Below are 144,179 nucleotides of genomic sequence, written 5' to 3' on the forward strand. Positions count from 1 at the left end.
AGTAGGGAGAGTCACCGGTGTCACAGACTTTATTCAAGATCCTGCCAACAAGAAAGTAATCCAGCAACTGCTGACTGTCATCGCAAAAGCCTTCGCTGTGGTACCCTAATACAGTGATAAGGACACAAATGCTTCCACCGCAGGTGATCATAGATGAACTCACCAATACGCTTTTCTTTCGTATCATAATAATAATAATAATTTCGCATTTATATAGTGCTACGAACCCTTAGGTATCTGAGCGCTGCTTATTATTACCCACGGTGTGTGATACTCATTTATTGACCTCGGAAGGATGAAAGGTTGAGTTTGGCCCTGCCGGGATTCGAACCTTCGTTAGCAGGCTCTGCACAGATGTCAAAGTGAGCGCTCTACTCGCTGTGCCACTTGCATAGAGGAGAGCCCAGCACTAGTCGGGGAGACCGCTGCCACTCTTACGTACATTAGAAATCCAAGAAACACTGAACATTTGCACCAGCTGTGGGCTAAGCTCTGCTACCTGGTCACAATCCACGCGGCAGGAAAGTGTAGAGACTGTTCACGTCAAAAGAAAGGCCTGTGATCCAGAACCCAGCAAAGCAGGACAAATGTCCCTGGCTCCCAAGGACAGCCCATTGGTGCACAACGTCCTGTTTCGTCTAGTCACTGACTTTCCAGAAATGGTGGGGAGACCTGCCGAGGTTGACTTCATCACCTTCATCAGAGATCCAGCTAATGTTGCGCATATGGGAACGCTCCTACGTGGCATTATGCTCCAAGTGGAACAGTCCAACTTCCAAAGAGAGTATCTTACGAGATTCCAGTGAAACCTTCCGCCGAGGGACAGATCGAGGAAGCCAAGGCAGCTCTTCATCTTTCCGCCGAGGGACAGATCCAGAGTCAGAGCACTTCATCTTTCCGCCGTGGGACAGATTGTGGGAGCAGAGATGAGAACTTCACCCTTTTATTTTGTTTTATTTTTTTACTTTGATTTTGATTGATTGCTATTTTTTCCATTTCTTCACATTGAACCGTTTCCAGCACGTCCTCAGGACTGAAGCAAATTCGGAGGGTGGACTGGGAACTGACCTATTTTGAATATGCACAATGAACGTACCTCACCAAAGGTGTTAGTCTAACCTTTTTCCATAGTCTAGCAAGGGAACTGTATCCCATAACCAGAGACAATCGTCACCCGCAAGAGGGGGGACACTTGCGAAGCACAAGACACTTTATGATACAAACTTTCTGAGAAACAATAATGGAGTAAGTGAAAAGAATAGAACTTTAACAATTACTATGGTTGAAATGGGGGCCCAAAACAGTAACCTGGTCCTCCCACAAACAGAGGGGCGCCCCCGCTTCCCTGGAAGGAAATGCTACCAATTGTCATACCGCACGATTATGCATAGTGATTATCATTGTCTTTCTGTCATAAACAATCCGGACTGCATTCTTTATTGGTGCATGAAGCCTTCCAATTTCAGTGCACCCACCGGATAATGTACGCATGAGTCCCACGAAAGCACCCAGACCCTATATAATTATTCCAGTTCCAAGAAAATCTGATGGTAAAGTAAACAAACTAAAATTGAATGTAATTAGTAGTGATTCATACACACTTGAGGTAACGAATGAAGAGAAAAGCTGGTGACAGGGTCAGTGCGGAATGAATGAAAACGTAGCACTGACCACTGCACGCACACACACACTGAATGCACACGAACCAGGTCAAGTGTCGATGGCTAGAGAACCTCGAACGAAGGCAACAAAAAGTATGTGACTGCCTACTGAAAAACCAGTCCCAGAAAATAGTAAAAGTGATCGAAAAGAATCCAGTGAAAGACCAACTAAAGCAGACATAGCAAAATCCGTCAAGAAGACAGAAGCGGCTGTGGGAGAATTCACTGCAAGGACACAAATGTTGATAGAACATTTATTCCCGTTTATAGCCAGAGCGAAGAAACTACATGAGGAACTGAAAATCAGAACCACAGAGACTGTAGTGACAAGCACACCAGTTCCAACACAAGGAACAAGCACCAGGCCCACGATGCAGCCTTACGTTGGGCCGATGACAGACAAATGGTGGTTAAAGACACTCATCGAAAGAATACAAGAGGAGAGGAAGAGAATCGCAACACCTCCTCCTATCACATCGATGCAGATAATGAAAACCACTTCACCGACCAGAATGCCCAAGAGACCCCCAGCAAGGAAAAGTCACACAGACGTGTTTAGAGATGTAGTTATAGCTAACTACAGAAAGACACTAAGAAACAAGAGAAGCCCACATGAAGATAACAATGAACTAAACGATTACCTGGACAGCACAGCACATCTAGGAAACAGCATATGGTACCAACACATGAAAGAGAGGAGAAATCAGAAGGAGACTGCTTCGTCTGTTCACTTTTACTGTACAGCATGGGAAAATCCAAAATCTTCGTGGCTGTAGAAATTGATGCCCTACAGCACAGTGTCTTTCACTGTCTTTCACACGTCGCAATGTGCAACACCAGAAGACAATTTATGGGGAGAGATGCCTCATTGATATGGGCGACTGAAACAGAGTATCCCGAGGAAGACGGCTACGTTCAGGACATCAAAACAAGAAACATAGCGCATAATAAGAATCACTTGATCAGGTATGAGATGCCTGAAGTTAAAGGAGCAGGAACAAGATGGGAAATAAACCCGAGGCTGAATAAACCAGAAGAGGCTCAAATTTGGAAGAACAGAGGCCAAATGCAGATTTGGGGAACAGTGGTTCCCCAAATGGATGGGAAGAAGGAGTGGTGATCTGGCGAGCTTGGATGGTCCTTGGAGCCTGCAAAGAAGCAATAGAAAACTCACAACGACTGTGGAAACCTCCTTGGCCGAAGTTGGTAAAGTTACAAACCTGGGTCGAAGACAGAGGAGGACCCTAGCAGATAGTGCCACTGGAAAGCACAAAATTGTACTTCAGGAACAACGGCACAGGGAAGTTGGGAGAGAATCAGAACTGCGGACGAATCTTCGAGGCCCCAGAAATGACGCACGGAACCGCAGTGATTATGGATCATTATTGGGCGTGTAGATCCAGAGCATACATCAGACTGCCAAGAGACTGGGGAGGGATATGCACAATAGTGAATGTCCACGTTCCTGCACTAGTGATCCCGAAAAGTGACCTGAATATTGACAGTTTCCCGAAAGCAGATGCTCATCTGAGGAAAAGGTGATCTGTGGAACTGGTATCTCGAATGAAGAGAGACAATTACTTTTCACCCAATCAGAAGAAGCATTTCATGCAATCCCTTATGAACACAGGCTTTTTAGCCTCACTTCATCAGTATTCACAACAATCTTCATGCCAAGTTGGAGTAACTACCAAATGGTTACAGATAACCAGATGGGAGTTATTGCATCAACACTACCATAAAGGGATTCAACGCTATTAAAGAAGAACTAAGAGCAATCGATTGATGACCCTCCAGAACAGATATGTACTTGACATGATCACAGCAATGAATGGAGGTGTTTGCGCAAAAATAAGAGAATCATGTTGCACCTTTATACCATCGCATGATGAAGAAAATGGAACCCTAACAGAAGCCATAAGTATGCTGACAAACCTACAGAACCAGATGATTGATGAAACTGACGAAGTAGATGATGACAGCTGGTTTGGAACTATATTCTCATGGGTCCCACAATGGATGGCAGATATATTTAAGTTTCTGGGAGCCCTGCTATTGATGATACTACTAGGATTTTGTGTTTTCAAGATAATCATCACACAATGCCAGAAAACTGCCAAGAAAGCCATTGGGATGAACATCATGATCTACGTCAAACCAGGATGGAAGCCGAGAGACCTGACAGATGAAGAAGTAAGAGACTTTGTGAAGGCCAGCAAATTTGCGCCAGAAGGAACAAAGTTTGTGTATCCTAGGAAACAAAGAAAGTATGAAGGAAAATGGATCTATTGTAGTCCAAATGGACAATGCCAGCTTATGACCTGGAACAAAGACGAACACGTGAAAACAGCAGGAAGCCTGAAAGGAGTGATAAAGATATGAACTCCAAAGAAACACACGTTCACACCATCATGCACAAGCCCAGAAGATGATGAACAAGATACAGAAGAACCAAGCAAGACGAATCCAAAGGACGAAGCAGAAGTGGTTGATGAACCGACCAGAGGGGGGAGTGTAGAGGAGGTCCCAGATATGGTCTGCACTCCAGCCAAATGACTTTTTTTGAAGTCATTTTACATAGGAACTTTGAAAAAAAAAATGCCAATCGTTTTTTTTTTTATATTGCCTATCTATTTTTGAAATAAAAATGTTTGGGCGAACCATTCCTTTAAGAGGATAGCAGCCAGCCAGTGAAGGCCAAGATAAGGAGGCCCGAGGCAGGTGGCAAGGCTAAGGAAGAATCAAATACACAAAGAGAAGGAAAATGAAGCAGATTCTCAGTGAACAGACACGTGACCAGCCAAGCACAAAGAGGTACCAACGTCTGATGTCACCCAGAACCCGAGGATGCCATAACTTTTCGTGATAAGAAGCTACAGTTTTGAGGCCATCCTCAGCCAACTAATTGACACATAGCCCTAAAGTACTGATTGATGGAAGGGAGGCAGGGTGAATCGTGGGGCATACCGCAACTGGGTGACCATTCTGCATGCTGCTAATTAAAGTGGAGATTTATGCCTAGGGGTGTAACCCACCCAATCACAATGGACCAAATAATCTAGGGTCCTATAGCTAGAAGAACCAATAAGATGTTGTACTTGTAGTGACGTCTATCACGAGTGATGTAGGGGGATGGACGTAGACGCCCACCCGATAAGAGTTATCCAATCCTCACACTCTGTTACCATATACAGATATTGCACCTATACTTGAGTTACCTTTCCAACCAATAGAATTGCATGACAAACTTTGAGTGTTACACGTCAACGATGACGAGTTTTGTCTATAAGAAATGCTGTCTGAATGAAGAATTTGGAAGTTGAAGCGAGACGGTCGATCGCATCACTGTTGATTTACATTTGTTTCCCCATTTTTTGTACTTGTCATTAAACAGACTTCCCTTTGCCAAACCATTGACTTGTCCTTATTAATTGGTGTTGGAGTAAGAGAATTCTGCACCCCATCCTCCTCAAGGTGCATTTATCTCATCTTAAAAGTACTTGAGGGTGAGCTCTGATCCCATGGGCCTGTCAGAAGTCGCTCCGCCCTCTTGTACACTGGCACAGAGCCGGTTCAAAGATCACAAGATGCCCACTTGACAGCTGCAGCGACAACCAGGTCCCTGCGGCGCAGCATTTAAGATATGACCCTCCCTGTACCCAAAACTACGATTATGACAAGTAACCCAGGCTGGTGGCAGGGTAAACGCTGAATAAAAGCTATGTCTGAGTTTAGGCAGAGTGCAGGGCAGTAGATCATGACCGCCACATCCCAATTGATATTGCACCTGTCAGCTCCTGTGAGCTCTGCTGTGGAAGGTGATGTGCGTTCTGGTCAGCCGGGTGTGGCCCATGAAATGTCAGGACAAGAACCTGGAGAGTCTTTGATCTCTTTGTAAGAGCAGGCAACACCCTCTGCCCCAGACAGCCACAACAGCAGGCAGCTGTCCTGGGCCCGGAAACCAAAGAATCACATCCATTCAAAAGGAGGAGCCTCACATCATGGTGCCGCATCGCTAAAGACCTTTGTTCTAAGTGAGAAGGGAGGAAGAATGATTAAAGTAAACAGGAGTGCTCTCGTCAATGGAAGGGGACCTCCACCATCTTGTTTCCTCCTATCTCCCTCTCTCTCTTTCCTGACCCCTCTACTTCTTCTAGAGCAAAGCATTTTGGGTGTGATATTAGAAGGGCAAAGTCCACTCTCTCCAAGTCTTCCTCCCCTTATCGAGATTCTCGCAGATCCTCTCAGATTCTTTAAGGCCGCAGATTCACTTTGAACAACTCTCTGGACCTCTTTTGGGAAAGTTGTACCTTCCAAAGCCCTCAGTCTGAAGTGAAGAAGGAGCCGTCCAAAGCAGAAGGAAGATCTGTCCCCGACCCACTCCCAGGGCACATCAGGAGTGACCTTTGCTGTGTACCAGGACCTACTACTCTGTACTGGAATCTCGTACAGCTTCTAGAGAAGACCCTGAATGGAACCATCCTGTTCTCGATTCCCTCTGAGTGGGCCTCACAACAACCAAACGGCCAGACCAGCTGAAGTTCCATGTCCTACTGCACCAAACCGATCGCTCTGTGTTCTCCTCTCCTGGGACAAGAGGGAAAATGATGGAGCTGGCTTTTGCACTCCTCACCCCTTTGAACTTGCTTGCACTTCGGACCAGCTTGATGCAGCATCGTGCCCTAGCTAAGCCTGTCAACTGCTAGGCCCGAATCGACTGCTAAACGCTGGCACCTGATCTGAATCACTGGTGAGTCACATGCTGTCCCTGACCAGGGGTTACAACCACAGCTTGACCCAGCTAGCCCTTCAAAGGCTGCGTCATCGATCTGTACATGAACACACCAAAGATACCACTTCAAAGACCATCGCCCACCTACTCGAGCCACCGGAGCATCACTCATCAACCCCTCCCAGAGACTAAAGCCCAACTCAGTCGGGCCCAACTGCGTAGCAATCCTGGGACTGCCCTGACCTGCATCTTTGAGAGTCCCCCTTCTAACTCATATAGCAAATGTCTTCGCCCCAACTCGATGCCTGCTTGCTACTTGAGTCCACACAATTCCAAACTACCAAAACTGAGCTTGATCCATTCGCAGCTATGTTCGACCCCGGGTCTGACTCCATCAGCCCACCAAGAACTGAATACAGGTACTGTTGACCCTGAACTGCCCCCTCAGTCCAGTTGGACCCTAGAGACTGGTTAGGTCTCGATACACTTATTTTCTATGACATATCCTTTATTGTGGCTTGTAAATTACCTACAACCGTAGGAACCAGGCTCAGGGGGTAAGTTTCACCTGTCTGTCACATCTTCTCTGTTCTTCCTTTGGGAATGGGTTTTTGTACAGTATTTTCTATTCGTTCTATTGCAAATGGTGTGTTTGATTAAAGTGTTTATATAACCTTGAGTGGACATTTCCTTTATTTTGGACTGTGATACTGTTTGTTTGGGTCACGACTAGTTCACTTTCACACCCCTTTTGAGAGCATAGCTTTCCCTCTGCCCTCGTTACCACAAAAAGCAAAGGAGGTATATCTGTTAATCGTCCCTGTTTTATGTTTATGATTGCGTTGTATTTTGGTTTGTAGAAGGGTGAGGGCTGAGTGGGCCATTTTGCCCCTACTCATCCTTGTACTCCTGTGGAGCCGGACCCAATTCGTCACAGAACGTGCTGATGGGGAAGGCAGAGAATGGCAGTCTAAAACCAACTCCTTCTGCTGAAATCTTGGCACTGGAAAGCCGGTCATTGGGGAGCCAAGCCAGACTGGAGAAGTAAATGTTCTGCTGTGACTTGAGACCTTTAGTGAAGGCTGTGGGATTGTGGTTTGTATCTCTGTGGCTGAGTGCCTGCTATTGTTTTAAGACGAGAAGGATGCCATTTTGAGCACTGAATGTATCTTTGGATGTGATGTGCTATGTAAAATGAATGCCAGTGTGAGAGTGAGTGACTGCCTCCTGCATCCTAAAGAACTCCACTGTGGGATGTCACGGGCCTGGGTGGGGGGGTGAGATAACACTATTCCTCTCATGATGATTGACAGGAGAGAGAGTGAGCGCGAAAAAGAGAAAGACAACATTGGTGAGAAAGAGAGAGTCTAGTGTTTGTGCGGAAGGGATGTAAACACCTAGAGCTGGTGCTGTCTGGCGGGAGGGGGATCCCTTGGCTCCCTGTCCCCTCCACTCCCCATATGTCCCCAGCCCTAGAATAGGGTGGATGTTGGGATGGGCAGAAAGGAAATGACCCTGCAGGACTGGCTCAAGAGTTCTGCAGAGTGACCAGCAGTGCATAGAAGAAGAGGTGCTGACCCTTGTGGACCTTGTAGGACACCTGGGACCAGCGAGCAGAGAGAATGGACAGCCATTTGTGTGGGTAGATCACTAAGGAGATAGGTAGGAGACGTGACCCCCTTTCCCTGCAATGAGAACCCGTCTAGCGCCACGGTGTAGGGAACCCTGCCCTAGCTTACACTAAAGGGAGAGCGCGTGCCACTGGCTCACCAGGACACAGGATGGCACTCAAGGCGCTAGAGACAGGGATCTCACCCTGAACCTGGCCTTAGACCTCTCTGCCTGACAGTCACATCCCTCAGCATGAGGGTGAACCCCGGTAAGGAGGTCTGGGCTCACCCTGAAAATGAATGTTACCCGTGCCTGGGAAGGAGTATGCTTCACTGTTACTCCTAGGCTGTGCTGCTTCTCATGTCTGGGCTCACGCTGAAACTGAATGTTACCCGTGCCTGGGAAGGAGTATGCTTCACTGTTACTCCTAGGCTGTGCTGCTTCTCATGTCTGGGCTCACGCTGAAACTGAATGTTACCCGTGCCTGGGAAGGAGTATGCTTCACTGTTACACTGCCGGAAGGAGTATGCTTCACTGTTACTCCTAGGCTGTGCTGCTTCTCATGTCTGGGCTCACGCTGAAACTGAATGTTACCCGTGCCTGGGAAGGAGTATGCTTCACTGTTACTCCTAGGCAGTGCTGCTTCTCATGTCTGGGCTCACGCTGAAACTGAATGTTACCCGTGCCTGGGAAGGAGTATGCTTCACTGTTACTCCTAGGCTGTGCTGCTTCTCATGTCTGGGATCACGCTGAAACTGAATGTTACCCGTGCCTGGGAAGGAGTATGCTTCACTGTTACTCCTAGGCTGTGCTGCTTCTCATGTCTGGGCTCACGCTGAAACTGAATGTTACCCGTGCCTGGGAAGGAGTATGGTTCACTGTTACTCCTAGGCTGTGCTGCTTCTCATGTCTGGGCTCACGCTGAAACTGAATGTTACCCGTGCCTGGGAAGGAGTATGGTTCACTGTTACTCCTAGGCTGTGCTGCTTCTCATGTCTGGGCTCACGCTGAAACTGAATGTTACCCGTGCCTGGGAAGGAGTATGCTTCACTGTTACTCCTAGGCTGTGCTGCTTCTCATGTCTGGGCCCACGCTGAAACTGAATGTTACGCGTGCCTGGGAAGGAGTATGGTTCACTGTTACTCCTAGGCTGTGCTGCTTCTCATGTCTGGGCTCACGCTGAAACTGAATGTTACCCGTGCCTGGGAATCAGTATGCTTCACTGTTACTCCTAGGCTGTGCTGCTTCTCATGTCTGGGCTCACGCTGAAACTGAATGTTACCCGTGCCTGGGAAGGAGTAGGCTTCACTGTTACTCCTAGGCAGTGCTGCTTCTCATGTCTGGGCTCACGCTGAAACTGAATGTTACCCGTGCCTGGGAAGGAGTAGGGTTCACTGTTACTCCTAGGCAGTGCTGCTTCTCATGTCTGGGCTCACGCTGAAACTGAATGTTACCCGTGCCTGGGAAGGAGTATGGTTCACTGTTACTCCTAGGCTGTGCTGCTTCTCATGTCTGGGCACACGCTGAAACTGAATCTTACCCGTGCCTGGGAAGGAGTATGCTTCACTGTTACTCCTAGGCTGTGCTGCTTCTCATGTCTGGGCTCACGCTGAAACTGAATGTTACCCGTGCCTGGGAAGGAGTATGCTTCACTGTTACTCCTAGGCTGTGCTGCTTCTCATGTCTGGGCTCACGCTGAAACTGAATGTTACCCGTGCCTGGGAATCAGTATGCTTCACTGTTACTCCTAGGCTGTGCTGCTTCTCATGTCTGGGCTCACGCTGAAACTGAATGTTACCCGTGCCTGGGAAGGAGTATGCTTCACTGTTACTCCTAGGCTGTGCTGCTTCTCATGTCTGGGCTCACGCTGAAACTGAATGTTACCCGTGCCTGGGAAGGAGTATGTTTCACTGTTACTCTTAGGCTGTGCTGCTTCTGGCTTGCCAGTCCCGGGCAGTGTGCATCTGTGCGTTCCAGCAACCCATGGTTTTCTGTGAAGTGCAGTCCTAATAATTGCTCGGCCCCTTCAGTTTGGAGAGGGCCTCATTACATAAACTTTGTACCAGTGCAAGTGCAATTTTGCATAACATTAGCACTGGGGCAAAACAAATGCCCTTGGGCAAACACAGCATATTTGAATGCATTTGTGCACCCGGGCAACGTTTGCCGCAGTGTTGATAGTATTCCAGATTAGCATAAGAGAACACATTGCACCGGTGCAAACATGCATTGAAAGAATACATTTTGTTAACTAGAAAATGTTTTGCCCTACTGCCAATACCGTGAACAATGGCGCTTGAACTGGTGCACATTTTCTGTAATGAGGCCCCTGGTGTCTCTGTTTTCTCCACTGAAACCAAAGCCTAGGAAAGCAGATGTCATGGTTTACAGGGGAAAACACACAGGACACCTGCCTCACTGTCTGCAATGTCAAAACCAATCAAAATGACTGCCCCTTGTTAGCAAGGGGCCAGTTCTCCCACTGCTGTTATAAATGCGTTCATTATAACAGCAATAAATAAAAAAAAATGAATACATAAGCTGCAGCAGAACCACCTAACAGGTATTTGTGTTTTGTATTTACTTGAAGAACTGGGATGTCAATTTCCAATAGAATGAACTAGTAACACATTTGCAGAGAGCGGAAGCATTGCCACGAAGGGTGCCTTTACAATCGCATAAAGATGAGAAGTGGGAGCCAGTTTGTGAGTGTACAAATATTTGGACATATACCGGTGTCAAAACATACAGAAATAAAATGTATATAAGAAAACAGGTGACTTACAAAGGTAACATTAGTCTGAGTGGGCAAGTGCTTCAAGCTTAAGTGTAGTGCTGCAGTCAGGTTCTGAAGACAGGCTGCAAAGACTGCACTTTCTGTGTTATGCGCTTAGTGTAGACATAGAACCTACAAACGCCTTGTTGTTCAGTATAATCTGATCAGTGTAGACAGAGACATACTATCTGGGTACTCTCTGTTGCTCATCGAATCAGAAAGACAGACTGTAGATACAGTGAGCTAAAACATGGTTGTAGACCCTCCTGAGTGGGCACCTTCCCATGGAACAGGTTATTTGGCCGTGTCCGTTCTCGGTAGAGGGGCTCCCAGACCTTTTTATACTATTTGGGTGGTCTGTGTTGCTCATCCAATCCGATAGACAGACTGTAGATATGGCATTAATATGATATGATATGATAGTTTATTTATATAGCGCCTATCCACAATGTGTTTCAAAGCGCTTCAAGGCAAGGGAGGGAACAAGGGAAAATGCAATGACATTCTTACAGGCCATGAACAGGAAGCATGTGAAATTAACTATCGTACTCGGCCTGACGACATTTCAGATAGTGCAAGAGCTAAGACATAGATAAGGAAGGGAGGGGGGAGTGGGAAGGAAATGGAATCAGACAGATGACTACCGTACTAGGCCTGACGACATTTCTGGTAGAGCCGGAGAGAAAGAAAAGGTGAGGGAGAGGGGTGCAGAACAAGCGACTATGATACTAGGCCTGACAACATTTCAGATAGTGCTGGAGGGAGGGGGGTACAGTAAGGGGATGGGGGAGCGACAGCCGAGGTTGCTATCATACTAGGTCCAGGGACAATTCTGATAGAGTACGTGCATGGAAGAAAGTAAGGGAAGGAGGGGAGGAGATGGGAAAAGGGAGAGGGGAGGAGAGAACAGAGAGTAAGCAGTCAAAAAGAGTGGAGAAGCAAGAGGGGAGAGCGAATACAATTGCATAAGTCAGTAGTAACACATAATGTTGCAAGCCAGGATACAAGATGAAGATGGGAACAGCATCATTCAGTCCACTTACAATATGTGTTTGGTGCCGGCAGGCATACACACACCCTGAAAACACTGTGCTATTCGGGTCATGTGATTAGAGCAGACAGATGCACCAGCAGCACGTAACCACTTGACTGATTATGTCTCATTGTGTAGTGTAGCTGGTCACCCAAACAATATATGAAGACACTTAAGGATGTAAGAGATACATTGTTGTCTTTCATGACTTCCTGTCATGTGATATACTGCCCTTCATGTGAGGTGGGTTCTCTTTTTATCACCTTACCAGGGCCGGCCTTAAGAGCAGCAGCGCCTTGGGCAAACTGGTGCCTCCCCCTCGCCCCTGCGTGCCCCTGGTTGACAGGGGGTGGGGTTGAAGGGGGCGGGGCCAGGATGGACCACTCAAAGCAAGGAGGTTAAAAAGGGCGCGTCAGCACCCCATTGTCATTGAATGAGCCCACCGCTGCGGGTGCCTTCAATGACAATGATGCGCCTGCCACGCCTTCTGCCACCACGCCAGCTCGGGGGAGACCTTGAAAGGCTCCCCCGAGTTGGCGTGGTGGGGGGCTAATGGCACCTTTTGTCATTAGGGGCACCCGCAGCGGAGGGGCGCATTTAAATGCACCCGCTGCTGTGGATGCATTTTACAGCAAAAGGCCGCCTGCCGCGCCTTCTCCCACAACGCCAGCTCGGGGGAGCCCTTGAAAGACTCCTCTAAGCTGGCGTGGCGGGGGCTAAAGGAGCCCTGGGGCGTGGCACCCCGGGCAGTCGCCCGGCTTGCCCCCCCCAAGGCCGGCTCTGCACCTTACCATTTGTTAGTGTAAGGGAGGCAAGCTTTGTTTAAGCCAGCCCAAAAAGGTGCAGCCAGTATTGTTGAAGCTCCTCTGGACCTCCTGGCCTGTGTTCTGTGGAGCTAGAAATGCCGACAGCAGATGCGGAAGATCTAGGTCACTGCGCATGTGCACTGGCACGCAGACAGCGCGTCGACAATGGGGATTTCTCCACAACAAATGACTTCTTATCCTTTGAACGTAATTAGAGCAAAATGATTTATCTGTGGAATCTGCTGGGGTCCCTGAACACTGCAGGGGTGGGTTGGGGAGCTTCGCAGTTAAGAGACTCCTACCAACTTGAAATGCATTGAGAGCGGGTCAAAAAGAAAAGGTAGACCCCCCCCCCCAGCATCTAGAAAATGAGGCTATTGCAGGGGGCGTCAGGAGAGATTCCCAGCCCATGTCTAGCACTGCTGCGCCTGTCAGAGGCTTTGCCATTAGCTCCCCAGACCCGACTGCTGTGCGGGCTTGCAAAGGATTCTGGGTAATGGCAGGGGAAGGGGCAGATGGAAAGCCGCCCTCTTTCCCTCAGAGAATCCTGCACTGCAGCTGCCCCGGCGTATGCCATTTTGTATTTGTTTATTATTTATATTGCGCACCTAACCCTACAGTAGCTGGGCGCTGGAAAACTTAGCATGTTACAGGCAGAAAACATAGGTACATACATATTTACATACAGGATAAGCACAGTGGTGGCGGAATAGTCGACCTGGGTTACAATTTATATATTGGTCGGAACTTCAAGATAGGTACAACTATACACAATAATGGTGCGAAGGTCAACTTAGGTTACCGGATAGTCTGACCATTTAGACAGGTAAAAGGTGAGATGAGGAGCAACGGGATATCAGGCAAACAATGGGCTGTTATGCAAGATCATTGTGATGCAGGATCATTAGGGCTCAATGATTGGTAGGCTTATCAGTAAGCCATCACTGGGCAGATGCCTAAGGGGGGCAGTGCCATGCTCAAATCTTGCACAGACCGCTGTGGCTTGGAAAGAGCTAGTCAAGTGCCTGGTTAGTTTCCCTGAAAGATCGGTAGGGCTTGCAGTGTCAGCTAAATGTGACGGCATGTAATTGGCCGTTTTCTTTGCCATGGTTAATAGTGAGGCATTACAGCCCTGGGGAGTGGGCTGTAACAGGTTCTATCGGCCCACATTTAAGTTATGGCCCTGTGGCGAAGCGAAGGGTGCATTACAAGTAGCGCCAGCTCAAGATGCACTCAGAGGGTGCGGCCGCACAAGGGCGCCCCAGCGCGCAGCAAGTAAGAGCGGCTTGCCCCAAGCACAATGTCATGTAAGCAGCGCCTATTAAAGAATCAAGGGGCCTCATTACAACCCAGGCGGTAAGGGGTTAACGGCGCCGTAAAAGGTGGCGGCGCCGTTAACCCCTTACCGCCTAATTACAAGGTCCCTTTGTGGGTCCCTACCTTAACGGCTGGTTTTACCAGCCGTTAAGGATTGGACCCGCAAAGGGACCTTGGAGGTAATTACGGTACTGCAAATTGCAGTACCGTAACTACCGCCTTCCCCATTTCCATTGAGCCCTATGGGGGCAAAAATGGGAATGGGGAAGGGCCAATGCTGAATGGGGAATTACCGCCCCGCCAACCTTGGAATGGGGCGGTTCACCATGGCGGAATCCGTAAAATACCGGCGGCAACCATGGCGCTAATAGCGCCATGGTTACCGCACGGGTCGTAATGAGGCCCAAGGCGTGGTTCCTTGATAGGCGCTGGAGGCAAGGCGCCCTTAAACCATGCCTGTCTACATTTGAAAATCAAAAACCCTGAGATTTAAGCCCCGCCCATAGCCACACAAGACACCGCCCAATTGCACAACGCTTTGCTCGCATGTCAAAAAGGTAAACTCAATAGTTGTAGCTGCCATAGAAACATGTTTGCAGTATTAAAAACCCTAATTCTATTATAACCTATGCACCACACAACTACCTCACCTAAAGAAAGTTATTTGCCTATGTTGCACTAAATTCACTCTTTCATTTCCTTAAGCTATATTGATTGCGTCATCGGCTGTGTGCACAAAACTGCACTGAATGAAACTGTGCCCTGAAAAAACGCATTTGCCATTTTTGGAGTGCCCTTTTGCATTTGGAAATCTTACACTGCTCCACACACGCAAAAGCAGAACACACGACAAACGCACACGCTGCAAGCAGGTCAGCACATCAACAGCACTGACTTCTTTGAAACAGGCAGCCATGTGTGGGACCCTCCCAAGGTGGGGGCCAGGCATTTGCTCTCCAAGGCATATCTACCTATTGTTCAGGTCCAGATGTAGTTTGTTACATTTTTGGAACCACTATGACTGCTGAGGCAAACGGACTGGTGTAATGTGAATAGAGGCTGCAAAAGACCCCCCCCCCCCCCCCCCGCCGCGCGTGTCCTCTTTTTGGTGCGTTGAGTCCTTTTACTCCACGTGGTTCAAGCTGGATTAGTTAACTGCATGGGGTCACGTCTCTGTCCGTAGATGGCACCCGTTTCCCAGCGGGGCATTGTGTCTGGCAGCTGCTTTTAATCACTGGATGTTGCAGTAAATCGAGCCCCAACTAACAACCCGAAATGCCTGCAAATGTGTATTGTTATTTAAAGACCGGGTCTGCGGCGGAAAACCCGGAGACTCCACACTCTTCCCCGGAGATCCCGAGAAGAGCGTGAAAACCCTGAGTCTCCGGGATAAATCCGGAGGTTAGGCAGGTATGCCTTAAACGGTTTATAGTGATAGCCTCGAATGCAAAAGCATCGAATGCAAAAGCCTCGGGAAAAAAAATGCATCCAAAAAATGCATTTCTTTTTCAATAGTTTTTAATGGGGGCCCCCCTAACTCCTGTTTTTTTACCCCTTAAAACTCATTATAATAAAAAAACTTTACCTATGAAAAAAATGTATTTTTTTCCAGACTTTTGCATTTGATGCTTTGTATTCGATGCTTTGTATTCGATGCTTTTGCATTCGATGCTTTGTATTCGAGGGAATCTCTGGATACCCCTTAAACACACTGTACTAGAACAGCAGGGGGCTCAGTTCTGTTGCTCGGCTGAGCCCCTGTTGTTCGGCATTTCCGGTGGGTGGGGGGTCAGTGGTGCTGGAACAATTTTGTGAGTGGGGGTGCTCTCTGGTATCACCTTACCAAAATCATCGGTGTTGGAAACACTCCTGGTGCTATTCAACTAGCGAGGATGTCAAGTGACGTCAACTCCTTCAGTGCAAACAAGGTTGGGCACCGTGGGATGAACTTAAGTCATTTCTAAAACATGGCATCAAGTGAACCATTACCAAGCATTTACTCCCACATGTATAAATGAAGGTTGGCGGGATAGGGTACTTCCTATATCATAACTGCCTTATAGTGCTGAGAGATCAAGAAAAACATAGACTAAGGGCCTGATACATGTAATTTCTAGTGCGGTGCAAAGTGACTTGGCATTACCAACAAACACCCTGATTCACAGAGCAGTGCAAAGTGTATTTTTGCAGTGCTAAGTGACTTTTCAGCAGTGCAAAGTCACTTTGCACTGCAAAAATACGTTGCTCTGTGACGCAGGGTATTTTTTGGCAGATCACCTCCTTGCTCTCTGAATAGGCGGACCTCTCCTCCTCCCTCATGGCCTCAACCACTCAAATCCTACTTCTTGGAGACTTTAACATCCACCTGGATGCTTGCTGTCCCTCCAGAACAGCCACCTACCTTATCGGTCATCTGACTCATGAAGCGTGTGTCAGTTGAGGCTTTCGCTGCCACTTTCTCTCCCCCTCCGCCGCCTCTGGCTGACTCACATCCTGACACAGCCCTTTCCATGCTCCACTCTTCTCTCTCTGATACTCTCCATGTTCTTGCCCTTGTAATGAGGATCCGCTTGAAGCCCAAAGCCAAGTGCAACTCCTGGTATGACTCTAACCTTGTCACCCTTAAACTCAAGTGCAGGGTATGATATGACATGATATGATAGTTTATTTATATAGTGCCTATACACAATGTGTTTCAAAGCGCTTCAAGGCAAGGGAGGGAACAAAGGAAAATACAATGACATTATTACAGGCCATGAATAGTAAGGATGTGAAATTAACTATCCTACTCGGCCTGACAACATTTCAGATAATGCAAGAGCTAAGACATAGATAAGGAAGGGAGGGGGAGAGTGGGAAGGAAATAATAACAGACAGGCGACTACTGTACTAGGCCTGAGGACATTTCTGGTAGTGCCGAAGAAAAACAAAAGGCTGAGAGGAAATGGCTAGCTTCTTGTGCATCCTCTGACAAACTGGCCTGCCGCCTGCTCCAAAGGCAATACCGGCCCTCTGTCCGCACCAAGAAGAGAGCCCACATCCAAGCCTGCATCTCTGTGGCATCTAACAACTCGGCTGAACTCTTCAAAATCTACAAGGAGCTGGCCAATCCTGCTGCAGTCTCTACCTCTCCTGTCCCCTCCCAGGCCCTCTGCACAGCCCTGGCTTCTGATTTCATCTCTAAAATCCAGGACATCCTGTCCACCCTCTCTTCCTCTCTTCCTCCTCCCTCTATTCTCTGCTCTACCTCTCGCCCCCCCTTGGCCACCTCTCCTCCCTTTCACTTCCTTTCCTCTGTTCTCCCCTGACGAGGTTTCTAGACAAGTCTGATCTTTGAAAGTCTCGGTTCTTCCCTGTTCTTCCAAAACCATCAAGGACCCCATTGAACCCCTCGCTCCTACCCTGGCTGACTCCTGCAATCACTCCTTTGCCACTGGAGCATTCCCTTCCCCCCTGAAGCACCCTCTTGTGTACCCTCTTCTCAAGAAATCCTCAGCCGACCCGGCTAACTATCACCCCATCTCCATTACTCCTTTCCTGGGCAAACCCCTGGAAAAGCTGGCCATCTCTCAGCTTAATCTTCACACTGAATCGGTTGGTTGTCTCCATGACCATCATTCTGGCTTCAGAGCAGCCAGAAGCATGGAAACTGCTCGCCTGAACATCCGTGAAGTCCTGCTCTCTAACCTTGATTCTAATCTCCCCTCTGTCCTCGTCTTACTCAATCTCTCTTCTGCCTTTGACATGGTCAATAATGTCATCTTTCTAAATCGTCTCTGTGATAACCTGGGTATCATCGATCAGGCCCTGGCCTGGCGACCTACTTCCTCTCTGATTGACCCTCCCAGGTCCAACTTGGGTCCTTCCTTTCCTCTATCTCAAGCTCTACCTGTGGTGTTCCCCAGGGGTCTAACCTCTCTCCCTGGCTGTTCAACCAATACTTGGGACCGCCCACCGCATTGCCGCTCTCTGCTCCAACTTTCAGTGCTATTCAGATGACACTGAGCTCGTTTTCAGGCTCCCCTCAGCCACCTCTTCTTCTTCTCCCATCTCTGTCTGTCTGCCATCCAGGAGTGGTGTGCCTCTAACGATCTCTGGCTTAATGCCAGTAAGACTGAGATTCTCCTCATCAGCACACCTGCTCTCTCCTTTCCTGTCACTCTCTGGCCGGCCTCTCTTGGACCTCTCCCTACTCCCACCTATGAGGCTAAGAACCTCAGGGTCATCTTTTACTCCACACTCTCACACTCTCCAGTCAAACTACCAACTGCACCTCCCGAGGGTTATTCTTCCTTTCCTCTCCTTTCCTCAGAAGCTCACTCTCTCCAGAGCTCTGGTTCTCTCTAGTCTGGACTGCTGCAACAGCCTCTTTCTAAATCTGCCTTCTTCGACTCTCCACTCACTGCAGCTCACCCAGAACAGGACTGCGAGACTTGTCCTTGGCCTCAAGCCCAGGGATCATATCTCTCCAGCACTGAAATCTCTGCATTGGCTCCCAGTGGCTGCAAGGATTAAGTTCAAGACCCTGTGCATTGTCCACAAGGCCTTCTGGGGCCTGGGTCCTCAATAACTCTAACTCTCTCTTCGTAAATACCTTCCTACTCAAGCTCTTCACTCCTCCCCCTCCAACTCCCTCAGGGTCAGTCGCTTCTCCAAGCAACGAGTTGGTGATCGATCTCTTCCTTCAACTGGGGCCTCCCTCTGGAACAGCCTTCCTGCCTCTCTGAAACTTGAGGGGAACCATCTCCGGTTCCAGAAGCACCTCAAGACCTTCCTCTTTGCTTCTGCCGTCTCTCTTCCTCTCCCCTGCTGATTTCCTGTCTGATACTGCACTGGTCACCGGGCTACCCTCTGATTTCGTGCCCAGGTCCCTCTCCGCCCAGTTGCACACCCGCACTTCCTCCTGGCAACTCTTGCACTGGGGTCTGTATCTGTAACCCTACAGTCCCCCTACCTGCACTTTTGGACACCTGCTGTCTGCACTTACCCTTGCACCTACCACCTGCTGGCCGCACTTCTTGTTATTGTTTTGATCCCATGTACAGCACTGCCCCCTGCCCTTTCCCCTGTCACTTTCACCTACCCCTTCCCCTGCACTTGCGCAATCTCAATGTCACTTGGCCTAATAAGATCGCTGTCTCTCTCCTCCCTCTGTTCCCCCTCCCTTGCCTTGTCGCGTCTTGAAACACTTGTGTATAGGCGCGTTACAAATGCTATATGATATGATAGTTTATTTATATCGCGCCTATACACAATGCGTTTCAAAGTGCTTCAAGGCAAGGGAGGGAACAAGGGAAAACACAATACCATTCTTACAGGCCATGAACAGTAAGGATGTGAAATTAACTATCGTACTCGGCCTGACAACATTTCAGATAGTGCAAGAGCTAAGACATAGGGCCTCATTACACGGTAGGTGGTAACCATGGCGCTATTAGCGCCATGATTGCTACCGGTATTTTACCATGTCCGCCTTGGTGGATGGCGGAATTACCACCCTACTCCACGGTGAGCGGGGGCGGTAATTCCCCATTCACCAAGGCCCTTCCCCATTACCATTTTTGCCCCCATAGGGCATAATGGGAATGGGGAAGGCGCTAATTACGGTACTGCCAATTGCGGTACCGTAATTAGCACCAAGGTCCCTTTGCGGGTTCGTTTTTTAACGCCTCGTAATAAGGCAGTAAGGGTTAACGGTCAACGGTAGCATTACTGGTGACCGTTAACCCTTACGGCCTTCCGTGTAATGAGGCCCATAGATAAGGAATGGGGGGGAGGAGTGAGAAGGAAATGGAAACAGGCAGGCGACTACCGTACTAGGCCTGACGACATTTCAGATAGTGCAAGAGCTAAGACATAGATAAGGAAGGGAGGGGGAGAGTGGGAAGGAAATGGAAACAGGCAGGCGACTATCACACTAGGCCTGACGACATTTCAGATAGTGCAAGAGCTAAGACATAGATAAGGAAGGGAGGGGGAGAGTGGGAAGGAAATGGAAACAGGCAGGCGACTACCGTACTAGGCCTGACGACATTTCAGATAGTGCAAGAGCTAAGACATAGATAAGGAAGGGAGGGGGAGAGTGGGAAGGAAATGGAAACAGGCAGGCGACTATCACACTAGGCCTGACGACATTTCAGATAGTGCAAGAGCTAAGACATAGATAAGGAAGGGAGGGGGAGAGTGGGAAGGAAATGGAAACAGGCAGGCGACTATCACACTAGGCCTGACGACATTTCAGATAGTGCAAGAGCTAAGAGATAGATAAGGAAGGGAGGGGGAGAGTGGGAAGGAAATGGAAACAGGCAGGCGACTATCACACTAGGCCTGACGACATTTCAGATAGTGCAAGAGCTAAGACATAGATAAGGAAGGGAGGGGGAGAGTGGGAAGGAAATGGAAACAGGCAGGCGACTACCGTACTAGGCCTGACGACATTTCAGATAGTGCAAGAGCTAAGAGATAGATAAGGAAGGGAGGGGGAGAGTGGGAAGGAAATGGAAACAGGCAGGCGACTACCGTACTAGGCCTGACGACATTTCAGATAGTGCAAGAGCTAAGACATAGATAAGGAAGGGAGGGGGAGAGTGGGAAGGAAATGGAAACAGGCAGGCGACTATCACACTAGGCCTGACGACATTTCAGATAGTGCAAGAGCTAAGAGATAGATAAGGAAGGGAGGGGGAGAGTGGGAAGGAAATGGAAACAGGCAGGCGACTATCACACTAGGCCTGACGACATTTCAGATAGTGCAAGAGCTAAGAGATAGATAAGGAAGGGAGGGGGAGAGTGGGAAGGAAATGGAAACAGGCAGACGACTACCGTACTAGGCCTGACGACATTTCAGATAGTGCATATCATATCATATCACATCTGTTTCACCTCTCATTTTTTCAACTTTTGAACCTTCTTAGGTGCTCTATGACCCATCTGGGTAGAGCCAGTGCTGAACACAACTTCAAATAAAATAAATATAATATCTGAAGAAGTAAAGTTTTTATCATAGAAATGACCACATAAATAACAGAAGGTTTCCCTAATTAGCTGAAAGGAGTTATACTAGTGTATAACCAGACTACCCTAGAGTCGACCGACCAGCACACAAAACTCACAGGGAGCTCTGCACATGATGACAGCCAGCTCTGTTAACTCTGCCCAGATGTACTCAGTGTTCTAATCATATTAATAGACCTATTCAAAGCTCTGCTCCTAATAATACCCAAGTCCACTCTGACCTGTGCTGTTGATAAGTAAAAAGGTATCATAGTTTGCAAGTATGGCTGAAACCTGCTTTGTCTGTGGACGAGCTGATGGACTAAGCACAGATGGATATGGGCTCATTTTCGTCCATGAAAGGAAGAACGCACCACTGACAATGTTAGCAGCAGACATCCTTGGAATGGAATCTGTGCCCTGACTTAATTAGTGCCGGCCAGTTGTACGGAATGTCTGTGGGAGGCAGATTGCTGGCAGATGGAACCATACATCACTCTGTTCTCTGTAGTCTAAGAGTATGGATATGGCATACAAAAGGAGCATCAGATTGTAGAGTTTATCCAAATAGCTGGGGAACCGCACAGCTCTCCTTCTGTGCATGGACACATGATATCCTAAAGAAAACCTCTGCCTTGTGATGTGACATACAAACATTTTTTGAAATAGTGGCGTTGAAGTGGCAATGCCAGTTAAATATTAAACCGGAGGACACAACATTGTTCGATGTGGTTTATGTGCCCCATACCTGTGTGCAGGATCCCATTTTATGAACTCAAGGGAGTTTACATTCTATGCAGATTCCATATTTGGCCTCTATTCCGAGAAAAATAAAAAATAATCATTAGTAGTGTGCTATTGAATATACCACAATCCTATTGATATGTCCTGGGGCATTCAAATGTAAAGTATAGCTGCAATACTGCAACTGCCAGTCCATCATGTGGCTAGCAACAATGCCGATAAGATTCAGGGTATAATGTGAAGCATAGTAAGGCATTGTGCAAAGTCCTTGTTGAGAAGTGCAATACTTTGCTATTAAATGTATATTAGTCCCACTGAGAAGTGAATGCACTGTAAAATTCAGTTAATTGATTAATTAAGTCATCTTTTATAAAATGCTAACACCGGAGACCAGTCTCAAAGCTGAGAGCGGGAATCAAACCTTTTTTGCTCTGCGTTGTCTTGCTTACAAGACAAATGCGTTGCTCCTGAGCTATCCTTCCGGCCCTAGAGTGCAGGTGTAAAAAATATATTGCCATTTGAGCACTCTACTCTGACAATGTTGATGGATACATAATCAATAAACTAAAGATTCATTCACATATAAAAGATTGCAGCCCTTCTGAAAAGTGTGACCCCATTAAAGAATGTACCATGTTGAGATCAGAAGTGGAAGCCTAAGTCATCGAGGCTGGAATTTTAAACTGATCTACAAAAGAAGGAGCGGAAGTGATGACGCACACAGGTACATACATGGCCACACATTCATCCTCCTCCTCCAGCAGGTACTGTGGTAAGGCTGAGCATTGACACACATAACACATTTGAGTTGAGTTTCGCAAAAGATGGTTTTATTCAGTTTTCTGGAAGGGTAGGAGTTTGGGCCAAACACCTACAAGAACTACTGGACTTTCTCTTATAAATAAGGATGTTCCCAGAAAACCAATGTCTGGGATGAGACAACACTAGCTGGGGCTTTTCTCCCGGTGTTCTATACCTCCAGTGATAAATGACCAAGAAATAAAGTTCTAAACATAACCTCAAGAGCCCTTATTCCATAGTGGTGACCCTAGACAACAAAGTAATGTCCAAAAAGTTAGTCAACAGCAAATTCCAAATCTCAATTTTAATACGTCCTTAACCTCCCGGCTGTTCCAGGAAATGAACAACAAAAGAGTTGACCAATCCTGTTCTCAAATGTGCACCCTAATCTCACACAACAAAACAGAAAGGTTCTCCTGGGCAAGCTCTTCCAGGAGTGACTCCGAATCTAGACACTTATTCAGTCTCCCTGCTCTCACAATGACTCACAAGATCTCTCCTAGGTTTCTACTTTGCTCTTTTCAGGCTTTGCCTCAGCCTTGCGGCATTCCCTTCAGGCCTCTTCCAGACCTGGAGATGCTCAGCATTCAATTCCAGTCTCCCGCAATTCTTGGGTTTCCCAGCGTACAACTCAGGCCTCTCCCAGGGATGGGATTTCTCAACATTCAAATTCTGGGCTCTCCCAGACCTAGGATTTCTCTGCGTTCAAATCAGGTCTGTTTTATTATTCTTATTATTATTATTCTTACGGTATTTCTTGAGTGTGGACCTCGCTTCGATAAGCAACGGAGCGCTTTACAGAGGTATACAACAAAACAGACACATGGGGCATGTTTCCTGAGTTGGATGATGCCTGCCACCCTTTGCTGTCTCATTCCTCCTTGGTTATGATTTATAAATCTAATAACTCACTGTTTTGAAAAGTGCATTACAGTGCTAGTTAGTCAACAGTGAGTGCATGTAAAGCCAAACTAACTAATACTACACTTCAAATGACAGTAGCACTGCTGAGCAATTGTGTAGGACTCCTGAGCGTAGACCCACATGTATGAGAAGAAGCCTATGTTAGCTCAGCTGGGATTAACCAGTGACCTCGAGGTTAAATCTGATTTTTCAGCTTGCACAGCGGTCCACCAAGCTATAGCTCCAGGATCGGAACATAGAGGACTACAACAGATGCATTAACCAACTGGGCTATATTTCCTAAGGGTCTTGATGTTGCTGGAAGGATTATTTGGGTGGTGCAGTATCAGTGATGTATAGGGTATAGGGTGCACCTGAAGTAGGGCTGGCTTTGTCGCCCAGTTCCATACGTGCCAATCCATATGCATGTGAAAGGCCGATAAGGCTGAAACAGCAACAGGAGAGTGAAAAGGGCCAGGATAAGTGCCTGCTTGAAAGCACTATGACCAGTAGTCTCCCAGAGCAGTAACAACTTGCTGATATCTATCACGATGTGTGTCATACTTCTCCAGGCGTGTACAAAGAGAAATCAAACACTATGCTCATTCATTGCTTGGACTCACTGCTGAGACTGCCTACAAGTGGTGGGAGTCTGCCATTAGGTCAGCTCTGTTAAGTGCCTGTACTGTTCCATTAAGAGGTACAGCAATCCAGCTACGTGTTAGTGTGTTAGTGTTTAACTGCTTGCAGGGACAATGGCCTTATTAAAAACTATAGCCAGCTTATTGATAATGGGGTTATTGTGCCACACACGTTAGGAGCCTTGGTTATCACATGAAACGCATAGTTTCCTTTCTGAGTAGAGGTGATGGACTCACACTGCCATGATAAAATGTGAGTATGGATTGAATGCCCAGTCAGTCCTTGCCCTCTCAGCTGAGAGTCGAAGAGTGTATTCACCCGTTCAGACAAGTAACATTTTAAAACTCAAGAGAGAGTACTTTTTCATACTAAGAAAAGATGCTCAATATAAAAGCAGCAGCTGTCTTTGTCAGTGGTTGCTGTACCAGACAGCATGCATTAAGAGCCCGTGGAAACAGCCTCCTCTTTACACCCTCCGCAGGGCCTGCAAGAGTGCCCTAGAACCAAGTTCCCAAATGCCCTCATTTTGCTTACAAACCAAAGAGAGAGCTGAAAGATAAAAACGAAGTGACAGGAATTCGCCAGAGGATACCATTCCATTCTTGCTACATCCATTTTGCAGGTCACTGTCCTTTAACAAACGATCGAAATGTGTTTCAAAGGGAGCATCTTAATCTGCTGCTTTATGACGTTTCTTAATCAATTCGGGAGGTGCTCCAGCACCCCCAGCACCCCTAGTGTCAGCGCCACTGGTGGGGGCACACAACCTGGGGCCAGCACTGACTGCAAGGACAAGGGACGATAATACTGGTTAAAGCCCTCTGCTGACCCATTGTTCCCAGTATCCACACCGACATGTCAATGTTCTAATCAGGCTTTACAAACCCTGCCTGAGGGTCCTATGGCGAGTTATGGACCTGGAAGATCAAGGCCTGAGCATAGCAATGGTGTTTTTGCACCTTGAAACACCATTTGCTGTATAGGCGCATTATAAATATGATGATATGATAGGTTATTAATATGCCCTATAAAATTAAAATAAAAAACAATGAGGTGTACCCTTCCCTAACTCTTGGCATCCCCCAAAAGTGTGCCAATACAGCTATTACTGGCAACTGGCAATTGGACTGGGGCAAGAACCTATTCCAGAGCTAGCAACACCCCTAGAGGAAGGAGGTGGATTTGGTGGAGAAGGGGCGGGGGGGGGGGGGGTGGGGATGAGGAAGAGCCGCACCTGAGCAGGCACGGAGGTGTGGAGTAATGGACCATGGACCCGGCATGGGATGGGAGATGGAGCGGAACTGGCCCGTGGGAGACCAGAGATCCCCGCAGCTAAGTGATGCCGCACTCCCTCATTGGTCAATCTGCAGACTATACGAGAGCATCTCATATAACCTCATCTCATATAACCCGCATATGGACCGATTGGGGAATGTTGCTAACGTTCTGAGGGATATCATGTTTGTAGATGCCCAGCCAGTGCCGGCATTAGCAGTGGCAGCGCCCTAGGCAGTTAAAGAAAGATTTGGCACAAATCTTGTTTTTAACTCCCCATGCCAGAGAAGGGCATTAATCACTGGAATACAGTGCCTGTGCGAAAGCATCAGTACCCTATGCTAATGAAATCCACCCGCTCCTGCACGATCACAATCAGCGCCCTATTGTTATTTAATGCGCCCCACTCCCGTGCTGGAAAGCCTGGTGCCAGTACAAGAGCGGGTGCATTTAATTTCAATAGGGCACCTGCAGCGCCTTCTCCCACCACGCCAGCTCGGGGAGCCCTTAAAAGCCTCCGCCAAGCTGCTGTGGTGGGGGGCTAATGGCACCTGAGGTGGATGCCTGGTGTTGGGGGCGGGTCGGAGCCCCCACGCGATGCCGTAAGCCCCCGACACATGAAGGAATCCACAGACACCAGTCCTTCGTGTTCGGGCTTCCCGGTCGCTCTACTGCGGCCGGGAACGCCCCCTTTATTTATACTTAGCGCGGCAGCGCCACACTCCTCCTTTTCCGGGAGGAACAAGAACATAGATTAACAGTAACTTTATTAACCAGGAAAACCACACATCTAATATAAACACTACTGCACACCCAAAACAAAAACCCCTTTAATGTCATCTACCCAGATCTTATCACCCCGGTTCACTAATCAATCGTCCCACAACATATTCGCTGAGGTAGGCAGGTTTCCCTCGCCCAGCCCTCTGGGGGTACCTCCGGCCTACCTCCGGCACGTGATGTCCTTCCGCCGCGTCTCCCTGGACTGGGGATTCGGGTCCTTCGCCCCAGAGACCTCCGTCAGCAGGCATGTCTGGTGGATCAGGTTCGGGTAGGGTCTCCGTTCGTGAATCACCCAGTTTCTTGAAGAAACTCACGTTCCGGGTGACAGCCGACCGTCCATCCGAGGCCGTCACCATGGATCCTTTCACTGCCACTACATCCAAAGGCTCCGGTTCATAGGGGAGCGATAGCTTCCCGTGAGGGTGTCGATTACGGATCAGGACCTCATCTCCCGGTTCAAGTCTCTGAGGTCGGAGACCCCTGCGCAGGTTCTCCTGCTCCGTTCGGAGTCGTCTTTCAGCCTCCACCCGCGGAATATCGATGACCCCTGGTTCTTTCTCCCCCACTTCCGGCAGCAGTCCCCTGGGGCACCTCTTGAATAATGCCTCGGCAGGTGCCACTCCCGTGGCGGCATGTGGGGTGGTGCGGTACACCCGCAGAAACTGATAGAGAGCGCGTTGTAAGGATTGCCCCTGCCCCTGAGCAATTCTGAACGTTTTATTCAGGGTCCTCATCATCTCTCGGCGTCCCCGTTCGCACGGGGCCACAGGGGGGAGACCTTCCGGTGTTGTATTCCGCAGCTCTCCATTAACTCGGAGAACCGCTCACTTTGGAAGGGCGATCCGTTATCAGAGCATAGAGTGTGGGGGAAACCATGGGCCGCAAATATCTTCTCCATGGCCACCACCACATGCTCAAAAGCCACCGACTCGACGAACTCAACCTCCGGGTATCTCGAGTGTTCATCTACTATCACCAGGAAGTGAGTGCCCACTGATGTTGAGCCAAAGTCAGCGTGGACGATCTCCCAGGGCCTCGTGCCACGGGGCATTGCCTCAATTGCAGGTTCTCGTTGCAACGGAGAGGCCGCCTGACACCATACACAGGCCGCCACGAAGTCGTCCACCCTTTTCTCCAGCTCCGGAAACCAGACTTTAGAGCGGAGCCGCGCCTTGGTCTTCGCGGCGCCCTGATGTCCATGATGGGCGAGGATGATCACGTCGCTCACCTTCGACTGTGGAATGACGATCCGGTCACCCCGGAGTAACAGCCCTGAGTCGGAGAACGACAACTCCTCCTTCACCTTCCACAACTGCTCCAGCGCCGTTTTGGCTTCCTGGGTGCGCCCGGACACGGCTCTGAGGACAGACTTCCAGGACCCATTGCGCATAGTGTCCTTCAAGATCCGAAAACACTCGTCCTCAGCCGCAGCAGCCTCCAACTCCTCCAGGGACATCGCATTTGGCGTTGCCGCCTCCACCACCATTCGTACATAACTGTCCGCCTCTTCTCCGCAGGTGTCATGTCCATCTCCCCCACCTACTCCCGGATGACGAGACAGGTAGTCCGCGGCATTGTTGGCCCCCGGCCTATATACCAGGGTGACTGAATATTCGAGGAGGGCGAGCATCCACCTCTCAATTCTAGCAGGTGGCTTTGACGATGAGCCCACTAGAATCGGAAGCAGCGGTTTGTGATCAGTCACCACCGTCACTGGACGTCCCAAGACATAGAGCCGGAAATGCTTGCAGCCCCACAGCACTGCCAAGGCCTCCCGCTCGATCTGGGAGTACCTCTGTTCCGTTTCGGTAAGCGCTTTGCTTGCATATACCACAGGTCGAATAGTCCCGCTGCGGTCCACTTGAGTCAACACTGCCCCCAGCCCGAAAGGACTCGCATCCACCACAATCTCCGATTCCAAGGCGGGGTAGAAAAATGCCATAGTATCTTCCGTTGTGAGGGCACCCTTAATGTCCTCAAAGGCGGCCTGTTCGAGAGGGCCCCAACGCCATGGTGACTCCTTCTTGGTCAGCGCCCGGAGTGGTTCGGATCTTGAGGCTAAGTTCGGGATGAACCGCCCGCAATACGTTACCATCCCCAGGAAACTCCTCACGTCCATCACAGACTCGGGGGCCTTCGCCGCTTTGATGTCCTGCACCTTCTTCGGGTCTGGCGACACCCCCCCCTCCTTGAATATGAAGCCAAACAATTCAATAGAGGGGCGCATGAATTCACACTTCTCCCTGTGCAGGGTGAGTCCCAACGATTGAAGTCGTTTCAGAGTGCCCTCAAGCCTCTTCATGTGATCCACTTCGGTTTTGGCAAACACCAGAATATCATCGCTGATGTTGAGGACGCCCTCTAGATCTGCTAGGGCGCCCCTGATGATGTTTTGGAACACTTCAGCGGCAGACGACACTCCAAAACTCAACCGCTTGTATCGATATAGTCCCCGGTGGGTGGTAAACGTTGTTATGTACCGGGACTCTGGATGAAGGACGACCTGGTGATATCCGGCTCGGAGGTCCAGCTTCGAGAACACTCGAGCCCCTTGAACATCAGCAATGATATCATCGATCGTTGGAGTAAGATGGCGTTCCCTTTTGATCGCTTTGTTGGGGAGCCTCATGTCCACGCAAATGCGTACCAAGTCGGGTTGCTTGGGCTTTCTGGCCACCACGATCGGGGACACCCAGGGGGTTGGGCCCTCAACCTTTTCGATGATGTCCAAATTCACCAAATTGTCCAGCTCCTTATCGACCTGCTCCCTTAAATGAAAAGGTACTCGTCGGTGTTTCAATGCGATGGGCTGTACTGACCCATCGATGTGTAATCGAACTGGTTCCCTGATCATCTTTCCGATCCCACCGAAGAGTGCAGCATATTTGTCGAGGAGATCATTAATGTCCTCCAGGTGGACGGAGTATGCAAAGCTGACGATACCTAAGGCCTCCGCAGCTGCGCAACTGAGCAGGGTATTGTTGCTCACCGGGGTCACATAAAATCAGGCCCTGATTTGTGATCCCTCATGTTCCACGTCTGCCACGAAGGCACCGTCGATCGGTAGCGGTTCCTGACCCCCAAACGCAAATATGCGGGCCTTCGGTGCGACCAGACCCGGAAGGGGTTTGAGGGAGTCATAATGCCCTCTGGCCATCACATTGACAGAGGCGCTGGTGTCAACGAGCACTGGGACTGGGGAGTGATTGATCTCGACCATACATCTCGGCTGTCTCCGGCTTCTTCCTTTTAGTATTCCCACGCTTGAGACGAAAAAGATGTTTTCCTCGTCTTCCTCCTCGGCTCCTTCCAGATGGGACTCAACTTCCCCTTGTTCTACCTGGGCAATACTGGGTTGTTGGCTCTGGCGCGGAGCCCATGTCCGTGCCTGACCTCTCGGCACCATCACCGGCATGGCTGCCCGACACACTCTCGAGAAGTGATCGGCCAGTCCACACCTCCCACAGGTTTTTCCAGCCGCCGGGCATTCTGCCATATGAGGGAGGTCGTATCCACACTTCTGGCACGAGTCCACGGCTCTCCCAGCCCTGTCTCGGGGTCCTCCACCCGGGCGTCTCACTCCTTGGCCACCCCGCCACACAACACACACCTCCTCCGACCTCACCGACCGAGATCCAGCTTCCATCTTGTTGGCTCGTGCCTCTGCTACCTCGTGGCACCTGCCGAGCTCCAAAATACGGGGCAGAGTGAGGCCCGGCTCGCTCAGGACTTGCCTCCTGAGCTTGCCGGAGGAGCATGCCTGGATTAGCATGGTGCGTATCATGTCGTCTGCATCGCCCCATGCACAACCGAGGGAGAGGCGGCGTAAGCGACCATAAAAAGTGTCCAGCGTCTCCTCCTCCTTCTGCTTCGCCGAGAGCATGACGAACCTCTCATAGTCCACGTTTGCAAGGGGGAGGAAGTGTGCGAGGAGGGCTGCCTTGGCCGCATCATAAGAGTTGTTGACAGGAGCAAGCGATTCAAATATCTCCTGGACTGTCGGCCCTGCCGAGTACAGCATGGTGGCGATTCTGCTGTCATCATCCGTCACCTGAGCAGCCCTGAAATACATGTCGAGGCGACTCACCCATCTTCTCCATCGGGGCCCCATGCTCGAGGGTGGGCCTGACGCATCGAATTCCGGGATCGGCTGCAAGGCGGCATGGGCCGCGGGTGCTCTTGCTTGAGCCATAATGGGAAAACCCGGTTGTCCAGGTGGCGGTCCTGCAAGGACTTGGATCACGGGAGGTAGGGCGGCCTGTTGTTGAGCCGCTGCCTGGCCACGATCGCGGGGAAAGGGCGCTGCTGCACCACCACTGTCCGAATCCTCAGAGTCGCCCATGGGCTTGAGCGCACAGGCACCCCCACCTACTGTCCTGAGGGCCGCAACTCAGACACCCACCGACACAGTGCAACTCACCCCTCCTTCCCGGGTATACAACAGTTCCAACACGGGGAGATATCCAGACAAAGCAGCAGTGGAAGTCCAAGAAACACAGATATCCAGAGCAGCCAGGCTTGATGATGAAGAGGACAAAGAAGAAAAACCCACGGCACTCTGATGATGAAGGGGGCAAAGAACACCGTGGATCCACGTTGCCGCTCTCCAAATGGACTTGGAAGTTCCAAAAATTGAGCCAAATATCGCAGATTGACCCTGTCATACCAGTCCTCTCCTGGCTTTCACACGACGTAAAAGACCCAAAAACAGGTTAAAATCCACAAAACAGACATGGGCGTGCAGGGTAGGCCTCCTGCTACTAGTGTGTCCAAAAATTAGGCCTGTCGTAACTCCACGCTCCAAACCGGAGCCTCGTGAAGTTTCACGGCCTCTGAACAAAATGGCCGCCGGCCGCGTGTGCGTCCCGCGACCCGGCATGAGATGAAATGAAAATCCGTTCCGTTTCGTTTAGAAAAATTAATCTCCCAGAGATTTCACCACTGGGCCCGGGTCTCCCTCACCGCTTCGTCGCCACTGTTGGGGGCGGGTCGGAGCCCCCACGCGATGCCGTAAGCCCCCAACACATGAAGGAATCCACAGACACCAGTCCTTCGTGTTCGGGCTTCCCGGTCGCTCAACTGCGGCCGGGAACGCCCCCTTTATTTATACTTAGCGCGGCGGCGTGAAACGTCACGCCGCCGCGTAGGCCCGTCATCGGGCAGTGCCACACCTGGGTGGCCCTGCCCTAAGGCCGGCCCTACACCCAGCATCACTTAAGCAGGATCAAGCAAAAAGCGGGAAAGATTCTGACAGAGTGGGTCACATTCTCCAAAGGATCAGGGTCTTCTTACAAAGCCATTCTCCATAATGCCCTTCTTTGTTGTCACGTTCTTCCTGTTTTCCTTTTGGGTTGGCATACCGCGCTCCCTCTTCCGAACACACTTGCCATCTTCTCTCTCTTCTCTACCCTCTTCTGTTTCTTATGATAGTTTCCTGGTGCCACCTTTACACAGGGTAGACCCTATCTCCCTTTGAGATGTGTTGGGAAGGAGAGAGGGCGTTCGCACCCCCCTAGGCGATACCAAATGAGAAATAAATGCTACAGAGCACAGTGAGGGAGCAGTGGGGGGGGTCTGGAGGAGAGGAGGGGGCGCAGTCCCCTTAGTGCATGCATTAGAAGTTATATAGTAAGATGTGGGGATGAACGCCATTTTAGCTACCGGCAGCCATCTTTGAAGTTAGGCCGAGGCACGGCAAACAGCATTATATGTGTTAGTGTTAGACCCCTTGCATAAGTGCGGACATCAACCCCACCCTGGGTAGGTTTCAAGATTCATAAACCCTCCATTGTCTTGGAAGATACAGGCCTTCACGCCCTGGGAAGAATGCACCCTGCAAGGTCATGAGAAGGGAGCAGAGCGCCTCTTGGAAGTACCTTTCGACATTTGTAACTAAAGCTCTCTGGACCTGTCTATACCTGTAACTAAGCTTTAAGTAGTCTTGTGATGCTGTGCGCTCAGTTACCTAAGAGTTTGGTGCGCCCTACAAATCAATAAACAAACAAACAAAACAAACAAACCATCCCACGGGACAGATAGCAAGGCCTTCCTGCCCCCAACTATCCCCATATAAGAAATAAAGCCTTGCAATGCTTTCATCCCAAGACCCCCACATGCCACAATACCATCCAAACCCAGACCATTGACCATAAAACTTGTACAGCCCTCAAACGATCACTAAGATCAGAAGGCAAGGCTATCGCACCCTCACAAATAGGTCACGTGATTGGTGCAGCGAGGTGCAGGGTGGCGTCAAATTATAGCCCAAAATGAAGGAGGACCTTGGGAGTTGCCAATATGTCAGGGAGCTAGTGGAGTATATGAGCTAGTGTGACCTCGGCTCTCCCCCCTGTGAAGGAGTAGTTACATGCCTCTGCCATACCTCTGCAGGAAATCCCACCCCCTACCTCCTATATGTTGGAAGTCTGATATTGTGCCGTGTTTGACACCAGCAGTTGTGCCAATACCGCAGCATGTGTTCAAAAGAAGATATCCAATGAGAAAAGCCTATCAAATGTATCCCTGAAGAGACGACAATCTGAGGGAGGAACTCCCTGAAGGAATCTGAAAAAGAGCAAAGAGAGAAGCTAGAGACGTCACAAGAGACATGTGTGATGTCCTGAAATATTGGCTGAAAAGGATGCATGGATCCTATGGAAATGAATGACAAAATAAAGAGACAAGTGAACTTTTAAATACAAAGAAGAACATTACACGTGCACGAAGTGCTGCAGAGAATCAATCGTTCAATAACTGTACAGACGCTGATACGCAAGGTAGACTAAGTCATCATAGAAGCTCGCTATATTTAGTGAATAGAAGGCAGGCGAAGCCGTCACTGCATAGAAGCTGGACATCTGTATCATGAATTTTAGGAAGCCAGGACCCATGAAGAAGAAAGGGGGATTTGGGTCGCAGCGAGAATAAGCTGAAATCGTGGAGCTGCATGGCAAGCTGTCTGGCCTGGTATCAAAACTGAAGCAGCCAAGGTTGGTTATCTATTCTTGAAAGGAGTGAATGTGCGAAGGATGAATCATCTTTTGTTAAGGTGCAAAGGAAGAACATCATGAGTGTCAAGTTTAATTAATTTAAAACCTGCAAAATTGACCAAATCGTGGTCTCCTGTCCCATGAGCCAAGGATGAACATAGGATCGAACTTGGAGTCCTAGAACAACGATAGTGAGTGCTCGCACTCCCCTGTATTCCCAGAGACAAGGATACTTTGCAAGGCCAAGTTCAAAGACAGTCTTCATGGCAGAAGGCTTGGGTGATGAGAGAGTCAGGCCCACCTACTTGTACCTGGTTCTGGGATTACGTGCTGCTAAGTGAACTGAGTGTTCAAGACATGGCACAAGCGTGCCAACCAATTGTAGAGGTCCGTATAATGAAGGACCTTATAGTTTAAATACCAATTGAAAACTGTGTACTTAATGATTTTAAGGATTACCTGTTTTAGAGGTGGGCATATATTGTCCACCTGACAGTGGGCAATCAAACACAACCTATTACACATATGTAATGTATACTTCGATGTTCCCCTTAAGCCTATCACAATCCCTAGTAAGTTTTACATGATTTGCCATGTCGTATGATGTCACCTCTGACATATTTTTAGTGTAAAGTCTATGTTTTGTGAAAAGATCGCCGAGAGAAATTGAGCAAACGTCTGTTGATGTCCGTTGTAACTCCCTGTTTTAGATAATTGATAATGAAACAGTACTTCGCCATCTTCTTGAGTTGGCTCGGTTATTTGGACTCAGAGTTATTCTGTGAACCCATCAATTGCATGCACGTTACTAAAGGGCCATAAGCTCACACCCGGCTCATCCCTGTATCTGCCAGGTGCATTGTTACGAGCCTAGCAGCGGCCACATGGATGAAGATGGACAGATGAAGATGGTCCAATGGCCTGACATCCCATAAGGAGGCAGCTCTACACGTATAGGACCCCTCCAATTAGCATGGTTGAATTGAACTGTATGTAGTTGCATCATCAATGACGTTGTTTGTGCTTATAATGTGCAGCACGTGCCTACGCAGCCCAGAACGCTCAGCAGCAGCAGAGTTCTTTGCTGCTACACCTCTATTTGGTAGAAATAAATACTTATTATCTTTGCAAGCAGTGTCTTGGGCCTTTTTCCCTAGTGGGTCGTATTTGTTCTGGTGTGAGCATAAGCTGATCCGTACAGTGCCTCAGAAATGATGATAATGGTGAGGTTGGGATGAATACCCAAAAAGAAGAGATTTGTGCAAGAATAATCCAAATCCAGCTAATCCAGTTGGACCAGCACAGTGACATAACATCTGCTGAGTGGGCAGTTACAGGTTTTGGGTAGGCCTTGCCCCTCAGGCCCTTCTCTCTCTACACCTGAGAATAACTCCTGTATTCAAAAACCCTAAATTAGGCCCTGGCTGAATGCTCATATGGAGAACTTGCCGGAATAGGTTTGCGCAATACTTTTCATCAGCATTCAGGAGGATTCCATAGTCGGGAAGCCCTGGATCTACAGCCTAATCTTGATTCAGACGGACTGCATTTGAGGATTAGGACTGTGAGCCTAGGTTCCTGTCTAGGGCTGGGCCATCTGTCTAGGGAACTCTCCTGTGGTCTAAACAACACATGCACACACAAAACAGTCCAACACACACACAAGAAAATCAATCAGCATAACCCACTAAATCTGGGACAACGGCAGCGACTAGGGGCGTGATCTGAAATCCCGGATTGGAGGAAATTGCTGGTCTAAGGTTCTGGCACTACTAAGATCTACGGGAACTTGCAAAGATGGCCGAACTTGGCTGACTGGAGGTGATGAACTGCTTGAGTTTGAGGTTGGAATCAAAGAAGGGGACTCTCAGGTTACGAGCATGAAGGGAAGGTGTGAGGGAAGGAAAGAGAGGAGAAGGGAGGGTCAGAGAGTTACCAGTCATCCTGTGCTGTGTGGCGGACGATCAGTCATAGATGTGCGTAGAAAGTTAGGGATATAGAGTGTGGAATGAGAGAAGAATCTGGGGTTTGTTGGTGAAGAGATGGTAGGAGAATTCAAGAGGTTATGAGTTTTCCTATTGAGGAGCTGGACAACTGAACATGAGGAGACCACTGACTGACCCCTGGGGCACTCCGACTAGAAGAAGAGTTCCTGAGGATTTAATCGTACTGCACAATATGAAGAAGGCGCGACCGGGCAGGTAGGATGCAATTCAAGCCATGGCAGCACCCTGAAAGCCGAGGCGAGCAAGACTTTAGGGAAGAGGGGAGTGATCAAGGTTGCAGAAAGTTCAACGAGGATAAGGACTGATAGGGTGGTGGGTAATTGCAGAGAGGATGGAAACGTCTAGAAGTCTCCCGATACCAGGGGATGTGGTTGAGGAGCACACTCTCAAGTATCTTGGAGTAGTGAGGGTGAAGAGAGACAGGGCAGTAGTTGGCTTGGTTCTTAGGATTAATGGGGGCCACATTGTGGACACAGGCGAGCATCCCGGATGAGAGTGAGAGATTAAAAAGAGATCAGAAATGGGAGGTGGTGAGAGGAGCGAGTTGCTTCTCAATTTGCGTTGTAAAGGGATTGATGGGGACAGAGGCGGGATTGGCTGACCACAGGATGGGAGTCTATTTACTCCTACTCTCAGATGGTGTTATGGGAAGAGGTGCACGTCTACAGCTTGTAACATGCAAGAGGGGGCTGTGACTAAGATCCCTGCCTTTCACTGATGCCCCCGTGCAAATACAGGGAAGAGAGAGAGAGAGAGAGAGAGAGAGAGACATTCACTGCTGTTGCCCATACTGTGATGTGTGAGGAAGTGTGCAGTGCTGATGTCCTTGCTTGCTGCACAGGATGACCTGTGAGGGGAGTGTGTAGTGCTGTGTAGTGCTGCAGTCCTTGCTGCACATGTCCCGTGGGAGAGCGTAGACTGTACGCCTGCTGTCGATGCCGTGCAGTTTGTCTATATAAGGGAAGCTTGGACTGCTGCACCTCCTGCTGTACTTCTCTGTGTGAGTGATGCCTGCCCTGCTGTGTTCTTTTTCTGTGTAGGGGAAGCTTGAAATGCTGCTGCTCGTGCTGTACCCATCCTGTCTGTGAGTGCAGCTTCCTCTGCTGGCTTCCATTCGGACCCTTTCTTGTGTAGGGAGAAGTTTGCACTGCTGCAGTAGGCGCTATGGGAGTGAAGCTTGCTCTGTTCCACATAGTTCCTTCTCTGTGTAGGAAGAAGCTTGCACTGCTGCAGCAGGCGGTATGGGAGTGGCGATTGCTGTTTCACACACCTCCTTCTATGTGCAGGGAGAAGCTTGCACTGCTGCTGCAGGTCGTATGGGAGTGAAGCTTGCTCTCTTGCACACACCTCCTTCTATGTGCAGAGAGACGCTTGCACTGCTTCTGCAGGCGCTATGGGAGTGAAGCTCGCCATGATGTCTTTTTTCTATGCACGAGGGAAGCTCGCCCACCTGCTGCCTTCTGGTCCCGGTGTATGCATGCATCACGAACCCTGAATACAAAGGTTGATGCAGCCATCTTATCAGAGCGTGATAACCCAGAGCAGGAGCAGATGCCAGGACACACATAGCCGGCGGCACTTCCTCCCTGGAGAAATGCACTCCAGCACTATCATGGCAGTGCTGCCAGCAAGGACCGCGTGCTGTGAGCTGAGCCATGCAGGCTGCAACTCTTTATGGACAGGGATGGACGGGCAACCAGAAGTGGCCCTGGAAATGGGTTTCAAAGTGACCCCATGTTCACAGGCGCTAACATGCCCAACCCTTCTAAGTAGGGTTCGAGGGGTGGGGAGTTCCCCCACAAGAACATTTGCTAGAATGGGCCAAGTATTCAATTTATGATCACATCTGTTCCTAAAGAGGGATTACAATGTAGTTAAACCTAAAAACTCACATACAACATTTGTCAAGAGCGAGGAAGCTTTCAGACCTTCCAGGATTTTGCGGCATGAAATGGCAAATTTTGCGGCACAAACCTTTATTTATTGCGGGACATTTTGTATTATCTGGAGGGTGTAAGAGAGCCACATTGTAGGAAAGAGGCAGAATGCAAGGCTAAAAGAGAGTCAGGGTGTCATTATTATCTATCTTTTGTATTAATTGAATAGGAAGAATCCTGGATGTCTCTGGCTTGGCAGAACAGTTTTTTTTTGTTTTGGCTCCATTTTTGTTTTAATGTGCATGCCTATTTAATAGTATTAACTAAATTGATCATTATCAGTTGTAATGCTGAAACTTTTCCCCTTCTATGTTCTCCAATCCCCCAAACACCCACACACCTCTCTCACTAACGCACATCACACAGCTCACCAACTCCCCATTACAACTTGCATTCCTGAACCTCTCACTCTGTCATACAAATACTAACGTGCTATGTCACACTGTCAAGTCATAATTTGCACTTCCCTGCCCCTGCCAAACTCCAAATCATACTCCCAACTCACACCTTACACTCTCCAATTCCTCCGGCAGTATACAGCCCTTCATTCTTTTCAGCATCTTGCATCCTTTCTCCCATTCTATCGCACTCTTCACTCATCTTTTTTCCCAATCTACAGCTCACTGCCTCTTTCCGGCCAACCGCTTCCTCTGCTTTCTGACCCACTGCTCCCCCTGACCACACGCTCCTTCCACTTTCTGTACCTCCGCTCGCTCTCAGATTTCTGTCCCACCGCATCACTGGTTCCTCTGCCCTCTTGTGCACTGCTTCCTCCTCTGACCCACTGTTCTCCCTCTGCTTTCTTGCCTATCACGTCACATCTCACCCATCACTCTTCCTCTCTCTCCTTTCCCTTTCATAGTGTGACTATTTTTTAAAAATGTAGATTTTGACCATGATCCTCAAAAAATGGGATATTTAAGCCGAGGATATGCTATTTTTAGATAACCCATTTTTGGAAATGAGCAGGTCACTTTATTCTCAAAGGCGGCCTGTACATTTTCATGAGGATGATCTGTAGTGCAAATTGTGCGCTGGACAGCTGCCTTGAATAGGGTTCTGGGTTGTTTGACAGAAGTGTAATTATTTGCGGCGGAATTACCGTAGTCAATTTTCCCGCGAATAGATTTGCACTTCAGCCAAACAACCCAAAATGTACCTTTCACCACCAACCCACCCCCTACCCTAGTTAACTGCTTGGTCGCTGCCGCTTCCCCTCCAACCCTGCGGTGTCAGATCAGTCCCTCTAACGCAGGACGGATCTGACCCTGGAGGGTCACTTTTTAGTTTTTCTTTGTTTTTGTTTTTTTTTCAAATGTGCAGAAATTGTAAGCAACCCAACGCGCACGGGATCTGGGGGTGCCACTGCATGACAGGGGGCCTCATTACAAGTCCGGCGGTAGCCGTGCCGGTATAAACGGAACGGCTGGCGCCAGAGTCATTTTTTTTCTGGCGGTCCGTCTAGCCAGATGCTGGAAAAAAGTAAATCCAATTCCCATAGAGTCCGATGGGACTCTATGGGAATGGTGAGGACGGATGCACCGGCACTGTGTGCAACATTCAAGTGTCCCTTGTGGATTGGGCTGCTCTTTTTTTGGGCGCAACTGATGAGATGTGTTTGCGCATTTCATTTCTCGCATTGATAGGTTTTGAGAATCTGGGACACTGGGGATTTTTTTTATTGTAGTTTTTGCAGTTTTTTTTTGCATTTTACGGCCGTTTTCGCAGCATTTTGCAGGATCGCAAAATCGCAATAAGCTGGAGGGTCTTTAGTTGATAGGTATGTGGGAACACAGGCAGATGGAAGGCAAGGGGCGGGGTGGCTCGTACACAGCGTAAGAGGAGCAGAAATTCCAGGTACCCTCATGAAAGTGACCCATGGTGCAGAGGCTTACTGGGAAATCTCCAGAAGTCCCTATAGTAATTGGTAATCGTAATTGTAATTGGTTATTTATGACGTGCTTAATACCCAGAGGTTTCTAAGCGTGGACCCGGTCATCGAACCTGCATTGCTCCTGTTGCTTTGCTTCCAAGGAGAGTACATTGCCTCTGAGCTATCCTCCCGAGACAATTGGCCCGAAACAAGCGTGGACTATAGAACAGCCCACCCTTGGCTATGGTACTACCGTCGGCTGGAAATAACCACAGTTCTACTTTCCACGTTGGGTGGTAAGCCCACCATCACTCTTTTCTCAACCCCCATCTCGTGCACTCTTATGAGCATTGTAGCAGCACATTTTGCTGCACCTCAGCATGACTCCAAGCACTACATAGTACAGTAACACAATACAGTGGGCCCAATGCGAAATGTGGTGAGGGGCCCCAGAGATGCCTACGGCACCTCCCATCTCAGGAGACGCATAAAGGCCATGTTTGAGTGGAGGCCCCCTCAGTATAATAAGAGCCCCAATGCACCGCAGCTGAATACAGGAAGCTGCCCACCACCAGGTGGCTTTGGTGCTTATATTATGGGCTTGCGACAGTGCATACACCCTTTTTTCAAAAAGGTTACCTGTCAAGAGGGGACTGGCACCTTTTGGCCTCAGGGACAAGTATAGTTTTCTGGCCCATGGTGCAATCTCCCAAGCCCAAAGTGCACCCTCTCTCTCCCACCTACACATTCTCAAGTGTGTGGGGTACACATTATTGACACTACTTTCCTTTTATGCAACATATCTTTCAGTTATGTTTGTGGTTTCTTAGAAACCCGGACCCCAGGAAACCGCTCCAACATTCCAAACATAGTAAAGTCATTTCAGTAGAAAACATGATCATATCACTTGGTGGAATGGGAAAGCTAGTATTTCGGCCCGGCCCAAGTTTCCTCATGTCCCAGTTTGCAATTTGGCAGCAGGCTACACATTCTCCCATCCCGTCTCTTCCCACCCCATTCCATCCCATGTTTAATTTTAGACCAATGTAAAGAGGTGAGGACGCTAGAAAATTAATTGGCAGAGCCGAGCCATAGCTGAACCAGGGGGTCTGGATTTGCTCTCAGAGCCAAACATGATCAGGCAGAGCAAAAGACCCAGACCTGACTTCCTGCCTCCCCTGCCCACACCACAAAAGCTATACCTGACACGCTGTCTACCCCATCCCCCTACCACAGAAGGCCCTCACTTGGCATCCTGCCTCCCCAGCCCACAACACAAAAACTATAACTGACACGCTGTCTACCCCATCCCCCTACCACAGAAGGCCCTCACTTGGCATCCTGCCTCCCCTGCCCACACCACAAAAGCTATACCTGACACGCTGTCTACCCCATCCCCCTACCACAGAAGGCCCTCACTTGGCATCCTGCCTCCCCTGCCCACACCACAAAAGCTATACCTGACACGCTGTCTACCCCATCCCCCTACCACGGAAGGCCCTCACTTGGCATCCTGCCTCCCCTGCCCACACCACAAAAGCTATACCTGACATGCTGTCTACCCCATCCCCCTACCACAGAAGGCCCTCACTTGGCATCCTGCCTCCCCAGCCCACAACACAAAGACTTACCTGACACGCTGTCTACCCCATCCCCCTACCACAGAAGGCCCTCACTTGGCATCCTGCCTCCCCAGCCCACAACACAAAGACTTACCTGACACGCTGTCTACCCCATCCCCCTACCACAGAAGGCCCTCACTTGGCATCCTGCCTCCCCAGCCCACACCACAAAAGCTATACCTGACACGCTGTCTACCCCATCCCCCTACCACAGAAGGCCCTCACTTGGCATCCTGCCTCCCCAGCCCACAACACAAAAACTCTAACTGACACGCTGTCTACCCCATCCCCCTACCACAGAAGGCCCTAACTTGGCATCCTGCCTCCCCAGCCCACAACACAAAAGCTATACCTGACACGCTGTCTACCCCATCCCCCTACCACAGAAGGCCCTCACTTGGCATCCTGCCTCCCCAGCCCACAACACAAAGGCCCTCATTACGACCCTGGCGGAATTCGGAAAACGATGGCGGAAATGCAATACCGCCATCGAATAGCGCTCGGTGCGACTATGACCCGTCACCGCAAAGTACGAAGCCATTAGCGACACCGTAGTGAACGCCAACGCTAACTGCACCAAGCACGCGCGCGCGCGCCATGCCAAACCGCAAACACCACCATGGCGCAAGGGTACGCCAATTCCGACCCTAGCGGACATGTACCTAACGCCATCAAGCATGGCGGAATGTACCATTCCGCCATGGTGAGAAGTACGGCATCGCGAATCAATCGTAAACGGCCCCACTGAGTGCCTGTACACCGCTCCCTGCCCACAAAGTACAACTCCCCGTAGGTGCAATGAAGTCACAATGCAACCAGTGAAATGTACAAGTCACCCATGCATGCCAACGAACAAAAGAAACACAACAGGGGTCAATGGGAGCTGCAGGGCACAGATGGCACGAATACAGAAGCCATCCCAATGGACATGACCACAGTCCCCCACCAAGAAACGCACGCAAACACAGGCACCTGTGACCAGCAATATTCCGAGAATCACATCATTCCACCAGTCCACCTGGCTGACCGGCATCTGTTACACAAAACCCAATCCCCCGCCCCTGAGCATGACAACATTCAAACTGTCATATTGGCAGCCCCCATCCCTGACCACACGGGCTTCGTAGGCAAACGCGCCCAGTACAGTACCACGCAACTAAACTCCGAAGCTGGAACCCAATGCAGATCTCCTCACAATACATCGCCCCCCAAATAGGCATATGCCACATCACTTGCAAAGAAAAACGCTACACGGGCCAAATCAGAATAGAAATTTAATGCACATCAAAATCACCAAGCCCATACAGCCATCAGGCCATGAACTCCAAAACACTTTTCACCATTGTGGGCTGCATCCGCAAGAAATGACCAGCCACTACTTGTGTGACGCCCTGTTCCATCATGGTACACAGAGCCACATTCACGTACGAAAAGGCAACATGGAAGCGCACAGAACCGCAGGGCCGTCCCGATGGGGAGGCACTAGTCCAGCTGAAAGGCCGAAATGTTGCTCCGAGCCACCAGTACTGCGTAAGGGCATGTGGGCCATTGGCGATCGTCCCATAAGATCGTAATGCTGCTCCACTGATTAACACGAAGCAGCAGGTGTCGGGAGTAAAACCCATCTGCAGGAGTGGCATACAGATGGCAGTGGCAAAAGGGGAGGAGATACCTGTCAACCAAAAGAAAAGAAAAAGAACAGAATGGCCATCAGAACTACATTCCAACAACACACTCCAATGACCACACTAAATCCACAGCCATATGCATGCTAGCCCACTCCAAAGGATCATCACCACCCCAAAACCACTTGCGACTCATAACCATCTATATCGAGGTGCAAACACCATCACAAACGAGTGTACCTGTGCATGCGTCTGTCAAAACAGAATCCATCAGACGGGAATGTTAACGTGCATGGACACAAGTGTCTGAGGGCGCGTCGAGACAGGGAGGGCTCAACAAGGCCAGATAGACGATGGTCCCACAATGGCAGCCCTGCATCACATAGCGTAGGGGAGGCGGATAGATCCCAAGAAGCCCTGTACATGGCAAACTCTGTATCAAATCACCTGCCCATGCATCCATTCATCATTCCCTCATCCCGGGATTAAAACGCCTGAATATTTACTCACATAACATTAGAAATATCCATTGAGTCTGTGCGTTATGCAGCCTGCAAAATCCACAGTGCCCCAGCCCGTAATTCCAGTGTAGTGGAGTAACATGTATTTGGGAACGTCCGACCTCATCGCCCACGTCGCAATTGCGCATCCCAAACTATTCATATCAATCATTGCATCCTCGCCATGGCCCCTGTCTCAAGGACATTGAACAATAGTACGTTATATTTGCAGTCAGACCTGTGGGCATTTCCTCGCCGCTAGCTGAAAACCGAAAGCGCCGCCCTTCGAATTCCTCATTTGCAACATCACGTCGAAGAGGCATCTGTGGCCGTTTGAAATCACTAATTATTCCATCGAGTGCGGCTGTGTGTGAAAATGGCAACTGCCTTCACCCACAAATGGGACGCCCCGCCCGTCGTTGCAACTCGGTACAGTGATGCATGAGGGCCCACCGTTACTCGAGTACTACGTTCCACTGACCCTTCACAAGTCTGTTCGCGACTGCACAGATAGTATGTGAAACAATGGGACCACAGCAGAATGAACATATCAACCAATCTTACACGGCCATCGGGTACAAATACATGATTGCAATAGCAAGATGCCATTCCCCGAATTGCAGCGTTGTGCGTGGGACGTGCCCGGCCAAAGGGGAGAGCAGTTTGCACAGGTGGAATGAATCACCACAGGTGGAGGCCATACAGCCTGAAAACACATAAATTGCACACCCAGTCTCCTCCCACAACCACACCGAAATGCTACCGGCAGGACTCGCGATGTTGGCCCTGGGGGACCTGATAGCACTGCAAGTACTCCAACTCCAAGAAGAAGACGAACACCAACTACAACCGGCCGCACGGAGGAGACGCAGGAGGAGGAGGAGGGCAAGGCAGGGCCAGCAAGGGCCGCCAGCACAGCCACTACCACCACGCAGGCAGCCCGCAATCCCACGCCTCCGAGCACATCCGTTCAACCTCACTGATGAGCAGATCCACACCCTCTACCGCCTGGACCGGGACACCATAGCCGCCATTGTGGACATGACACAGGCTGACCTTGTCAGCATGATAGATAGCCCAACCGCCATCCCACCCCTACTGAAGGTGGTGTCTGTACTCCACTTCCTGGCCACAGGCACCTACCAGCACACAGTCGGACAGTTGCATGGCATTTCTCAGCCACTGTTCTCACGGACACTATTTCAAGTGCTCGATGCCCTCCTGCAGCACGCAGACGACTACATCTCTCTACCACGCTCGGAGCAGGAAATTACCAACACAAAGGTGGGATTCCATGCACTTGCCGGCATACCGGGTTGCATTGGTGCCATCGACTGCACCCATGTGGAATTGGTCGTCCCACATGCCATGGAGGCCCAGTACCGCAACCGAAAACAATTTCATTCCCTGAATGTACAAATGGTGTGTGACTCCAACAGGATCATTACACATTGTTGTGCCCGATTCCCTGGATCAACCCATGATTCTATGGTCTTGAGGAACTCTACTATACCACGCTACATGGAGCGACACGCAGGGAACTGATCCTGGCTACTCGGTGAGTCTCATTACATGCATGATTATGTGGGGTATGTGATTTGGCAATGACCTGGCAGGAAGGGGGGGGGGTGTGCGTACGTAGCAATGGCATTCCACATCATACGTTTCTCGTCCACATACAGGTGATGCTGGATATCCACTGAAGAGATGGCTCCTCACACCAGTCCGGAACCCACGGGACCAGCATGAGGAGGACTACAACCATGCCCACTCACGTACCCGTGTAGTCATTGAACAGGCATTCGGCCTACTGAAGGGTCGTTTCCGCTGCCTCAGCAGGTCTGGCGGGGCACTCCTGTACCGCCATGTGAAGGTTGCAAAGATGGTCATGGCATGTGTCATGCTCCACAACATGTGCGTACGTAGAAATGTGCCCATGCCCCCTGACGCAGAACTGCAAGCACCTGATGATGGTCATGATGAGGGTGGGGATGTGGCAGCACCTCAAGGAGTCTGCGAGGCACCGGAGGCCCGTGACATTCGTCAGCATCTCATTGATGCATGCTTCTAGCACTCACGCCTGGTGGCTGATACATGGACACGGGACTCGTGGCACTGTGTGTGTCTGGGACATGCACAATATGGACTGTACGCCTATGATGGCCTAGTACACAAAGATCAATGTCCACACATCTCATTGGTTGATCGTGCACTGTTTATGGCATATGTGATATCATGTTAAACACCCTATCGACCCGCCACCCAAGTGAGCCCAACACACCCCCTCCACCCTCCTACCTCCCCCCCGAACACCAGTGTCCAAAGATGCTCATTGTCAGTGGGCTGTCGCTATTGCAAGCCCCCTCTGCGGGTATCAGGGGCACCCCTGCCTGTGGAGCGCAGGTTCCTCCCAGATCTACGTTGGGGGCTGCCCTGGACGGAACTTGCAACGGATGATGTGTCTGCCTGCTCACGTCCATGCATGTCCCTAAGGGTTTGCGAGAGCTCAGTGAGCACACGGCGCACTGCGGCAAGTTCGGCACATACGTCTTTGGACGTCGCATGCAGTTCCCCCCTCAGGCTCTCGGTGCTTCTCTCCATTTGGACTCTCAGGCTCTCGGTGCTACTCTCCATTTGGACTCTCAGGCTCTCGGTGCTACTCTCCATTTGTGCCCTTAGCGTCTCTGTACCTCTCTCCATTTCTGCCCTAAGTGTCTCAGTTGATGTTTCTATGTCTGCCTTAGTGCCCCCACATTCATCGGCATGGTCCTTGAGGAGCGTGGCCAGTTGCTGCTGTTGCACGATTAACTGGTCGAGGGACTGTTGCCTCTGCTGGGCCATGGCCATTTGCGGGGGTGTCACAGAGGGGCTGTTGTCCTCATGTTGCCTTGCCACAGGGCTTGTGGGGGATGGCCAGTCGTCGTCTTGTGGGTGCCCCTGCGTGGTATCCTCATGTTGTACGGGATGGGACAGACAGGGGGATTGGGACAGGTCATGGATGGATCTGACTTCGACATCCCCGTTTTCTGTGTCGGAGCATGCTGCCATCAATGGGGTGTCACCTATGGTGCTGCTGCCACCAGAGGCAGTGCCTTCTGTGGCATCCATTGGGGGGACCTGTGGTGGTGGTGTTGTGGGCATGCTGGCTGCTGGGGTGCCTGTTGATGTTCCCTCCTGTGTGCTGCCACCTGATTTGTGCTGCTGCCGTGTCTTGATGCGTGCAGCTGAGGTGGAGGGTCTCTGGCCGTTGGTCTTGGCCCTCTTTGCAGGTGTGCTGGTAGGGGTGTCCTGTAGCTCGTCGTTTGGATCGGACCCTGTGGTGGAGTAAAGGAGGGCGAGGGTTATTGATGGGTCTGTGGGAATTGGAATGGCATTGTATCACATGCATTGGGGTGGTACCTGAGGGTGATTTGGGTCGGGGCCTTGGAGGTGCTTTCATTTGTGTGTGGAGTGAGGGTGCAGTTGTTTGGCAGCCTGCAGTTAGGGTGTGCCTGCTGCACGTGTAGTGGGTGTTTTAGGGGTTTTTAATTATTTATGTATTTATTGTGGGTTTTAACGTGCGCTATCAGGCCGATGTGTGTGGACGTTCTCCTGGACATGTGTTTCTGTTGCACTATGTGGACGCATGGTACTTCACATGGATGGACTGTGTGGATTTGGCATTGTTTTATTTGGCCCACCTACCTGAATCTTCGGATGTCTGCACTCCTTTCTCCATCCCTCCGACTCCCTCTATGCTCTCCATTCCGATGGTGGAGGCACAGATTTCTTCCCAGGGGGTCAACTTGATGGGTGATTCAGGACCTCCCCCGGTGGCTGTGGCAATGTTGCGGTTGGCAGAGAGTATGCTGCGGACGCGTATCCGCAGGTCGTCCCATCGCTTGCGGCATTGCTGTGGGGTGCGGGGTGCGGTCCCCACCGCACTTACCCGCTGTGCCACCAGAGCCCATATGGCCTTCTTGTTTGCAAGTGCCGTTCTGGTCATTTGCGTGGAGAAGACGACGGCAGCATTCTCCTGGAGGGTCTCTGTTAGCACGGTGAGTTCCTCACGGGAGAAGTGGACCTGCCGCTTGCGGTCGCACGCTTTCTTCGCTACTTTTCCCATTTTTCTTGGTTTCGCTAGGGTGGATGACGGGTTGGGGTGTGTTTCAGGGTAGTGATTTTAGTGGTTGTGTGGTTTTAGTGGTTTTATAGGTGTACGGCGGGATGTTTCCCGTTCCGGGCCCATGTTTTTGCTTCCGTTTCCGTATATTTCCGGTCACCGTACTTTCCGGTAGGCGCACACTGCGGTGACCGCTAAGTGGGGTGGCGGTATTGCACCTAGGGCGCCGTACGGCGGCGGTGTGGGCCGTTTTGGGGTCATTTCCGCCATCGCGGACTTTGCACTTCCGCCATGGCGTGGTGCTCGTGCCCGATGGGTCGGAATGGGCCGCACTTTGCTCCTTCGTGCAATGGCGGAAACGCTATTTACGCTGTGGCGCTCCGGTCAGTCACTTTCCGCCAGGGTCGTAATGAGGGCCAAAGACTATACCTGACACGCAGGCTCGGACTGGCCTATAGGGGATTAAAACCACAAAATGCTGGTGAGGGACAGTTGTTTTTGTCAAAGTGGGCCTTTTCTTGGACCAATTTGGGCCTGTTTGATGAGTTAATTCACTCTGCGGCTGGTAGTTTTGACCAGTGTTGCTGAATAAATATTCTTTAAAATGCACAATTTGCTTCACACTTTATCAAAACACTCCCCATTGGTTACTATATAAACAGTGTCACAAAAGGAATGAATGGGCATTTGCAACTGTGAGCCACTTTTTCATTGGTGCCCGAGACAATTTTATGGCCCAATCTGACCCTGCTGATACGCTATCTACCCCATCCCCCCTCCCACAGAAGACCCATACTCAGGGACATCATTTGGGGGTCGCAACTGCAACCTCTGGGGTCCACAGTTGCAACCCCTGGGATCTCCCTTGCGATCCCAACTTTAAAAAAAGAAACGGGTGCTCCTGGTGTAGCGAGCCCTCCCGCGGGGTGGTGGGACCTGCCACAACAGGTCTGGTGGGTCCCCGGCCCAGTGCTCACCCATCAGGGTGAAGGCTGGCCCTGGGAGGCACTCAGTAGGGGTTGAAGCTGACCGTGACATGTGGCACATGTCACATGCCATGTTCAGCTCCAACCCATTCTCCCTCGGCTTCCTTGCAGCTCATATACAGGAACCAGGAAGCTCTTGCAGCCGAGGGTGGGCTGGAAGGACAGACTGTTAAGATGGATTTCTGAACTCTGTCCTGGAGGGGCAGAGGTTCAGAAGGCCAGCCTAGTTTCTTGGAACAGGGTAACCTCTGGACAAGCCAGACCAATCAAGGTAGCGATTGCGGCGGTCAAGACTAGGTCTCAAGAGGGGTAAGGGTGACTGAAAGCCTGCAATGAGCACACAAAGCAAGGACACTTACAAATTACTCCAAGCAGGTGTTATATTAAAAATATAGACACATTTATTACAAGGCCTTTGTAACATTGACCGTAGCAAGAAATCACAATAAAACTCACGTAAACCAACACATCACAATCAAATACAATATATATATACAATTACCGAAGGGTCTAACGAGTTAGAAGCACGAAATATGCAGACCACCTAGATGGGGAGGAAAACAGGCAGTGCAAGTCATTGTTTAGACCCAGTTCGCCTTCAGAGACCACCTAACTAAAAGGAAGTCCGAGCCCTACCAAGATTGGAGCCTTGTGCTCAAAAGTACCTGCACACGCTGGTGCCGATGGGCCCAGGGGAGTCTCTTCAAGGACGTCAGGCAGTTCAGAGTGGTGAACAAAGGAGGGCGAAAAGATCTCCGCTACTCAAGCGCGGCCTCCACTTGCAGGCAGAAGCAGAGCGCGAGTGCGAAAAAGGTGTGTTGTTTAACACATCGAGGAAAAGCTACGGGCTACTGCAGGAGAGCAACCAGTTCCTAGCGTTGCTACTCACCGGTCCCCGATGCAGGCAGACCCAGGCTTCTCCGCGTCAGTTTCAGTGCTGGCAGGTTCAGATACGAGCAGGGGACGTCTCGGCGTTGTGTAGATTCCGCGGCAGCAGAAGTTAGAGTTGAGGATGTCCCAAATGCAGTGAACCCGCACAGTTTTTTACCACAGCAGGACAACGGAGCGGGCGTGTGTATTTCAGCCCAATGTACACTTCTCACTTCAGACTTGGGAACGCCAAGTGTACGAATCGTGTGAGAGTGTCAAGGACTCGGAATACAACAGAACCTGACGGCGGTTACAGAGCAAGACTCCTGGGTAGGCACTCCTGGGTAGGCTGGTCAGTCCACTGGATGGCCCAGAGACACTTCCGAAAGCTTACGTGCAGAAGATGGTGAAGATGCCGAGAAAAGTTGTTCCCTCTATTCCAAAGGGTCGAAGTACCAGTACAGGCCTTCTCGTTCGATCAGAGGTAGAAAGGGTTTCACAAAGCGACAGCAGTGCAGAGGAGCAGTCCTTCAGCGGGTCACCAGCGATTCCTCGGTTCAGCCTTGTAGTTGCAGGATACTTGGCTCCTGTATCCCTTTGTTCATGAGAACTCAGGAGATCGACCTGGTAGTGGTGTTTCCAGCCTCCTCTTATCCATGGTTCCCTTCGTGCCAAAACGGAGAAGACCCAATGGGAGATCTGCTCACAAAACACTCACAACATACGTGGACCTATCTCGGACCACGGTGGTCCCAGGCATTCACGACACACTAGACTCTCTGGCACCCAGGATGTGTATTGGGACCAGACATCTCAGCCCACATCCTGGAGGCACATACAAGGCCTGTAGAAGCCCGCGAAAGCATCTGTGTTTCGCGGGAAAGTACATGCCCAAATAAGAAAGGCCCCGGGTTGGCTCGACCTGGGGAAGGTGAAGGGGGCAAGACGGTCAGCGGGCAGGACAAAGAGCCTTGTGGTTTGGCCATTTTGGAAGCCAGGCCACCATTTTGGGCTAAGCGCAAGAAACACGCTTCAACAGCCAAAAGGAGCTCAAAACACAAAGAAACGATCGCTGCCACCAGTCCCGTCCGTGATTCACTTGCACCGTTCGTTAACAATCCAAAGAGAGTGGCTAGGGCCTGTAGAAGACTAGAGACCTAAGAGAGCAGTAACTTAGCTTACAGTGCCATCTTGTGTCATGTTGCGCGAAAGCTGCAACATGATAAAAGAACTACAGAAAACAACGTTTCCCGGTACTGACTGTCTTAAGGGCATGTCAGTTTCCCCGTAAGAATGGAGCAAAAGCCCAGAGGAGTGCGGCAGAAGGCTGCACTTGTCTGGCAAAGTCTAGATCATGGTGAAAACAACAGCAAAAAGTTTAGGAAATCTTTCCCAGACTATGGACAGGGGGAACTAATCCACCCCTGGACGAGTCTCTTGTTCAGGTCGGTTAAACATTCTGGACAATCCATCAGCATTGCTATGTTGGACACCTGGCCTATGCTCAATAGTGAAGTCGAAGCCTTGTAGACTTATGGACCACCTAAGCAACTTTGGATTCTCTCCCTTCATGTTCATTAGCCACTTCAAGGGCTTATGGTCAGTTTGCACAGTGAAGTGGGTCCCATAGAGGTAGGGCCTCAGCTTCCGTAGGGCCCACACGACAGAGAAACATTCTTTCTCCACTGTGGACCATCTGAGCTCTCTGTCCTTAAGCTGGCGACTAATAAAACCAATAGGGTGTTCCTTACCCTTCTCATCTACTTGCGATAGTACAGCTCCTATCCCAGTGTCAGAGGCGTCCGTCTGCACAATAAAAGGTCTTTGATAATCAGGGGCCCTGAGGACAGGGGCCTGGCACAAAGAGTCTTTTAAGCCATTGAAGGCCTTCTCACACTCGTCGGTCCAAGTTACCTTCTTGGGTTTCTTAGGAGTGGTGAGGGCAGTCAGAGGGACGGCTATGGTGCCATAGTTGCGGTCATACCCCGTGAGTCCTAAGAAGGCTCTCACTTGGGTCTGGGTAGTGGTGGTAGGCCAGTCTTGTACTGCTTGTACTTTACTGGGAAGAGGCTGTATCCTCCCTCCACCTACTTCATGTCCAAGGTAAACCACTGAGCCTTGTCCAATCTGGCATTTACTAGCCTTTATGGTCAAGTGTGCTTTCTGAAGAGCCTGGAGCACAATCCCAAGGTGTTTCACATGGTCTTCCCAGGTGGCGCTGAAAACTGCTATATCATCCAGATATGCAAGACAGAATTCATCCAACCCATTCAACACATGATTCACAAGCCTCTGGAAAGTGGCAGGTGCATTCTTCAACCCAAACGGCATTACCCTGAATTGGTAAAGACTGTCTGGAGTAGAAAACGCTGTCTTCTCCTTGGCATGTTCTGCTAAAGCTATTTGCCAATAGCCAGCAGTGAGGTCAAACGTGCTGAGTACTTGGAGGCACCCAAGGCATCCACCAGCTCATCTGTTCGAGGCAAGGGGTGTGCATCTGTCTTGGTGACAGCATTCAGAGCCCTGTAATCCACGCAGAACCTCAATTCAGAAGTGCCTGCCTTTAGAACCAAAACCACAGGGCTGGACCAAGGACTACTAGAGGGTTCAATCACCCCAAGGTCTAACATCTGGTTGACCTCGGTCTTAATGTAAGACCGTACTTTGTCTGACATCCTGTATCCCCTACTTTTGGTAGGTACACTGTCTCATGTGTCTATGTTATGTTTGCACCAAGGTGTCAAACCAGGCGACTGTGAAAACAGGGGGAAAACTGCCTAAGCAAACTTTTCACCTCAGCCTGCTGATCAGAAGTCAGGTGAGGGGCCACTCGGACACCCTCAAAGGAGCTATCTGAAGGACCGCTTTGGAACAGGTCGGGGAGAGGTTCAGACTCCTCTTCCTCAACATCTGAAGCCAGTAGCAGTGCTGTGATTTCGACTCTTGGGACAAAAGCCTTCAGCCTATTTACGTGGAACACTTTAGGAGCCTGTCCAGGCCTTCCAAGGTCCACTAAATAGTTAACCTCACCCAGGGGCTCCACCACTGTGTAAGGGCCTGACCATTTGTCCTGTAAAGCTTGAGGCCTTATGGGATTCATGATCAGGACTTGCTGACCAGGTTTAAAGTTGATGAGAGAAGCTTTCTGGTCGTACCAATGTTTCACCAGCGCTTGTCCTGCCTTCAATTTATCACTAGCCAAGCCCATCAGAAGTACCATCCGTTTTCTGAGCCCCAGCACGTAATCTACTACGTTGGTAGTAACAGGGGGAGTGGGCATCTCCCATCCCTCTTTGACTAGGGCTAAGGGTCCCCGTACAGGATGACCAAACAGAAGTTTGAAGGGGCTGAAGCCAACACCCTCCTGTGGTACCTCTCAGTAGGCAAACAGTAAGCATGGTCTAAGAAGATCCCATTTTCTTCTCTGAGGTTCTTCCAGAGCCCCAATCACGCTCTTTAACATTCTGTTGAAATGTTCCACCAGACCATTGGTCTGGGGGTGGTATGCAGAAGAGAACTTGTAGGTGACCCCACATTCTTTCCACATAGCCTGCATATACTTTGACATAAAGTTGCTGCCTCTGTCAGACACAACTTCTTTAGGGAAGCCAACACTAGTAAAGATGCCAAGTAACGCTTTTGCATCTGACTTGGCAGTTACAGTTTTAAATGGGATGGCCTCAGGATATCTGGCAGCATAGTCGACTAGCACCAAGATAAACCTATTGCCTGAGGATGTCTGTGGGTCAAGGTGACCAACGATGTCGATCCCTACCCTTTCGAATGGTATTCCCACAACTGGCAGTGGTACCAATGGAGCTTGGATTGTTGAGCCACTCTTACCAGATAACTGGCAGGAGGCACAACTCCTGCAGTGACTTTCTACTTGCACCCCTATCTTGGGCCAGTAGAAGTGCATGGATAACATTTGCTTGGTCCTCTTAATACCAAGGTGACCAGCAAAGGGCACTTCATGCGCCAGCTGCAGGAGGAAGGGTCTTACAGCAAGGGGAACCACCAACCTCCTATGGTCTCCTTCTGTAGACTCTGTGGGCTCACTATACAGGAGTCCACCTTCCCAATAAATCCTATGCGTCCCAGGAGGTTCACCCTCAAGCTGGGAGCAGGACTGTCTCCTTAGGCCTTCCAGAGATGGGCACTCACATTGGCCTTTACTGAATTCTTCCCTGTCCGGACCACCTTCTACTAACAAGTCTTTTAGTTCAGGATGGTCGCTGGGGTCAAATACTTCAGGCATCGCCACCTCCTCGTCAGGCCCGGGCGATTGACCAACTTCCTCCACCGCAGTGGTAGGCGAGTTCGGGGGAATATTCTCTTTCCCTCGTCTTGACTTGTCGACTCCTTTCGCCTTGGGTTTCCCCTTCGGCTGGGGCGGCGTATTGGCCTTGGCCAATGCTGCCCGTGCTTGAGACCGTGTGTAGGGTCTTTCGGCAGTGTCTCCTACGAGCCCTAAAGCTCTGAGATCATTACCTAACAAGACCTTTCCCGGGACGTTTCTCTGAATGCTCACTGGAATCCTGACTGCTGTACCATTTAAAGTAAGATTTACAGGTATTACTGGAAACATACGGAGGGGGCCGTCAGCCAACTTAGTGGGCATCAGAGTAGCTCTGGCAACTTCCTCTGAGTCTACCAAGGTAGAATCCACTACAGTGCGACTGCACCCACTATCCCTAAGAGCTGGAGTATCCACTCCATTGATCAGCACACTGTCTTTAAAGTAGTGCTTGGTATTATCTGGAATCCTAGCATAAGCCTCTGCGACTTTAGGCTCCCAGGAACCCAGGGAAACTAAAACTACCTCAGCTTCTATCCCGCTGGGGAAGGAGTCTGAGGAGAAGGATGCTCCCGTAATCTCTTCTTCCTCGTACGAGGAGAAGGCCAGATTAGCGGAGTGGACCCCCAAAGGTTTAACCTTACACCGGGGATCCCCCTTCACGTGGTCAGTTGCTCCACAGGCAAAACAAGATCCATTGGGTCTGTTTACATAGGGAGGCTTATTGTAACCAGAGTTCTGTTTCGGAGGCTGACCTCCACTACCCTGTGAGTTCTCTTGTGTCTTACCCTTATTTTTCTTTTTGTGGTCCTTTTGAGAAGAAGATTTATCAGATTCTCCACCCTCCTTATCTTTGGACTTTTTCCCTTCCTCCTGCTTACCAGGCTGAGTTTTGTCCTTATGGGACACTCGATGTGACACCCATCAATCTGCTGCAATGGCAAGCTTCTTAGGATCTATCTCCTTCGAATCAGCCAAATGCTGCTTAAGCTCCGGAGAAGAAGATGCAAAAATGTGTTCCAGCATGACAAGACTTTTTTAAAAAAATTTTAAAACTATTTTATTCAATAAAACAAAACAAATATCAACAAACACGCAGTGCAAACAGCAATACAATTTCACATTGTTCATTACAAAATATTGGTCACTTCTCCCCTTATCCCACCAACCCCTACGAGCCTATTGTTCCACTCAGTCTGTATCCGCACCGTGTGGTGGAGTCTCGTTTCCAGTGGATTCCGTCAGATTTTGTATTGTTCCAAACAGTTCCGCTACCAGCGATTTCCATGGCGTCAGGGTTCCCACCTCTTCTTCTCCCCCTATATTACTTGCTTCCTGCCATACCATGGTTTCCGCCTCCGCCCACTTCTGCAACTCTTTCCACCACATCTCCACCCGTGGCCTATGACAAGCCTTCCATCCCATGGTAATATTCCTTTTTGCAAGCACATATGCTAAATCCTTCAATTTATTGACATGCTTAAGTTTTTGCGATCTGGGGTAGCCCCCCAGTAAGCAAGCCCAGGCTGAGTCTACTACAATAGTGACCCCCTTTGCTGCTAGTTTCCCCACTACTTCACTCCAGAAGCGCTCAATCACTGGGCAGGACCAGAACATATGTACCATATCAGCCTGTTCCTCGTCGCATTTGGGGCATGCCTGTCTACCAGCATTTTGAAACCTCGATATCCTCAGGGGTGTCATGTATGCCCTATGCGTAATATATAGTTGTATCTGTTTTAATCTGGCGTTCCTTGACACCCTCTTGTGGTACCCCAGAGCACGTTCCCACATCCCATCCTCCATAGGGGCTCCCACCTCCGCCTCCCAGTCCGATCTCAGTTGCGTTAGTTCTTTCCCAACCCTGGACATCAACATTTCGTACAATCTAGAAATCTCATGCCCTCCTTCCGTTATATCATATATCATGTCTATGGTACCATCAGGCTCTTCTTCCAATATTGTTTCTGGCCAGGTTTTTTAAATTTCCTGCACCATTTTATAATATGCAATATATTGGCCCATATGTAACCCCACTTCCTCCCTTAACTCTTCAAAGTTTATAATAGTCCCCTCCCGCAAGACATCACCCATAGTTGCCAATCCCACCGATTCCCAGTGGTTCCTAATTGTCCTTCGTAGCTGTTCATCTCCCTTAGCCAACACAACCAACGGTATCTGTGGGGAGCATGGGACTGGGTTTCCCATCATCCGGCATGCACGGCGCCAGATCCTCCACCCAAACATCATCATTTTAGGACGCACTTTCATTTCCGTCTCAGGTAACCAAATAATTTCTTTTAAATAAAATGGGGCACTATCTGTTCTAAACAACCTAGATTCAGGGGTCGCTTCATCTGAGAGCCATTTGGCGACATATTGCATTTGGCTCGCTACATAATAGGCCTCATAGTTAGGCAGTTTTATTCCCCCTTTCTCATAAAAGTTCTGCAACTTCCATAGTGCCACTCTATTCCTGGTACCCTGCCACAGAAAATCCCTGCACATGCCGTGTAGTCTGGTGAAGAACTTCTTAGGTATAAAATATGGAATGTTTCCAAAATAATGCAGGGGCCTGGGCAAGATGACCATTTTAAGCATTGCACACCGCCCCACCATTGCTCGAGGTAACTTGCCCAAAACTTCATATTCTTTTCGATTTTCCTCATGGCTGCCTCGGTATTGCGCATAAGTTCCTCCTCCACTGTATGATACACATCTATCCCAAGGTACCGAAAAGTACCAACAGCCCAAGGAGTTTGCAGCACCGGCAACCGCCCGGCGGGGATCCCCTTATAACTTCCTAACGGGAAGATAATAGAGTTCGGAGGGTTTACCGCTATGCCAGACAGCCCTGCATACCTGTCCATAACTTCTAAGATGTATTGGAGATTCTCCTCCGGGTATTTCAGGTACAACAGCAAATCATCCGCATACAAGGAGATGAAATGTGCTCCCCTCCCACTTCGATGCCTATGGTATCATACTGTTGTCTGAGATATATCGCCAAAGGCTCTAAAGCTAATATGTACAGCATAGGGGACCATGGGCACCCTTGTCTGGTGCCTCTGCCCAGTTGACATCTCTCGGAAATCACTGCTCCTGTTTTGACTCTGGCCTTCGGTTCACTATATAGCATCCTTGCCCATCTTATGCATCCAGGCCCCATACCATAGACCGCCAATGCGGCCAGCAGCCATGGCCACTTGACTGAGTCAAAGGCCTTCACAGCGTCTAAAGACACTATTGCCATTTCGCCATCATTTCTGCTCCCTATTCAACAACTCGATGAAGTCGCCTGTGATTATGAGTTATGTTCCTATTTGGGACATAGCCTGTCTGATCCGGGTGTATTAGTTTGCCAATGACTCTGCGCAGTCTGCTTGCTAGGACGGCTGTCAGTATCTTGCTGTCCTGGTTCAGCATTGAGAGCGGTCTATAGGAGCCACAGCTGTCTCCCGGCTTATTTGGTTTGGGAAGCGGTATTATAATCGCCTTCCTAAGTGATTCTGGCAGCCGTCCTATCTCAAACGCTTCATTTAGCATATCCAACATCGGGGGAAGCACTTCTGCCTTATACACCTTATAAAACTCACTCGGAAACCCATCCGCACCTGGGGTCTTACAAGTAGGTGGCTGTCTCACCACTTCTTCTAACTCCTCTATGGTAATGGGTGCATCCAACTCCTCCAGCGTGACAAGACTTACCATGCCTTCAAAGGTAGAAACCTTATAACCTTCGACCCAGCCGATCATGTTTTTTAAGGATTCGGTTACATAAGATACCCAAGTACCACCTTCTTTTTTGTTATACTCTCGGAATCGTCTTAAATATTGGGCAGGAGTCTTTCCAAACTTTAAAATGAGAGTTTGCTTTAACATTGCAAAATCAGCTCGCTCAGCCTTTGACATTTCCATAATGGCACTACAGCCAGAATGGGGCAGTCTGCTGAGTAACCAGGCAATCTTATCAGCATTGTCAACTTGTTGAACTTCACATGCATACTCAAATGTATTCAGCCAGTCCATAATGTCATTCTTTTCCTCATACACACTGAGCAGATCTTTTGGAAACCGTGGATGAGAGGAGGCCCCAGACCCATGTACAGGACCCTTGGATCCATTTGCAACCTGAAGCTTGGCCAGTTCCAACTGGTGATACCTGTCTTTCTGGTTTTTTCGGCCTGTTCGATTTTTAGTTTGGCCATGTTGAAATCAAGCTCCTTCTGCCTAAACAACAGTTCTTGCTTCTTGAATTCAAGCATAGCCTCCCCATCAGCACTGGCAGAGGAAACATTAGACATCTCATCCTCCCTGTCCTCGTGGTCGCGGTGGACCAGTGCAGCGGCAGAACCGTCGGTTCTACCAGTGAGAGCAGCCCCACCTCCTTCTGCACTGTCCTCGGAAGTTATAGCGTCAAGCTGCACTTCTTGCCACGCCACGATTCTTTGGATCATATCCAATTTGGTGCCTTGAGAGGAGACACCTCTCTACGCACACATCTTTTTCAATGTTTCGGATTTAGAAGCATTTAAAGTTAACAAGGTATTTGTTTCCATACTGTTTGTTAGAGAGAATTCTCTGTTTAGGCTGAATTTCCTAACCTAGGGAGTCCCCCAGCAGCTTTGCTGGATTTCTGGAGTTTTTTTTTTCATCCTGCCAAGAGTGAGACTCTTTTTCTCCCACTCTTGGACATGATTTGTGGTATTTCTTTGAATGTTAATGTGTTCTATGGGCTATGGGGTCTTTTACTCCATAGGGTCTCATGTGTTTTGCTATGTGTGTTATACAGCACCCTCCGTGACCCCCACCATAGACTCCATACCCTGGGACTGACTACTGTCTCCCAGGGCATGTAAAGTCACCATTGGCTTTACTAGACCTAAATTTACTAACAGAACCACTTCAAACCATCCTATTGTGGACGTACTGGTAGGGGTAATTCGATTAACCCTGGGTCTGTTGTTCGAGGGGGCACTGTCCCGTCCCCCCTTGTCGAGTTTTGGCTGGTGGCAGTGGATACTACTTTTTATATTCCTATGGGATTTTCCCATTGTTCGAGGCTAATACTTTTTTCTATGTAGCCTCGGTCATACCGCCGGTTTATTAAATTAAAATGAATTCACCGGTTGGTATTTTCTGCCAGAACTCGGTTTTTTTTGCTTCGTAAAAGTGTTGGTACTGAGTTGGTTTCATACCCTGCCTTTTTCTCTCCCTTTCTAACGAATACTAGAGTGCCATCTAGGTTAAGCACTCACCTCTGTCTGCAAATAAGTGGTGTCTTTGAACCTAGACTTGTCGAAATATTGTTATGGGATTGATATATACTTATAGTAACTGTGATTGAAGTTGTTTGCCATAGTAGTGCCAGTGTGTTTTCCAATAATGTTTTAAATAAATAATTATATATCTTTACACCCAAGCTCTGATCAGTGTCTGCTTGTTCCACTGTGTAAATTGGCCTATCTTGTATACTCTATATACTGCCTAACTCGTCTTGAGAGATGTCTGACTGCTCAGCCACAGCTACCAGCTAAATCTGAGTGGTGCAGACTGCTACCAATTGGGTTTACTGCTAACTCCTGTAGTCTTAAACTTTTTGCAGTGGTCCCAGAGGGAACTGCACAGGTTTCTGCCTAACACTGGTGTACAGCGGTGGGATTTGTATCGAGTATACAGTTTAGAGTGCTTTTCAACACTTTAGGATAACTAACCAAAAAGCTTAGCACTAAAAAGCAACTTTCAAAAAACATGTCTACTATGGAAGCTTACAGTCTAGAGTCCTTGTCAGGTGAAAATACTGAGAGTTTGAGAGCTCTCTGTAGACAAGAGAATCTTTCTGTAAGAGGCAAGAAAATAGAACTGATAGCAAGATTGCTGGAAAACCAAAGTGTCATGATCTCTGCTTCCAAAAGGTCAGGGTTTTCCCAACTCCCTTGGAAGCAGATCCATAACCCAGGTTCCGAGTGCCAACCAGTCCCAATTGGGACCTTTTGGACCCAGTCCTGGCGCCAGTGGCACCAGGCTCATAAATATGCCCAGTCCCAGCGCTGGAAGCGCCGGGCTCATAATGCTTGGGTGGACTTACCTGCAGCAGACCATGCTGCTTACTTGCCTGCCAGTTGAGCCTCTGATCCTCTTCTGTTTGGAACTACTTTTCCTGTTGGGTGGGGCAGGAGCCACTCCCTAGATTCAGAACACTGGAACTCTTCTGGAAAGCAGGAACTCTTTTCTTACCTAGGCGTGGCTGTGGAAGGAGACACCTAAGCACTACAGGAGGCTATTTAAACCACACCCGATGGATGAATCTTGCTTTGCGTTATTCTGCATCCTCTGCAGCAGAACGCTCATCGTGTCTTCTGCATCTGATCCTGGGCCTAAGTAAAAAGGCTTACCATCCTGAATCCAGTCTTCAGCAACACCTATAAAGACAAGAAAATCCAGTCTTCAGCAACACCCATAAAGACAAGAAAGAACAGGTTAGCATTACGGTCTTCAGTGACAGCTCTTCACTTACCTGGTCCATCGGCTGTCACCAACGCCTCGCGCTGCATTCCGGCATCTGAAAGACAAAGGCTTACCTACTCTTCGTGCGCTCCGGAGGTCTTCACACTGCATTCCGGCATCTGAAAGACAAAAGCTTACCAACTCTTCGCACGCTCCGGAGGCCTTCGGCGCTGCATCCCACATCTGAAAGACAAAACAAGGTGCATTTAAAGACATTGGGGAACTTTAATACTCACGTGCCATTACTCCTTTCCACATCTAACCCAGTGGGTATTCCGGCACCCTGCAGCCGCTCCGAACTTGTACCTGAAAAATAAAAAGACAGTTAGAGCGCATCGTGAAGCGGGCAACAAGCGCTTACTTACGTGCTTCCAGGCGCTTCTATTCATCACACGGGCTCCATCTTCAACTCACTTCAGCCCGTCATCCGCCATCGCCGGAACCCTGCAAAACAAGAAACATCATTACTAAAGACTTTAAAGACATTAGAATTACTCGAAACTTACCGTTCGTGCAGTAAACGACGGACAGCAGTCCTCTGAAGTCAAGAGGCCTGCTCCCCTTATCCAGTGAAGAAAATGGTTACAGCACTCTGCCCCGAGGCAGATGGAGAGCACGGCGTTCACTTACCTAAGGTGAGAGCGTTAACCTTTGGGGTTCTACAGGAGAAGAGAAAGGGAAGAAGAGAGAGACATTCAATAACCCAGTTCCTTAATCCCATATTTTCTATCTGCAGACATCTTACCCTTCGAGTCAGACATACAGTGCACAGAGGTCCAGCCCAAAGAGCCAGCCGTGTGTTACACATCACCTTTGAAGATACGGTATACGCCCAGTCAAGACCGGCGCCTCTACGGGAATCAGGTGAGCGTTACACAAAGTCTGGGTACTGTTTCAGAGGAACCGACTTCTCCAGCAAATGTAGATAACAGTACTGGTGTTGATCTAAATCAAAATTCTGATGATAGTGATGAAGAGGCTGAAGAGGAAGGAGAGGCTAATGAAACGGTCTCCCCTACCCCTCTGTCTGCCTTACCAGCTGTACCTACTGGGCCTATAGCAGATCCTACACTAAGTGCTCAAGTCCTTGAACTAGAAAAAATGAAAATAGACTTGGAATTCAGAAGGATTACTGCTCAAACTGAACAGAAACACCAAGAAATGCAACAAATTCTTAGGCTCAGAGAAATGGAGCTCAAGCATGAGTTAGAAATGAAAACGTTGTCTGTTGAAGCTGCTTCTGTCTCTGGCTCCTCTAGAAGTTCCAGTCCCAAAAGACCCCGGATGCCTAAGGAATTAATTGGTATGTATGAACCAAAGTTGGATGTGTTGGATTGGCTGAGTTTGTTTGAGTATAATCATGGGCTCCAGAACATCACAGGTAATGAGCTACTTACCTGGTTGTTCTCTAGGCTCCCCCCTGTTGCAACTGATGCGGTAATGGAGTTGGGGGAGGAGGATAGGAAAGAGTATGAACGTGTGAAACTAGCTCTGATAGCTATATTTGGTAAGACACCTTCCCAGTATCTCAAGAGGTTTAGATCCCTCGAAAAGCATGATGGTACCCCTTGGGCTACCTGGGTGAGTGAAGGGTTGAAAAACTTAGAGGGATGGATTAAGGGTTACAAGGTGAACACTTATGAGGGTATGAAGAATCTTTTTATGTTGGAGTCAATTTATGATGCCTGTTCTCCTGAGCTCAGACAGCACTTGGCTGATTCAAAGGAATTGGATTCCAGGAAGCTAGCTAAGGCTGCTGACTTGTGGGTTGCCAACAGGGCTACTCATAAGGATTCTGGGGCAACTCAGAAAAAGGATGAGGGAAAAAAGCTTAAAAGACTGAAAAGAGAATTCTAATAAATCAAATTCCAAAGAGGGCCCCAAACAAAACCATAAGGGTAAGCCACAAGGAAAACCACCCAGAATAGTGTACCTTCTGCTGCCAAACCAGAGGGAGGAAAGAACAAGCCACCATTCCAGAAAGCATTTGGTAAATGCTTTGTTTGTGGCTCTACTGACCATGTGAAAGGAGATCCCAGATGCAAGGGTAAACCTTCAGGGGTCCAGCTTGTCTCCTTAGCCTTCGCTCCAGAGGAGGAAGTCCAAATGGCAAGTGGAAACTTTCTACTGCTGGCTGATGAACCCATTGGAGTCTCAGCCAGTGTTTCTTTAGTGTCTCTGGGTTTGTGGGAACAACAGAATTTAGATGTCTATAATTCTATCCTAGATAATACTAAAGAGTATTATAAGGACAGTGTCCAGGTGAATGGTCAGGCCATTAGAAACACTGGGGCCAGCACAACTGTGGTGGATAAATCTTTTTTTCAGGCTGAGGATGTTACTAAGGCACCCAAACGCCTCACCAAGTTAGCTGGAGGGCCTCTGCAGATGCTTCCCCAATTACCAGTTCTCATCCAGTGTAATGACATGACTGTGAAGATACCTGTCAGCATACAAAGTGAGGTACCAGGACGAGTTCTGTTGGGTAACGATTTAAAAACTCTTGGAGTTGTGTCTCATACCCCCAGACCTCCTAGTAAACCGTTACAGGAGCTAACCAGACCTGCAATGGAGAGAACCATGAGAGGTACTCCCAAGGAGATGATGAAGAAGGATCTCACTCCTGCTCCATTGGATTTGTCAGCTGCTGTCTCAAGGAAATCAGAAGCGAAAAGGAAACCTAAAACTTGTAAACAGAAACCAGCAGCCAGCACTTCAGTGCAGCCAACAAGAACTTCCCCTCGGTTGTCCAAAGTTACACCAGTAACTCCCCCTCCAGCTGAGGCTGAGAGGGTGGTACAACCCTGTGTGGTAGAATTAGACTCTGAGGAAGAGCTAATGGAAGGCCAGGAACTCATTGGAGATCTGGATCCTGTTGACCATCCAGAGCTGCAGTCTATACTGGCAGAAGGTGGACCCAACAGGGCAGACTTCAGTAAGGGACAGAGAGAATGTCCAACTCTGGAAGGTCTTCGCCACCAGGCAGAAGCTCAGGCTGAAGGGCAAGAGCCTGGGAAATACAGGTTGCACTGGGAAGATGGCCTCTTCTACAGTGAACCGACAGAGTCTGAACCTGGGGACTAAAAACGACTTGTAGTACCCCAAGAGAACAGACACCAGTTCTTGCAGTTAGCCCACGAGATTCCTTTGGCTGGTCACTTGAGTTTCAAGAAGACTAAGGAAAGGCTCTCTCTCTACTTTTATTGGCCAAAGATGGGGGCGGGAAGTAGAAAAACACTGCAGGAGCTGCCACACCTGCCAGATCTCTGGTAAGGTTGGCGCCAAGAATGTGGCACCTTCAGTGCCTCTCCCCATTGTGGGAGTCCCATTTGAGAGAGTAGGGATTGACATTGTTGGTCCCCTTGATCCTCCAACCTCCTCAGGCAACAGGTTTATACTTGTTGTAATAGACCATGCTACTAGGTATCCTGAGGCCATTCCTATGTGGATTGTTACACCTCCGGCTGTGGCTAAGGCCCTCCTTAGTATTTTTTACCAGGGTTGGGTTTCCTAAGGAGGTAATCTCTGACAGGGGGTCAAACTTTATGTCCCACTACATGAAAGCCATGTGGAAAACCTGTGGAGTTACTTACAAGTTCTCAACAGTTTACCACCCACAAACCAATGGTTTGGTTGAAAGGTTCAACCGAACCATGAAGAGCATGATAGGTGATTTAGAGGACCCCCTTAAACGAAAGTGGGATCTTCTACTGCCATGCATTCTCTTTGCTTACAGAGAAGTCCCTCAGGAGGGAGTAGGTTATTCTCCCTTTGAGCCTCTCTATGGTCATCCCGTCAGAGGTCCATTGGCCCTGATTAAGGAGGGGTTGGAGAGTGCTCCTTCCCCCAAGCCAGTCAGAGTGACTGACTATGTGATAGGTCTACAGAGGAGAATGTCACACATGATGGCAGAAGCAACTGATAACTTGAAAGCTGGACAAGCATTGGTCAAGCACTGGCATGATCAAAAGGCTAACATGGTTGAGTTCACTCAAGACCAACTAGTTCTCGTTATGATCCCAACAAGTCAGAGGACCTTGCAAGACAAATGGATGGGACCATTCAGAGTTGTGGGTAAACTTGGAGAGGTCAACTATCTGGTGGACTTGGGCAATCCCATGGAGGCTCCAACAGTCTTCCACACCAACAGACTCAAAGCGTATGTCTCCAGACCTGATGTAGGAGCGTTGCTTCTAGCATCATCAGAGGAAGAAGAAGAGAGTGAAGCTCTTCCTGATCTCCTCAGAGGCTTACCTTTAGACGAAAAGATTGAAGGAGTAAATCTCTCTTCAAATCTGACCCCTGAGCAACAAGAAGTGTGCAAATCTATGTTGAATCAGTTTGCCTCTCTGTTCTCACTTTCACCAGGCTTGACTCCTTGGGGCCAGCATGACATACTTACTGGTGACTGTCTGCCAGTCAAAAGCAGAGGATACAGAATGTCAGAAAATATACAAACCCACATCAAAGGTGAGGTCAGCAAGATGCTTGATCTCGGGGTAATAGAGCGCTCTACTAGTCCATGGTCTAGCCCAGTTGTGTTAGTACCAAAGGCAGGATCTAAAGAACTTAGATTCTGTGTGAACTATAGAGCTCTTAATGCAGTTACCAAGACTGATGCCCGCCCTTTGCCAAGAAGAGATGAGTTGGTGGATAGACTTGGTTCAGCCAAGTTCCTCAGCACATTTGACTTGATGTCAGGCTATTGGCAAATAGCCCTGACAGACCATGCCAAGGAGAAAACTGCATTTTCTACCCCAGCTGGCTTATACCAGTTTAAGATATTGCCTTTTGGATTGAAAAATGCACCTTCTACATTTCAACGGATGGTAAACCAGGTTCTGAATGGGATGGAGGACTTCTGCATGGCATTCTTGGATGACATAGCAGTGTTCAGCAATTCCTGGGAATAACATGTAGACCACCTAAGATATGTTTTGCAGGCTCTTGGACGAGCCAATCTGACCATAAAGGCGAGTAAATGCCAAATTGGACAGAGTAAGGTAGTCTATCTTGGACATGAGCTAGGAGGTGTAGAAATAAGGCCTTTGCTCAGTAAGATTGAAGCGGTGCATAACTGGACAACACCTACTACTCAGACACAGGTGATAGCCTTCTTAGGTCTCACCGGGTATTACAGGAATTTCATTGAGAACTGTGGGACCATAGCTTCTCCTCTGAATGTCATCTTCTCTCCAAAATTCCCTAAGAAGGTTAGATGGAATGAGGAGTGCAATCAGGCCTTTGAAAACCTGAAAAAGGCTCTTTGCCAAGCCCCAGTACTCAGAGCTCCTGATTACCACCAAACTTTCATTGTACAGACAGATGCTTCAAATGTAGGAATAGATGCAGTACTCAGTCAACTGGATGGGAAAGGTAGGGAGCACCCCGTTTGCTTCATCAGCCGCAAGCTGAAGATTCCTGAAACAAGATGGGCAACAATCGAAAGAGAGTGCTTTGCTATTGTGTGGGCTCTGAAGAAGTTTAGGCCATACTTGTATGGTTCTACTTTTGTCATTCAGACTGACCACCAACCCTTGAGATGGTTAATGCAAATGAAAGGGGAAAACCCAAAACTATTGAGATGGTCAATCTGCCTGCAAGGGTTTGAATTCACCATTGAGCACAGGTCAGGGTGTCACCACCAAAATGCTGATGGTCTCTCTAGGATGTATGTCATCGACTAGAGGTATGAGATTCATTCAGGAGTGGATTAAATACTCCTGTCCCTTAGTCTGGGGGGGGGGGCGAGTGTTAGGGAGAATTCTCTGTTTAGGCTAAATTTCCTAACCTAGTGAGTCCCCCAGCAGCTTTGCTGGATTTCTGGAGTTTGTTTTTTTCATCCTGACAAGAGTGAGACTCTTTTTCTCCCACTCTTGCACATTATTTGTGGTATTTCTTTGAATGTTAATGTGTTCTATGGGCTATGGGGTCTTTTACTCCATAGGGTCTCATGTGTTTTGCTATGTGTGTTACACAGCACCCTCCGTGCCATAACACTGGGGTGTCCTAGGTGACCCCCACCATAGACTCCATACCCTGGGACTGACTGCTGTCTCCCATGGCATGTAAAGTCACCATTGGCTTTACTAGACCTAAATTTACTAACAGAACCAGTACAAACCATCCTATTGTGGACGTACTGGTAGGGGTAATTCGATTACCCCTGGGTCTGTTGTTCGAGGGGGCACTGTCCCGCCCCCCCTCGTCGAGTTTTGGCTGGTGGCAGTGGATACTACTGTTTATATTCGGCCGCAAATATATTCCTATGGGATTTTCCCATTGTTCCAGGCTAATACTTTTTCTATGTAGCCTCGGTCATACCGCCGGTTTATTAAATTAAAATGAATTCACTGGTTGGTATTTTCTGCCAGAACTCGGTTTTTAAATGGTGTATGTGTTCGCCTCTGTAACTCCAAACCAAAGGATGAGCCCTTTGTTTCACTTTTGGCGGGCTTCTGCGAAGAAGCCCTCCAGAGTGGTGCCATTCTGTCTGGGTACCACAGGGAGTGTGGGAGGGGGTTTAGGCACCCTGGACTGAGTTGCCTTGGCAACTCAAGTCACACTCTGGTGTGATTGGCCCAAGTGGTGAGCCACCCCGCTTACTACTTAGCATGTTTGATTGACAGCTAGGCTGAATGAATGGGGGTTTTCTGCATAAAAGCAGGGCTTTGGGGACTGGAACTTCAGAAGTCGCCACAGGACCTAAGAATCCGACGAGGGAGAAGCTGAGCCGACCAGCAACGACGACACCACCGGTGGAGCCCTGCTGAACCGACTCACCACTTCCCAACGACAGAGGAGATCTCCCTGCTGGAGAGTCTTCTTCCCTTTGACTGGTGGGAACAACCAGTCCCTTGCTTTTTCTTCACTTCCAGGATGTCTAGTGGTCTAATTGCCCATGCTGAGCACCCCGGCAATGGGATAGCCACTAACCGCTGTACCGCGACTAAAAGGTGGTGCCTTGTGACTGAGCACTCTGCAGCTGGTCTCTTCCCTGGTGGTGCAACGATCTTCAACTTTCCTCTACGACGAGATCATCTCTTCTTCTGGCAAAGCCCCGACTTGCATCCACCACCAGGAATATCTGCCCCTGCTGGAGCTGTCTCTCCACTTTCAAGGTACTGTGTCCGCCTGGCTTCCCTTGAAACGGTTAGCGTGAGGTGTCTTAAATCCTTACCTTTCCACTGGGTCGCCCCCAGACCTTCTTAACTTTTGTTCTAAAACTGGTCCAACCTTTCTGTGACATTTTGCTACAAAGACTTGAAGTGCATTTCCACTGCGGTATTTTTGGGACATACCGCCTTGCCTCTCTCCGAGTGGGCCTGGTCTCTGAACTCTGTGATCTACAGTAGACCCTGCCTTACTTGCCTTGCATTTGCTTTGTAAAAGTGTTGGTACTGAGTTGGTTTCATACCCTGCCCTTTTCTCTCCCTTTCTAACGAATACTAGAGTGCCATCTAGGTTAAGCACTCACCTCTGTCTGCAAATAAGTGGTGTCTTTGAACCTAGACTTGTCGAAATATTGCTATGGGATTGATATATATTTATAGTAACTGTGATTGAAGTTGTTTGCCATATTAGTGCCAGTGTGTTTTCCATAGATGTTTTTTTAAATAAATAATTATATATCTTTACACCCAGGCTCTGAACATTGTCTGCTTGTTCCACTGTGTAAATTGCCCTATCTTGTATACTCTATATACTTCCTAACTCGTCTTGAGAGAAGTCTGACTGCTCAGCCACAGCTACAAGGTAAATCTGGGTGGTGCAGACTGCTACCAATTGGGTTTACTGCTAACTCCTGTAGTCTTAAACTTTTTGCAGTGGTCCCAGAGGGAACTGCACAGGTTTCTGCCTAACACTGGTGTACAGCGGTGGGATTTGTATCGAGTATACAGTTTAGAGTGCTTTTCAACACTTTAGGATAACTAACCAAAAGGCTTAGCACTAAAAAGCAACTTTCAAAAAACATGTCTCCTATGGAAGCTTACAGTCAAGAGTCCTTGGCAGGTGAAAATACTGAGAGTTTGAGAGCTCTCTGTAGACAAGAGAATCTTTCTGTAAGAGGCAAGAAAATAGAACTGATAGCAAGATTGCTGGAAAACCAAAATCTGGGTACTGGTTCAGAGGAACCGACTTCTCCAGCAAATGTAGATAACAGTACTGGTGTTGATCTAAATCAAAATTCTGATGATAGTGATGAAGAGGCTGAAGAGGAAGGAGAGGCTAATGAAACTGTCTCCCCTACCCCTCTGTCTGCCTTACCAGCTGTACCTACTGGGCCTATAGCAGATCCTACACTAAGTCCTCAAGTCCTTGAACTAGAAAAAATGAAAATAGACTTGGAATTCAGAAGGATTACTGCTCAAACTGAACAGAAACACCAAGAAATGCAACAAATTCTTAGGCTCAGAGAAATGGAGCTCAAGCATGAGTTAGAAATGAAAAGGTTGTCTGTTGAAGCTGCTTCTGTCTCTGGCTCCTCTAGAAGTTCCAGTCCCAAAAGACCCCGGAGGCCTAAGGAATTAATTGGTATGTATGAACCAAAGTTGGATGTGTTGGATTGGCTGAGTTTGTTTGAGTATAATCATGGGCTCCAGAACATCGCAGTTAATGAGCTACTTACCTGGCTGTTCTCTAGGCTCCCCCCTGTTGCAACTGATGCGGCAATGGAGTTGGGGGAGGAGGATAGGAAAGAGTATGAACGTGTGAAACTAGCTCTGATAGCTATATTTGGGAAGACCCCTTCCCAGTATCTTAAGAGGTTTAGATCCCTCAAAAAGCATGATGGTACCCCTTGGGCTACCTGGGTGAGTGAAGGGTTGAAAAACTTAGAGGGATGGATTAAGGGTTACAAGGTGAACACTTATGAGGGTATGAAGAATCTTTTTATGTTGGAGTCAATTTATGATGCCTGTTCTCCTGAGCTCAGACAGCACTTGGCTGATTCAAAGGAATTGGATTCCAGGAAGCTAGATAAGGCTGCTGACTTGTGGGTTGCCAACAGGGCTACTCATAAGGATTCTGGGGCAACTCAGAAAAAGGATGAGGGAAAACAGCCTAAAAAAGACTGAAAAGAGAATTCTAATTAATCAAATTCCAAAGAGGGCCCCAAACAAAACCATAAGGGTAAGCCACAAGGAAAACCACCCAGAATAGTGTACCTTCTGGTGCCAAACCAGAGGGAGGCCAGAACAAGCCACCATTCCAGAAAGCATTTGGTAAATGCTTTGTTTGTGGCTCTACTGACCATGTGAAAGGAGATCCCAGATGCAAGGGTAAACCTTCAGGGGTCCAGCTTGTCTCCTTAGCCTTCGCTCCAGAGGGGGAAGTCCAAATGGCAAGTGGAAACTTTCTACTGCTGGCTGATGAACCCATTGGAGTCTCAGCCAGTGTTTCTTTAGTGTCTCTGGGTTTGTGGGAACAACTGAATTTAGATGTCTATAATTCTATCCCAGATAATACTAAAGAGTATTATAAGGACAGTGTCCAGGTGAATGGTCAGGAGACTGCTGCCATTAGAGACACTGGGGCCAGCATAACTGTGGTGGATAAATCTTTTTTTCAGGCTGAGGATGTTGCTAAGACACCCAAACGCCTCACCAAGTTAGCTGGAGGGCCTGTGCAGATTCTTCCCCAATTACCAGTTTTCATCCAGTGTAATGACATGACTGTGAAGATACCTGTCAGCATACAAAGTGAGGTACCAGGACGAGTTCTGTTGGGTAACGATTTAAAAACTCTTGGAGTTGTGTCTCATACCCCCAGACCTCCTAGTAAACGGTTACAGGAGCTTACCAGACCTGCAAGGGAGAGAACCATGAGAGGTACTCCCAAGGAGATGATGAAGAAGGATATCACTCCGGCTCCATTGGATTTGTCAGCTGCTGTCTCAAGGAAATCAGAAGCGAAAGGGAAACCTAAAACTTGTAAACAGAAACCAGCAGCCAGCACTTCAGTGCAGCCAACAAGGACTTCCCCTCGGTTGTCCAAAGTTACACCAGTAACTCCCCGTCCAGCTGAGGCTGAGAGGGTGGTACAACCCTGTGTGGTAGAATTAGACTCTGAGGAAGAGCTAATGGAAGGCCAGGAATTCATTGGAGATCTGGATCCTGTTGACCATCCTGAGCTGCAGTCTTTACTGGCGGAAGGTGGACCCAAAAGGGCAGACTTCAGTAAGGGACAGAGAGAATGTCCAACTCTGGAAGGTGTTCGCCACTTGGCAGAAGCTCAGGCTGAAGGGCAAGAGCCTGGAAAATACAGGTTGCACTGGGAAGATGGCCTCTTCTACAGTGAACCGACAGAGTCTGAACCTGGGGACTACAAACGACTTGTAGTACCTCAAGAGAACAGACAACAGTTCTTGCAGTTAGCCCACGAGATTCCTTTGGCTGGTCACTTGAGTTTCAAGAAGACTAAGGAAAGGCTCTCTCTCTACTTTTATTGGCCAAAGATGGGGGCCGAAGTAGAAAAACACTGCAGGATCTGCCACACCTGCCAGATCTCTGGTAAGGTTGGCGCCAAGAATGTTTCACCTTTAGTGCCTCTCACCATTGTGGGAGTCCCATTTGAGAGAGTAGGGATTGACATTGTTGGTCCCCTTGATCCTCCAACCTCCTCAGGCAACAGGTTTATACTTGTTGTAGTAGACCATGCTACTAGGTATCCTGAGGCCATTGCTATGTGGACTGTTACAGCTCCGGCTCTGGCTAAGGCCCTCCTTATTATTTTTACCAGGGTTGGGTTTCCTAAGGAAGTAATCTCTGACAGGGGGTCAAACTTTATGTCCCACTACATGAAAGCCATGTGGAAAACCTGTGGAGTTACTTACAAGTTCTCAACAGTTTACCACCCACAAACCAATGGATTGGTTGAAAGGTTCAACCGTACCATGAAGAGCATGATAGGTGCTTTAAAGGACCCCCTTAAACGAAAGTGGGATCTTCTACTGCCATGCCTTCTCTTTGCTTATAGAGAAGTCCCTCAGGAGGGAGTAGGTTATTCTCCCTTTGAGCTTCTCTATGGTCATCCCGTCAGAGGTCCATTGGCCCTGATTAAGGAGGGGTTGGAGAGTGCTCCTTCCCCCAAGCCAGTCAGAGTGACTGACTACGTGATAGGTCTCTGGAGGAGAATGTCACACATGATGGCAGAAGCAAGTGATAACTTGAAAGCTGGACAAGCATTGGTCAAGCACTGGCATGATCAAAAGGCTAACATGGTTGAGTTCACTGAAGACCAGCTAGTTCTCGTTATGATCCCAACAAGGCAGAGGGCCTTGCAAGACAAATGGATGGGACCCTTCAGAGTTGTGGGTAAACTTGGAGAGGTCAACTATCTGGTGGACTTGGGCAATCCCAAGGAGGCTCCAACAGTCTTCCACACCAACAGACTCAAAGCGTATGTCTCCAGACCTGATGTAGGAGCATTGCTTTTAGCATCATCAGAGGAAGAAGAAGAGAGTGAAGCTCTTCCTGATCTCCTCAGAGGCTTACCTTTAGACGAAAAGATTGAAGGAGTAAATCTCTCTTCAAATCTGACCCCTGAGCAACAAGAAGAGTGCAAATCTATGTTGAATCAGTTTGCCTCTCTGTTCTCACTTTGACCAGGCTTGACCCTTGGGGCCAGCATGACATACTTACTGGTGTCTGTCTGCCAGTCAAAAGCAGAGTATACAGAATATCAGAAAATATACAAACCCACATCAAAGGTGAGGTCAGCAAGATGCTTGATCTCGGGGTAATAGAGCCCTCTACTTGTCCATGGTCTAGCCCAGTTGTGTTAGTACCAAAGGCAGGATCTAAAGAACTTAGATTCTGTGTGGACTATAGAGCTCTTAATGCAGTCACCAAGACTGATGCCTGCCCTTTGCCAAGAACAGATGAGTTGGTGGATAGACTTGGTTTAGCCAAGTTCCTCAGCACATTTGACTTGACGTCAGGCTATGGGCAAATAGCCCTGACAGACCATGTCAGGGAGAAAACTGCATTTTCTACCCCAGCTGGCTTATACCAGTTTAAGGTAATGCCTTTTGGATTGAAAAATGGATGGTAAACCAGGTTCTGAATGGGATGGAGGACTTCTGCATGGCATACTTGGATGACATAGCAGTGTTCAGCAATTCCTGGGAAGAACATGTAGATCACCTAGGATATGTTTTGCAGGCTCTTGGACGAGCCAATCTGACCATAAAGGTGAGTAAATGCCAAATTGGACAGAGTAAGGTAGTCTATCTTGGACATGAGGTAGGAGGTGGAGAAATAAGGCCTTTGCTCAGTAAGATTGAAGCTGTGCAAAATTGGACAACACCTACTACTCAGACCCAGGTGAGAGCCTTCTTAGGTCTCACCGGGTATTACAGGAATTTCATTGAGAACTATGGGACCATAGCTTCTCCTCTGAATGTCATCTCCTCTCCAACATTCCCTATGAAGGTTAGATGGAATGAGGAGTGCAATCAGGCCCAGGCCTTTGAAAGCCTGAAAAAGGCTCTTTGCCAAGCCCCAGTACTCAGAGCTCCTGATTACCACCAAACTTTCATTGTGCAGACAGATGCTTCAAATTTAGGAATAGGTGCAGTACTCGGTCAACTGGATGGGAAAGGTAGGGAGCACCCCGTTTGCTTCATCAGCCGCAAGCTGAGGGATCCTGAAACAAGGTGGGCAACAATCGAAAGAGAATGCTTTGCTATTGTGTTGGCTCTGAAGAAGTTTAGGCTATACTTGTATGGTTCTACTTTTGTCATTCAGACTGACCACCAACCCTTGAGATGGTTAATGCAAATGAAAGGGGAAAACCCAAAACTATTGAGATGGTCAATCTGCCTGCAAGGGTTTGATTTCACCATTGAGCACAGGTCAGGGTGTCACCACCAAAATGCTGATGGTCTCTCTAGGATGTATGTCATCGACTAGAGGTATGAGATTCATCCAGGAGTGGATTAAATACTCCTGTCCCTTAGACTGGGGGGGGGGGGCGAGTGTTAGGGAGAATTCTCTGTTTAGGCTGAATTTCCTAACCTAGTGAGTCCCCCAGCAGCTTTGCTGGATTTCTGGAGTTTGTTTTTTTCATCCTGCCAAGAGTGAGACTCTTTTTCTCCCACTTTTGGACATTATTTGTGGTATTTCTTTGAATGTTAATGTGTTCTATGGGCTATGGGGTCTTTTACTCCATAGGGTCTCATGTGTTTTGCTATGTGTGTTACACAGCACCCTCCGTGCCGTAACACTGGGGTGTCCTAGGTGACCCCCACCATAGACTCCATACCCTGGGACTGACCACTGTCTCCCAGGGCATGTAAAGTCACCATTGGCTTTACTAGACCTAAATTTACTAACAGAACCAGTACAAACCATCCTATTGTGGCCGTACTGGTAGGGGTAATTCGATTACCCCTGGGTCTGTTGTTCGAGGGGGCACTGTCCCATCCCCCCTCGTCGAGTTTTGTCTGGTGGCAGTGGATACTACTTTTTATATTCGGCCGCAAATATATTCCTATGGGATTTTCCCATTGTTCCAGGCTAATACTTTTTCTATGTGGCCTCGGTCATACCGCCGGTTTATCAAATTAAAATGAATTCACTGGTTGGTATTTTCTGCCAGAACTCGGTTTTTAAATGGCGTATGTGTTCGCCTCTGTAACTCCAAACCAAAGGTTGAGCCCTTTGTTCCACTTTTGGCGGGCTTCTGCAAAGAAGCCCTCCAGAGTGGTGCCATTCTGTCTGGGTACCACAGGGGGTGTGGGAGGGGGTTTAGGCACCCTGGACTGAGTTGCCTTGCCAACTCAAGTCGCACTCTGGTGTGATTGGCCCAAGCGGTGAGCCGCCCCGCTCACCCCTTAGCATGTTTGATTGACAGCTAGGCTGAATGAATGGGGGTTTTCTGCATAAAAGCAGGGCTTTGGGGACTGGAACTTCAGAAGTCGCCACAGGACCTAAGAATCCGACGAGGGAGAAGCTGAGCTGACCTGCAACGACGACACCACCGGTGGAGCCCTGCTGAACCGACTCACCACTTCCCAACGACAGAGGAGATCTCCCTGCTGGAGAGTCCTCTTCTCTTTGACTGGTGGGAACAACCAGTCCCTTGCTTTTTCTTCGCTTCCAGGACATCTAGTGGTCGAATTGCCCGTGCTGAGCACCCCGGCAACCGGATAGCCACTAACCGCTGTACCGCGACTAAAAGGTGGTGCCTTGTGACTGAGCACTCCGCAGCTGGTCTCTTCCCTGGTGGTGCAACGATCTTCAACTTTCCTCTACGACGAGATCATCTCTTCTTCTGGCAAAGCCCCGACTTGCATCCACCACCAGGAATATCTGCCCCTGCCGGAGCTGTCTCTCCACTTTCAAGGTACTGTGTCCGCCTGGCTTCCCTTGAAACGGTTAGCGTGAGGTGTCTTAAATCCTTACCTTTCCATTGGGTCGCCTCCAGACCTTCTTAACTTTTGTTCTAAAACTGGTCCAACCTTTCTGTGACATTTTGCTACAAAGACTTGAAGTGCATTTCCACTGTGGTATTTTTGGGACATACAGCCTTGCCTCTCTCCGAGTGGGCCTGGCCTCTGACCTCTGTGATCTACAGTAGACCCTGCCTTGCTTGCCTTGCATTTGCTTCGTAAAAGTGTTGGTACTGAGTTGGTTTCATACCCTGCCTTTTTCTCTCCCTTTCTAACGAATACTAGAGTGCCATCTAGGTTAAGCACTCACCTCTGTCTGCAAATAAGTGGTGTCTTTGAACCTAGACTTGTCAAAATATTGTTTTGGGATTGATATATACTTATAGCAACTGTGATTGAAGTTGTTTGCCATATTAGTGCCAGTGTGTTTTCCATAGATGTGTTTTTAAATAAATAATTATATATCTTTACACCCAAGCTCTGATCAGTGTCTGCTTGTTCTACTGTGTAAATTGCCCTATCTTGTATACTCTATATACTGCCTAACTCGTCTTGAGAGAAGTCTGACTGCTCAGCCACAGCTACCAGGTAAATCTGGGTGGTGCAGACTGCTAGCAATTGGGTTTACTGCTAACTCCTGTAGTCTTAAACTTTTTGCAGTGGTCCCAGAGGGAACTGCACAGGTTTCTGCCTAACACTGTTAGATAGGACTAATGCCTTTTAAAAGTTATACTACGACAATTCACTACGTGTCCTGGTAGGAATAACTTGAAATGTCTTCGCTCGTGCGCAACACTGGATACCTTCAGTCGTATCCCACCGCTGTACACCAATTTGTTGAGATGGATTTCTGAACTCTGTCCTGGAGGGGCAGAGGTTCAGAAGGCCAGCCTAGTTTCTTGGAACAGGGTAACCTCTGGACAAGCCAGACCAATCAAGGTAGCGATCGCGGCGGTCAAGACTAGGTCTCAAGAGGGGTGAGGGTGAATGAAAGCCCGCAATGAGCACACAAAGCAAGGACACTTACAAATTACTCCAAGCAGGTGTTATATTAAAAATATAGACACATTTATTACAAGGCCTTTGTAACATTGACCGTAGCAAGAAATCACGATAAAACTCAAGTAAACCAACACATCACAATCAAATACAATATATATACAATTACCGAAGGGTCTAACGAGTTAGAAGCACGAAATATGCAGACCACCTAGATGGGGAGGAAAACAGGCAGTGCAAGTAATCGTTTAGACCCAGTTCGCCTTCAGAGGCCACCTAACTAAAAGGAAGTCCGAGCCCTAGGACGAGTGGAGCCTTGTGCTCAAAAGTACCTGCACACGCTAGCGCCGATGGCCCAAGGGGAGTCTCTTCAAGGACGTCAGGCAGTTCAGAGTGGTGAACAAAGGAGGGCGAACAGATCTCCGCCACTCAAGCGCGGCCTCCACTTGCAGGCAGAAGCAGAGCGCGAGTGCGAAAAAGGTGTGCTGTTTAACACAGCGAGGAAAAGCTACGGCTACTGCAGGAGGGCGACCAATTCCTAGCGTTGCTACTCACTGGTCCCCGATGCAGGCAGACCCAGGCTTCTCCGCGTCAGTTTCAGTGCTGGCAGGTTCAGATACGAGCAGGGGACCTCTCGGCGTTGTGTAGATTCCGCGGCAGCAGAAGTTAGTTGAGGATGTCCCAAACGCAGTGAACCCGCACAGTTTGTTACCACAGCAGGGCAACGGAGCGGCCGTGTGTATTTCAGCCCAATGTACACTTCTCACTTCAGACCTGGGAACGCCAAATGTATGAATCGTGTGAGAGTGTCAAGGACTCAGAATACAACACAACCTGACGGCGGTTACAGAGCAAGACTCCTGGGTAGGCTGGTCAGTCCACTGGATGGCCCAGAGACACTTCCGAAGGCTTACGTGCAGGAGATGGTGAAGATGCTGAGAATAGTTGTTCCCACTATTCCAAAGGGTCCAAGTACCAGTACAGGCCTTCTCGTTCAATCAGAGGTAGAAAGGGTTTCACAAAGGGACAGCAGTGCAGAGGAGCAGTCCTTCAGCGGGTCACCAGCGATTCCTCGGTTCAGGCTCGTACTTGCAGGATACTTGGCTCCTGTATCCCTTTGTTCGTGAGAACTCAGGAGATCGACCTGGTAGTGGTGTTTCCAGCCTCCTCTTATCCACGGTTCCCTTCGTGCCAAAACGGAGAGGACCCAATGGGAGATCTGCTCACAAAACACTCACACCATACGTGGACCTATCTCGGACCACGGTGGTCCCAGGCATTCACAACACACTAGACTCTCTGGCACCCAGGATGTGTATTGGGACCAGACATCCCAGCACATGTTCTGGGTGGGTGTGTGCCTGTGTAGAGAATGCAATGAGTGGATGTAAGAGACGGTGTGAGTGATTGGTGGGTGAATAAGAAGTCATGTGATGTGAGTTTTTGAATGTTCTGGGTGGGTGTGTGCCTGTGTAGAGAATGCTATGAGTGGATTGAAGAGAGTTGTAGTGGGAATTGTAGTGTTTCCGATTGGTGGTAGGAAAATTATTAAAAAATGCTGTTCTGAGAAAGGGAACAATCCTGGTGCTGCAAAACATGGGATGATATATGAATTGTCCTTTTCCTGGTTCTCTTACGCCACCTTTTTATGTTGGCACCTGTTGGAATTGAAAGGGGCAACAGTGACTGGTCAGTGCATGAGAAGTGATGTGATGTGTGTTTTTGAATGTTCTGGGTGGGTGTGTGCCTGTGTAGAAAATGCAAGGGGTGGAGGTAAGAAAGGTGTAGGAGCGAGTGCCCGGTGGGTGAATGAGCATACATGTGGCAGTGTGTGTTTGAATGTTCTGGGTGGGGTTTGGCTTGTGCCTGTGTGGTGAATCCAGTGTGAGTGAGTGCGGGAGGAGATGTATGGGTGAGTGACCGGTGGGTGAAAGGGGATGCATGTGTGTCTAAGGCCCTGGGTACTGGGGGTCATTGGAGCATTTTTGCCACATCCTTTATTGACATTACATGTTTTACTGGTATTTATGGGCTAAGGCAAGTTCATGTGTGCCTTTCCCAGGCTAGACTGGCATTTTGGTGCAGTCAGTATAGCCATTGCTTACTGTGGCTTGACATTTATTACTCAGCATCTTTAAAAAAGCAAGCACTAGTAGTGTTACCTCGTTAGACTGATATTTTGGTGTAGCGGCCTGTATATTCTTCACTGCAGCATCTATGATGAATCAAGCAAGATTGACTGGCTTACGTTGGAACCAGTTTGGACAGGTTTTCCTATTGTGACATGTCACTTTTAATGGCCAAACCAACAGGAGTATGTATTTACATAGGAGTACTGGCATATATTGGCAGACCAAGTTTTGTGCCCAGTGCCAGTAATGATACTATAGAACAACGTCTTAAAGTGGACATAAGTATGGTCTTATATGGGAACACTAGCATATGTTGGTGGAGCCTGCATGGAAATTTATGGGCACAGCCAGCATACAAATGTTTTTTATACTGGCATATATTGCAGGGAACGGCATGATAATGCATTGGGAAATACCCTGTGCACTTTTGGTGACTTGATTCTATTGTACTTTTTTTCATGATTTACCCTATACCCTACAAAACCGATTGTTGGCCTTTTACCCACATTTTCCCAGAAAGTGTGCTGTGCAATGCACCATTTTAACCCATTATTGAAAACATTTACACTGGGGAGGGAGAAGAATCCCCCCGGACAACCCTAACCCATTTTTGTTAGTACGGGCAAACTAGCTACGCTCAGTCGATATCACATAATTGTGGCAATTATATACACCCTCCAATAAAACAACTCACCGGCCACCACTGGTGGCTGGCATATTTGTGGACCAGGCACCGCCCCCTTCTCTCTATTACGTTAAAGATTTAAGCTTTGATTTAAAAACATATTTACTTCTTTCACTTGCAGTAGTGCATGCCCCTGCCGCGGCATAATCATCATGGAAATTGCGCACATATGGTGGTCTGGACTGGCCCAGGGTGTGGCGTGCCCTGCGCTTTGTTAAGGAGCATGGGGGGGCCCCCACAGCATAGCTCGCAGAGGAGCTGCTACATTTTGTGCTACGCCATCGGGCACCACTGGGTCTGAAAAAGAGGTAGTGTGCAGTGCGTGACTTGAAGTCTGCCAGTAGGTCGCCAGGTGAGAAGCAACTTGTGGGTGTTATCAATTTTAAATAACTGTGTGGTGATATGAATTTATGTGTGCAGCAATGATATTACATTTAATGGTGTATTTGTTTAAGGCCTCTAGCACCCAGTATTACGCTTGGATAATAAAAACTATGGGGTGCTTGGGTATATTGAAAGAACCTTTCCTAGGTATTATATTGCAGCAAAAATAACATTATCAGGTGCACACCCTCTGTGCACGCAGACCAGTCAAAGGGTTTCTTCTATCGTAGTGGTAGCTGAATCATATACATTTATAACCAGGGAATTTTGTTGACACTAAATCCTGGTCAATGATTTAATTTTCAGGCCTTGCTCGTGCAACATTTTGCTCCTGGGTAAACAGCAGCGCATGCCTCCCCAGGTCAGTGCTTTTTTGGCTTGTTTAACACAGCAACGCCACAGATAACACGTACTTCTGTGTCCATTGATTTATAGATGTTTCATACACTAGCTGTAGCCTGCATTACAGATTTTGGTTACCCTGTTAGAAATACTGCATTATGTATCTTTTACATATAGACCCCACATCGAATCTGGAAAAAGGCATTCCCCAAATGTGTAATCATGGACAAATCATGCCTCCCTCTTTGCGTCGATTCTTATATCTGGCTGGAATGAGAGCAGCTGCAAACACGGGTGCTAGATGCATCTAAAAAATCTGAAGGCCGTTTGCCATCACTTCCTGACTTGGGGGCGGGGTCAAATTAAATGACTTCCTCTGATGTCATCAGGGGGGTCAAGCGTCATGTGATGTCACTTCCGCTACCCCTGGGATTTTGGTGAAATGACAGCCCTGATTATCGCAGGTAGAGTGTTGAAATCCATTACAGGGAAAACTGTGTTTATGTTCGAATTCATAACATGGGCACACGTGTCATTCTGTGTAACTTGCATATTTCTAGTTTTTGATTAAAAAACAATAACTTGAAAAAGTTATTTAGTCTCATTATATTTTTCTGCAATCACTCTCCTTGGTTTGGTGTGCACAGAGAGATAAGTGTGCGGTAAGAAAAATCTCAAAGCGAAGTTAGTCACAGTAAAAAGGAGAGGCTGAATTCATGTTTTGTATTTCACTTGCATGCTTTGCATTTGTTGTAACACAGCCAAAAGGGCACAAGCCTGATGTTGTAGATAAAACATCACCGGAGAAGATGAGCCATTTATTCAGAGTGTACTAAGTTCAGTTTAATTACTATCCAGTATTCTGAAATTAGTCTCACCGCTATAAGAATACCACCATAGCAAAATACCACAAAATACCACAAAATATTAGATATAACCCCAAAACATCTCCAACATTTCCCTTCCCCAAGCTTCAATCACACCTTCATAGGCTTCCCTCTGTAAGCTCAAGTCTCCTTTCACTTTCCTTCCACTGTCGAAGACTTTCGAAACTGCGGGGCTTTTGCTCTTACCTCGGCATGACCACTTCAACCTTCTTTCCTGAAACGTCACTTTTTCTCTCCTACACCAAGGCCTCTTGATAAATGTGATCCTGAAGTCAAGGCTGATACCACAACTGCCGCTGCACCTCTCCAACTCTGCCGTTCACCCAGGAGGGTGGCTGGTATCCTTGAAACACAAAAGAGGTTTGTCTCTTCTCTCTGGCTTGGTTTGCTTGCGCAACCTTCAAGGCCCTTTGGAGGTAACAATCTCTCAGCAGGGTTTCTCTGTACCTCGGTTCTGTCCCTCGGCCTGTCGCTCTGCTCCACCTGGTTCGTCATTGCCAATAATTTTTTTTTATTTATTTTTTTATTTTTATGTAACATTAGTTTGTTCAAAAGAAAGACAACTTTAAGTTACAGATTACTGTCTTCTAGTATCCACACATACTCAATCGCGGAAACCAAGGGATGCTCAGCCCTCAGACCAGGCCCTCCAGATTGGATAAATCTAAGGAGTCCAGAAAGATTATGGTGGCACAAATTAACTGAGTGTTTATGCCACCAATCAAATAGTTCCACCATGCATCCATGTTTCCAGATAAAGGAGCAAAATGGATTAAATGCAGATTGCGCTGCCCAGCAATCGCCTCACAAGCAGTGATTAAGTGCCGTAATGATTCTGTTGCTTGATTACAGAAACGACATTGAGCCTCCGCTGGAGATATCTCACGCCGCAGTATAAGGATCTCTTTGGTTTTATAGAGATTGAGGCATAATCGAAGGAACATGTTCCTATGGTAGTTTGATGGAAATCTATCCAGGAATTTTGGCAAAACGTCCAATTTGTTCAAGGCACTTCCAAAGTCTAAGGACGAAGCCGTTTTGTTTCTAGCCTCCTCATTTACAATCCAATTGTGTTGGCGCAATTTTTGTTTTGCCACTTGCGGTCTCAGGATTACGGTCTCAAGAGAAATGTTGGCATTATGTAAAATGCTAACCAGCTTGGCCTTCCACTTGTTTATCAAACCAGCAGAAGGGTGCTCCGAGACTGACTGCAAAATTTTGTATGGTATTGTGGCATGAACCAGCAGCGTTTTTCTCAGAGTGGAGATGGATTTCCACAGGACTGTACCGTAGAGTGACTCAGTACATAATTCGTAACGTATCGCTGTCATTGACAAGTTTTTTGGCAGCCTTAGGACTTTCCGCCAAAAGTTTCCCTCTAGCTTATTCCACAAATCCTGAGGTATGTTCCAGCCTGATTCACTTCCAAAGGTTATCGCAGGCGTCACTTTTTGTAGGTAGAATGTTATAATTGGCTTGAAGGAAAATTTGCCATATGCCGCGTGCAGTTTGGCCCCTTGCAGTGCAAACATTTGCATACGGGCCACCAGATCTTGTGTCCAATCCCACTCACGAATCGAGTTGTTAAATTGCACGCCTAGATATCTTATGCTATTTGATATTTCCAGTTGTTTATCCATTATTTGCCAGCGAAATTTATGAAGGCGTGCTTTCGAACCACATCCAATCACTATTATCTTCGACTTGTTGGAGTTGATTAGTAGGTCATTTTGCAGGCAGTCATTTTGAAACGCATTCAATAGTCTCTGGAGCCCAATTGGAGTGGAGTCCATAAGCACGATGTCATCAGCGTAAATGACCCAGCTTATTTGTTGGCCGTTTACTAATGGCGGAAAAATCCTTTGATCTTTAAATGCCAGAGATAAGTCTGATATGAAAAGTTTGAAGAGTAAAGCAGCAAGCGGACAACCTTGCTTCACACCTCTTTTTGTGACTATTTCGTCTGACAAGTCACCCTGCTGATTTAACCTTACTCTAAAGGACGTCTTTGAGTGGAGAGCAATCAAAGGCTCCAATAAATCTTTTGGACAATTCCAGTCGTTTAGTTTTTTCCATAGGAGGTTACGATTTATGCTGTCAAATGCCTGACTCAAATCTATAAAGGCAAAATACAGCATTTTCTTTCTCTTCAGGGCATCAAGTTTTAAACAGTTTAGTAGGACCAGATTTAGTTCAACTCCTACTCCTTTGGTAAACCCTGTTTGCCTGGTATCGCACACGGCAGCCTCAGTTGCCCAATTAGATAACCGTTTTTGCAGGAAGGCACCAAAGACCTTACCGATTGTGTCCAAAAGGGCAATCGGGCGATAGTTCTTAGGATCGTCCCAATTGCCCTTTTTGAATATTGGGACCACCACTGCTCTTAACCAAGACTCCGGCAGAACTTTTTTGTGCGAGATTCGTTCAAACAAGGAACTCATCATATTGGCCCATAGGGTTTTGTGAGATTTTAACATCACGTTTGAAATACCATCAGGGCCTGCAGCTCTGGATGCCTTTACCTTCGAGATTGCCCATTCAATGTCTTCTGCAGAATCAGCTACATTCCACCTTGTAGAAGATATAGGGTATAGCGATGCACTTGCAATCATTGAAAACAGCGGAAAAGTGAGCGACCCAGCTGGCTCCATTCACTCCATTCGCCATTGAATAAGTTTTATTCAAGCAACCATTATTGATTATCTCCCAAATGTGTCTACTGTCCTTCATAATAATCAATTTTAACATCTGTTCAGCTTGAGACTGCAATGGTATTGAAGGATTTAATCCAGTTGCGATATTTCTGGCGTCTAGATTTTATTTTGATGGTAGCATTTCTTGGATCTACTTTTTTCAGGTGCCTTATATCGTCCCGTAGCTTTTTCTTTTCCTGGCTTATTGCTGCATTGAAAGGATGTTTTACTTCACTTGCAGAACCTTTATGGATTGTATTCCTCCCTTTAAGGTAGTGTATTAACAAGGGGTAATTTATCCTTGAGGTTATTGAAGGCGCTTTTTCCAGGTTGTTTGTCAACATTAGCAACTGAGGTGTACTCATTCGCAGCCTGTTTGCTCTGTTATTTATTGTTATATTCTCAAGATACTTAATTGGGACAGATTTTGTGGTTTTTTCCCAGCTTAGCAGCATTGCCCTATGGTCACTCTTATCCGTCTTTTTTATTTCGAATGGCAAGATTGTTGCTAGAAGATTTTTAGGCACCCAAATATAATCAAGCGTCTTTTTGCTCACGCCACTTATCCAAGTAAAGCCAGGTGGAATATCGCCACGGGTCGCTCCGTTCAGCATTATGCACTCTCTTAATGCCATTTCTTTTTTCCATCTGACACCTCGATCCTGCAGATTACCATTGAACATACTGCCATCTTCCTTGCATTCAGATGTTGGCCTATTTAACCAGGCATAGTTGAAGTCACCACATATTATGATTTCCGGATCATCATCTGCTAGGAGACACTTGTCAATTTCCACCAATACAGCCCCAATGAATGTTGCTTGGGATATCATTGCAGTATTCCAATATATATTGACAATCAATAGCACTTTATTCCTAAATGGATAAGACCGTTTAATCTGAATTTTTGTTGCTTGTACAAACATATTCAGGTTATCAGAAGATATCATCATCCAATCATTATTGTTCTTGATCATTGTAATCAAGCCAGCGAAGGGACGGCCAAAAAGGTTTTTTCCAGCAGGATTCAGAAGGACAGTGTACCCATCGCAACCAGGGCACTCTCGCAACCATGTTTCTTGTAAGCATATGATTGACAAATCCATCGGAAATCGCCACTTTCCGTCAAACAAATGTTTAAAGCCGCAAGTATTCCAGGATAGCAGCTGGTAATTTTCTTCGCTGCTATCCACTCTTAGCTAATAATCTTGTTGTTTTGCTGTTTTTATGCAAGGTGAATATTTAATGCTCATGTGGTCCCACAGAACTTTCCTTCTTTTTTCATTTTCCGTTTCTTCCACTGATGATTGGTGTAGACTGACCTCGTCACCAGCATCAACATTTAGTATTTCGAAGCCGAAAAACAGGAAGTCATCCGCAGCATCCAGTATGGCCACCTTGAGGGCACTAGAGTGTAGGTGTAAATTTACCCAGTCCGAGTAATCCTCAGACATGTATTCGACAACTGCGATGTCTTCTGATCTTATAGCACGCAGCGTTGGTATACACTGAAGCAAATTCAAGATGTTCCTTCTGTTTAGATTTACCTCCTTCTGTTCTGGCAGAGCATTTTTGATTTGGATTTTCCATAGGCTTTTTCGAGTTCTGTCAGGTCGATTTTTGTTAGACCTGTCTGATCTTTTGTCAAGTTTTTCGAACTGTGCAATTGTCATTTTTGGATTTAATTTTCCCGTCAGGGGCTTAGGGAGGGCATCCGCCCCTCTTTTAATTACATTCAACTCTGAGCTGTCTTCGTTGGCAATTGGTATGAGACGAGCTTTTGCGGGTATCTTAGGGACCTGCACAGCAAGACTAGATGAGGTCATTAGTGACTCGCTTGGCCGCTTCCTGAGATCTTTACCAGTTCTTTCAGCAATTGACTTTGGTACTACAGCAGTGTCAACACTCTCGTTGGTGTCATCATCGTCTATCGAGTAGGTTGAGTACTCACATAACTCCAAGGAAGCATCAGAACTTGAATCATTGTCATTACTGGAGGCGATTCTAGCTCTTTTGGCATTTGGCTGAGATGGTAACTTTTTCACCAGAGCCGGTTTGGGTTTTGATTGCCCCTCCAATCCTTTCTCCGGCCGCTTAAATAGAGACAGAGCTGGCGGAGTTGATAAGTTTCGAATAAATTTGTTCCTACAAGATGTACGGGCACGTTTGGCTGCTTGTTTCTGAGATGTACGAGTACGAGAATCTTTTGTGCCGCAAGACTTTTTTTGCTGGGTTTGCTTTTCGCTCTCCTTTGTCAATACTGTGGGTGGTTTGAAAATCCCAAAGGAGAGTTTTTCCGTTAATTTCATTTGGTCTTGTGCTTCAGTGCCTTTTTCTACCTGAGTCACCACATCAAGCATGGCTGGCGGGGCAGCACCATTGGCAAAAGTGTCTATATGAGCTTGCTGCGGCATATGCGTATTATCCCCATCATGCAGTACACCGTCGTTTTTGACGCACACCACCAAACTCTTTGCCTGCCCACAAGGGGTTCCTTTTATTTTACACTGTGAACATCCCACATTGGTACTGCATGCAGTGCCACCCAAGGTCGACAGGTCCTTCTGTAAAGCCTGGCCGGCCTCCAAGGGTTGATCCTTCATCAAGTTGGTTTGACAGCGTGGAGCATGAGGATAATCACAGACTGAACTCCTATTTGTGGAGGTATTGTGTCACATCCACTTTGTGCCCTCAATTACTGCGTCCATTAATGCGAAATTCTCACTGTGTGACTGGCGCGCTAAGTCACTTAATCTTGTTTGCCATTTTAAGGAGTTTTCCGCTTCAATGTCCAATCTAGCGGCTATAACATTCGAGAAACTTTCTAAACTTTTCACTTTTACATTGATGTCCGCTAGCAAGGTCATTTGATCGGTAATGGCATCATGTATAGATTCGTAAAGCTTCATGAATGGAAGTAAAGCGACTGATGTTGCAGCTAATACGTTGTTATGTATTTGGATTCCGGCCGCAGTAGATATGGAGCTTTTAGACGGTTGGTCAGTTTTGATCGTCTCAGGGACAGTTTTTATCGTCCTAGAAGATGTAGTAATCTTCTTATTCAAGTCGTCCACGGGTAGAATACACGTTACAGCTCTTTTTTCTACATCGTCTGTACCAGATACCTCAGGGTTTTCATGTAATGATTGATGGAAGGAGTCGTTTGAACTGGACAGTAACGAAGTATCAGAACTTTCAGTGCAGTTGTGTGTTTCGCGCACAGAACGACTTTTTTTCTGAAATTGAGACTTGCTTTTCCTTATGGACTGATTTTTCAAGAAACTGGTATTCAGACGTTCATATGTAGCTAGAGAGTCTGCTTTCAAACAAGCAGTCAGACGAGCTTCACGAGCCGAAAGATCAATAGAATTTTGCTTTATTACTTGCACAGATACTAGAAACGATTCTGAAGGAGCCCCCACGCCAGATTCTGTGTTCCAATCTGAGTCCTTACGATTGTCATTTGTGGGGCTATGTGCAACGCAGGTATTCTCGCCTTCAGTAGATGGCAAGAAAAGCGGGGGTGCATCAGCCTTTCTAGACTTTTCGGCGGGACAGAAATTTCCCAGTGACGATTTTGCCCGAACCGCTTCCTGCGGTAAAACAATTGGTAGATTGATTCCCATCAGGTCTGAGTCAGTTATTTCAAATGGAGATGTCTGCACAACATCGCACGCATCAACATACGCTGACGGAGAAAAAGCCCGGGACAATTCCACAATGCTAAGATCGGAGCTTGGCCTTTGAGTACATGTGTTGCTAAGACAATCAGTCAGCTTTCTCAGGGGGCCAACGATGTTTGTGCCAGTGTGGCTAATGATGGCACCGAGCCTTTGCCCAAGCAAGTAACCACCTCCAATCCGCTCTCAATGGCATACTCGATTAGATCTACATGGGATTTTAACTCCACCGGGTGAGCTGGGCTTACCTCCTTGCGAGACTTGAAATCGCTTTTCTTCTGTAGATCAAGGATTTCTGGCGAGTCTGAGGGCCATCCTTCGTCGTCATCATCATATCAATCACAATTTCTTATGCTCCCAGCACTTCAAGGATGATGTCCAAAAGCTAAAGAACTGTGACCACGCTCCTCCACCGCCGAACAGCCGCACAACAGCCGGTGGACTTTACTCCGAAGGGCTTCACGCCGCAAGGGTACACTCGCCCTGATTTTGATGGCAGGCAGTGTCACGTGAGCAGTCACGTGTGCGGCACGAAGCTCCTCCCCCTCCAGGAAATGAGAGTCGATGAAGTGCGAGTCAAGGAAACTCCCAACGCTATTCTCTCAGTGCCAGCGGAGGTACAAATGTTTACTTCCTTTTTGGAACAGGTTCTCTGTAAGGAGAGAGTTTCCCAATAATGCAATGTTCTTATTTTGCTCCCACTTCTCCAGCTCCCCTAAATGTAATTCCGGGGTTTTTGGGAGCTGCACAAGTTTAAGGGGATGATTGTTGAGTTCAGGCTCTTGCCACCTGCCCCTCAAAGGCCAGGGATTTCATGTTTGACTCAGGGGAGGAGCTCTGGCTTGGGCACTGTCAGGTAAACCCAGCTGCCCCTGGCTTTGCTCCCTGGAGTCAGACCTCCCTCGTCATACTGCAGCCTCCCCTGTACTCACAGGCACAGTAATTTGGCAGTCCTCCTTGCTCCAGGCCTTCCAAGGTCTCTCCAGCTCAGGTTTCTTCCTCTTGGCCTCTATGCTTCCTACAGCATCCCCAGCTCGCTCAAAGTGTTCCTATGTGTTCCACCTTTTATACTGGCTGCAAGAATTAACAGGGATCAGGTGTGAGTGGTTGTCAAACCCGGCCTGACTCTGCCTGACCTGGTTAACGGGACAAGATGGAGAGTGCCCATAGGAATACATGGTACATTGGTTCCTATGGGTAATCTTCATAGCTCCTGTTTGCCTCTTTTTTGTCCCAGTGGTTTTGGGAAAAAACAGTGGGAGTGAATTATGGGAGTTGTAGTGTTTCCGAGTGGTGGCAGGAAACATAAAAAATGCTGTTAGGAGAAAGAGGACAATCCTGGGGCTGCCAAACATGGGATGATATATGTGTTCTCCTTTTCCTGGTTCTCTTACGCCACCTTTTTATGTTGGTACCTTTTGGAATTGAAAGGGGGCAACGGTATAGGATTCAAAATGGTGTTTGCTAGAATAGAGTATGTTTGGTAGGGAGGTGTTAAGGAAAGAGGGACACCATGTCTCACCTTGGGACTCCTCCCTTTCTGGTCCACTCCCCGGGACTGGACCCAATAGCAATAATCCGTCCCTAGTCACCCGCAAAAAGGATACCAAGGGGGTTGATAGGGAAAACCCCTTCGGTTTTTCACAGTACAGAACCTCATGTTCCACATCACCATAGTCTTCTATGTACAGAACATCATGTTCCAGATCATCATAGTCTCCAGATCAATATGTAGAGAACCTCACATTCACACCATTCTATGTACATCAACTTATGTTCCAGATACCATAGTCTTCTATGTACAGAACCTCATGTTCAAGATCACCATAGTCTTCAATGTACAGAACCTCATGTTCCAGATCACCATAGTCTCCAGATCACCGTAGCCTTTTATGCACAGAACCTCATGTTCCAGATTACCACAGTCTTCTATGTACAGAACCTCATGTTCCAGATCACCATAATCTTCTGTGCACAGAACCTCATGTTCCAGATCACATTAGTCTTCTATGCACAGAGCCTTATGTTCCACATCACCATAGTCTTATATGTACAGTACAGAACCTCATGTTCCAGATCACCATAGTCTCCAGATCACCATAGCGTTCTATGTACAGAACCTCATGTTCCAGATTACCACAGTCTTTGATGTACAGAACCTCATGTTCCAGATCACAATAGTCTTGTATGTACAGAACCTCATGTTCTCCAGACTATTCTATGTACATCAACTAATGTTCCAGGCTACCACACCATTCTATGTACATCAACTCATATTCCAGATCACCATAGTCTTCTATGTACAGAGCCTCATGTTCCAGATCACAATAGTTTTCTATGTACAAAACCTCATGTTCACGACACCATTCAATGTACAGAACCTCATGTTCCAGATCACCATAGCCTTCTGTGTACAGAACCGCATGCTCCAGATCACCATACTCTCCAGATCACTATAGCCTTCTGTGTACAGAACCTCATGTTCCAGATTACATAATCTTCTATGCACGGAACCTCATGTTCCATATCACCATAGTCTTCTATGCACAGAACTTCATTTTCCATATCACCATAGTCTCCTTTGTACAGAACCAGTCTTTTATGTACAGAACCTCATGTTCCAGATCGCCATACGCTCCAGATCACCACAGTCCTCTATGTACAGAACCTCATGTTCCAGATCCCAATAGTCTTCTATGTACAGAACTTCATGTTCACCACACCATTCTATGTACATCAAATCATGTTCCAGATCACCATGCTGTTGTATGTACCCTATGTTCTATATCATGATTCAGTGCTAGGTGAAGTGCTCCATGTTCCAGATCACTGTACTTCATGTTCAAGATCAGATCCCCCATGGCACTTCCTGCAAAGTCAGAAAACATGGATAGGTAACTGGGCTTAGGAGCACATCTATCACTACATACATTAAAGCATGAGACGACCCAAGAATATGCCTTGGATGTATGGCTTATATGGCGCACCAGTCACCTATGCCACCCCCTCCCTCCCGAGCTGGCCCTAATCAAGACATGATTCCTAGTGAGTCGCTAGGAAAGCAAAATATCTCCGAGAAGACCTTCCCACAACAAGGCCAGCAGCAACCTCATGTTCCAGATTACCATAGTTTTCTATGTACAGAACCTCATGTTCCAGATCACCATACTCTCCAGATCACAACAGTCCTCTATGCACAGAACCTCATGTTCCACATCTCCATAGTCTTCTATGCACAGACCGTCATGTTCCTGATCACCATGCTGTTCTATGTAGCTCATGTTCCATATCATGATTTTGTGTTATGTGAAGCGCTCCATGTTCCAGATCACTGTACTTCATGTTCTAGATCAGATCCCCCACGGCACGTCCTGCAAAGTCAGAAAACATGGATAGGTAACTGGGCTTAGGAGCACATCTATCACTACATACATTAAAGGCATGAGACGACCCAAGAATATGACTTGGATGTGTGGCTTATATGCTGCACCAGTCACCTGAGCCACCCCCTTACTCCCCTGCTGGCCCTAATCAAGACACGACGCCTAGTGAGTCGCTAGGAAAGCAAAATATCTTTGAGAATACCTTCCCACAACAAGACCATCAGCAACCTCATGTTCCAGATTACCATAGTCTTCTATGTACAGAACTGCATGTTCCAGATTATCACAGTCTTCTATGTACAGAACCTCATGTTCCACATCTCCATAGTCTTCTATGCACAGAGCTTCATGTTCCAGATCAGCATAGTCTTCTATTCACAGAATCTAATGTTCCAGATCACCATAGTCTCCAGATCACCATAGTGTTCTATATACAAAACCTCATGTTCCAGAACACCATACTCTCCAGATCACAATAGTCCTCTATGTACAGAACATCATGTTCCAGAACACCATAATCTTCTATGTACAGAACCTCATGTTCCACATCACCATAGTCTCCAGATCACAATAGTCTTTTATGGACAGAACCTCATGTTCCAGTTCCCATTAGTCTTCTATGCACAGAACCTCATGTTCCAGATCACCATAGTCTTCTATGTACAGAACGTCATGTTCCAGATCACCATGGTCTTCTATGTACAGAACCTCATGTTCCACATCACCATAGTCTTCTATGTACAGAACCTCATGTTCCAGATCACCATACTCTGCAGATCACAATAGTCCTCTATGTACTGAACCTCATGTTCCAGATCACCATAGTCTTCTATGCACAGAACCTCATGTTCCAGATCACCATGCTGTTCTATGTACCTCATGTTCCATGTCATGATTCAGTGTTATGTTAAGCGCTCCATGTTCCAGATCTCTGTACTTCCTGTTCTAGATCATATCCCTCATGGCACGTCCTGCAAAGTCAGAAAACATGGATAGGTAACTGGGCTTAGGCGCACATACATTAAAGGCATGAGACGACCCAAGAATATGCCTTGGATGTGTGGCTTATATGGCGCACCAGTCACCTGGCCACCCCCTTACTCCCCTGCTGGCCCTAATCAAGATACAACGCCTAGTGAGTCGCTAGGAAAGCAAAATATCTTCGAGAATACCTTCCCACAACAAGACCAGCAGCAACCTCATGTTCCAGATTACCATAGTCTTCTATGTACAGAACTTCATGTTCCAGATTATCACAGTCTTCTATGTACAGAACCTCATGTTCCAGAACACCATCATCTTCTATGCACAGAACTTCATGTTGCACAACTCCATAGTCTTCTATGCACAGAACTTCATGTTCCAGATCAGCATAGTCTTCTATGCACAGAACCTAATTTTCCAGATCACCATAGTCTCCAGATCACCATAGTGTTCTATATACAAAACCTCATGTTCCAGAACACAATACTCTCCAGATCACAATAGTCCTCTATGTACAGAACCTCATGTTCCAGATCACCATATTCTTCTATGTACAGAACCTCATGTTCCACATCACCATAGTCTCCAGATCACAATAGTCTTTTATGGACAGAACGTCATGTTCCACATCACCATAGTCTTCTATGTACAGAATGTCATGTTCCAGATCACCATGATCTTCTATGTACAGAACCTCATGTTCCACATCACCATAGTCTTCTATGTACAGAACCTCATGTTGCAGATCACCATACTCTCCATATCCGACTAGTCTTCTATGCACAGAACCTCATGTTCCAGATCACCATAGTCTTCTATGTACAGAATGTCACGTTCCAGATCACCATGGTCTTCTATGTACAGAACCTCATGTTCCACATCACCATAGTCTTCTATGTACAGAACCTCATGTTCCAGATCACCATACTATCCAGATCACAATAGTCCTCTATTTACAGAACCTCATGTTCCAGATCACCATAATCTTCTATGCACAGAACCTCATGTTCCACATCTCCATAGTCTTCCATGCACAGAACCTCATGTTCCAGATCACCATGCTGTTCTATGTACCTCATGTTCCATGTCATGATTCAGTGTTATGTTAAGCGCTCCATGTTCCAGATCTCTGTACTTCCTGTTCTAGATCAGATCCCCCATGGCACGTCCTGCAAAGTCAGAAAACATGGATAGGTAACTGGGCTTAGGCGCACATCTATCACTACATACATTAAAGGCATGAGACGACCCAAGAATATGCCTTGGATGTATGGCTTATATGGTGCACCAGTCACCTGAGCCACCCCCTTACTCCCCTGCTGGCCCTAATCAAGACACGACGCCTAGTGAGTCACTAGGAAAACAAAATATCTTCGAGAATACCTTCCCACAACAAGACCAGCAGCAACCTCATGTTCCAGATTACCATAGTCTTCTATGTACAGAACTTCATGTTCCAGATTATCACAGTCTTCTATATACAGAACATCATGTTCCAGATCACCATCATCTTCTATGCACAGAACTTCATGTTCCACATCTCCATAGTCTTCTATGCACAGAACTTCATGTTCCAGATTATCATAGTCTTCTTTGCATGTAACCTAATGTTCCAGATCACCATAGTCTCCAGATCACCATAGTGTTCTATATACAAAACCTCATGTTCCAGAACACCATACTCTCCAGATCACAATAGTCCTCTATTTACAGAACCTCATGTTCCACATCACCATAGTCTCCAGATCACAATAGTATTTTATGGACAGAACCTCATGTTCCAGATCCCACTAGTCCTCTATGCACAGAACCTCATGTTCCAGATCACCATAGTCTTCTATGTACAGAACGTCATGTTCCAGATCACCATGGTCTTCTATGTACAGAACCTCATGTTCCACATCACCATAGTCTTCTATGTACAGAACCTCATGTTCCAGATCACCATACTCTCCAGATCACAATATTCCTCTATGTACAGAACCTCATGTTCCAGATCACCATAATCTTCTATGTACAGAACTTCATGTTCCAGATTATCAAAGTCTTCTATGTACAGAACCTCATGTTCCATATCACCATAATCTTCTATGCAAAGAACCTCATGTTCCACATCGCAATAGTCTTCTATGCACAGAACTTCATGTTCCAGATCACCATAGTCTCCTATGTACAGAACCTCGTGTTCCAGATCACCATGCTGTTCTATGTACCCCATGTTCCATATCATGATTCAGTGCTATGTGAAGCGCTCCATGTTCCAGATCACTGCACTTCATGTTCTAGATCAGATCCCCCATGGCACGTCCTGCAAAGTCAGAAAACATGGATAAGTAACTGGGCTTAGGAGCACATCTATCACTACATACATTAAAGGCCTGAGACGACCCAAGAATATGCCTTGGATGTGTGGCTTATATGGCGCACCAGTCACCTGAGCCACCCCCTTACTCCCCTGCTGGCCCTAATCAAGACACGACGCCTAGTGAGTCGCTAGGAAAGCAAAATATCTTCGAGAATACCTTCCCACAACAAGACCAGCAGCAACCTCATGTTCCAGATTACCATAGTTTTCTATGCACAGAACTTCATGTTCCAGATCAGCATAGTCTTCGATGCACAGAACCTAATGTTCCAGATCACCATAGTCTCCAGATCACCATAGTGTTCTATATACAAAACCTCATGTTCCAGAACACTATACTCTCCAGATCACAATAGTCCTCTATGTACAGAACCTCATGTTCCAGATCACCATAATCTTCTATGTACAGAACCTCATGTTCCACATCACCATAGTCTCCAGATCACAATAGTCGTTTATGGACAGAACCTCATGTTCCAGATCCCACTAGTCCTCTTTGCACAGAACCTCATGTTCCACATCACCATAGTCTTCTATGTACAGAACCTCATGTTCCAGATCACCATACTATCCAGATCACAATAATGCTCTATTTACAGAACCTCATGTTCCAGATCACCATAATCTTCTATGCACAGAACCTCATGTTCCACATCTCCATAGTCTTCTATGCACAGAACCTCATGTTCCACATCACCATAGTCTCCAGATCACAATAGTCGTTTATGGACAGAACCTCATGTTCCAGATCCCACTAGTCCTCTATGCACAGAACCTCATGTTCCAGATCACCATAGTCTTCTATGTACAGAACATCATGTTCCAGATCACCATGGTCTTCTATGTACAGAACCTCATGTTCCACATCACCATACTCTCCAGATCACAATAGTCCTCCATGTACAGAACCTCATGTTCCAGATCACCATAATCTTCTATGCACAGAACCTCATGTTCCACATCTCCATAGTCTTCTATGCACAGAACTTCATGTTCCAGATCAACATAGTCTCCTATGCACAGAACATCATGTTCCAGATCACCAGGCTGTTCTATGTACCTCATGTTCCATGTCATGATTCAGTGTTATGTTAAGCGCTCCATGTTCCAGATCTCTGTACTTCCTGTTCTAGATCAGATCCCCCATGGCACGTCCTGCAAAGTCAGAAAACATGGATAGGTAACTGGGCTTAGGCGCACATCTATCACTACATACATTAAAGGCATGAGACGACCCAAGAATATGCCTTGGATGTGTGGCTTATATGGCGCATCAGCCACCTATGCCACCCCCTCCCTCCTGTGCTGCCCCTAATCAAGATACGACGCCTAGTGAGTCGCTAGGAAAGCAAAATATCTTCCAGAAGACCTTCCCACAACAAGACCAGCAGCAACCTCATGTTCCAGATTACCATAGTCTTCCATGTACAGAACTTCATGTTCCAGATTATCAAAGTCTTCTATGTACAGAACCTCATGTTCCAGATCACCATAATCTTCTATGCACAGAACTTCATGTTCCACATCTCCATAGTCTTCTATGTACAGAACTTCATGTTCCAGATTATCAAAGTCTTCTATGTACAGAACCTCATGTTCCAGATCACCATAATCTTCTATGCACATAACTTCATGTTCCACATCTCCATAATCTCCTATGTACAGAACCTCGTGTTCCAGATTACCATGCAGTTCTATGTACCCCATGTTCCATATCATGATTCAGTGCTATGTGAAGCGCTCCATGTTCCAGATCACTGCACTTCAGGTTCTGGATCAGATCCCCCATGGCACGTCCTGCAAAGTCAGAAAACATGGATAAGTAACTGGGCTTAGGCGCACATCTATCACTACATACATTAAAGGCATGAGACGACCCAAGAATATGCCTTGGATGTATGGCTTATATGGCGCACCAGTCACCTATGCCACCCCCTCCCTCCCGAGCTGGCCCTAATCAAGACATGATTCCTAGTGAGTCGCTAGGAAAGCAAAATATCTCCGAGAAGACCTTCCCACAACAAGACCAGCAGCAACCTCATGTTCCAGATTACCATAGTTTTCTATGTACAGAACTTCATGTTCCAGATCACCATACTCTCCAGATCACAATAGTCCTCTATGTACAGAACCTCATGTTCCAGATCACCATAATCTTCTATGCACAGAACCTCATGTTCAACATCTCCATAATCTTCTATACACAGACCTTCATGTTCCAGATCACCACAGTCTTCTATGTACATAATCTAATGTTCCAGATTATCATAGTCTCCAGATCACAATAGTCTTCTAAGTACAGAACCTCATGTTCCAGATCACCATACCCTCCAGATCCAAATAGTTCTCTGTGTAAAGAACCTCATGTTCAAGATCACCATAATCTTCTATGTACAGAACCTCATGTTCCACATCACCATACTCTCCAGATTACAATAGTCCTCTATGTACAGAACCTCATGTTCCAGATCACCATGGTCTTCTATGTACAGAACCTCATGTTCCACATCACCATAGTCTTCTACGTACATAACCTCTTGTTCCCCATCACCATACTCTCCAGATCACAATAGTCCTCTATGTACAGAACCTCATGTTCCAGATCACCATAATCTTCTATGTACAGAACCTCAAGTTCCACATCTCCATATTCTTCTATGCACAGACCGTCGTCATGTTCCAGATCACCATGCTGTTGTATGTACCCTATGTTCCATATCATGATTCAGTGCTAGGTGAAGTGCTCCATGTTCCAGATCACTGTACTTCATGTTCTAGATCAGATCCCCCATGGCACTTCCTGCAAAGTCAGAAACATGGATAAGTAACTGGGCTTAGGAGCACATCTATCACTACATACATTAAAGGCATGAGACAACCCAAGAATATGCCTTGGATGTATGGCTTATATGGCGCACCAGTCACCTATGCCACCCCCTCTCACCCGAGCTGGCCATAATCAAGACATGATTCCTAGTGAGTCGCTAGGAAAGCAAAATATCTCCGAGAAGACCTTCCCACAACAAGACCAGCAGCAACCTCATGTTCCAGATTACCATAGTTTTCTATGTACAGAACTTCATGTTCCAGATCACCATACTCTCCAGATCACAATAGTCCTCTATGTACAGAACCTCATGTTCCAGATCACCATAATCTTCTATGCACAGAACCTCATGTTCAACATCTCCATAATCTTCTATACACAGACCTTCATGTTCCAGATCACCACAGTCTTCTATGTACATAATCTAATGTTCCAGATTATCATAGTCTCCAGATCACAATAGTCTTCTAAGTACAGAACCTCATGTTCCAGATCACCATACCCTCCAGATCCAAATAGTTCTCTGTGTAAAGAACCTCATGTTCAAGATCACCATAATCTTCTATGTACAGAACCTCATGTTCCAGAACCCACTCGTCTTCTATGCACAGAACCTCATGTTCCAGATCACCATGGTCTTCTATGTACAGAACCTCATGTTCCACATCACCATACTCTCCAGATCACAATAGTCCTCTATGTACAGAACCTCATGTTCCAGATCACCATGGTCTTCTATGTACAGAACCTCATGTTCCACATCACCATAGTCTTCTATGTACATAACCTCTTGTTCCCCATCACCATACTCTCCAGATCACAATAGTCCTCTATGTACAGAACCTCATGTTCCAGATCACCATAATCTTCTATGTACAGAACCTCAAGTTCCACATCTCCATATTCTTCTATGCACAGACCGTCGTCATGTTCCAGATCACCATGCTGTTGTATGTACCCTATGTTCCATATCATGATTCAGTGCTAGGTGAAGTGCTCCATGTTCCAGATCACTGTACTTCATGTTCTAGATCAGATCCCCCATGGCACTTCCTGCAAAGTCAGAAACATGGATAAGTAACTGGGCTTAGGAGCACATCTATCACTACATACATTAAAGGCATGAGACAACCCAAGAATATGCCTTGGATGTATGGCTTATATGGCGCACCAGTCACCTATGCCACCCCCTCCCTCCCGAGCTGGCCCTAATCAAGACATGATTCCTAGTGAGTCGCTAGGAAAGCAAAATATCTCCGAGAAGACCTTCCCACAACAAGACCAGCAGCAACCTCATGTTCCAGATTACCATAGTTTTCTATGTACAGAACTTCATGTTCCAGATCACCATACTCTCCAGATCACAATAGTCCTCTATGTACAGAACCTCATGTTCCAGATCACCATAATCTTCTATGCACAGAACCTCATGTTCAACATCTCCATAGTCTTCTATGCACAGACCTTCATGTTCCAGATCACCACAGTCTTCTATGTACATAATCTAATGTTCCAGATTATCATAGTCTCCAGATCACAATAGTCTTCTAAGTACAGAACCTCATGTTCCAGATCACCATACCCTCCAGATCCAAATAGTTCTCTGTGTAAAGAACCTCATGTTCAAGATCACCATAATCTTCTATGTACAGAACCTCATGTTCCAGATCCCACTCGTCTTCTATGCACAGAACCTCATGTTCCAGATCACCATGGTCTTCTATGTACAGAACCTCATGTTCTGCATCACCATAGTCTTCTATGTACAGAACTTCATGTTCCAGATCACCATGGTCTTCTATGTACAGAACCTCATGTTCCGCATCACCATAGTCTTCTATGTACAGAACTTCATGTTCCAGATCACCATGGTCTTCTATGTACAGAACCTCATGTTCCACATCACCATAGTCTTCTATGTACAGAACCTCTTGTTCCCCATCACCATACTCTCCAGATCACAATAGTCCTCTATGTACAGAACCTCATGTTCCAGATCACCATGGTCTTCTATGTACAGAACCTCATGTTCCACATCACCATAGTCTTCTATGTACATAACCTCTTGTTCCCCATCACCATACTCTCCAGATCACAATAGTCCTCTATGTACAGAACCTCATGTTCCAGATCACCATAATCTTCTATGTACAGAACCTCAAGTTCCACATCTCCATATTCTTCTATGCACAGACCGTCGTCATGTTCCAGATCACCATGCTGTTCATATGTACCTCATGTTCCATATCATGATTCTGTGTTATGTTAAGCGCTCCATGTTCCAGATCACTGTACTTCATGTTCTACATCAGATCCCCCATAGCACATCCTGCAAAGTCAGAAAACATGGATAGGTAACTGGGCTTAGGCGCACATATATCACTACATACATTAAAGGCATGAGACGACCCAAGAATATGCCTTGGATGTATGGCTTATATGGCGCACCAGTGACCTATGCCACCCCCTCCCTCCCGAGCTGGCCCTAATCAAGACACGACATCTAGTGAGTCGCTAGGAAAGCAAAATATCTTCGAGAAGACCTTCCCACAACAAGGCCAGCAGCAGCACCGTGTCCAGTAGCGCTCCACAACTGGCTTCCTTTCCAGGTACTGCCCAAGCAATGTATCTACTCTCTGGGGTGATGAGCACGCGCCTCCTAGGGTCCTTTACTCCACTGCACATGCTCAGTCCAAATGTAAACACAGAACGTCCATTTTTTGATTACTCCTTGTATCCACATTCACAAAACAAATGTCTTCCATCTGCACATGGACCGATGCGTGTGCAATGCCACAATGCACACTAGCCCTGTGGAGTCATACCATTTCCGCTTTGGAACCCCAGAATGTACCCTTTCTGACCTGTGCTCTCGTCCACATGCTTCATCATCTTGAGTGGTCACTAGGACCTCCTCTCAGAGATCTTCCCAGCAGTCCCAAGGACTGTCCTTGACTTTGACAGGCACACACTGGACGGTACTCTCAAGGTGTGTGCCAGTGTACCTATCTACCCCCAGCCCCTTCTCCCACTACCCCCGGAGCCTAAGTGACGATTGACCTTACTTGAGCTCTGCTTGGTAGTACCCACACATGCACAAGTGTGAAAGCCACAACACCTTTCTCCTGGGGTAGTGCATCTTCACTACACAAACCCTCCAGGTGCAGGAGCAAAGGCGGAGAGAAAACTTGTTGTTCAGTCTGAGTAGTCTACTTGACACAAGGCACAATCTTAACGTTTGCAGTTACAGCTCTTATGTCTCTGTCTATTGGCCTCATCACAAGTTGGGCGGTAGCCCTTAAAGGCAGCGGTAACGGGGTTATGCAGCATTTAAGGGTATGCCCAGTCATGAGTATGTCATGTTTACCCCTAGCTAATAGCTGGGGGTAAACACGCCAGAACAACGCTGATTTTCGGTGCAATTACCACTTGGTAATACTGTCAGACGAGGGGCGGTAATACTAGTAAAGTTGGGTAGTATCCCAGTCGGGATATCGCCCAACTTGTGATGAGACCCAATATCTGCACTAGACTGTGCCATTACCCAACTGTGCAGAGAGAACGGCATGCGCGGCCGCGCAACGCGAAAATACCAGAGAATTGCAGACCTGCAAAAGAGACACATTACTGCCCTCAACATTCTGCTTTTGTCCTAATAGTTGAGTGTGTGTATTTTATTTCCAGTGAAACCTCCAGTACCTCAAGTGTCTCTCTGTTCTCATAAGGGTTTTGGCAACAACAGACTCAATGTCCTGACCTGACAATTGACTCTTTGTACTGTCAATAGGAAAGCCAGAGGAATGGTGGACATGCCAGGGTATCTGTAGGGCTTTTGGGGCGGGCGCAAAGATAGTCAAATGTCAGCTGCACCTGCCATGTGCCTGACTATTCCAGCTCTAGAGAGTTCCATGTGGGCCAGACGCACGATGGAGGGCTCTGAAACCCAACAATCACTTCTGAGAACCCTTCTAAAGATTGGTTTGCTGTCAGTGCGAGAAGCGATAGTGCTGGACACCTTGGTGGGCCCATATATTGTCCAGATTGCCACCATCATGAAGGTTCCCTGGGCCGTATAAGCTCATCGGTGCCCTCCAGTTAGTCCAAGAGGCTGTCAATTCTAAAGGGCACATCTTCGATGTAAGTGTAATTAGAACACCTCTGCATTAATCATGCATATCACACCTGCAGTAGGGGAGGGTTATTTTTGGCTGCCTTCCTGTTGGCATCCTGCCACGTTGATGACTAGCTGAAAATGGCAATTAACGAGCAGCACCTTGAGATGAGTCAGAAGGTGGTAGATTTCTGGTCTCCGGGGAGAGCGGTGCAGGATCCCTGATCCTCTGAGATGGTCGACCTACATATCTCAGGCGTAGAATAGCCATGACCGCCTAAAATAGCAGCGCTAAGGGTGGAACAGCGGTGGCGGCGCAATTAAAAGTCCACATTTGGCACTTAAGATAGACGTGCTTGCACTCTAATCAAGAAATGTATGAATAGAACGTTAGAAATCATTTCATTTCACAGCCACTCTCCTGTACTTTTCCAGTACTTGCATGTCATTTTCACTACTCCACACTACTTTCCCATCAATAACCACAGGTCCTTATCCTTACTTGGCAATGTATGATCAGTACCTGTTTCCCAACTCGATTTCTTCCCTACTCTACACTACTTTTACGCTTCCTAGTGGTTTCTACTACAGTGTACTGATTTGGACTATTTTCAGGCACTTTACACTAGTTCACACTTCTTTCTACTCTACACTACTTTTAATCTGCCTCGTGTTTCTTTACTAAGTTTTTAGAGCCCACTAACCCTGTGTTTATGACTTCTTGGCGCTGGAATCATTTGCTGTTAGGTCTTTGTATACTGCCAAACATGGTCTGCCACTAGGGAGCAAAGAGAAGAGGCCTTCAAAATGTAAATGGTCCTCACCTAGTTTAAGTTCTAGAGGGCAGTTTGTTCTAGAGTGTTGCAGCTTGCACTGAGAATGCATGTCTTCCGACTCTTGCTTTCCTGTAACTGGGCATTGGAGACCTCAACATTCATCTGTAGCCTTATCTCCAAAGCTTGTCTTTTGGGAAATAAGGGACTGAGATGTGGAGTGCTTTGTTCTCAATATAAAGTCACCTAAAGTGAATACGGTAATCCCCCAATAGCCAGTGGGCGGAATACAGGGATTGGGTGATGGGATCAGGCCGGGGCAGGTGGAGCAATACTCATGCTTCTGTATTATGGGCTCAATTCAGCCATTCTAGAATATATTTTCGAATGTGATAGACTCTGCATAATACAGGTGTGACATGATCAACATGCAATTGACAGGTAAGCAAGGGAATGATTAACCTGAGCAATCAAAGACTTCAAAATCCCTTTCTTGCATCTTCTGAAGCCTACGGAACCTCAGGCCAGAACTAACATCGACCTTGAGGCCAGAGCTTTTGAGTGAGTGTGAGTGGGAAGGGATGAGCAAAGAGAGGGACGCCAGATAGATGGGGGCCAATATTAGGGGTTCTGGCAGGTTGGAAGGATCTCTGTTTTGTCGCCGTTGAGTTTGAGCCAATGACCACTGATCCGATCATGGATGGTGGGAACGCAGAGATGGAAATGATCAGAGGTGGAGTTGCAGCCTTTGTCCAGCTTGATTGGGATCTGGGAGTCATCAGCGTAGAAATAGAAAGCAAGACATAGAGTGCGAATGAGTGATGCCAGGGGGTGCTGAGAACATTTGAAAAGGTGGCCAGGAAGCAAGGAGCCTAAGGGACACATGTGAGCGCCTCCGGGAGACCTGCTCTCATTTGTGATCTTGTATGCTTGCATGAGTGCCTTGGCCTCTATCATACATAATGCAGGATTCTTGTCGTTGTCACGCTCATGTTGACGATGAATTATAAGGCCCTGGGACCATTATGAACCTCTAAGCATCTGCACGATGAGCAGAGCAACAGAGGAAGGACAGCTGTGCGCTGGCTTGAGCTCAATTGCCTCAAAATTGAGGTCATATCTGTAGGGCCATCTCAACGCTTATCCAATCACATCTGTATGTGCCGGACACTTAAAAAGTGACTGTTCATTTAGTTCTCTTTTAACAATCTGTAGCAATCCTATTGCATGCATGTTGTGGGTTATGTAATGGACCGAACATTTTAGATTGCACTATTTGGTGGGAGGTTGGAGGGGTCCCATGAACCCGCACCTGCCAGTATGAGTGCAGTGTGGGAGGGGGTGCAATCAGGGACTTCACTCTCGCCGCTTGGATGTTTTTTGATCTCAGGGTATCCCAAAATGACTTTTTGGCATTATGTGCATGGAGCCCCTGGCACGTGCATGAGTCCATCTGTGTCCGTGGTTCAAGTAATGTGCTGCTACATTGGGTGACATTATGAGCTGGTTGCAATTTGTCAAGCATTGCACCAGTCACAGTTCACATAATGCCGCCATCATAGACAACCTTGCTTTGGTATGTTGTTCCAGAGACCGGGAGCATAGAAGGAAAAGGCCTGTTTGAAGTCTGTTTTCCCTATTGTAGCTCTTTGTTGCCAGCCTGGCGATGTTCTGGCTTCTGGTAAAGTGCTGGCCTCTAGCAAGGGTTGGGTTATCGGCCAAGTAGAGGGGTGTTTTGGTTGTGATTGTTGCCTTCTGCAAGGCCTGAAAAGGAGGACGCGCACAGGGAGGGGTTTTCTCAACACGTCTTTATTTCAACCTCCGTCACAAATACTGGCGCTTATCGCGCCTTACCCAGAACTCCCCTCGTTCCCCAACTCCCCGTCATAAACTCCACCTCTCCAACGGCAGGGGCTAACAAGTTAACCCATTGGTGGCCCGCAACACCACCCCCGAACAATATGTCCAAACATCAACTCAACACTCTTCGACAAGCCTCATAGGTTTCTTGATGGCTCGCCGTGGTCTCTTATCTTGGGCAACTGGCCCTAACATTTCCTGAGTTCCTGCTTCATGGCTTGTCCCTCCAGGGCCTCCTACCGGAGGGGTCAACAGGTCGTCTTGTGGTTCTCGCGGTTCTGGGGAAACCGGTCTCTGAGGTAGCTCCGCTCCCTCTCGCCCGATGTAGTGCCTGAATTGCTGACAGTTCCTGGTGACAGCTCTGTTTTGATCTTCGGCTGTCACCATCGTACCTTTCACTGCGGTTACCCTCATGGGACTTGGGGCAAACCGCAGATCTGTCTTTCTGGGCGTTGGCTGTTGGACGAGAACTTCATCTCCTATGTGGAAATCTTTTGTCACTGCATGGCGGCGAGTGTCAGTGTCTCGTCTTGCTCTCTCTTTGGCTTCTGCATCCTTTTGGAGTATGTCCATGTCCGGTGGTTCATCGCTTGACAGGTTGCGTGGTATGCGGGTTCGCACTTCGTAGAGGAGCATTAGCTCGGCGGGTGTCTTGTTCGTGGCCTCATGGGGTGTGTTTCTATAGTCTCGTAAGAGTCGGCACGGTGCCTTATGGGGATTGACTGCTTCGACTCTGGCCCTCTGTATCGTCTTTTTGATTGATGCCATGAAGCGTTCTGCCATTCCGTTTGCCTGCGGGTGGCGGGAGGTTATCTTTATGTCTGTGAAACCCAGATGCTTCGCCAGTGCCCCGAACTTGTGGCCACAGAACGGTGGTCCATTGTCAGATTTGACTGTTTTGAGGATTCCCCACTCGCTGAATACTTCCTTCAGTGCCGCTGCTACTTGGGGAAACGCTGTGGTGGTAATCAGCTTGACAATTGGGAATCTTGAATGTTCGTCTATTAGAAGCAGGAGATAGTCGCCCGCTTCTGTGGGCCCATAGAAATCCATGGCTACTCGCTCCCACGGGCGATCGGGTATCTGCGTATGCTGTAGTGGGGGTGGGTTTTCAGCCGGGGCCGTGCACTGGCAGGCATGACATTTCTTCACCTATTCCTCTACTGCTGCATCTAAGAAAGGGAACCAGACAGGGCACCTCAACTGCTTTTTGGTGTTTTCGGCCCCTATGTGTCGCTCGTGGGCCGTTCGGACATCCTCGCTCCTTAATGTGGCAGGGATGACGATGCTGCACCCTCTGAGAAGAATATCGTTGTCCTTGACAGCCAGCTCCCTGTGCACCCTTGCCAGTCTTTTGATCTTCTGTCTGCTCACTCCCGGATGTGCCAGCATTGCTCTGTGATGGTCTTTCCACTTATTGGTCAACGTGAGGCTGATAGCGAGGGCTGTCGTAGGGTCGGCAGCTGATGCGGTGGCAACCATCTCAAGGGATAAAGCCGGTGGTAACGAGTTGGATTCTACTTACTGCACATAGGCGACATCACCTTTCCGGGTCAGTGGGGATCCGACTGGGTGTCGCGACAGATAGTCAGCGGGGTTGAGGTCACCCCCGGGACGATGGATAATGTCATAGTTGTATTCCTGCAGACGGATGCCCCACTGCCCAATCCTTGGGGGCATCTTGGTGTGCGGGTTCCCGAACAACAGCAGCGCCTGATGGTCAGTGATCAAGGTGAAATGTTTCCCAATGAGCAAGTTGTGAAAATGCTAACATGCCCAGACCGCTGCCAAACTCTCCTTCTCTGCCTGGGAATAGGCCAGTTCTGGGGTTGACAATGCCCTGCTTGCATAAGCAACCACGTGTCTGGGGTTGATGTCTGCGCCGCTGGTTTGGGCTAAGATGGCACCAAGGCCAACTGGGCTCGTGTCCAGCACCACCTCTTTGTGCCATGAGGGGTTGAAGTACGCAAGGCGGTGGGCTTCCGTTAGGGCATGCTTGATGCTGGTAAAAGCCTGGCGGCAAGCAGGGGTCCACTCAAAAGTTGAGTCCTTCTGCAGTAGCTTTCTCAGCGGGTCAGTGAGAGAGGCATAATGGGGTATGTACCTTGCACAGTATCCCGCCATGCCGAGGAAGAAACGGACATCCGCGACCTGCTGTGGTTGGCCGAGGTTGGTGATAGTGTCGACCTTGTCGGGATCTGGCATCATCCCTTCACTGGAGAAGATGTGGCCAAAGAATTTTAGTTTTGTCTTGCTCAATCGGCACTTGGTGATGTTGAGTGTGAGGCCTGCCTCCTGAAGCGCTGCACATGTGGCGTGTAATGCTTTGTCGTGGGACTCCTTTGATGACCCAAAGACGAGGATGTCGTCACTGTAGTTCAGAGTGCCCCTTATGGGTCTGATGACCTGGCGTATGGCTTCCTGGAAGATCTCCGCGGCGGTCGAGATACCAAAATTCAGTCTCCGGTATCTGAAAAGTCCGTCATGCGTTGCAAACGTTGTGATGGGCCTGGAGTCAGGATGTAACTCCAGCTGATGGTAGCCTTGGATTAGGACGAGCTTGGAGAACATCCGGGCATTGTTTAGCTTCACAATCATGTCCTCAATGCAGGGACTCGGATGTCTCTCCCGTTGGATGGCGGTGTTTTCTATCCTCATGTCCACACACAATCGGATCTTGCCTCCTTCCTTGGGCACGACCACGAGAGGGGATACCCATGGTGTTGGCCCCGTTGCCGGTTCGATGATACCATCAGAAAGCAGTTGTTGGAGTGCTTCTGACACTGTCGCTTGCATGTGGAACCCAAACTCTTCTGGGGTGTTGTGGCACCGGTCTCACCGAGGGGTCGATGTGGAGTCTGATGGGAGGGGCCTTGAGTTTACCCAGGCCTATGCATAGGTTGGGGAATTTTCTTGTGATGTCGTCTTGTGTGATGAGGTTCTGTGATGGTAGCACGCTATAGAGCCCACAGAGTCTCTCGGATTCAGTCTGTTCGAGGTTGCGGTGATGGTGTCTCCCGCCTTCACGTGTATCTCAATCAGCCCTAGGCGGGATGCTGTATGATAACTGAGTAGGCATCGGCTTCTGGCAAGTGAACGGATGATGTGTATGGTTGTGTCCACTTGCCGACCATTCAGGAGGAGACGTTGTGTGAAACGCCCCACTGTCTGCAGGAGGGTGGCAGCTCCCCATTGAAGAATTCTCAAGTGTGATGGTTTGAGCGTCAGCGGGTTTGGTATTTTAGCGTAGTCCTGCGCGCCCATGATATTAACAGTAGCACCTGAGTCGACCATGAATTGGAATTGGCAGTTCCCCATTTTGATCGGGATTTTGGGGGCCTCCCTGGCCTCTTCATTGTCAAGTATGAGATTGACGTACTCGTCCTGGTCGTACTGATCATATGGCGTGTTGTATGCTGCTTCTTGCTCATCATGGTAGAATGATTCAGGCTTATATTCTGTCGGCGGGTAGTCATACTCATCCGTGAAATATCTGGTTTGGTCTGCCTGGTCTAGTTGTGGTGGGTACCCCTGTGTTTGGTACTCGTCAATGGCTCTGACGTATTGCCTCTGTCCTTGTCCTTGTTGGTAGTATCTGGGTTGATTATATTGTAGGGACGGCGAGCAGAGAGGCGTCCTGGTGGGCGCTTGGGAGCGCATTGGAGGAAATGGTATGCCTTCTCTGCATACAGAGTGAAAATGTCCCTCTCTTCCGCAGTTTGTGCATCGCTGGGATAGGGCTGGGCATGACCCAGAGTGTGGAAAAGACATCCCACAGCAGTAGCATTGTCTTTGTTGGTGTGGAACCTGCGTCGCTTGTGCTCTGTATGGTTGCGACCCTCTGTCGCCTTGACGAGGGGGCTGTATGGCTGCAACGAGTTTGGTGGTGTCTTGTTTGGGGTTGCCTGTGTTGCCCATGGATGAGGCTTGGGCATCAACCCTCTCATGTATGCGAGCAAGCTCACTGACTTCTGGGATGGTGAGGGGTTTTTTCAGTAGCTGTTTCTTGAGTGCGGGGGAAAGGCACCCTTCTATGACCCTCAACCTAATCGCCTCTTCTAGAGAAAATGCGTCGAACTGGCAGTTTGCTCCCTTCACTCTTAAACGGGTTATGAATTCGTCAACTGTCTCTTGTGGCAATTGGGTGCACTTGTTAAATAAATACCGCTCGTAGTCGCGGTTGACTTCGATGATGAGGAGTTTGTCTAAGGCCCAGATCAGGTTTGCGAACGTGTTTTGTTGAGCTGCGGGAATCGTTTTCATGACTGTCTTTATCTCACCTCCACCAAATTGAGGAAGATGTCCCTGATGTTGGGGGAGTCGCCATCACCAGATCCCCTCACATAGTGTTGAAAGTCTTCCATCCAGTCACTCCATCTCGGCCCTTTGGTGGCTTGGGGCGCCATGGTGAATGGCGGGGGTAGCCGCAGCTGTATTGGTTTCGTCTCGCGGGCCAGCTGGGGGGATCCAGGATTGGACACAGGGTTGCTCATGTTGTTGGGCGGTGGGAGCCTGCCCCAGGTGCTGTGAGGAGAAGGTTTCCACTTAACTCCGATTGACCCATAGGAGGAAAAGGGCTGGCACGTGCAGCCGGAGGGCGTGGGTGGGATCACCGGCACGCATCGCTTGAGAGGATCTGGCGGACTGCCAGGACCAAATGCGCACTTCCCAGTGCTCGCGCAGCTGTCTGGCACGCCGTACCAGGCGTGACGATGGAGGAGGAGAGGAGCTCGGCGTGTAGTCAGACGTCCACGCGCACGCGACGGATTGCCGTTACTCGTACTGGAGGAGGAGGAGTAGGAGGAGACTCGGCGGTCATCCGAGCGAGGATGTGGCGGATTGCCAAAGGAGGACTCCGCGGTGCCCACGGACAGCCTTCGTCACCAGTGTTGCCTTCTGCAAGGCCTGAAAAGGAGGACGCGCACACAGAGGGGTTTTCTGAACACGTCTTTATTTCAACCTCTGTCACAAATACTGGCGCTTATCGCGCCTTACCCAGAACTCCCCTCGTTCCCCAACTCCCCGTCATAAACTCTGCCTATCCAACGGCAGGGGCTAACAAGTTAACCCCCTTGGTGGCCGGCAACAGTGATTGCTTTGTAAATGAAGTAGGCTGTCTTGAACATGAAGTGTGCTTGATGGAGTCACCACTGTATCCCCTTGAGGATGGGGCATGATGTGGTCACATTTTCTTAGTCCTCTGATGAGGACTGCTGCAGCATGATGGACGGCTTTCAGAGGGTCCAAGGATGCAACTAGAACTCCTACGAGTAAGGCATGCCACCATGAAGGCAGTGGATGACCAAGGTTTGGGCAACTGTTCTGAAACTCATGACACAGATGACACCTTTGACTTTGCGGAGGAGAACAAGTAGATAGCTTGTTGCTTGATACTTCTGGGTGATCTGTGTTTTGGATGAGAGGTCAATCGATGATAAAGCCAAGAGATTTTGTACTCGGGGAGATTGAAGGTAAGAATCTGTTGAGATCCATGTCAGTCAGCCAGTTCTGGGTTTTGGAATGCTTGGTGGGGTTTCCTAGTAGAATGCATTTGGCCTTTGTAGGGTTGAGCTTCAGGTATATGCTTGACATCCAGGATTGGATGAGGGACAGACAGTTGACTGGATGGACGTCGTTGGTGCGATCGATCTTTAGGTAAAGCTGTGTAGCATCTGTGTATTGGTGTATCCTGATGTTGGCAAGGAGTTTCTCCAGAGGTTCCATTTAGAGGCTGCAGATGGCAGGGGGCAGAATAGAGCTCTACAGAACTCTGCAGGTTACTTGGGTATGCTGGGATTGGTTTGGGCCCACCTGGACACGTTGGTGTCTGTGATCCACTGCAGGACTGTTCTATCGATGCCCATACGCATGATGAGGATGGTGAGGAGGGCCTCATGCTCAACGGTATCAAAGGCAGCAGAGAAGTTGTGGATGACGAGAAAGCAGGAGCTCCCTTTGACCAGGATGTGTAGAGCTTCATAAACAACTTGGATGTTGGTAGTCTCTGTGCTACATAATTGTCAAAAAACAGACTGGCAATCCTATAGGATATTGTGCTGAGTGATTCTTTTGTGCAATGGGATGGTGATGGTCTACTCAATCACTTTGTTGAGGGAGAGTAGTGGCATGATGGAGTGATAGTTGGCCAGATTATCTGGGTCGAGTGGGGGTTTCATCAGAAACGGGAAGCTCTGTCCCATTTTCAGTGCATCTGGGAAGGTGCCTTGTGTGAGGGATGCAATTATGATGTTGAGGGGAAGTATGAGTGTACTACCCTTGATGACCTTCACCATAGAGGAGGGTAAATATGATCTATGTAGTTGGTGGGTTTCATGGCCACAAGAGTGTTGGTCCAGTCTCCTGGGGTACCTGTTCTCAATCTGGTCCAGCCTCATATGCTGTGGGTTTGTATGGGTGGGGTGTCTCTGGTGTGTTTGGAGGTGTCAATATGTTGCTTTATATTGTCTGTCCTGTCCGTGAAGAAGCTGCTGAAGGCGTTGCATTTGTCAGTGGGTTGTGATACTACAGGGTCTGGCAGAGGCTGGGCTTCATGGATTGGGAGACCGCTCAGTTCTTGTTGAATGCTTGCATGATGTTTGTTGTGTAGTAGTTCACTTTAACTGTAGTGATGAGAGTCCTGCATGCTGGTCGGATGGCTCTCTGGGCAATGAGGTGGCATTTCGTCCAGAGCTTTTCTTTCTGTGGATGGTGCACCTACTGTTGATAAATTCCTGTCTGAACCAAAGTATGGATGCCTTATGTTTGTTGAGTTTAATTTTCGGTGGCGCATGGGTGTTGGTGGTCTTAGTAAGGGTGTGGTAGAACAGGCTGATGTGGAGGCCAGGGTGAACAGGTTTCCTTCCAGTGCACACATGGAAAAGTTATTAAAAGTGTGGTGGACTATCTTGGTCGGTTCGGGTTGGCTCCAATGAGGGATATGTGTTTGGTGGAGCAGGAGTAGTGTTGCTGTATGCTATGTCCTGACCATGGGTAGGAGGGAAGACATACAATGGCTGAAAAGGGGGTGAATACCAGGTCAAGTGTGTTTCTTTTGTTGTTGGTTGGTTCTGAAGTGTGCTTCTTGTGTTGTTGGTTGGTTCTGAAGTTTGTTTCTTTTGTTGTTGGTTGGTTCTGAAATGTGTTCCTTTTGTTGTTGGTTGGTTCTGAAGTTTGTTTCTTATGTTGTTGGTTGGTTCTGAAGTGTGTTTCTTTTGTTGTTGGTTGGTTCTGAAGTTTGTTCCTTTTGTTGTTGGTTGGTTCTGAAGTGTGTTTCTTTTGTTGTTGGTTGGTTCTGAAGTTTGTTTCTTTTATTGTTGGTTGGTTCTGAAGTGTGTTTATTTTGGTTGGTTCAGTGACAAGTTGATTGATGACTATGGTGTTGAGTAGTTTGAGCAAAGTCCCTCTGGTTGGCGTGATGGCTTTGGTCCTGGGCAGGTTGCCGTCTCTAAGGAAGATGTCAGTTCTGTTGTTGACGTATGCTGTTGTTTTATTTTTTTTATGTTATTTATTTATAAAGTGCACCACAGCCCATGGGCATCAAGGTGCTTTTACAGAGTACAGTAGAATGCTTCCAAAGTACAGTAGAATGCTTGCAAAAATGTGGGTACAGGTTATACATAGTTACATGGGAACAGTAGAGGGGGAGGGTGATGCGATAGGAGAGGGCGTATACATGGTTTAGGTAAACAACCACATTTTGAGAGCTTTCTGGAACGTATGGTGAGAGGGTTCTGCTTTGAGAGAAGTTGGCATGGAGTTCCAATGTATGGCTGCAATAAAGGGAAAGCTGGACTCATCTGCTTTGGCACGTTTGACTTTTGGCATCATGAGGCGATGGGAGAGATGGGCTCTCGATGAGTTTGCCTTAGTTACCTAGTTGACGAGGTAATGGGAGCTGAGTTGGCAATGCACTTGTTAGTGATGGCTAGCATTTTGAAAAGGATGCGTTCTCTGATGGGGAGCCAGTGGGCATTACGCCTTGCTGAGCTTGTATGGTTCCTGTTGGGAATGCTGAGGGCGACTCTGAGTGCATTATTTTGGATGATTTGTAGTTTTTTTAGGTTTTTTGAGGAGGTGCCCACGAAGAGGACATTGCAGTAATCTAGTCTTGACCCAATGATGGCTCTGGCAATAGTGAGGCAGTTCTCAGTGGACAGGTAGGGTGTGATGTGGTCTTAGATTTAATCGAGAAAGGCCTTGTTGGTTTGGTCGGTAGTTTAGGTGGACAGTAGCTGTCTTTGTGTTAGTGAGAGGGAAGTGGCAAGTGAGGAGTTCCATGGATGCAGGTGTGATGTGCTCATGGAGGGTGCATGTCCATGAGTTCTTGAGGATTATAGTGAGCCCTGCACCAGTCTTCACGTGACAGTACTTGTGTCGGACACTGTAGCCTGTGAGGATGGTGGCATCCAGGATGTGCGTGGAGATGGGGGTGAACCATGTCTCTGTGATAAAGAGTGCATCTAGGTTGTGAGTGGTGATGAGGTCAGTAATATCTGTTGCATGTGGTACTGCGGAATGACCATGAGGTTGTGTGTGAGGTTTTCAGGTGGAGCGTGGGTGGTGATCAGAGACATGTGGATAAGGGTCTGTGTGTTAGAATTGTGGCGGAATGGGGCACTGACCGAGTGTCTGCATGTGAGAGTACAAGTGGGGATGGAGAGGGGCGAATGAGGTGAGTGAGGTGTGATGCAGGTGCTTCTGGCTTGCCTGGGATGCAGAGAGTAGTGGTTCTGGCATTCTCCAGGCCCTAGCAGGACCAAACAGTAATTGACCCTTTCATCATATGCTGTTCACTTTGGACACCTGAGTGAGTGATTCTCTCTGATAAGAGCTAAGGAGGGAAGGGAAGGGATGGGGCTAAGCAGGTTGGTAGGGCATAGGTCATATGACCTAGATCCACTACATCCACACAGTCCTTATTCTGTTTCTTCCTCGCGCATTCCAACCTGGTCTCTGGCCTTCTGGCCCACAGAGTTGGGTCCTTGCGCCATGCTGTTCCCTGAGGTAAAAAAAACCTAGGGGTTATATTCTCGGCCTCCTTGTCTATGGGTGCTCAGGTTGGGGCCATCTGTAGTGCTGGTTTCTTTCAACTCAGAGTCTTACGTAAAGTTCTGCCGTTCCTCCCAATTCAGCTCAGGCCCGTTGTAATGGATTGGATTATTGTAATTCCCTCTTTTTGGCCCAACCCCTGTACCTACTTTATCGTTTGCAGCTTCTTCAGAATTATGCAGCTCGCATATGTACAGGCACGCCTTACGGTGCTCATATCTCACCAATTCTCAGTTCACTTCACTGCCTTCCCGTTCTCCAACGGGTCCAGTTTAAGTCATTGGTAATAGTTCATCGTGCCTTCTATGGCTCAGGAACAGAATATCTGCAGGATAAGTTCCGGCCCTATGTGCCATCCAGTACACTGCGCTCTAAGGATGTCTGTCTCCTCCCGATCCCCCACTACCACTTCAAGCAGGTAGGAGGTCGTTCTTTTTCAGTAGCGGCCGCTAATCTGTGGAATTCTCTACCTTTGACACTCCGCACAAGAAAGAATCTTCTTGCCTTTCACCGTTTTTTAAAAACATATTTGTTTTAACAGTTATGTCCGCTAGTCTTTAATTTCTGGATTACTTTTTGTCTTCATAGCACCAAGCTGCTTCAGCGTATATACGCTTTACAAATGTGATTAACATAACATAACATGACATAACATAACACTTGCAGCAGCTGAACAACTACAAAAGAAAAGACACTAGATGACAGTTTAAGTAAGGAAACATAGGGCTAGGGCTCCGAAAAAAAAGAACAAAAAACACCATCAGGTTAGCAGGTACTTGTCGGTGGGTGGGGCAGACGTAATGTGACCTAGATCTACTTGCACCAGCTGACTAACTGCCATACTATCTACTAGTCCAAGATGGCACCCAGATTAGATATTGAAAATGAAAGAGACAAAGAAGCCTTCCTGTGGGGAGCCATGCATGACTGTCAAAGATAGGGCAAATGTGAGAGGGTTGCTTGGCAATGCCCTCTGACGGATCTTCTTCCTGTTGATCAGTTTGACTCCTTGAAGATGCTCACTCAGGTTTTTCTCCAGAATTGTTTTTGGAAGTTTTCCACTTTCCTCTCTGTTTCCTAGTTGGTTCGGAGTCTTCCAAATGTTCTCTCTTTGGTTATCCTGAAAAATTGTAGCTCAAGGTATGCTCCATGATATGACTCTGGGCGGTGAAGACAATGTTGTATATGCCGAACAGGGAGAAAGTGAAGAATTGGGGCATGTTGAACAAGCTTAAAAGGGATAACAAGAAACTATTAAGACAGAAGAAAACAGCATACACTGTGAAATTAGTGGGACCTATTAGATCAGGCATTGCTGACTACCAATAGCAAACAATTTTGGAAAATGGTAGGCAAAGGTTTTGAGATTTCACAGGTGAGGGAGATGTTACCGATTGCAGCCGAAAAATGGCGCTCCCATTTCCAGAAGGTGTTTCAGGACGATAATATTAATATGGCCCAGATGATGAATGGATTTGTCTTCCCTAAGGAAGGAATTTATTTAAGTATTGAAGAGATTGAGGCAACAATAAAATCCTTTATCAAGGAATTTTCAGATTGGTGGGCACCGGTTCTATTTAAAAATGTTAATGCTGTTTCTCTGTCCGGGGAACTCCTTCGTACGTCGTCACAGAGCATTGTGGTCCCGGCATTCAAGAAGGGGTACCACGCAGACCTTAATTGTTATAGGCCTATCTCTCTGATTGACATCCCGGCCAAGGCATTTGCAAAGTGTGTACTTATTAGAGTAGAGGAGTGGGCAGATTTTCTGAACCTCTTGGGGCCACTAGAGGCAGGATTTAGAAAGGTCTACTCCACAATATATCATTGCTTGGTGCTCTCCACCCCAATGAACAAATACTGTAAGGTCCGAGGTGGGAAGCTCTATGTGGCCTTTCTTGATCTAGAAAAGGCTTTAGAGTCTATCCCCAGGCATAAGCTATGGCTGCTTTGAGTATGCCTGCAGGTCTTTTAAACCTGCTACAAATCTGTTACAGGGATACACGCGCGTGCATGCGTGTCTCCTCAGACGGGTGCTGTCAGAAACATTCGCAACTAATAAAGGCGTGAAGCAGGGCTGCCCTTTGGCCCCAATACTGTTAATTTTATATTTGTCTGATTTTAACTTAGCAAGTTTGGGAAATGGGATGAACGTCCCTAGTCTGAATGGTTTTCATTTTGGTTTTTAATGTATACGGACGATACCACCCTGATCGATTTAACTCCCGGCGGGCTCTAGCAGAGCCTTTTTTATGCTGAGGAATATTTTTCTTGCCATGGGCTGAAATTAAATAGATCTAAGACAAAAATGGCATCTTGGTGGAGAACCGATCGAGGTAGTTAAATCTTATTGCTATCCCGGCATGTTATTCCCTAGGAATGGGCAATGGACAGAGCACGTTGCAGCCATTGCGGAGGAGGTCTCTGCCCGGTTGGCTGGCCTTCTTAGATTTTATCATTTGTATGGTGGACATTTAATTGACAGATGTCTGGAAGTGTACCAAGCCACGGTCTGCCCCCTGATGACATATGGGAGTGAGATCTGGGGCTTTGTCAATTGTAACATTTTGGAGAAACTACAGAATAGAATCACGAAAAAAATGAGTGGACCAAATAGTGTGCTGCGGTTGGAACTGGGGATTCCATCATTGAAAGTGGAGGCACAAATATGGTTACCTAGTTATTTTTTAAAAGTCTGTGTGGGCCAACCAATAAACGCAAATGTAAAGAGTGATAGGGAAAATCAGGGGACGCGGGGCAATTATTAAATACCAATGGTATAATTAGGGAATTACGTTATTGACTAGGTGGTAAATCCCTTACAAGAACTGTCCTTATAGCTATACATTATTGCATATCGTGAGCACGCTAAAATGGGAAGTAAGGAGGTGGGATTTGGAGAGAAATGTCGGGATGGTGCGTTCACTGCCCTCACTTGCTTCTTTTACAGCGGTAAGACATTTTACCCACAGGGGTGGGGAAATTTGCTGTTAGATCCGGGCCCTTCAGAAGTCTTATAAATATGATGAGGTTGAAACTGTTACCCTTGAAGGATAGAAGGAGGTGGGAGCATAAAGAAATGCCCAGGATCTGCCTCTGTAATCAGGACACTGTTGAGGATTTGGGCCACTTTTCACTTTTATGCCCACGGCACTTAGACTTGCGTAAACGGTTTTGAACTCACTATTTTAAAGCACAACATATTAGATGTTACCGTGTTGCAATTCGTTTAATTATGGAGTGGAATGATGAGGAATGTTTGTATGACTTGTATAATTATGGTTTAGAGCACTTAATAGAAGGGCATTTATTTGAAGTATTGTATCAGTTAAGGCGATGTATGTTTGTATGTATTTAAATTGAACTGCTTTGCTGCTACTGGAGAAATCTGAATGTAATGAAGAAATGGATTGATTGATTCTCTTCTCTTGGTTTCGGTCCCCCCTTCCCTTGTTTCTCTCTCACTTCCCTTACGCGGATCGCTCTCGTGTCCTCACCTGAACCATCTACATTGTTCTTTGTTCGCTGCTCCTGGTTCCGCAACCCGCTGCACTGTCTGGAATCTGCACTCAGTCTGTCTGGGCATCCTTCCTTCCCTTGTGGTCTGTTCGCTTGCCCGCTGTTGGGTCCTCTTCGCTTCTGTTTTATTTTCTCAGTCAGAAACCTGTCACCTTCTCTAGAGGGGCACTCAACCTCAAGCCCTCAACCAGGTAAGTCCTGTGGTGTAGTCAAGTTATTACCATTCGTTATGGATCAAGTGTCTTGCATATAGTTTGTCTTTTTTTCCTTTATAGGGAATGTTTGAAGTACCTGCTCCCTGACTCCTCTGTTTTGTCTCCCAATCTTCCTCTGGGCAGTGGCACTGGTGTAGCAGGGGCCCCAGTGGTGCAGGGGGCCTCGCCACACCAGGTGTGGGGGAGGGGGAAGCCAGCCCAGTCCTCACCGATCAGGGTGAAGGCTGGGCCTGTGGGTTGCAGCGCGAGAAGGTGGCGCTCAGTAGGGGTTGAAGCTGACCGTGATATGTGGCACGTGGCACATGCTGCGTTCAGCTCCAACCCCTTCTTCTTCGGCTTCCTCGTGACTCATATACAGGAACCAGGAAGCTCTCCCAGCTTCCAGGATCCTGTCTGTGAGCAGCGCGGAGGATCCGAGGATGGTCTGGAGGGACGGACCGAAGAAGGTAAAACAGGTAAAATGCTTTTTTTAAAATCTGATGTGTATTTTGCATGTGTGAAGTGCGTGTCAGATGTATGTGCTATGGGTCAGTGAATGGTGGGTGAATGAGAAGAAAAGTGATAGTGTGTGTATGTTTGAATGTTCTGGGTGGATGGATACTTGTGTGACTGTGTAGAAAATGCAGTGAGAGTGAAAGTAAGAGAAGGTGTATGAGTGAGTGACTGGTGGGTGAATGAGTACGCGTTTTCTGGCTGGGTGTGTGCATGTCTAGAGAAAGCAGTGTGAGTGGATGTGAGAGAAGGTTTATGGGTGGGTGACTAGCAGATGAATGAGTAGGAACGTGATAGTGTGTCTTTGAATGTATGTGCCTGTGTGGAGAATGCAGTGTGAGTGTGAGTGACCACCAAACTCGTAGTTGGGCCGTGTGGTAATGTGGCATTAACAGTATTACCGCTGCATTTTTACAGCACCTCCCAATTTATAATGCGGCCCAGTGAAACGTCGAGAATTCCACATTTTGCTGTCTTGAACTGCAATTTAAAGACCGCAGGAGTGCTCAACTACCGAGCGCCACTGTGGAAGGAGGAAAAGGCCCATAGAGCTCCAATTTGTGGGAAAGGTGAGGCCGGGGACGGTTTACAGATCCCTTTATGTTACGCCTTTGGAACGTCAGTCAATGGAGGGAAACTCAAGATGCTGATACAGGGTGGAACTTGAAAAGTCCGCGAATCAGTGTCACTGACGCATTTTGCACATGTTGGAGCTTGGCAAGGAGAATGTGGCACTAAACCTCATAACCAGTCCAACCAGGGTTTGTGTCTGTACCTATAACCAATGCTCTGTGTTGCAATGAAAGCAGCGACACAATCCTTCCGAGCTGTCTCCGTATTAATACACAGCTGCTGAATACAACACGGACTTGTCCTGTCTTGATCTAAGCAGAACCCCTGGTTCTTAATCTGGTTACTCCTGGGGCGTGGAAGTACTACAAGAGAAGTAAAGGAAAGGTTCCATTGTGTCTTCCTATTGGAGTAAAGAAGAGGTTCCATTGTGTCTTCCTATTTCTCGCCCCAAAGAGGATCACTTCCATTTTGGAACCATTCAATTGGTGAGGTCTGAGAGCGCATCGAATCTTACATTGCAAAGAAATCAGGTTTTCAACACAGAGTACTCCACTTCAACAGCTGAAACCTTGACATAGATTTGGGCAGCTCGAGTGCACGATTGCACGCTGGAGATAAACATTAATGAGGACAGAGGAAAGGGGAGACCCATGGGCACCCCGCAAGTAGCAAGAGATGCAGCGGAGGCAAAAGAGCCAAGATGGACCCTCTGGGGTCTTTCCTTCAGAAAGGAGTAAAGCCCCTGCTGGGAACTGCTTGTCAGGTGGCACACGGAAGACAATGTATCGAGTATGATGCAATGATCGACTGTGTCAAATGCCGCGGACAGGTCTAACATGCCCCTCCTTCAGAAAGGAGTATAGCCCCTGCTGGGAACTTCTGGTCAGGTGTGCGCCAGAAGACAATGTATCGAGTATGATGCAATGATCGACTATGTCAAATGCCGCAGAGAGGTCTAACATGCCCCTCCTTCAGAAAGGAGTATAGCCCCCGCTGGGAACTGCTGGTCAGGTGCGCCCCAGAAGATAATGTATCGAGTATGATGCAATGATCGACTGTGTCAAATGCCGCAGAGAGGTCTAACATGCCCCTCCTTCAGAAAGGAGTAAAGCCCCCGCTGGGAACTGCTGGTCAGGTGCGTCCCAGAAGACAATGTATCGAGTATGATGCAATGATCGACTGTGTCAAATACCGCAGACAGGTCTAACATGCCCTGCATGGCTCCATTCCCTTCATTGGTTCATGACATCACGCCAAGAAGCCGGTAGCACTGTTTCAGACCCATGTCCTGGTCAAAGGTTGGACTGACTGGGAGAAAGTCAGGTGTTGGTCACCACAAACAAGGTTCTGAACGGCAACTTTTCAAAGGTCTGGAGAGAAGGGGCAAGTTGATAAATGGCCAACATGTTGCCTTTATGTTGGGGTACGGCACCAGGTTTCTTCAAAGTGGGGTAGTGATACTCTCAACAACAAAGTTGCTGAAGGACCATGGGGTCTTCAGTGGGGCCAGGTTCCACCACAAGCCAGGTTATGCGTGACAAAGATACCCCGGCTTTCACCCCCAGGTCACATGCAGAGGTCAGGGGCTCCCACATTGCCACACTAGACATGCCTGCCTCATTAAAGGCACTAAGGAATGTTGGTCCCGTGGATCCAGCAGTACCCCTGAGTACCCTTGCACCAGAGAGAGATTTGGAGGTGTGCAAAATCCCTATACAAGGCAGTGCTTGTGGCAAGAGGTGCTTAGAGAGTTGGGAGAAGGGCACATTGACAGCTGGAAGGAGAGACAGAGCTGGGGACAGGGGTTTAGATGAGAGCTCCTGGAGCCTGGGGGGAGCAGGCAGTAGGAGGCTGAAGGAGAAGCCCAGGAAGCTGCGGCACCTGGAGTATTCCAAGTGCCGCATGGGATAACCAAATAAATGATCTCAGGCTCAAATAATAGGACAGACTCAAAAAATATGGTAAAATAATATTTTATGACCAGTTCAATAAAGTATGGGAAACCTGGTGAACAAACAGATTGTAGCTAACACACTCTTCCATCCATTTCAGTTACTCAAAAGGATTTATACCTCGATGTTTATCAGCTATGGCATCATCCAACTTGGCAAACAGTAAAAACCTATTGGGCAGAGGAATTGGTTAAGGGAACATATCTACTTATAGTTGATATAAGTGTCAGTATCATCATTGGCTGCCCCTTATCTGGTAGGCACACCTTGAGCAGCCTCTAACTATGTAAAATACAGATAAAAGCATAATACCAGCAGTGGATAGGCTTCTCCAACAATGTTTAGTTCACCACCACATAGGTCCTCATGATTGGTTGGCACTCTCTTAGAACCGTGGACATTCAACTCGTTAGCAGCACGTAAACAACGAAACCCAGGTGCGGGGAACAATGTCAGACAATTGCCCTCCTTAGCTAATTGGCCTACCACCTCTCATCAGTTAGGCGGTAATCCAAGGCTTTCTCTTTGTAGTTGACCTTGCTGGGCGTTCTCTTCCTCAGAACTTTAAAGGGAGTGAATGTATATTACTATCTTCGCCTGGAGCTTTTATGAGTAGGCCTTGTCTTCTGGTCTTGCATCACGTGTGAGGAGACCATGATTTTGTCCATTTTGCCCTTTCTTTTAGTGCTAGTTGATTCAATTATGTTGGCTGCCATTACTCTTCTTGGCCTCTGGAGACTTGGTTGCTCCATCCTGCATGCTCTTTCTTCATCTTCGATTGTTCAATCCTTGGCACTCATAATTTTTATTTATCTATTTATTCTTTACATTTTTATAGCACACACAAATCCTCAGGCATCAGGATGCTTGGTACCAGTTACATTTAGCCCAAAGGCAATTGTGCTTACATCCTTAGTATCACATCGCTTACATAGATAGGAGAACGGTGAAAACATAAAGCAGGGGGGGTTACAACAATTTGTTTTAAGCAAACAATTTGTTTTAAGTGAATAATTATTCACTCCTTAATTTCATCTGAGAGAAATATGTCTTACATACATGGCTTATCCTCTTCGACTTGTTTTGTTCCTTGCAGTTGCTTCTTGCTGCCGCGTCATTGCTCCCACGTCAAGCAAATATCCTTTGTTCTTGCACAAAGCTCTAGTCCAGCGCCTGTCGGCCCTGCAGCCCTGGCCTCTCTCCTCAAGGCTTCTCGCTTACTATTATACGATGCCAGCGTCAATTTACGCAACATGGCTGCTTTACTCGTGTTATATTTCCAACTCCGGCAGGCTTCTACGTTTTCTTGTCTACCTTGCGTTTCTGCGTGTGTGTGTATATGTTTTTTTTCATATTCGCGTATATGCCTGCTTCATTGCTTCAATTACATCTGTAGATCAGGTTTAGTGCATCCCTGTATCTTCTCTCCTTCATGACGTCACTTCACACCTGTCAGACTTTGATTATAGTTCTTCTATGTCCAGTGCTGTCTGCAGACTCATGCCTACCACATCAGTCCGGGGATATATTTGGTACGGTTGTCGATGCAGTATTGGGATGATATCAGGTGTCATGCACAGTGTTCTCTTGCTGTTCTTCCAATATGATGGAGGTGAGGGGATGGGCTCTATACATGACTTGTACATCTGTCTCTCTACAAGATGCTGGAGATTGGGATGAGAGCGACCCTGTGGGCCGGAAGAACAAAAAGCTAAGGGTTTGGGGGTGGAAAGGCCAATTAAGTTGGGAGATAAAAGAAGCAGAGGGCTGGAATGAGAAAAACCAAGAAGACTGGAAGGATGACAGGCCTCAGAAAGGTGAAGAGAATGAGAGAGAAAATAGAGACCCAGAGACCCCTGATTGCTAGACAAGAGGGGTGAAGAAGGTGGGAGTGATAGTGGATGAATGGAGAACCCTGTCTGCCTCTGTAGAGCTGCCCAAAGGGCTGACGAACAGGCCCAAGGGGGTGCATACAGGGGTATGAGAGTAGCTGTCTTAAGCGAGAGAGCACTATTGAGAGGTAGTGAAGAAGGCACAAGGATACAGAGAAAAGAGTTGGTGGAAGAGTTGGAGGAAGAGGTGGAGGAGTGGAGAAACATCAGGATGGAGAAGGTGGCAGAGGGGAGCATGGTGGACGAACAAAGTGACAGAGGAGTAACATCAGGAAGGAGAAGGTGGCAGAGGGGCGCAGGTTGGACGAACAAGATGACAGTGGAGTAACATCAAGAAAGGAGAAGGTGGCAGAGAGGACCATGGTGGACAAACAACGTGACAGAGGAGAAACATCAGGAAGGAGAAGGTGGCAGAGTGGAGCATGGTGGACGAACAAAGTGACAGAGGAGAAACATCAGGAAGGAGAAGGTGGCAGAGGGGAGCATGGTGGACGAACAAAGTGACAGAGGAGTAACATCAGGAAGGAGAAGGTGGCAGAGGAGCGCAGGTTGGACGAACAAGATGACAGTGGAGTAACATCAAGAAAGGTGAAGGTGGCAGAGAGGACCATGGTGGACAAACAACGTGACAGAGGAGAAACATCAGGAAGGAGAAGGTGGCAGAGTGGAGCATGGTGGACGAACAAAGTGACAGAGGAGAAACATCAGGAAGGAGAAGGTGGCAGAGGGGAGCATGGTGGACGAACAAAGTGGCAGAGGAGTAACATCAGGAAGGAGAAGGTGGCAGAGGGGCGCAGGTTGGACGAACAAGATGACAGTGGAGTAACATCAAGAAAGGAGAAGGTGGCAGAGAGGACCATGGTGGACAAACAACGTGACAGAGGAGAAACATCAGGAAGGAGAAGGTGGCAGAGTGGAGCATGGTGGACGAACAAAGTGACAGAGGAGAAACATCAGGAAGGAGAAGGTGGCAGAGGGGAGCATGGTGGACGAACAAGGTGACAGAGGAGTAACATCAGGAAGGAGAAGGTGGCAGAGGGGAGCATGGTGGACAAACAACGTGACAGAGGAGAAACATCAGGAAGGAGAAGGTGGCAGAGGGGAGCATGGTGGACGAACAAGGTGACAGTGAAGTAACATCAAGGAAGGAGAAGGTGGCAGAGAGGACCATGGTGGACGAACAACGTGACAGAGGAGAAACATCAGGAAGGAGAAGGTGGCAGAGGGGAGCATGGTGGACAAACAACGTGACAGAGGAGAAACATCAGGAAGGAGAAGGTGGCAGAGGGGAGCATGGTGGACGAACAAGGTGACAGAGGAGTAACATCAGGAAGGAGAAGGTGGCAGAGGGGAGCATGGTGGACAAACAACGTGACAGAGGAGAAACATCATGAAGGAGAAGTTGGCAGCGGGGAGCATGGTGGACGAACAACGTGACAGAGGAGAAACATCAGGAAGGAGAAGGTGGCAGAGAGGACCATGGTGGACGAACAACGTGACAGAGGAGAAACATCAGGAAGGAGAAGGTGGCAGAGGGGAGCATGGTGGACGAACAAAGTGACAGAGGAGAAACATCAGGAAGGAGAAGGTGGCAGAGGGGAGCATGGTGGACAAACAAAGTGACAGAGGAGAAACATCAGGAAGGAGAAGGTGGCAGAGGGGAGCATGGTGGACGAACAAGGTGACAGTGAAGTAACATCAAGGAAGGAGAAGGTGGCAGAGAGGACCATGGTGGACGAACAACGTGACAGAGGAGAAACATCAGGAAGGAGAAGGTGGCAGAGGGGAGCATGGTGGACGAACAAAGTGACAGAGGAGAAACATCAGGAAGGAGAAGGTGGCAGAGTGGAGCATGGTGGACGAACAATGTGACAGTGGAGTAACATCAGGAAGGAGAAGGTGGCAGAGAGGACCATGGTGGAGAAACATCAGGAAGGAGAAGGTAGCAGAGGGGAGCATGGTGGAGAGAGAGATTGAATTTAGGGCAGCCTTCTGTCTTTCTGTATCTCTGATCCCGGCTGGAAGGAAAGGACGGCCACTCATGACTCACCCACAGAGGCCATCAACAGGCTCCAGTCCAAGCTGAAACTAGGCAGGAGGCTCGGCCCCTAAAAATCTAGAGGGAGGGTGCAGAAACCCCTTAAACCTGGCACTGAGAACCAAGGAGCAGGGACCTAGAAAAGAACAGAGAAAAGTGTGTGGTTTCACCAAAACCCAAGGCTATAAACTCACTGATTATTGGTTTACATTACATTGCTGGGAGAGACCTAGCCCCAAAATTACTCAGGACTGGGAGAACCTTTTCACTCTTCTCAGAGAGACATCTTCTTTTGTTAATTTGTCCCAAAGCATAACACGCACCCTGGAGAATAATCAAGGACACCCTTTAGTCTGGCCTTTCTGTGTCGATCAGTGTCAACCACATGCCACCTCTTTTAGATCAGAAGGCCAAGTGTATTGAGCAAGCCTAACCTCCAGTAAAAAAACGAAAACAAGATGGCTGCCTCCAAAAGAAAAGGGACTTAGTCCCTATTACACTGACATGGCCAACAGGCGGGAGCAGCGCTGGCACCATGTCACAAAGCTCCAGCCCGGCAGGTAAGTGGGGTGGCTGGAACGGGCGGGGAACAGCATGTTTTCTGGGAGTGCGGGGATATGGCAAGGTAGCAGGGAGAGTCTCTCTGTTGCCTCCCCAGAATCAAGATGGCGCCACCCGGGGAAGGGACTCAGGTGGCTGAAAACTGCAGGCAGTAGTACACTGTGTGTTCACGCCCACATTTCCAGCCGCACGACACGACTGGCTGAGCGCGCTCCCCCAGGGGCAAATGCAGAAAATGGAACAATCATTAATGAAGTTTGTCTATCCATATTCACTTCAGAACACCCACAGATTACTGAAGATTATTTTGTGCCAGTGGAGATAAGAGAAAATTTTGCTTTAAAAAAAAGAAAGGATGGAAAAATATCTTCCATGAAACCTAAGTGGTATTCGAAGCCTAGTGAGGGATTTACAGCAAAACATACTCGGGCGCCGGATTGCTGGGGATGATGTCTGATACTGGCGAGGATAACAGGCAGCGGATAACACCTCCTGCCCAGGCGCAGACACCGCTTAAATTGATAAAGCTGGATTTTAGGATGCAATTATAGAAATGTTGACAGGGGCTGTGCAAAAAGTGAGAAATATGATGGTTGTTTGATGTCCCCAGGGATGGAGAAAAGATTGCATTACAAAGCGAGAGCTGCAACTTGTGCCAAGAAGCGGCGCAGGCCTCAAAGTGTGCTTTTTTCATTCATCATCACTCTTGAAAGGGATAATGTGAGGTGATTTTCAGTTTCAGCCATGTCCTTTCTCCATTTTTCCATTTCTACATTTTTATTTTTCCATTTCCTTTTACTACATGATTTGGTTAAATAATTGCTTTAAATAAATAAAACATGTTCATCTGAGGGCAAAAGGTCTTTTAATGTAGAACGGGTCATTACCAGCTGGCAGCATTAGTAAAGCACTGTGCCCATACTCTCCAAGGCTACTGCATACATCACAAACACCTTTGAAATAAAAGCGTAAACAGTACATTTATGGCTCCAGGCTGGGTCTGTACCAAGCAATTGCAAAGGCAGGTTTGGGGACTTATCGAAGAGATTCTAAATGTTCTCCGAGGTAGGACAGTGGATGTCTTTGCCACTGTAGCAGTGCTGGAAATGGACAACATTTAGGGGGGCGGGGGGTTTCAGTAGTGTGAGCGGGACTGGGGCTGGATTGTCAGTGATGTGGGTGAGACTAGGGGGCGGAGCTAAGTGTTGAATGATGCATGCGCCCTGAATATAGGGTGATGGCTGCTTTGCATAAAAACAAAGTGCATTTTGGGAACATAAGAATAACCACCAATTTATCAAACATGTCTGTGCTGGTAATTCAAACGTTCATTCCTTCTGAGCATGCAATGCACACTGGGAATGGTGCTCGTTTGCTCTGTCAGACTAGTCACCCTAACAGTAAAACTTGTGAAACGAATGAGGCATATATACAGCTCTAGAAAGTTCCATTGTTGAAGTTTGGGCAGTTGAGCAACTTCCACATGCAGGCTGTGAAAATGCAACTTGCTAGGGCTTTGCGTATACACAGAACAGCACTCTGGGAAGTGTTCTGGCCCAATTCCTCCCCTGCACTGCACAGTATAGCTCGGAATGCTTCCATAGCGCTTCCCCTATGCACAGAGCCCAGTTCCATTTATACATTCCGAAAGAGAGATCTTTAGCACAGGATTGATGAGGGAGTGGAGGGGTTCTTCTTCACAGTCACACTTGCTCCCCTCTCCTCCCCCGGCAGCAGATCTACACTTAAGGGATAAAACAGGCTGAGAGGAGAGTGCAGCAGGCCGAGTTTACCTGAAGGCAAAGGCACCTCTGTTTCTATGCTGAAGACCCACTACCAAGCACTTCTAAGAGCCATTTAAAGGGAAACTGGTATTAAAGGGATGGGGCCTCATTCCGAGGTTGGAGGTAATACAAACCATGCCGGTAATGATTTACCGCCATGGTTTTCCGCTCCATGCCATTCCGACCCCTCAGACCGTAGACCGTAAATTACGGCACCGTAAACAACAATGCCGTAATTTACGTTCTTGGGTCGCGCGCGCACACCACCATGGCGTAATGAACGGCATGGCGTAAACCGGAGCTGATCGCAAGTATGGAGCACACGTAAATAACGGTCTCCTTAAGGCCGTAAAGTACCTTACCGGCATGGAGTACATACAGGCATCTCAGAGAAGGAGGTAAGAACACTGAGCAGTGGATTCCACAGCCACAGGTGCACACAACCAGCACAGGTGTAGCCAATGGAGTTCGGCACAGCACAAAATGAGCACACCCACACACCACACCCTCTCCCACACCAAGATGATACCAATAGTAGTGGCACAACTGGAGCCGGAGGCCCCGCTTACAAGGCAGTAACAACAACAACCACAGCCCCAACCACAGAGGACACACAGGAGGAGACGGAGGGTGAGACAGGCCAAGCATGCACCACCAGTGCACCCACCGTTTCCACGCCGGCAGCCCCCAATCCCTCCCATCTGAGCCACGTCCTTCAACCTAACACGACATCAGATCCACACCCTGTACCGGCTTGACCATGACAACATCACCACCATAGTGGACCTGATACATGACGACATAGTGAGTTTCATAGTATAAAGCTCTACCATCCCCCCTCCACTGAAGGTAGTGACTGTGCTCCACTTCCTTGGCACAGGCACCTACCGGCACACAGTGGGGCACATGCATGGTATATTTTTTTTTTTTTTGTTTTATTGGTTAAGTATAGTTAAACCTTTAACATTACATCCTTATTCCTTTAGTTTAAACAATGTTCCTTTGTTAAAACTTTGTTAAAACTTCCCTAGATCCAATTGTCATCAGGCATTAATTGTCCCGTCATTGACTTAATTTCTACTTTATCTTATGATCCACAGTCTCATTTATTCAAGATATGGGCAATCAAAGTAATTCAGTACTTGAGTATCTAGGGCTTCTCGTAGCGTTCTCTTACAGATCAGATTCTTATTCCTCTTGGTTCAAGTTTAACATCTCAACAAATTTCAATGCATCTAGAGTTTTGCCAATTTTTTCCGCAGTGAGGATTCTTTCCCAATAATTTTCTTCAGTCTCCTCGGTGATATTTATTGTGTAACTTCCCATATAGATCTCTCTTTTGCCTTTTAAAGCTGGGCAGGTTAACATAACATGTCTAATCGTTTCCAGTTGGTCCTTCCGTTTGCAGAACCGACAGTATGCAGCTGTTCTGTCAATTTGTCTTCTTTTCCATTTCACTTCTCTGCTATTCCAAATATTAAGTCTGCAACGCAGCAGCAAATCCCGGTAGCGTTCAATTGGAAATTTCAACAGATATGGCGGTAGGATATTCAAGCCTTTTTTTTCCCAGATGATGTTATAGCATAGATTTCTTCTCAGTCTTTGTTCCTGGGTTTCCTCCCAGTCCTTTTCCCGAATAACTCTTTTTGCTTTGTCCGGGTTATTCTTTAGGGTATCCTCCTCAAGATTTAATTGTTCCAACTGAGCCTTGCATCTGCTTTTCCAATCATTAAGCATTTTGTCTTCATTCCGGATGTTCGTCTGGGCTAAAATTTCAAATGGTTTTGGTGGTGTATCCAAAATGCACTTTCTATACAATGATAAGGTTTTCCAGAGTACGACCGAGTTTATTGATTGGAGTCTGAGCTCGGTTCTGATGAGCTCCACTGGTAATGAGGTTGGAAGGCGCAAAATTTTCCGCCAAAAAAACGCTTCACAGAGATTCCAACCCTCCCATCTAAGGGCTACGAGGGCTTCCGAGCCGTAAGTGATGACCGCCAACACTTTTTGCTTGTAGAAAGTTATAATTGGAATTAAAGAAAACTTCCCATATCTGCGATGTAGGCAAATCCCTTGATTTGTTAGGGCCATTAGTTTTTCCCGGATCAGACAGTATTGCGCCTGTTCGTTGCTGTTTTTGTTTATCATTATCCCCAGATAAAGTGTCGTTTCAACTTCTTCTAAGTTCTGGTTCTCTAGTGACCATCGTATTGTTTTACCGGACTGTCTCCTGCCCCGGCTTGACTTCATTGTTAAGATCATGGATTTTTTAATATTCATCTTCATGCTATTTTCTTTTAAATAGTTGTTAAAGGACTCAATCCGTCGTTGTAGACCTATTGGTGTTTGGTCGATGAATACCGCATCATCGGCGTACAGCATCCAAGATATTTCTTTTCCATTTATTGTCGGTGGAAATGCGCGAATCTTCTCCTGAGCTATGTTAATATCTGCCATATATAGGACAAAGAGGAATGGGGCTAGTGCACAGCCCTGCTTGATTCCTCTAAAGGTTTTAATCCTCCTCGAAAGTCCCCCATTGCTTGTAATTTGGACTTGAATTGAGGTATCAGTATACAATGTTTTGATAGCTTCAAGTAGATCCTTAGGGCATCCCCAATTTCTCATTTTTAACCACAAGAGCTCTCTATTGATTCCATCGAAGGCTTGTTCGAGGTCAATAAATGCAAGATAGAGCTTTTTTTTCCCGGCTAATGTCTTTGCCTTCAACAAGTTGATCAAAAATAGATTCAAGGCGGTGCCAACTCCACTTACAAAGGCTGTTTGTCTTTCGTCAAGAATTTTTGCCTCGGTGGCCCATTTTTTTAGATCTCTCAGTAATAGTGACGCAAATAGCTTGCCAATTGAGTCTAGGAGTGCTATGGGCCTATAATTCCTAGGGTTTTCGCGGTCTCCCTTCTTATATATCGGTACTATATAAGCCTCCCTCCATGTAGCTGGTATTTGTTTGGTTTTCATGATTTGTTGAAATAATGCGTATATTAGCTCCGTCCAGGCCTCACAGTTTTCTTTTAGTAATTTGTTTGAAATGCCATCTGGGCCGGCTGCTCTTGAGGTGCTAAGTTTTTTTATCAGGGTTCGGATATCATCCTTATCAAAGTTCAAGGCCCATGGAGTTGAGTCCGAGATCTCTTTGATAACTTTTCCCCCACTTTCCGCTTCATAAAGAGTAGTGTAGTGTTCGACCCATTTATCTTCTGAGACCTGATTAATACCTACGGCAGATTGATTGTGCTCTCTGTCGTTAAGTAAATCCCAGGTACTTCTAGCGTTGTTTGTCGATATGGCTGCTATCATTTTTTCCGCGTCTCTCTGCAGTCTTAGATGCCGAGTTTGTCTCAGCCAGTTTTTATATGTTTGTTGACATTTTCTCAGGAGATCGTGTCTTTCTGAGCTGTTTATCTTTTTTATGCGTCTCAATTCTGACCTATATTGTTTCCTGCTTAACACAAGTTGTTCATCATACGTATGTTTTATTTTAGTGTTCTTTTTTTTAGTTGGATCATACTTAATCTCATGGGCTTCCAACAGCCATTTGTAGTCAACTAGATCTTCCTTGATGTTTATCGATTTTTTGTATCCTAGTACTAGATTCGGGATAGCCCGATTTTTAATTCTCAGACGATTTCTTCCTCCTGTAACCTCAGTTTCCATTGTTCTTTCAATTCCTCTGTTAGATTTTATTTCCCATACGATTTCGGTTGCTAACAGACAGTGATCACTGCTAGTTTGTTTTATTATTGTGAAGGAGAGTATCCGCTCCAGTGTATTTCCTCCCACAAAGCAATAGTCTAAGCAAGCACCTGATTTCCCACTGTACCAAGTATTGGCCCCTTGAAGATCTCCCTTAGTCTGGCCATTTAACATCTTCATCTCTCGGATTCTCATTTCTTGCATCCATATTTTTTCCTTTCCTAGCAGTTGTTCAGTAGCTTTGATCTTACCATTTTTGTCTAGGATTTTGATCTTTAAATCGCCATTTAATATTATCAGCTGGCCATTTCCCTCCATCATGGATTGATCAATTACCTCCGTGATTGACGTTAAAAAGTTCGTCTGTCCCTGCATATTCTCACTCCAGTAGATATTGATCAGGACCATTTGTTTCGGGATTTTCGGGGATTCCACTTCGGTTGTCACTTTCAGGATTTGGACATAGGGGTTTGGCGTAAGATGTTCCATTACTTTTAGTGGACATTCTAGTTTCTTAAGAATCATGAGGCCTCCAAACGGTCTTCCCTTTGGTCCCTTCCTAGCCGGGTTTATGTATACCTCATAGCCCTCGCATATAGGGGATTTACGTAGCCATGATTCTTGTATTGAGATAAAGTCATATTGGGTCAGGAAATCGCATTTACTAGAGAGCAGATGTTTGAAACCTCTTGTGTTCCATGATGCACATAGGATCCGGGTCTGCTCACTCTCCGTACTCTATTGTTTCTTCTTGGAAATCAAAGCATTAGCCATCCAGGCCCATTCCTTTCCCTGGTTGTTTACTTTAGTGGGTTTGTTCTTATCCCTCTTTGAGTTTTCCGAGTTATCCACTGTGAATCTCAGGGTTTTCAATATCTCTTTATTTTTTTTACTTAATAAAGACGCTTCCTCCTGAGACTCTTTCTCATTTTTACTTTTTCCATTATTTTTCTTCGAGTTCTTCCTCGGAGTTATTGATCTTGGTCTTACTGCGATTTCCTTTATAGTCTTTTTTCTTTGTTCTGTATGGGCTTTTTCCTTTAATTGTCTAGGCTCCTCGTCTAAGTCCTCCAGTCGGAACCCTCTTTTTCTTAAAGTGTCTACTGCATCCAATAGTTTCTGCTTTATATTTTTAGATGACAAGTGTAGGATAACTTGGTCCAGCCTGTGTTCCTTTGGGAATTCCACTATTTTTATGTCTTCCGTTGATATCGTCCTTGGTGACAGGGCTTGCTTGCATAGCTCCACCACATACCTTCTATTTAAGATCACCCTTCTTGGTCCATTTTCAGCTGTTTCTAATTTTAGATAATATCCTTTGTATGAGATGGTTTTCTTCAGGGGTGATCCTAACGGTAGTACTTTCCTTTTCTTGACTTCAGTGACCTTTTTTTTTTCCTTATCAGTTGATTCTTTAAGACAAATGTTGTCATCGATTTTTTTTTCCATCCTCCCTCCCTTCACCATTTCTTTTCTTTTTTGTTCCAATGTCTTAAATCTGATAGGTTCCTGGTCAGAGTCCAATTCAATTTCATTTGTACCAGGTCTTCTTTCTATTTCCCTGATATTTTCTTGGGCATTTTTCTTGTGGGGCTTTGACTTCAGGTCTTCCTTAGATTTTTTGGTTAGGTCTACTGTATCCCAATTATCTAAAGTTTGCCAATCCGAGATACTTAGGCTATCCCAGTCTTCCTTCTCGTTATCAGATTCCATCAGCTCAATGAGGTCACTCAAATTCGCTTGCTGCTCTGGATCCTCCTTGCTTTCTTCCCTTAACTCCCTTTCTTGATTTTTTAGTCCCTCGGTCCCTATATGTCGACTCATACTCATCTCTCTTCTAGGTTTCTTGGCACAATTTGTGTTTTCTCTTCTTGGTGGAGTTCTTAGATTTCTCAAAAAGGCTCTTGAACCATTTACTTTACGTTTGAGGGATTCATTTTTGGGTTTTTTCCCTTTTTCATTCAATACACTCGTAATCTCTTTACCATTTCGTTGATTCGGATCCTTCGGTGTCGCCACTGCAAATATTGCAAAAGAAGATCGTTCTAAATTTGCAGAGTTCAGCTTGTTAGTCTCCTTTATCCCGGACGGGATCACGATCACCTCTTCCTGTTGTTGTACCTTTTGATTCGGGAGGTTAGTTGTGTCCTTTTTCAATTTCATTGGTCCCTTGCTTTCTTTAGGCTTTGTGTCAGGACAGTCCTCCTTATGACTTTGGTTGTTAAGTTTATGGGTGCTTCTCATCCATTTACAGTCTTCCAGGACAGCTTCCATTAATACAGATTTATCAGTTGCATCACGTCTAGCTAGGTCACTGAGGCGAGATTGCCAAATTTGAGTTAATTCGGCTTCTTTGTTTGTTCTTTCATTTAAGCTCTGTAGGGCCGAGGTCATTTTAACATGATTCTCTTTTATTTGAGTGTTTCTGATGGTTACCTCTTGAACAGAGTCTTTAAGTTCCTCATAGAGCTTAAGAAAAGGGGCTAATGTTATGGTTAGCGAGGACATAACCACTTTTTCAATATGGTTCAAATCTTTTTCTCTTTCAGTTTTGCAGGCCTCAGTTATAGTCTCTAGAATCTGTTTGTCCCATTTTTCTCCTGTAGGCCTGTTTTCTTCTTCCCAGTTTAAACGGCTGGCTAGATTACTTCCCATGTGATCCTTTCTTACTTCAACCTTTTCCATGTCTTCGTTCATCCTCGCCACTGGCAAAGTTTTATTTCTGTCGTCCCTAAGTGGCAAGTGAGTTCCTTTCAGGGCTGTCATACTTTCTTGAAGGCCAAAAGGAGGTATGACGGTATTCTCAAACTGTTCTTTATCCAAAGCAGCCATTTTTTCATTGATCAGGCAGAAACTCCTTCTTTTTTCTCTTCCTATTTTATCCGTTATTATAGTGATGTCTTGCATGATTTTATCTGCCAGGCTAAGATTACTCAAGCTAGCCGGTGCAGTGTCTGCTATACAGTTATTATTCAATCTTTCTAACGGCCTCCGCCCTCCCAGGCGGGAATTAATGGATCCTGTGTCGTGGTTATCGGTAAGAATTCCTTTATTTACTTCCTTTAGGGGCTTTTCAGTTCGATTCCCCATCTCCTTTGTTGGGCTCGCTGCTGTGGTGTATTTCCTCAATGTGGGACTAGTCCTTTCTTCCCTATTTGGTTGAAAAATGTCTATTGGGTCTTGCATTATCATTGAAGTCCTTCTGAGGTCAGTATTTTTATTCTGCTTGATCGAATCCAGCAGAGCGTCTTCAATAAGTCCCAATTCCAGCACGTCCCATTTGTCAGCTTTATCTACTGTTTGCTGGCTGTTTACAATACTGGTCACGCCAGGACTGAGTTGTGCCGCTAATGATCTTGTAGGGTTTTCTAGACTCATATCCAGGCTTTCTTGAATTATTGAATCACTAAGATCCACTCCTATTCCATCTTTAGGAACTATTCCGAGGGCCTCATCCTCTGTTTGTAACGCCTTCTGATTTCCTATCGCGTCTACAAGTGGATTGGTTGACAGTTGGTTTGACTTTGTTATCTCCTTTCCCTGTGTGGAGCTAGTGTCCTTACCTGCTGATATTTCCGCAGGTGGAGCTACTTTCCCCTTGTGAAAATCCTCAATTGCTATTTCAGCTACTTCATTGGATTGTAGAATGTTTTGTCCAGATTCTTTCCTCTCGCAAATCCCATCAAATACCACCTCTACCTGGCCTGGAAATGGTGGAGGGGAGAGAGTTTTTGTGATTTCTCTTTCCATGGCGATAGTACATGCCATGGATAGTTCTGGAGAATTAGGTGCCAACCACAGATTGTCACTGTTTTCCGCCGAATGTAAGGGTGATTTCTCCATGTTTGATTGATTGTCTCCCACTGATAGGCTTTTTCTTTTATCAGTGCCAAATGGTAGCCGGCTTTGTTTTAGCATCGTGGGTCTCGGGGTTTGCACCGGGCTCCCATTTACTTCTGGGAGTGAAGCGAATCTCTCTCTTACCTGCAGGCGTGTTCTTAGTCCTGTTCCTTGTATACCCTTTGAGATCGGGATTGACTTCATTGTCTCAAAGGGGTCTTCTTTACCTCTCGCCTCAATAGCTTCCCGCAGCTGGTAGCCAGGCAGTAACTGTACCGCCACCGCAAGCAGCCAAACAGCTTAACAGCTCCTCTAATCCACAACAAACGATGCCCTTTGCGCGCCGGGCTTAGCGCCGCAAGGGTGTCCGGGGGCTGGTCTTATTGCACTTCCTGATGTCGTCACAGAGGGCGGGCAGGGGGCGGAGCCAACTAGAGCAACAGCGCTCGAGCCTGCACGGCTCTCTCCTCACAGGCAGGCACCTCAAATCCTCCAACGGCTGTCAGAGGGCAGGTGGGGGGGTGAAGAAGGGTCGCAGCCACAGCTTAACAGCTCCTCTAATCCACAACAAACGATGCCCTTTGCGCGCCGGGCTTATCACAACCCTAATATACCCGGATACTGAACCAAGTGCTGGATGCCCTCCTCAAGCACACAAGGGACCACATATACCTACCACGGACTCCCCAGGATGCAAATGTTGCCTTCCATGGACTGTGAGACATCAAATGACACCTGCGCAATGATCAATGTCCACTCCGTTTCACATCATGAACAAGTGTATTTAATAATTGAAATGAAACGTGTACAACAATACCTCCACCACCCTCCCCCTCCCCCCAACTCCCAAACACACCCACACACCCCTCCCCCTCCCCCCAACTCCCAAACACACCCACACACCCCTCCCCCTCACCCACAACAACCCCAGAATAGTGCCATAAGGCCAACATAGGCCACATGTGTGTGCCAGCATGTTCAAGGCGTGCCCCCAGAGCCAGGGGGATCCATGTTGGGCCGGTGCAATGTACGCAATGAGCGTCGGAGCGGGCTTGTCTGGGTGGAGGAGCACTGTGACGGTGTGTCTTCCCGCTGGGGCTGTCGTGTGGGAGGTGCAGCCTCCAGGGCATCCGCGATGCGTCCCAGGACCACACACAGCCGATTGGTGCTGTCAGTGACCGCCTGACGCATCTGCCTCAGCTCATCCACCCACTCCACCCTGCCCTGGCGGGTGTCCTCCAGGAACACATTGATGAGGTCCGTCAGCTGATGTGCCCGTGGTTCATCAATGTATGTCGGAACATTCCTGGCGGGTATTGGGCCTACCTGCCCTGGCATGGCCTCGACTGGTGGAATAGGGCCAGGGACTGCCGGAGCACTACGGCCAGGTGTTTCCTGCTCCACAGAGTCACTGCTTGATGGCAGGGGGACATTGGTGGGCTCTGGGGTGTGGACTGTGGGGTAAAAGTCCTCCTCAGTGGCACCACAGATCGATAATGGGCTGTCCACATTCTCCTGGGTGGCCGTAGCTGCCAACTCCCCAGCAATGCTCGATTCTGCTGACCTTGGGGTGTCTAATGTGGCAGGTCCCGAGGCAGGGAGGGATTGAGGTGGTGCATCCTCCACTGCCGTTTGTGGTGCCTGGGTCTTTTTCTTATTCCGTGCTGGAATGCTCCGGGACCGGCCTCTGCACGTGGAGGTGGATGGACGGGTCGTCTGGGTATCCCCGCTCTCATGATCGGTGCCTGTGGGGGTAGAGGAGAGGGACAACGTGAGTGATTTTATGATGCGCTAATTGCATAGTTCGCTGCATTCACATTTCTGTAATTAGGGGTTTGTGGCCCTCTGGGCGTTGCAACAGTACTAGTACATATGATTGTGATTAGTATGTACGCATGTGTACGCATGTGTCGGAGTGACTCATCCTGCCATAGTAATGTGCAGTCTGGCTCACACACTGCCGAACCTGATGCACAATGTGCATGATGGAATGTGCAACTTACTGCACTATGGCTGATGTGTGTAATGTACTTGCACCTTGATTGCGTTGCAGTTGACTCTGCATTAGTTGGAGGGGGGTTGGCTACATGACAAGGTGCCTTTTATGGCCCTTGGGGGAGTCTACATCATGCAATTGCCATTGGCTGTGTTGACTTTGGACACTCACCTCCATCGGCAGATGACGTTGCCCCGCAGTCCATATCGCCGATGCCCTCTATGCATTCCGTGCCAATCAATGCGGCGCATGTCTCCTCCCATGGCTCGAGTGGCACAGGGGAACTTGGGCCCCCTCCGGTCTGCATGGCCTGACTCCTGTTGGCAGTGAGGAGTCCCCGCACCCGCACCCTCAAGTCATCCCACCGCTTGCGGCAGTCCTTGGGGGTGCGAGGGGTGGAGCCTACAGCGCTCACCCTTTGGGCGGTTTCTGCCCAGATGTCCTTTTTGCGGATGGTGGACTCCCTCCGCATGTCGGGGCTGAACACCACGTCAGCGTGTTCTGCCAGGTGGTCCACCATGACCTGGAGCTCATCAGGGCAGAATCTCTTCTTGCGGAGACGGTCCGCAGACTTCTTGGGTGCTTTAGGCATAGTTCCTGGGTTCCTGATGCTTTCCCCAACTTCGGATTGCTCCCAAGGGTGCTGCCTGATGAGGATGGCAATGGATTGTGTTTTTAAAGATGGCCGCCGCGCTCCTTCCCGTTCCTGTGCGATGACGTAATTTCCGGTTCCGTGGTATTGCGGTGACCGTAATTTACGGGATGCGTAAATTACGGTCCCTGTTATTTACTGTTGCTGCTGCTTCCATGGCGGTGTTGTAATGTACGTGTCGCAGCAGGCCGGTAGGGGTTTTTCGGGGCGTTTTGCGGCATGCCGCTAGGTACTTTTCCGGCATGGCGAAAAGCGCGTGTCCGCGAGGTCGGAATGGGACGCAATTAGCGGTCTGGAACCTTGCCGGAGTCGTACTTTCCGCCATGCCGGAAACGACCAGTACTTACCTCCAACCTCGGAATGAGGCCCATGGTCTAGTAAAAATTTTTATTTAAAAAATAGATAGGCAACATATAAAAAAAATACTAGCATTCTCTGTTTTAAAACTTCCTTTATTTCTAAGTTTTCCGGGCTCCTCGAGCCCGAAAAACACAGCTAGTGCTTATTTTTTTTAAAAAAAATAAATAACACTTACCGAGATTCAGCTGCAGCTTTCCTGCTCTGGTCTCCGGTCCCGTCCTCCGCCTACAGCACTAATGAAGGGAAAGCCACCCAGCGGTAGCTTTTGTTTACTACAGCTGGCTGGCTTTTCCTTCATTAGTGCCGCAAAAGCAAAAGCCAGCACAGGAGGGCCTCCATTTCACAAAATGGATGCGCCCATGTGCTTGCTTTTGCGAATTTTGAGCTTGAATAGCCCAACATTTTACATAGGAAGTTTTAAAACAGAGAATGCTAGTATTTTACTTTTTATGTTGCCTATCTATTTTTTAAATAAAATGTTTTACTAGACCATCCCTTTAACTGGGCTGCAATCTTTCCTACTGCCTCAAATCCATCATGTTCTCTTTTCATTCCTTCCTCCTGTGTCGTCTTTCCTTGCTTCCTGCTCTCTTTCATTTTGCACTTTTTCTCACTTCCTTTCTTTTCCTTCACTCTTTAACTCCTTTCTCTTTTCTTCCTTTCTTTGTGTTTTCTCCTATCTGTCTGTACTTTTTTAATTTTCTCTCTCTTCATTCAAATTCTTCTTCTTTTCATCTTTTCTTTATTCCTCGTGTCTTTCATTCCTTCATTACATCTCTCTCTTTATCTGTGTCGTTCTTTCTTTCTATCTCGCCTTCTTTACTTGTTTTCTTCATTCAACATGTCTTTCTCTCCATGTCTTTTCATTTTCTTCTCTCCAGTTGTTTTCTTCTTTCCTGCTTTCTTTCCCTTTCTCTTGCTTTGAGGCCCTTACTTTTTCTCTCTCTCTCTCTCGCTCGCTTTGTATCTCCTTCATTATTATGCCCCTTTCCTGTTCTTTCTTCCTGGCTCTTCCTTTCTCTGTCTCTCACTTTGTATTTTTTCTTTCTTTTTCTCTCCCCCTCTTTTCTTCTTTCCCCCATTCTTTCCCTCTCCGGTACTTTCTATTTTTCCTACTTTTTTCCTTCAATTTCTATCTCTGGAGCTTTTTTCCTCTTTTGTCGCCCTCTTTCCATTTCTTTCTGTTCCGCTATCTCTTTCTTTTTTGCTCTTTCTCTCTTCCCAAAACAACATGTTGGACATTTAAATATAACAGGACTTTATTTTTTGCAGCGTTGATACAACACCAATGATTTTCCGCACATAAAATCACGGATGCACATAAAAACATGAGCCCAGGCCCCAATTAAAGACTTGGTTGATTGCATAATTCCAGTTACAAAGGATTTTCAGAACAAGGGGTTTTCGGTGGCATTGTCTCGCTGCTCCCAGAAAGAACAAACAAAATGGAAAATGCGAAAACGGAAGAGAACAGTTCTAATCTGAACACATGGAAGGGACAGGAAAAAAAAGAACAGCACATATGGAGGGGGCTAAATAATATGTGTCCTTTCCACTGTGTTGGGGCCTCAACGTCCTTCTCTGTTATGTTGATTTATACCGCGGACCGGTACCGCTTGCATGGTCTCCAGGTGCTCATGCGCCGCTGTGAGAAAGTGGGTGTGGTGGGTTAGTGGACGAGTTTCTTTTTTGGTGCTTGCAGAACCAGGAGGACCTGGCGTCTGTGCGTGTTGGTTTTCTGAGTATGTTTTGATTGTGTGTGTGCACTGCGGTTATTGTTTCCGGAGGGGCAACGTCCAGTGTCTGGGTTGTTTGTTATTTGCGGCAATCTGTTCTTGTGGTGGATGTGTGGCTTGTGTGTTTGTGTGCAGTAAGGCTAGTCCATACGGGTGTGTGTAGTACGTGGGAAGTATGCCGGAGAGGAGCAGGAGTGGTTAGTAGTGTGTGGTTTCTTTATTGTTGGTTCCAGGATCTGTACTGTTCCATGGTTGCCTTGGGTCCGGGTATGAGTTGTGCGAGGTGCTTGTTTTTATGCTTGTCTCTGTGAATTGATTCGCCAGGTCTTCAGTCGTTTTCAGAAGGTTATGTGTTCTGTCGTTTGTACTGTTACCTTCCCAGATGAAGATCTTGTAAGTATAGGGTCCCTCCCTCGGGGGTACTTATTGGCCCCTGCATTCTAGGTTCATATCCCATGGAATGGATCTATCCAGCGTGCATATGAGGAGCTCAGCACTTCTCAATGTCGACTATATATTTGCATCATGTGGATTGCGCCGTCATGTAACAACATTTCAATTTCATGTTCTAAATTGTTTTGGTCTCGTTCTTGATTATTTCTGATGCTGTGGCAGAGCTCTGCAAACAGCGGCTCGCCAGATGTTTTGGACAACATCTTACATGGCTCCCCACCATTGACTATGTTGGCTAGGGCAGATGGGAGCTGCAGTCCAAGACATCTCAAGAGGCAAATGCAGATGGCAACCAGAGAGTTTGGGGATAATGAGAATGGCATGCCTCCAGAAACTTAGTGGTGGGAAAAGAAAAGAATGTGTTGCCTGGGACCACCTACTTGAGTTATTGGCAAAACGGGGTGAGGCCAGCTTCTATAGACGGACAAGGAATGGGGAAGCAAATACTGAACAAAGTGGCGTAACTCAAAATGTGGGAGGCCCTGTGCAAGCCCTGCTGAGGCCCCCCCACTGCCACTGGGCCCCCTGTTAGGCATGGGCAGTATGGTGCCACCGTTACGCCAGTGAGAGGCTATCTATTACATGTTCAATTATTTTGTCATTATTTTCAGCAGTAAGAAATTTGAACAAAATTGGCTGACTACCATACTCCTTAGCGTACGCACACCCCTCCCCTCCTACAATCGCTCTGCTTCTCTCTGTATAAGAATGCTGTCTCCTTTAGCCCCATCCGCGTTTCTTGCTGCTGGATCGTGCAAGTTAAGTTCATTTGTTTTACTGGCATTACTTAGGAGAGTCTGAGGAGTTCCCCGGAAGATGACTGGATTGCACCTATTATGGCCAGTGGCTCTGTTCTGGAGAGGATTCTCTAAGGAGAGTTACCGCATCCTGCAGAAGCTGCAGCACTCAGTAGTGTCACTTGGAGCGGTGAGGACAGTCCCCTCCCTCAGTGGAGCCATGTGAGGGAGTCGTTATGGCACGGCCCTGGCATGCACTTTAGGACCCTGGGTGGGGCTCTTTCAGTCTGTGTTTAGCCATGTGCTGCTGGAGTCTTGCGTAGCCTCTGATTATAGTGTGGAGGAGCGGATGCATGCCTCTGCAGGAAACCCCGCCCCCTTATCTCCCATATTTTGGAAGCCTGAGATCGTGTCATGTTCGACCCTAGCAGTTGTGCCAATACCGCAGTATATATTCGAAAGAAGATACCCATTGAGGCAACCCTATCAAATGTATCTCCGAAAGGACGATAATCTGAGGGAGGAACTCCCTGAAGGAATATGAGAAAAGAGCAAAGAAAAAAGCCTGTGATGTCATAAGAGAATATGAACGACGTCTCAGGACACTGGCTAAAGCAGATGTATGGATCCTACAGAAACTAATGACAAAGTAAAGAGTCAATTGACATTTTAGATACGAAAAAGAAGATTACACGTGCACAAAGTGCTACAGAGAATCAACCGTTCAATAACTGTGCAGATGCCGAAACGCAAGGTAGGCTAAATCATTATAGAAGCTGGCTACACGTAGTGAATAGAATGCAGGCAACGCCACTGTATAGAATCTGGACATCGGTATCATGAATTTTAGTAAGCCAGGACCCATGAAGAAGAAAGGGAAAATTGTGTTGCAGTAAGAATAAGCTGAATAGTGAAGCTGCATGGCGAGGTTGTCTGGCCTGAAGTCAAGTCTGAAGCAGCCAATGTCGGCTATCTATTCTGGAAAGGTGTGAAGGTGCGAAGGATGAATCATCTCTAGTTAAGGTGCAAAGGAAGAACACCAAGAGTGTCAAGTTTAATTTGTTTAGAGCATTTAAATGCTACAGAATGGACAGAATCGTGGTATCCTGTCATGTGAGCCAGGATGAAAATAGAGTCGAACCTGGAGTCCTAGAACGCACTCCCATGTATTCTCAAAGACAAGGATATGTTGCAAGGCCAAGTTCAAAGACAATCTTATTGGCAGAAGGCTTGGGTGATGGGAGATGCTGGGCTAATTGGTTGGAGAGGTACAGTCATGCCCCATCTCCTTGCACCTTGGTCTGGGCTTACGTGCTGCTAAGTGAACATAATGTTCCAGACATGGTACAAGCGTGCCAACCAATTGTAGTGGTCCATATAACGAAGGACCTTATAGTTTGTAGACCAATGAGAAACTGTGTACTTAATGTTTTTAAAGATTACATGTTTTGGAGGTAGGCATATATTGTCCACCCGACAGTGGGCATCTAATTACAATCCTAGTTCCTATATTAGGTGTACTTAAATATTACCCTTAAGCCTATCCCGATCCCCATTAGGATTTTCAGTATTTTCCATGTTATATGACATCACCGCTGACGTATTTTGAGTATATAATCATGTTTTTATGAAAAGATCATTGAGAGAAATCGAGCCATTGATGTTCATTGTAACTCCATGTTTTAGATAATTTACAATAAAACAGTACTTTGCCCTCTTCCTGAGTTTGTTCGGTTATTTGGACTCAGAGTTATTCTGTGAACCCATCCATTGCATGCACGTTGCTAAAGGACCCCAAGCTCAATAGAGAGTCAGGGCAGCCATGTGCTGCTGGAGTCTGTCGTAGCCTCTGATTATAGAGAGTCAGGGCAGCTATGTGCTGCTGGCATCAAGCATAGCTTCTGATTATGGAGAGTCAGGGTAGCCATGTGCTAGTGGAGTCTTACGTAGCCTCTGATTATGGAGAGTCGGGAAAGACATGTGCTGCTGGAGTCTTACGTAGCCTCTGATTATGTAGAGTCAGGGCAGCCATGTGCTTCTGGAGTCTTACATAGCCTCTGATTATGGAGACTCGGGAAAGACATGTGCTGTTGGAGTCTTGCATAGCTTCTGATTATGGAGAGTCAGGGCAGCCATATGCTGCTGCGGTCTTGCGTAGCCTCTGATTATGGAGAGTCAGTGCAGCCATGTGCTGCTGGAGTCTTACGTAGCCTCTGATTATGGAGAGTCAGGGCAGCCATGTTCTTCTGGAGTCTTGCGTAGCCTCTGATTATGGAGAGTCAGGGCAGCCATGTGCTGCTGGGGTCTTGCGTAGCCTCTGATTATGGAGAGTCAGTGCAGTCATGTGCTGCTGGAGTCTTACATAGCCTCTGATTATGGAGAGTCAGGGCAGCCATGTGCTGCTGGAGTCTTGCATAGCCTCTGATTATGGAGAGTCAGAGCAGCCATGTGCTGCTGGAGTCTTGCGTAGCCTCTGATTATGGAGAGTCAGAGCAGCCATGTTCTGCTGGAGTCTTGCATAGCCTCTGAATATGGAGAGCCAGGGTAGCCATCTGCTGCTGGAGTCAAGCGTAGCCTCTGATTATAGAGAGTAAGGGCAGCCATGTGCTGCTGGAGTCTTACGTAGCCTCTGATTATGGAGAGTCAGGGCAGCCATGTGCTGCTGGAGTCAAGCATAGCTTCTGATTATGGAAAGTCAGGGTAGCCATGTGCTGCGGTAGTCTTGCGTAGCCTCTGATTATGGAGAGTCAGGGCAGTCATGTGCTGCTGGAGTCTTACATAGCCTCTGATTATGGAGAGTCAGGGCAGCCATGTGCTGCTGGAGTCTTGCATAGCCTCTGATTATGGAGAGTTAGGGCAGCCATGTGCTGCTGGAGTCAAGCATAGCTTCTGATTATGGAAAGTAAGGGTAGCCATGTGCTGCGGTAGTCTTGCGTAGCCTCTGATTATGGAGAGTCAGGGCAGTCATGTGCTGCTGGAGTCTTACATAGCCTCTGATTATGGAGAGTCAGGGCAGCCATGTGCTGCTGGAGTCTTGCATAGCCTCTGATTATGGAGAGTTAGGGCAGCCATGTGCTGCTGGAATCTTCCATAGCCTCTGATGATGGAGAGTCAGGGCAGCCATGTGCTTCTGGAGTGAAGCGTAGCCTCTGATCATGGAGAGTCAGGGTAGACATGTGCTGCTGGAGTCTTGTGTAGCCTCTGATTATGGAGAGTCAGGGTAGACATGTGCTGCTGGAGTCTTACGTAGCCTCTGATTATGGAGAGTCAGGGCAGTCATGTGCTGCAGGAGTCTTCCGTAGCCTCTGATTATGGAGAGTCAGGGCAGCCATGTGCTGCTGGAGTCTTGCGTAGCCTCTGATTATGGAGAGTCAGGGCAGCCATGTGCTGCTGGAGTCTTGCGTAGCCTCTGATTATGGAGAGACATGGCAGCCATGTGCTGCTGGAGTCTTCTGTAGCCTCTGATTATGGAGAGGCAGGGTAGCCATGTGCTGCTGGAATTAAGCATAACCTCTGATTATGGAGAGTCACGGTAGCCAAGTGCTGCGGTAGTCTTATGTAGTCTCTGATTATGGAGAGTAAGTGCAGACATGTGTTGCTGGAGTCTTGCATAGCCTCTGATTATGGAGAGTCAGCGCAGCCATGTGCTGCTGGTGTCAAGTGTAGCCTCTGATTATGGAGAGTCACGGTAGACGTTGTGCTGCAGGAGTCTTCCGTAGCCTCTGATTATGGAGAGTCAGGGCAGCCATGTGCTGCTGGAGTCTTACGTAGCCCCTGATCATGGAGAGTCAGGGTAGCCATGTGCTGCTGGAGTCTTACGTAGCCTCTGATTATGGAGAGTCAAGGTAGCCATGTGCTGCGGTAGGCTTGTGTTGTCTCTGATTATGGAGAGTCAGGGTAGACATGTGCTGCTGGAGTCTTACTTAGCCTCTGATCATGGAGAGTCAGGGTAGTCATGTGCTGCTGGAGTCTTACGTAGCCTCTGATCATGGAGAGTCAGGGCAGCCACGTGCTGCTGGAGCCTTACGTAGCCTCTGATCATTGAGAGTCTGGGCAGCCATGTGCTGCTGGAGTCTTACGTAGCCTCTGATTATGGAGAGTCAAGGTAGCCATGTGCTGCAGTAGGCTTGTGTTGTCTCTGATTATGGAGAGTCAGGGCAGCCATGTGCTGCTGGAGTCTTGCATAGCCTCTGATTATGGAGAGTGAGTGCAGCCATGTACTGCTGGAGTCAAGCGTAGCCTCTGATTATGGAGAGTCACGGTAGCCATGTGCTGCTGGAGTCTTACGTAGCCTCTGATCATGGAGAGTCAGGGTAGTCATGTGCTGCTGGAGTCTTACGAAGCCTCTGATCATGGAGAGTCAGGGCAGCCATGTGCTGCTGGAGTCTTACGTAGCCTCTGATCATGGAGAGTCAGGGCAGACATGTGTTTCTGGAGTCTTGCGTAGCCTCTGATTATGGAGAGTCGGGAAAGACATGTGCTGCTGGAGTCTTGCGTAGCCTCTGATTATGGAGAGTCGGGAAAGACATGTGCTGCTGGAGTCTTGCGTAGCCTCTGATTATGGAGAGTCGGGAAAGACATGTGCTGCTGGAGTCTTGCGTAGCCTCTGATTATGGAGATTGAGGGCAGCCATGTGCTTCTGGAGTCTTACGTAACCTCTGATCATGGAGAGTCAGGGCAGTCATGTGCTGCAGGAGTCTTCCGTAGCCTCTGATTATGGAGAGGCAGGGTAGCTATGTGCTGCTGGAATCAAGCATGACCTATGATTATGGAGAGTCACGGTAGCCATGTGCTGCGTTAGTCTTGTGTAGTCTCTGATTATGGAGAGTCAGCGCAGCCATGTGCTGCTGGAGTCAAGCGTAGCCTCTGATTATGGAGAGTCACGGTAGACGTTGTGCTGCAGGAGTCTTCCGTAGCCTCTGATTATGGAGAGTCAGCGCAGCCATGTTCTGCTGGAGTCTTACGTAGCCCCTGATCATGGAGAGTCAGGGTAGCCATGTGCTGCTGGAGTCTTACGTAGCCTCTGATTATGGAGAGTCAAGGTAGCCATGTGCTGCGGTAGGCTTGTGTTGTCTCTGATTATGGAGAGTCAGGGTAGACATGTGCTGCTGGGGTCTTAAGTAGCCTCTGATCATGGAGAGTCAGGGTAGTCATGTGCTGCTGGAGTCTTACGCAGCCTCTGATCATGGAGAGTCAGGGCAGCCATGTGCTGCTGGAGTCTTACGTAGCCTCTGATCATGGAGAGTCAGGGCAGCCATGTGCTGCTGGAGTCTTACGTAGCCTCTGATTATGGAGAGTCAAGGTAGCCATGTGCTGCGGTAGGCTTGTGTTGTCTCTGATTATGGAGAGTCAGGGTAGACATGTGCTGCTGGAGTCTTACATAGCCTCTGATCATGGAGAGTCAGGGCAGCCATGTGCTGCTGGAGTCTTACGTAGCCTCTGATCATGGAGAGTCAGGGCAGACATGTGTTTCTGGAGTCTTGCGTAGCCTCTGATTATGGAGAGTCAGGAAAGACATGTGCTGCTGGAGTCTTGCGTAGCCTCTGATTATGGAGAGTCGGGAAAGACATGTGCTGCTGGAGTCTTGCGTAGCCTCTGATTATGGAGAGTCGGGAAAGACATGTGCTGCTGGAGTCTTGCGTAGCCTCTGATTATGGAGAGTCGTGAAAGACATGTGCTGCTGGAGTCTTGCGTAGCCTCTGATTATGGAGAGTCGGGAAAGACATGTGCTGCTGGAGTCTTGCGTAGCCTCTGATTATGGAGATTGAGGGCAGTCATGTGCTTCTGGAGTCTTACGTAACCTCTGATCATGGAGAGTCAGGGCAGCCATGTGCTGCTGGAGTCTTGCGTAGCTTCTGATTATGGAGAGTCAGGGTAGAAATGTGCTGCTGGAGTCTTACGTAGCTTCTGATCATGGAGAGTCAGGGCAGCCATGTGCTGCTGGAGTCTTGCGTAGCTTCTGATTATGGAGAGTCAGGGTTGAAATGTGCTGCTGGAGTCTTACGTAGCCTCTGATCATGGAGAGTCAGGGCAGCCATGTGCTGCTGGAGTCTTACGTAGCCTCTGATTATGGAGAGTCAGGGCAGCCATGTTCTGCTGGAGTCTTGCGTAGCCTCTGATTATGGAGAGTCAGGGCAGCCATGTGCTGCTCGAGTCTTACGTAGCCTCTGATTATGGAGAGTCAAGGTAGCCATGTGCTGCGGTAGGCTTGTGTTGTCTCGGATTATGGAGAGTCAGGGTAGACATGTGCTGCTGGAGTCTTACGTAGCCTCTGATCATGGAGAGTCAGGGTCGTCATGTGCTGCTGGAGTCTTACGTAGCCTCTGATTATGGAGAGTCAGGGCAGCCACGTGCTGCTGGAGTCTTACGCAGCCTCTGATCATGGAGAGTCAGGGCAGCCATGTGCTGCTGGAGTCTTACGTAGCCTCTGATTATGGAGAGTCAAGGTAGCCATGTGCTGCAGTAGGCTTGTGTTGTCTCTGATTATGGAGAGTCAGGGCAGCCATGTGCTGCTGGAGTCTTGCATAGCCTCTGATTATGGAGAGTCAGTGCAGCCATGTGCTGCTGGAGTCAAGCATAGCCTCTGATTATGGAGAGTCATGGTAGCCATGTGCTGCTGGAGTCTTACGCAGCCTCTGATCATGGAGAGTCAGGGCAGCCATGTGCTGCTGGAGTCTTACGTAGCCTCTGATTATGGAGAGTCGGGAAAGACATGTGCTGCTGGAG

The sequence above is a fragment of the Ambystoma mexicanum genome, chromosome 8 (genome assembly GCF_040938575.1).
Source record: "Ambystoma mexicanum isolate Mex_15411 chromosome 8, UKY_AmexF1_1, whole genome shotgun sequence".
In the NCBI taxonomy this organism is placed as follows: domain Eukaryota; kingdom Metazoa; phylum Chordata; class Amphibia; order Caudata; family Ambystomatidae; genus Ambystoma; species Ambystoma mexicanum.